This window comes from Lepidothrix coronata, unplaced genomic scaffold (genome assembly GCF_001604755.1).
Source record: "Lepidothrix coronata isolate B3197 unplaced genomic scaffold, Lepidothrix_coronata-1.0 Scaffold71, whole genome shotgun sequence".
Classification (NCBI taxonomy): domain Eukaryota; kingdom Metazoa; phylum Chordata; class Aves; order Passeriformes; family Pipridae; genus Lepidothrix; species Lepidothrix coronata.
The window spans coordinates 1,597,658-1,741,836 of record NW_016690251.1 but is presented as its reverse complement, the minus strand read 5'-3'; the positions used below and the strand labels follow the sequence as shown (position 1 = coordinate 1,741,836).

Sequence of the window (144,179 nt, the reverse complement as noted above, 5' to 3'; positions counted from 1 at the left end):
AGTCTTATATGTATAAAAAACCCATAACAACATTCCAACTTACATTCTCTATGACAAACATCCATTCTTTGTCTTCAAACTCTTCAGCATGGGGATCCTAGAAAAGCAAACCAGAGAACTTGAGTCTAAAAATAATCCAGGATGCAAGAAATTGCAACACAGCCAAGATTTTCATATACTCAGAAATATTTCTACCCACAGAAGACGACAGAGGGAAATATTTTAGCTAGGATGCAGGCTTTAACGGATATCAATAATATGATGAGCAAGTTGGGGTAAAACTGACAGTGAGGATTTAACAGAGGCTCCTACAGATACAAACATGAGGTTGATGCTGATAAAGGCCTATTTCCTTTCCTCCAGTGGAAGGAAAAAAAAAAAGATATATCTCCCTTTAATTTTTAAGATCCACATCCCAAATAAACACAACAAATCTATATCTCGCTGATAACAGTGGAGAAAGCCACTTGTCCCACGTGGGGTGAGAAGACGCACACCTTCAGTAGGAATCACTCCAAGCTGCTTATGGCCAGACTCCATCAGAACAAGCAGAGATCCAGAGTCACAGGTACCCCCTTTCACTGCAGATTTCTTAAATGCCTATCCTCACAACAATTTCTGTCGCGCCACATGTGAGCATCAGAAAACATTTTCACTAACAGGAAGAAAAATAACAATGAAGTTCATATATTTGGCATTTGTTTTCAATTTAATGAGCTTTCAGTCTGCTGGAGTGGTTCTGTATTGTTGTCTGAAAGTAAGAAAATGATGGAGACATGAAGTCATCCCCTTCCTGCCTCTATCAAGGATCCTACTTCAAATGAAACACCTTTTTTAAAAAATTAAAATATTAATTTATCATCCAGTCCTAGTTCTGAACAACTGTAACAAAATAACTTCTACTCTACTCGCAAAACAGCTTCTCACACAAAGAGAATGTTGGCTTGAGCCTTTCTTTTGACATGAAACCTAATTTTGCCATACCTCAATTCTATCCTAGTTACAAGAAAACACTTGATTACTCCTTTGCCTCTGCAGCCTGCACACTACTGACACTTGTAGACAAACGTCACTTCCACATCATCACATTTGCCATCATCATATACCCCTCAGCACCTGCAGAGTTTTATTGCTATTACTTGGCACCTGGTCATGACACTACACCAAGCACTGCACCAATTCCATCTTGCTGCTGTAAATTAACAAAATGCATCAATATATTGTGCTTCTACTTTATATCCATTAGTACCATGCTTCCTTCCTTTCCAGAATGCTACAAGCCTCACATTCAATCTTCTAGACTTTGCTTCAGTCCTCATTTCGCTTTAGTTTTGCTTTGAAATCAGACACTCAGTGGCTAGAGGTACCACAGCACTACAAATGGATCTTTTAACCAGTTCTCATCAAATACATAAAATAATTTGTAAGTAATGAGCTTATAGCGTAAACACCAAAGTAAAAAGATTTTTTTTTTTCTTTTTCCAGCACACAAAAAGCTTGGGAAGTGTGCCCTTAAATAAACCTCCTCTTTTGAATAAACTACAATAACATTTCTAGGAGGATATCATCCTATCTCCTGCAGCACATCCTTCCTACAAAACCCAGCCAGGCAGGTTCCCTGCTCTGTAAAACACTGGTTCTCCTGACAGGAGGAGTCCTGCTGGGCACTAGCATGCTCCCTGAGGGAATCCAACACCTCATCGTACCACTGGCAGCATCATTAGCTGTGTATTTAACAGCTACAACCACAGCTGTCATACACGATGCTCGTTTTAAAATGCAACACTCCCACAATGGGATGTAGTTTCAATGAAAGGATACAGGATGTTGCTAGAAACTTATGTCAAAATGGATGATTTATTTTCTGTACGAATAAATTTTTTAAGAAGATTTTTTTAAAAATGATACTGAGATATCTCCGTGTTCCAAATTATGCCTTGTAAATATCAGATTATGTAATTATACATCTATCATGTTAATCAAGTTTGTGGAATTCTGCATTATGTAAATAAAGTACACGATACCTGCGGGTTTGCTGTATACTGTATAAATTCTAAAGATGTAACTTTCTGTAATCCAGACATTAAATACTTAAAATTTTTAAGAGTTAACCTGGGGCAATTACCTTTTTGTTTAATTGCTTCCTTTGATACAGCGTGAAATGACATAATGAGATTTAATGGGATCATTAACCACTTTATGTTTTAATAAGCTGCTCTGTAATAAGTGACTAAACTCTTAAATATTTCATCCCGCTCGATCTTTTTTTTCTAACTCCCCCAAAAGCTATTAGGACAAGCTTGCAGGCTGACCTAAAACTGCTTCCAAAGTCAGGGCCCAATATTTTATCCCATATAACAAACAAAACCTTCATGCAAGGAAATAATGCACAAAGAAAAACAAAACTCTTCTGTCAATGGCAATAAAACTGACTCACACCTCTGAAGGCTACAGAATCAGGTGCTCTGCTGTTTCTGATCATCTCATAGAGGAAATACTGTCAAATGCAAAGACTTGATGCTCAACATTTTAGCATGCAATTGAAAGCAAGTTGTGAACACTCTTGGAAAATAAATGCAAGTGTATTACCCCCAAACTCCTCCTAAAAGCTTCAAGGACTTCTCAACCCTTACCAAATGTTAAGAGAGCAAGAAATATGCTGAGATATGGACACTTTGCATATGTGTAAGATATTTCAGATTTAAAGACAAATGCAGACCATTTTTTTGTTAAAGCCAAATTTCTTGTTAGTTTTAAAATGCCTCCAGAAACAGAAAACCCTTAATAAGTTTATACACATAAGCTTCAGCATTTCCTTGCAACACATAAGTGGCTTCACTCTTCCACTAAAATGTTTTTATCAGAAGCCCAGGGAGCACCACACAGAGTCCTATTTCTAGCTAGCTTACAAATTTAGTACATGGTCATGTTAACATGATGATTATAGAAATATCACAGTTTCTATTGCAAACAACATTTCACACTTTGGGCCCCATAACAAGTGATGTTTCTACAAATCTAGTTAATCTTTCATCTTATTTTGGATTTGAAGAGAGTAAATACCAGCAAAAAAGCCACAACACCACATACTTCCCTCACTGGCTAACCCGTGTTCTCCATTCATTTCCAACAGAAAACTCATGTGATGAATGTAGCAAACTATTATTTGAGGACTGTACAGCTGACTATGCTTTGGAAAAAAAATGCCATTCCAAAGAATAACTCCAGGAGTAATGGTTATAGCAGCCTTTCAAATGCTTGCTGTATGAAAGCATTCTTTGGTAACACGGCACACAAAACCTCACCTCACCTGCAAGCAAATACAAGCTGGAAACACCTTAAGACAAGAGTTATAAACAGATCTCATTCCCATCCTCCTTCCTGAAAGGAAATGCTAATGAAAATTACCTAAAAAGATCAAGGAGCAAACTTCCTCATATCTTGCTGTAGTGTGAAGTGAGTTGGCAAGAGAATTTCTTTTTTATATTGCTTATTTTCTTTACCAATATACCACAGATGCAGAACTACATTCTTCCAACATTCATTATGGTTTTACCTTGAGTTGAAAACTGTATTTGGGCAAATGGACAGAAGAACCTGTCGTTCCTCCTAATTTTAACACATAAAAAAAGAATCATCATTTTTAATACCAAGACATGGGTCCCATTTTCCTGTTCCTCTTTCCATCTCCATTTGTGTCTCAGTATGATGCTCCTTTTCAGTATCTTCATATCTTCAATTTAGTTTTAGAGTCTTTTTTCCCTACCATTTTTTCTTCTTTTTTTTTTTCGGTAAGATGACCTTTGTGTTCAAAAGTAACACTCAGGTGAGAAGCAAATAGTAGAGAAATGTGCAACAGATAGGATATCACCTTACAGATTTCATATTGTGAGACTCTCAGATGATCATTTCTCCAACTCTCAGTAGAGACTTGTTTTACTCTACCAGCAAAATTCAGCCCATCTCACATTTTCCCAGTAACTGTGTTAAATGCTTTTAAAGAGACATGCTGGCTCTCAACAAGCTCAGTCCTACAAGCTTTTCTCTGCAATCCCACCCCTTATCTTCTTTCTGTGACACCATTCTGCTCATCCCCCATGCCAACTACCCAAAACCAGTCAACTCTTCTGGACTTGGGCATGGGGAGAGCAATAAAGAACAAGTCAGTAACGTTTTTCTGTTCTCTGTCGACCATCAACCCCTTCCACAAGGACCTTTGTCAAGGATTAGATCCTTTCTGCAATGTATAAGGTGGTTTCAGAAGACTGAAGAAAGGTAAACTTTCTCCAATAATTCAGGTAATATTCAGAATTATTTTTGTGTCTCTTGCAATAGGAATGAAGGACATATCAGAAAAGAAGAGACTGGTCCTTTTCCTAATCAGCAGCCAGAGTGGGTAGGGAAGATCTTCAGACTGTTAGTCCCTTCCTCCTTTCTTTCCCTATGCCTCCTCCCTAAGCGTTCCTGGATTTTGAAGCTTGTCCTTCAATTAGATCACTTCATACCAGCCTTAATCTTCAGTCTTTCTTCCTGGGGAATAGCTACTTAAGGACTGTCATATTGAATCAGATCAGACGATGACAGGGTTTGGGATCTTCCTCTACCAGTGGCCTGCAGCAGATGCTCCAAGTACTCCAGCATCTGTCCCCAGCTTTTGTACTTGGCTGTTTGAAGCTGCAGAAGACTCAAAACTTGACCCAATTCTTCTCCCATTCAGTGCTGATTACAGAGGTCTGATTAGTCTAGAAAATCACATACAACTGTGATCAGCTTTAATTGGAGCTGCCAGAAAGCAGAGAGCTCTGAGCAGACCGGCAGAAACATCCCTGTGCATTAGCACACCAAGCTCACACTTTCCTGGAAAGCCTCTGGGCTAGAAAGGCAAGAAAGACTGAATGACCTTTTTTTTTAATTTATTTTTTTACAGTTAGTAAAATTAGTGAGAGCATAATCCTTTACATCTTTAAACATTTAATTTTTCAATGTGCAAATGTGCTCACTTCCTTGGGCTTATGATTTTTATATCTGGCACACACCACCTTGTCTATGGAACTGTTTTTCCCTCACACGGAGTATTCTCCATAGTGTCCAGTCAAGCCACTGGTCTCTCCTAAACTGAAACAAGTATGCTCTGAACCTGAATTTGTTCTTTGCTTACAAGAAATGGCTTCATGAAGAAGTTTTGGGTTAGTTTAGGGGGTTTTTTCCCCTTCCCTGAGACAATGTATTGGCTTTGCTGCAGTGCTCCTGCCAGTGCATGGCTAGTTACTACTTTCTAATCAAAGCATGACTGACTTGGGCTTTCAAGAAGAATGACAGGGATTTATTCTGAGTATATGTGGGGATAGGAATACTTTCAACAACACAAGTATGCTTTGATCATCTATTTCATTTTTATTTTACTCCTAAATATTTTTTTGTGTGCTTAGAAAGCTATACCTTTAAAAATGTCTTTTTCAAACTCTGGAATTAAGAGCTGATAATTGTCCCTGTTGTTGCAATTGTACATTAGTGTGATAAACCATGTACATTACCAACAAAACAAGTGTTTTTTGTAATCCAATAAAGCAAAGTCCATGCTTACTCCAGAAGAACAAACATTTTTGCTTGGGAAGTTCACTTTGCTTTTAAGCTAGAAAATAATAATGTTGCAATTTAAATCCCCACAGTACAACTGATGTTCATTTAGCTTTGCTAAAAGCACTGGGCTTGCTTGGCAGTGAAAATTTCTCATTTAAAATCTCTCTCAGTTCATAAAGATCTGTATTTGTACATAAAAACCACAGAAAAGTATACAAGTTTTCATATGTGGTAGTTAAAATTTGCTAATGCAGGGACTCTAAGAAAATAAAATTCTGGAGCGCAACCATGGAAACAACAAAAAATGGGAATTCAGCTATGGCTTTTCTGGCATTTGTGAATCTTTCCATGACAGCACTACAAATCGTGGATTTTAAATGCACAATAGGCTTATTGTTTCATGATGTTTCTTTCTCCCCAGTTGGGTTGAAAAACCCAAGGCATAACCAACGACCAGTGTGGAGCATGGTAAAGGAAGAAGTTAAACTTTCAGAACAGATGGAACTTTTTATGCAATTAGCACTTCAGCAGCTGCATGGGCAGGAGCTAAAGCTGGTCAAGGGAAGCAGAATCAATATATCCATATGATGCTTTTCCCCATATGAGCATTATGAAATTTTACCAGTAGCACAGAATTAATTAAAACAAAAAGCTTATATATTTATTTGAAATTAAAGGTTTCTAAAGGAAGGTTGTAGTCTCTTTAGTACTTTGCTTGGAAACAAGTTAACACCCAAAACAGGGATGTGCAGATAATGCAGAACATCTCATCTGTTGACTGATCACAGACACTTTGTTAGGCAGCTCTCAAGTGTCCACTGGAGAGGATACTCTTAACATTCTCATCAGCACTTGAAACCCTGACTTATCTCCTAATCCTACCAGCAACACATTTCAACAGCCACTTACGAATGCACCGCCACTACTGTGTGAATCATTTCCCACAACACACAGCTGTCTATCTGGAGCCCACTCTTTCCCTTTCCTGCACTTCCATTTCCAGCAGCACCACTGCACTCGTTCGTTATCTGTGATTGCTACACAGCTCTGACAGGGCAGCCAGCTCCCATCGGTGAGCTCTGCCAGGGTGGACAAGGAGTCAGCAGCTTCCCTTTGCTTTTCAGGTGGCAGTGAAAGAGAACAACTACTGCTTGTTAAACAGCATGGCCAGGCTAAAGTGTACATACTGCAAAGTGCCAAACCTTCCACAGCCACTTGCCTTTGCAGGGCAGTGGCTCCAGAAAGGACTTTTACAGAACAGCAAGACGAGCTGTCTCTTTCCGAGCTTTAATATTTTCAGGCTTTTTGTCTCCCTCCTTCTAGATGAAGGAACAATATAAATACTCGATTTTCAAGTCAGCTCCCCAAAAAGGCTGCTGCAGTGTGCTATTACATACTTCTCGCTGCTCCAGTGCTGACCAGACAATGCATCAGCTGTGTGAAAAACAGCTAATTCTTTCTGACTGTCTTTGCCCAGAATGTACCAGCTATGGTACATATGCCAGCTATGTGGGTGTTAGGACATGTCCTGCACTACAGCTGAAGTGCCACTTTAGCGCTGAGCCAACAAAGGCATCAGGTGACTGGGCACAGCCTATACTGGGCTAATACCATCTTCTGCCTGCAATCCCCTACCCCTCACAGCTCAATCACTCCAACAGGCTGCTGGTCTCACACAGATACAGTGCTCCTGGTGCATCACACAGCCTGTTCAAACAGCTGCTCTGTGCCACACTTGCATACCCTTACAGAGGAAAAGGTGTGCTTGGCCACATATAGGCACTCTTGCTGGAAGAGCCAGAGGATCAATTAGAGCAGATTTACATTAAGAGCTGCCTGACAGTATGATGGTTCTATGATCTCAATATTCTGATTATAAAAGCCAGGGTTCATTCCCCTGGAGATCAGTGGGTACCATTTTCAGATGGCACAGCTGCTGGAGTTATTCACGCTCCTACCTCTCCTCCCAGAACAATTCTTGTGACAGGCAGGCTCGTTTTGGCAGGAGAGGAGGAAGTCCAGTGAACAGATGTGCCTGCAGAATCAGTGCTGGATAACATTAAGCTTGTAGTAATACCTGACACTGGCTCCAGAGGCCCTTCTGTCCCCTCACTAGATGGTCCTGGACCTCGCTCTCAGTTACACAACTAACAAAGTTGTGCTGTTCTACACACAAGCAGTGCAAGCGTAAATAAAAAGGTGGGATGGCAGGAGAAGGTTGGAAGATACTTTAACTCCAAAACCACAGTATCACAGAGACCCAACAGAAACTTTCTCATTCTTCACATTTTACTGCAATCACAATCAAGAATTGTGTACATTTCTGCTTCACTTTAAATGTTGAAAATATCCAGCAGCATTTACTGTGTTGCATAATCATGTTCAGATTATACAGACGTAGCCTTGTCACATAATGCTGTTAAGTTTCTTAATCCAATTAGAGGTCCTTGCAGCAAACAATTTTTGGTAGTGAATTTTTGAATCTCAGTTGAAGACTGTGTGTTTGCTAAGAAGAGAAACAAATTTATGATAGTTGGCATCACTGTCAACCTAAAAAGTTTGTGTTCATGGCTAATCCCAAAGACAGGAGGGAAAACAAAAAAAGACACCTCCTCTCTTTCAGGTTTAATGAACCAAGTAATAAATTCCCATTCTAAGGCTAATCAGAAGCCACGTCCAAGCAGCTACTCAGAGGAGTCCCCAAGATAAAGAAATACAAATATTACTAATTAGAAAGAAGTAACTTACTGTTGCCCTAAGCTGTAAAGGGAGCAGTTATAAATAAGAACAGTCAGAGTGTAGAAGGAGGCACAAGAATTAAGAACAAGAAAGAATTAATGGAATAAAAATCCCAGAAATCTTCAGCTTCCTGGTAGCCTCCTACCCTGTCACACGTGCAAAGCTGCATTGTTTATCTTTATGCAGACAGGCCTTGCCAAACGATATTTGGGAAATAAATTCTAGCATCACTTCCTCCTCCTGCTTCACAGCCACAGAAACAGCCTTCTTTTTTAATAGAAAAAATGCAGTTCCAAAATAAAAAAATTCCCTGTAAAATCTTATAATTATCTGTACCACGCAAATACTCCACATCCACTCTTACAACTGCAATCACATAAGTGCTGTGATGTTTGTGTGGCATACTAAATAATGGGAAATTAAGAGCTGGATTCTGATTCTTAGCCAATAGTGTGCACTGTAACTGAACAAGGAAGTCTAGATATTACTGCTATGACAGCTTCTGGCTTGCAGTATCTAAAGAAAACCAACCAGACTATAACCCATGCCAAGTCCTTACACATGTACTACGTGCACAGTTACACATGTACTGAATTCTGTGCCAATGACTCGCCATAATCAGCTCAATGGGTATTTTCAGCGTGTTAACTAAACTACAAAAGTAAGCTCTGGCAGGGAACAGACCATCCCTCCCTCCTGGATTTAAACTGAGGACATAAGGTTTTGCAGTTAACGACTTAAACCCTGCAAGATTAGACCTTGTGATCATAATCTGACATTTCCAGACAGAATTTTTCATATGTTGTTCATAGTTGTTTACATATGAAATAGTAAAGATTATGCTTTTAAAAAAACCCCAAACATACCTTGAAGAGAGTCACAGTAATTTCAACATTTTCAGGTACAGGCCAAACCACCACCCCGCGGTATGGGTTCTTGATTCCAGGCTGCCAGCTGTGAGCCTAAAGGAAGAAAAGAAACACTTGTCTTAAAGCCATTATAAAAGTGCTGACTCAACTCCCACAGGACCCCAGGCATGTAGGTAGAAGTAATACATCACTGACTCCAAAAAGGTCATATTCTTATATGTATGGCTCTACTGAACACTACAAAGGACGTGATTAAGAATGACAGTAAGGAAATTCAGACCACTAGCAGGCTTTTTTTTTCCCCTCCACTGTACTAAAACTCACAAGGTCCTAAACTCTGCATTTTTATTACATAGAACAGGTCAGCATACTCAGAGCCTTGCAAAAGTTAAAGCTGTAAGGTCAGAACTTCTGTAGCAAGCTGAGCTTTATTTTGTGTACAGCACATACTGCAGACTCAATCACATTTACACCTAAACAGAAGTTTTATTTCAGAAAAGAAAAGTGAAAACAATTACTTATAATGTTACTAAAACAATTAAGTTTTTAAGAATTAATATGCTGCGGTACCTACACCTAGAAAACATAAAAAACCCAACAGTTAAATAGACTGAGAACTGGTCTACCTTTGAGCATCAGTATGGCTAGTCCCAAAACACACCATGTGTGAGCATTTCTGTTTTGGAATATGTATGCCTTTTTCCAAGCTCAACTTAAATCTATTTCATGATGCCATAAGACAAATAAGGGAAGGATGTTACTGCACAAGTAACAGTTACGGAGCAGGTGTATTATTAGAGATTTGTGAAAGTTTTATCAGGAAATAATGTCTGATCTATTTACTGTTATCTGAAGCCTAATCTCATGATTCCAAAGCAGGCCTGGATGAATTTCTGAATAACTGAACAAACAACACTGTCCATAGCTTTACTCCACAAGCATATTTTATATGAAAAAGATATTTTGTGAGCAGCAAAACACACCACAGTAGTTGCCATCCCCACCACAGCCACTGGAGATCCAGCTCGTGTCTCCCTCCCACAGAACCCTCAGCCCTCTGCATCGCTCTCAGCCTGCCCAATGACGTTCAGCAGACACAAGGCAGTGATCCAGAGCCAGGCACACGTTCATCTGCCAGCTACCCTGTCCTTGGGTAGCGTCTTGTAAGATAAATCAACTCCTCCTCCATAGGAGCAGTCCATCCTCTTTCCAGATACCAATTTTCACAAAACTAACAGGAGCTCATGGTCTGTCTGAAACCTGTGCTCTCCTGCTGGTTTTGGCCAATACTGACAATTATGTCAAACTTCTGCTGTCCAAGGTCCAGGCACTGCCAGCCCGCTCAGCTGAGAATCCCTTGTTCCATCTATTAAAAAAAAAAACCCAGCTAGAAAATGAGCATTCACTGGTGCAGTCAATGCTTCACTTCAAGCCCTTTATCAGCGTTTCCTCCCACCAGGAAAGTCAGTGAGACACAATAAACACAAACGGATATATGTGTTTTTCTGTCACGGAAAGCAACAACCAGGAGACAAGCCCCAGCTAATGAGCTTTTAAAGCAAAGCTGTTCTGTGATCATGAATGTTATTAAGTCCTCCTCTGGCTTTGAAAAATAAACACTGTATCACACAAACAGCATGATAGAAAAAGATAACATCAAAACAATGTCTGGGTTGTCGGGAAGGAGAAAGCAAAAGGGGAAAGCAAAGGAGGAGAAAGAGGAGGGTAATTTGAAATTAAGATGCTGACTGCTATTCTAATGCAACACTTCTACTGTCAGGCACTTCTATGCTGCAGTTTCCTGAAGTTACATCTGGCCTCTATCAAAAAACCTTTTCAACTCCCAAATTATAAGCCTTGACTTTTATACATGAGCTGGATCAGGCCAACCTCTGCAGGTGACAGGCAATTGCTGTCAGGGCTCAGCCAAGGCAAGGTGCTGCACCCGCACAGTACGTTTCCACTCTAATCCTCACCTCTAACTCCATTTCCCCTTGGGTTGTGCCTTCCAGGCCCACTTTTTCCTCATTTGCTATTAGTCTTCACCAGCCATCTCCCATTGTCTTGGAAGTCAAGGCAAGAGCAGCTAAGCAGAAGTGACTGCCAGCAGCGGGTGCCTCACCCACAGCCCTCCCCTTCCCTGACTTGTCTCCTAGATCTGAGGGATGAGAGCCGTGGTCTGGAAATAGAAGCAGAAGTGCTCTGTTGTGTTTCAAGGCAAAAGCCAACTCTTCCCTTTTGACTGCCTGTAGAAAATGAGAGGAGACAATGTAACATGAAAGCTCTTTTAAATCAGGAAACAGGAGCTACAGGAGGGGTTGCTGAAGTACCCTATAAATAGAGTAGGGCTGTGAATGACATAGTCCAACCTACGGTGTTGCTCTGGCACAAAAGTGGTGACTGGCAGAGGAGGAAATCTCTTACAGAAAGGCTGTGGAGGTGAGCCTACAGACTCACAGGGGCACTTCAGGCTATACAGTTTGGAGATTCTTTTTCTCTCTTTGAAACAATGACAGTTACAATCCAGACAGCCAACTTTGCAATCCACCACCTGTGATGTGAACATCACAACTGTCCAGTTCAAGCAAAGGAGAAAAGACAGACTTGGTATTACATTATTTCCCTTCCAGATGCTTCATTTGCTCTCTGCCTCCTTCAGTACCACCTTGCCTCATCCTGCCTCTGTTGTGCAGGACAATTGCATGTCACTTTACCGTAAGATCCTGGAGCTGACAATAATATTTTGAGCCTGATGAAAATTATGAAACGGTTTATATTTATGAATCAAAAATATGTTCTTATAGCAAGGCTGTCAATATTGGTTTTTAAAAGCAAAAGCCACCAGAAACAGACCCACCATTATTCCTCACCTGCAGTCCCCAAGAGTGGCTTTACTGTGAGCCAGCAAACAGCTGATTTTCTTTTCCTGAAAAATTTTTTGCCAGCTGGCTGTGATCAGACCAGCTCTGCTACTTGTCTGTGTGACAGGCCGCTCAGGGCACAAGAAGCAAGCGGGAGCTCAACTGGCTCCAACAGTGCTTAGGGCAGCTCAGCTTGTAAGGATAATCCCTCTTCTTCAGTGTTATCCAGGCAGAACACTTACATAGGAAAAGAAAAAAAAAATAAAACTCAAGAGGAAGAGTTGACATTAAGCAGCCAGATCCTTCATCTGGTGCTTCCAGTGTGTCTTTTGAAGGCTGAGGATTGCTCCAATTTGCTCTGTGTAATGAGTCCCACCAAAGCCATCGGGGGACAGCTAGAGCTCAGTATGACCTGGCTGCTAGTGGACCTAACTGGAAAAAGAATGGACTGGGAAAAGCTGCTAATTCCCCCACACCAGAGGAAACCTCAACGGGCAGTTTGTGAATTGCTTCTTCCTTTTCTTCTGTACCACAATTCAGTATCACAAAGGGAGACAAATTAAAGACCATGCTCCAGACTACAGCTTGCATCCCCATGATCATCTTGAAACTACTGTGGTTGGCCCACCAGTTAAAGAGGTTGGGCATCAGAACAACATTCCTGCCCTGGGATGCAGTCCAAAAAACCCAGCACGTGCCAAAGAGGAAAGTTCAAAGCCTTGGAAACTCCAGGCAGCCTTTGATCAACCCATTGCTGTCAGTGCCCCTTTAGAGCAGAAAAGGAACCCAGCAGATTCCCACAGGTCTTCCCATGAATGTCTTCAATTCATCAGCATGCACATGTGTTACAACTGCAATTGTGCATCTGTGTGCATATGCATTACTGCTAAAAAGCTACAGAAAGACTGTAAGCTTGGAAAATGAGCAAAAAACCCTCATTTTCACCACAGATTCTCTAGCACTGGGCTAGCTGTTTAAGAAGCTTAATTTCACACATACACATTCATGACACATTCCTTAAATATTCCTGCTGTTACTTTCACCAAATCTTGCCTCATTCACCATCCGCAACAGATGATGCTCAGATAATGAGCTTCTTGCCCTTCTTCTCATCAAGCATTATCTGACATTATCTAGAGGGCTTCTTATCAAAAAAACCCAACCAACCAAAAAAAACCCCATCAAAACCCAGACAAACAAACAAACATATAACTGTGAAAGCAAAGTTATTTCTCTCATCGTTTTCTGGGAACCGCCATCACTGCACCTCAGAATGTCACTGCAAGTCAACTTTATGAGATCCCAGGAAAAAAGAAAGGTATTACGGCCCCAAATTTACAAGCAGGGAAAGAATAACCAGTTTCCCTTAATTTAGCAAGGTCTGTTTAAATCAGCAACACCCTCACTTTAGAGGGATTAAGCATGAAACAACCTTTGTTTTGTCTTGCAAAGCAGACTTTTTTGTCAGTCCCTATGTCTGGCACACAAAAAAATGGAAAGATACATCAAATCTAGTTTTAATACTCTACCTAGCCTCAGCCAGGAGCTTTGTACATGAGGATGGGACAAAACTGAACTCCCTAAGGCAGCATTTAGCCACAGAACAGTGAGGCAGTCTTTTCTGTTCATGTCCTACACCTTCTGTAACACCCTCTAACTTCTTTATGGACAAAGCAGTTTTGTTCACCACTCAGTCCTTATGTTCTCCCTAACCACTGTCTGCTCAACAAGGCAGCAATGTGGTAGCAAAACCATTTGCAATTGCCCTACTAAAGACTGTATCATATGCCTAAAATGCATCCACCAACCATTAGAATGACTCATCCTGATTCTGACCACTTACACTTGCAACAAAACGCAATTTTATTACTTTACTAAAAAACTGAGAAGCCACAGGAGTGGCATTATGGAACTGCGCTGGTCCTGGACAGTCACCAGCATGTCAGAGTCACAACATGCCTTTGGAACTCCAGCCAGTGAAGAACCTGACAGTGACAGGCAGGGCTGGCACCAGGCAATGAAGCAGCCAGAGAGATTGCCAAGGACAGCAAAACAGGTGACCCAAGTGCTGTTTTATTGATGGTATAGCCTTGAAAAGAGGCTGGGCAGGCTACTTTTGTGTCCAACAAGGGATCCTTTCTACACCCTGCCCCTCTGCTTCTCTTGGCTCTTACTTCTTACTGTTCAAGTCCTTTCCCTCTTCCCAGCGTTGTTCCCTCTCCTTTGTGCTTAAACAATTTTTGATAAACCTGCAGCAGAGTTGTTGAAATAACAGGCAAAACACCTTTTTTCACTTTGATACAAAAAGAATCTTTGAAGAATAATTCTGTCAGGCTCTCAGAAGCAAGTGCAAATTTGATTCTTCAGAGGTGCATAATTCAACTATAAGCCTGTGTATGTTCACAGGAATAGTAGAAAGTACCTCCTTGACATCATGGCAACATCTATTTTCAAACTGAAATTTCTTAGTTCAAAGCCTGGAAATTCGAGAGCATCTCAGTGAAGTGAAGGTAAACATATTTACAACACGTTTTTCCCTTGCTCTACAATAGAACAAAGTCATTCTTCTATCACTAAAAAAAACACACCAAAACCAAAAAACACAAAGAAAAAAAAAACAAACAAAGAAACAAAAAAACCCAAAACAAACCAAACAAAAGCAAGTCCAAAAGCCCAGGGCCTGAAAACCTGGTGCCCAACATACAGGCTAAATAAAGTTTGAAGAGTCTACCTAATTTTGAGAACAGACAACATTTGCAGCAGTAGACAGGTGAACTCCCTCCCTCCCCAAGCTGAAAGTTCATTTTGGTTTTAGGATTACACAGAAATTCTGCCAAGTATAGCAAAACTGCAAATCACCATTTTTGTCAGCTCCTGGCACACACAATGAATATGCCCAACCACACAAAGCCATGTTGTCTTGAAATTGCCTCATGAAATTTGAAATCAGACTTGCCTATAGAGAGCGGATCCCAAAATAGAACTGTAAGTAACTTAAATCTGCATTAAGGTCAGTAAGTGCTGGATATATTTATGGTCCTGGATCCATCCATCCATCATTCTGCTATTTCAATGCTCTTTCTAAACGATTATTCGCTTTTCGTTTGCAACACTTTGAAACTCACTGTAATTTAACACATGTACAGCTCCTATTCTGTTTCCCACAGTAACAAGTAAAATATTCAGACTCCTGCACATGATGTCTCCTATTATTTATTCTAATAAAGGGACCACTGTAGCTTACCTGGAAAGAAAGTATGTGGGCCAAGAGGCATATCAAAAATCATAGAAACCTACAAAAATAAGGGCTTCAAAGGACATCACAAACTCAGCTTTCAGCTCAGTGGTATCTTATTATATCAGTTAGAGCAGGCCAGTCCCAGCATGTGTCCATAGCACCATCTTCCAAGCCACACCCCATTTTCAGTTAATACATCTCTTGTACTTTCCCAGTACAAAAGAGACACAGAGCTACTGAAAAGCACCCAAGGGGCCATGAAAATGTTTAAAGGACTGATGATCCCTCAGGAGGAAAAACAGAGAGCTGGGACTGGTCTGGATAAGATGAAAGCTCGGGAGAAGGGGGGCCTTATCAATATGTATAAATACCTGAAGGGAAGGTGCACAGATAACTGATTTAGGATTTTCTCAGTGGTGCCCAGTAGCACCATTGACAAGAGGCAATGGGCAAAAAGTGAAACAAGATGTTCCCTCTGAACATCAAGGAACATTTTTTCCACCATGAGGGTGACCAAGCACCAGCACAGGTTGCCCTGAGAGGCTGTGGAGTCTCCCACCTTGGAGATACTCAAAAGCTGTCCAGACACAGTCCTGAGCAACTCACTCTGGCTGACACTACCAAGCAGAGGTGTTGGACCACATGTCCTCCAGCAGCCTCTTCCAACCTCAACCATTCTGCGAGTTTGTGAACTATCTGTTAGGGTTATCCCTTATAATCCTTAATGATCCGAAAAGTTCAGAAATCATAACCTCCAAAGAAGCCTTTACAACATATTCTCAGTAAGTTAAGACCTCATCCCTCTCTTCCTCCTTCTCAAAGAAGCTGAAAAACATAGACAATTATTAATGTTTTGTACTCACTGAACCCAGTGTCCATCAAAAATAAAATAAGAGGAAATATTCACTTGACTTGCTTCCAATAAAGCAATTAGATGGAACAACTATGTTGAATAAAGTATTTTACTGGCAGGATGACTAAGAGATCAAGAACATTTATTGATTTACAGTTTTTGACCCAAACAGCTCAAATCACATCAACTACCTAAGCTTAGAATTAACTATCTCTGCCAAGGTTTCAGGGCCACTCAGCCTTTTTCAAAGCGGGGGGGTCTTACTAAACATGAATTAATTAGTTAGCCAAAGACTTTTATGAGTCTCAGATAAATCTGCCAGTTTACCCAAAAGTTGCTTCTACTGCCTGGTGACCAAAAGAGAGGACATGCCCTGGAATTTCACGGCCCAGCTGAAAAAACTTCAAGCCTGAAAAGCTGAGCTAAAGTCAGAAAATCCTCTCACCTCAGGGAAATGCTGCCATTGGGTCCTATAAAACAACAGGCAAAACCCCATCATTTCACAAAGCCCTGATGGACTTTTGTTAGGGCTTCTGCTTCTGAACATATTCTGAATCCCAACAAAGCAGCCATTCATGGACAAATACCTTGTTTTTCACCAAGCTTTTCAGGGTTACAATGCTTGGGTAAGCATTGCACTTAACTGCTTAATATATCTTTTCTCTCTGTTCTACAGAAACTAAACTAAAAGAGAAAAGTTATCACAGGGTGAGCCACATCAGCCACCACAGATCAGCAGTTACTGCCTAGATACACACCAGGCCAGAAATTCAAGGGAACTTGAACTAGTATATCCTTCAGTGAAAGAGGAACAGTCTGACTGGCTTTGTTGAAGAGTACAGAACATGGAACAGGAACAGTTACCCTGGAAAAGGTGCCAGACTAAGTTCACAGCCTTGTTTACTTACCAGGTAACACCTTTGGGTTTTCATAACCTAAAACAGAATTTTGGATGCACACACTGGAGCAGGCATTTAGGCTGTGCAGTCACTTTCAGTCAGTAACTAGTCTCTATGTAAAGCAGCTTAGAATAACTTATACCTCGACTTAAAAGACAAAATACAACAAATACGCATGACAATCAGAAAGAGAAGTCAGAAAAAGAGGAGTACCACTAAAAAAAGAACCTCAAAGTCTCTCCTGAGCAGGGCAGAAAACTCTATAACACATTTTCTAAATACTTAAGTTCTTCAACAAATAATTATTTCAAGATATCTTCTATATCGTGGGTGCCCTCTCTCCGCCATCCCGGAGTTCTTGGAAGTATCATTTTGTGTCACATGCATAACCCCCCAAAAAAGAAGCTTAGACCATCTCCTTTTTAAATGAAGTGATTAAGAATTATTAGAAGTTCCAAAATTTCCCCTCTGACAAGACCACCTGCCATAAGCCCAATCAAGATACGAGGCAACAGTGTGGGGAAAGGGAATGAGCAAGACCGAGTCATCTGAAGGTGGAGATACTCCTGGGAAGGGAGGAAACCAGTGTGCACTCTTGCCCCCATGCAAGATAAACTTATGCATGTCCAGACACTGGATAGACTTCCCATTCCTCAGGCTGACAAGTTCTTAGTCATAAAGCACAAATTCACAGGCTTTCTCACAGTGTTAGTAGGTGTAAAATGTAAAAATTTAATGCAAAGATACACTGCTGGGCTGAAAGAGCCTGCAATTATTATTTTTTATTTGTAGCATTTCGAATTATGAAACAGCAGCTTATTCAGACTTTATCTGCCTATTGCAGGGATGTCAGATTCTTTATTACTTTTTTAAAATTATTTTTAATACACTTGTAGTAGTGAAACAGATAGTCCTTTCTAATTAGGTCTAGCAATTAATAACTGAAATTGAACTGATGATGATACAGTTCTGCTAAACAACCAACCAAAGCTGAAACTGGAGTTGAGTTCCCATAAATTAGCACTGACATCAACAGCAGCTTATTCTGAGCTTTATGGACAAACTGAGTCAAAAAGAAAAGGTAACAATTAAAATATTTCTCATTTATATGGCTGCTCCCCACATTAAAAAAACCCAGTCCCTCAAAGAGCTGACCCTGCTCTCACTGAAGTTGGGACTTATTAAGCAATCAACTAACCTTAGAGGATTTTCTTCTGCTTCTTCTTGTCCAAACCACCACTAGTTTATCTGGCTGCCTGTTGAAGATAAGGAAGAAACAGCTTAATTTACAACAAGATCAATATGTAAACAGTTTATATTAAAACTCTTGCAACACATAATGACATCCTCAGTGGATAACACGATGTCTTAAAAATAGCTCATCTGAAAACCACTGACAGCATCAGTCATTTAACAGGAAAAATAACATGTATTTATAGAAAAAGGCTGTCCTCCAATCCACACAGTAATGTCATCACTGTCCTCCTGCTCTCCTTGCCTGTGGACATCTCCCCAGAGCCAGCAGCACACCTGAGCAGAAACTCTTCCATGGGGCAGAGAACAGGATCCACAGGATCCAGACTTCATAAAGACACCTTGGAAACAATCTGGTACCCAAAATAAACATCAATGCAAATTCTAGTTTGAATTTCTATGCAGACATATTGAAAAAGTACTGCTAAGCAGCAAAAACAAACAAACAAACAAAAAACAAACAAACAAAACCCCCACAAAAAACCAAAAACAAAACCCCCAAACAAACAAAAAAACCAACAAAACTCCCCAAAACCAAAACCAAACCAAACCAAACCAAAAAACTCCCAACACCAACAAAAAAAACCCAAACAAAACAACACAAAAAAACCCAACAGCAGGTAATTTCAGATTTTCCTACACAAAGGATTACTTTTTTTACTTGAATAACACAAAGAATAGGAAAATTGAGTCCTCTGTTCCCCCTCAAAATCTCCTTTGATGACCAGACAGATAAATCAGCACTTCCTCAACTTTTATTCCAAAGGACAAATGTGTTGAAAATCAGTGTGGCTTCCCAAGCAATTGTTCATTTGGCATTTTTAATGAATGCAGAAGGAAACCTCAATAAAGGACACTTCCAGCACAAATTATTTTCTCTTTAACTTTATTAAGAGTTATTTCTTGGTTAATAGCTACAGCCCTATTACATATTTATTAGTTTTACAGTTGTGTTTGAGTGATTTTTGATATTGACTTAATTCCCAGACTTTTTTTTCCCCTCCCATGATACACTTCCCATTGCATGATGACCACAATTCTGGTCCCACTTCCAGACACATAATCCCTCTTCTGGAGACTCCTGACTCCATTCCAGCTTTGTGTTCTGGCTGACAACCTCAATTCCATTATCAAGCCCAACTACAAATCCACCCACAAATGATCTTCAATGGAGTTCACATCTCCACTTAAAAGTACTCAACCTGCAACACTGCCTGGAAAAACATTGCTACTCAGAGTTTTGAGACACATTTGGTGCAACCCTTGAAGCAAAACAAATCACGGGGGGCATTGAAATCATTACTAAAAGATGCATCCAAAAAATCCCACACTTCTATCCTAACTTTTCAAATGAAAACTCAACTGGCTTAATAATCATATATTTATATTGTTAAGTACTGAGCATAACTTGCTCCTTCAGCTTCAAGTATGAGAGAAATCCACATTCAGAGGTACTTCACTGAAACAAAGAACAAGGAAGGTCATCACAGTAGAGAGACAGAAAATTTAGCAAAATGGAGTGAGGAGAGAAGGGAAGAGAAGAAAACATCCCAAAGGATGAGTGTCCCCACTATGTATATCACATGTTCACTGAAACCAAACAGTAAGCACAGCAGTTTTTCTAAGGGATTTTCTTCAAGAAAGTCACAAATCCAACAATTTCTAAATATCTTCATAGAATTGTTGTACAAGCGAAACCAAGAGCAACCTTTACTTCCACAGTCTGTTCCTTGTTCTCCTATGCCAAAACACTTTTAGAAAAAAAAGCCCAGCTCATATTTTTAATCAGCAAATTTGCATTCAAGGTTATTAGTGATGTCTCAGTGCTAGGAAGTAGCCAAAATCACATAGTGCATGTTGCTCATTGAATTCAATAGGTAGTATTTCCTACTTCAGACTTCCCCCTCCTTTAACACCATAAACCTCAGCTGCTCATTAGCCAATAATTAAAGTAACTAAAATCACCTCAGAAGAATTAGACTGAAGACCAGTTTTAGTATCTTTTATACATTTACAAAGTAAATTTGGAGATCATTCCAAATACAAAATCCACAATGGTGCAAGCTGAACAAAACCTAATAGTCAGCTATTAAAATAATTAAAAATTAATTTTCTGTGCTGCACAAACAACAATTTTCATTTCTTTAAATGAGCTTATATATATAGTCACTTATCCAGCAAAGCCAGTATCCATAAGGTAAGGAATAACACACTGCTAACCTTAAGACAATGCAGTTGGAGCAGGGGAAAAGAACTGGGTTTTAGCTGAACAGCTACATCTCCACACTAATTGCTTCAATCCATACAATCCCACACCACTGACCTTTCAGTAGAAGTATTTAATACCGTACTGGAATCTACCACAATTGCCTTGGGGATGCTGTGCATTTCCCACCATGTCAGCATTGGCAAGGCAGCAGCACTTCCCTGGGAGTGGGGCTGAAGGAAGCCATCAGCACTGGGACATCAGGCACTGCCACTGGGAAAAGCAGGGATCCAGTGGAAGGTCCAGTTTGGATCCAAAAGATGGTGTTTTATAAAGCCTCCCATAAACCTGTGGTTGGCATTTACTCATTTTTGTGTGGTTCACAAGAAACTATTCCTGAAGAAAGGCAATTTACAGTGGTAAACTTACTTTATTACTGACAAGTGAAACTTCGCAAAGAAGCAGGGAAGACTCTGATTTCACAGTCTGTGGCTCTGCAAAAGAGCTTCCTTGATGCCCTGCATACCAAGCAACTAAAGTGGGATTTAAAAAACGGATGTATAAAACACCTATAACTCAAAACCATGTCGGCTTTTCTATCAGATGGAAGCCATGATTCTGATATCTTTGATTCTCCCACTGAAACAACTGATTACAATATATATATATATATAATACTGGAATCAGAAATAAAGTAATAAAAACATTCTACATACTGAAAAAAACCTTTGTACGCTGCAAATTTTACCAATTGAAAAGGAGGTTGTGCAAGATTCAAGGTCTTCCGGGGCTTTGTTTGATTATTCCAGGAAATATTTGGCACAATATTTTGATTGCAGAACTCTCCAAACATCATTTGTGAAAGAAGGACATGAAAGGTATCAGCCTCCTGTTAACTCTTGTTTTGTAAACCTTTTAGCAGAAGCTGATAACATGAACCAAGACATATTTCTCCACCAAACTTAGGGTTCAATTGCAAAAAACTGTAAAAGGCTTCGGTTTAGAATCGTTTGTTGGAAAGAATTGAAAACGCACTTAACTTTAATTAGGACCACTGAAGCCAATGGCAAGACCAATGACTAACTAACTTTTGTTGAAAGGTGAGAAAACAGGTGAGAGTATTTTTCGTAACAAGGTATCATTACCTCTCAAAACATTCAATAACCTCTAAATGCCTGTAAAGTGAAAGATACCTTTTTTGTATGTACCCCCCAGCTATGGCCTGAATGTTTGTTTTGGCATCAAATTGCCTAAGTGTTAGGTTTTGCCTTCCCTCCTCCTTTTTTTCCCTTTTTCCTTTTTTTTTTTTTCAGTTGAGCTTGTTTTATACTTACTATGTTTGATTTGAACTGCATTAATTTGTACAGGCTGCTAGATTACTCCTGTGAAGCAAGCTTAAAAGAGTATAATTAATAAGAGAGGCAGCAGTGTTAGCACAATAGCATGCAGATGCACCTATTGAAGGATAAAAATAATTACTTGAGGACTAATGTCAAAGTACTTCTGATAAGAATTTTTTTTAATAACCTTTTGTCCCTTCTGCATTGTGCACACCAGGCAAGATTTTCATCAGGAACCAACCCTCCCACCCCACCAGCACACAGCTTCCCACACGACCGCTGAAATGCTATCAAGGCTCTCTAATGGTCTCTTAAAAATAAATGTGGTTGGTTCTGCGCCACCATTAATTTACTTTTCCTCATTTTACAGATAATTACTTTGAAAAGCACTCTTCTGCACTGGGACCTACACTATACCATGTATTACCATTAGCCAAGGCCTTTCCTGAGCCTTGTACTAAGCTTTTTTTTCCTTCAGAATTTCCTGTTGGTCACAATCAATGAAATTTCACAGCTGCCAACAACTGCAGGGAGTGCAGTCAAGTGCTGCAGATGCTTTAACCAGGCCTGGAGACACTGCTGGAATGATGTCATGGATTGATGCACTTGCCAAATGAGCCCTCTTGCAGAGTGAAGGTACAGCACTGACTGCAAGAGCCAGAGATAATAACGAGAAAATCAAACGCAGTGCAGATAAAACCCCTCTGAGACAATTGTAAGATGAAGTTACAAGATGAAGTTTTGCATTTCAGGAAGGGTTTGGGGTTTTCTTCCCCACCTCACCTTAACTTCCACAGTAGAAGCTAAGGACTCCTGGGTAAGGTCTGTGCACAGACTTCTCAACCATCTCACAGCATTACCATGTCAGACTACCTGAATCAAAACAGCAGTCTCCCAAGCCAACTCACTGTGGAACACTCATCAAGCCCCTAAAATAAGGCAAAGTTTGTTCTTCCATCATTGAAACCACCCAGTAGTCTTAGCAAGGCTGGGAAATTTCAGAAGAGGAATCATTAAAATAGGGAAAGTAAGAGGACACTGTCTGTCCACTTCTACATCTCCACTTTCTAACACAGAAAATTCCGCCTTCATTTCTTCCCACCAGAGGTCTCTACAGGTTTTTTCAAGATGACACAAGCTGTAGAAAGACCAAAATTTTCCCTGTGAGATGGATTTTAGGTTTTTTTTTTAATATATCTGCAGCTAAACAAACTGGTCTCTACAAGACTTACATCTCGAGATTATGCTTTGTTTTTCAAAAGAAGCTCTAGTTTGCCTTTGCTTGGTTTAAACAAAATAGGGAAAAGGCAAGACACTATGACCTATTTTACAAGTGCAATCAGACCTACTGAATCTGCACAGCATCTATTTGCAAGACAGAGTGGAATGTGTAGTATGTACTGCTGATTACTTGATTTTCTTAAACCAAACACAAATGAAGTTTGCAGAATGAGCTGAATTAAACAAAGCCCAAGTTCATCCATTATTCAGAACAAGAGACAAGGACAGATTTGACTTAATTTTTCAAGGAGTTATTGCAGCAAAGAATCCTGAGCAAAACAACCTCTACAGAACCTAGCTAGCAAAATCTTTTCTTAAAGCTTTTTGCAACAGAATGTTATACTGCAGAATACACAAACTGACACTAGTCTTCATAAATTGTGTTCTTTAATGTCCTTTTGGCAGTAACACAAGGATGCCTTGACTAGTCCTTGCATTTGATGTCACATCCAGCTGCCCTCCATGTGGAAGCTTTCTTTTCCTGGTCCAATTTAGCCCTGCCTCTCCCAAGGAGGAGTACTGTACAAGAAGGGTCAAGTGGATTTCTTATCTCACTCTCTTATAATCATAGACACTCCCTTTAGGCAGACCTTTACTCCAGCAACGCTCAGTCCACAGATTTACACTACACAACCTTACCACACCACAGGTTAGACACACCACCCAATACTCTATAACAAACAATACCAAAACCCCCAAGAGTTGCTTAAGGAAAGCTTGCTTGTGATACCAACCTCCCCAGTCAAGTAAGTTCAGGGGACTCGGGCTGACTGGCAGGAAGGAGCACAGGCTAATGGGGCCATTCAGACAAACCCTGAGTGGAAACAGTGGAGCATATTCTTTTTTAAAATCACTTTACAGTGGAAGGTTCACAGGAAGCTCCCATGAGCCAGATCTTTCTCAGATGTTTGATTTTCCTTTTTATGTTCTTTTGTCAGGATATTTAGTCTTCTACATTTTCACAACAACAAATCAATGTGATTTTTTTTTTAAAAAAAACCCGCCCGCACAGTCCGTCGGGGCCTGACCCGCGGCGAACCCGCTGAACTCACTGCTCTGATCCTGTTTCCTGCAGAGCTGGGACCTGACAGCTGCCACGTGAGTAAACAGAAAATAGTTAGGAAAAAACCCCACTTTTTCACCTCATACATAACAGTGCATTTGAAGGCTGGTTTGAGAAGGTAAAGTGCCAGACCATCTATGCGCTGTGAAACCCAAGTGCCCAAGGCAGACCTCTGTGCACCCATCCCGCACTTCCTTAGAGGAAACAAGGGCTCAGCGTCACCTGCCCCTCCTCATGTTCACTGCTGTGTAAGGCAATTAAACGGACTAGTAACAAGGATCATCGAAAAACAGTTTTAGCAAACTTGAGCCAGGAATTTTGAATTCAAATTTCATCTCCTGTCCTCACTGACTATACAGGTCTGCAGAAAATTTTAAGGCAGATACTGAACAGCATCAACCCTCCCTTTGATTTTAGTCATGTTCCATGACCTACTCATACCTCTGCCTATAGACCAAAAATAACATCTCTGTACAACAACGTATGTGAGTTACTGAGGATGCCCTATTGTGGTATTTCTTCATATTTTGAAGCTCTACGAGTATAAATGTTAGATTTATTCTCATGATAAAAAGTGTAAAAAACATAATGAAACTAAAACTCTTTGACTGACAAATGCTGCCTGAAACATAGCTTCAAGCCATCAAATACAAATGCCCATATTAAATAATATCTTTTTGTACTAAAAAATATGCAAGAGACTTTCTGGCACACCACTGTTGGATTTAATAGAACCCTATTCCCTTTTGCATACTTTATTTCTTTTTCAAATAGCATTCAAACAGAAGGTTTTTCTGGTTTTCAGTCTGGAAACAGTAGAGAAAAAAAATTCTTTTTCTGCAGTTCCTGCAGAGCAGAAAAGTGTGTATCTTCCACCAGAACCACAGTTTTAGGAAACTAAACTATTCACAACAGAAACTTCCTCCTCCAATTTGTCTAAAATATATTTGAGAAATTCTGCATAGCCTACCATGAGCAATTAAAGAGGAGGAAAATCTTTGCTGCTCTTACTGCCTGGGCAAGTTTGACACTCACACAGAGATATGTGAACAAGGGCTTTTGCTTCTGTTCCACAGAAAATCCAGTGTCTACAGTAGGACTTATACACAGCAACTTCCAGAAGCTACAAAGCACTAATGCCTCCATCCTCCTCCTCTCCTTGCAATACGTGGACACATCCCAGAGAAGATTACAGTTCAGCACAGGCAGGAGTAAAAGAATCTGGCACCATATGTCTTTTGAAGCTCCCTTCCAAACCAACAGCACCAGGGGGTTTTGTTCACTTTTATTACTTAAGACCACATTTTAGATTACACGAAGCAGTTTCTACCATTTGAAGACACACAGAAATTGTGAACAAACTAAAAGTTTCTGAGTGGACAGCATGGGTGGAACACTATCGGCTTGCAGGGTTTGTCTGGAAGAGAAAGTTCACATCACCACCTCAGGTGCTCAGGTTATGGGACTGAGATGGTTATACAATCTAGAAAAAAAGGCTGACAGCATTTGTTTGTTTTTTGTAGGTAGGACACACAGCAGTCTGCCTCTTTGTAAATTTGAAAAGCTTGAATATGTGCTTGAAGCTACAAAGACAGTGCAGACTCTGGAGTTACACTCCAAAGAAGATTGTAGCCTAACACTGCGTAATACATCACAAGCTAAGAAGCAGATCTGTGGTGTGCTGTGTCCACACCACAGGAGCAGTGTGGAAGGACTGGTGTGATACAAACTCTTATTTAGTTTTCCAAATGATGACTTTACTGAGCCCTGAGTTAATCCATATTTATTCTGAGACATGAGCACTCCTGGTTCATGCACAGTGAGGTCTCTAATTAAAGGTTCCTCATCTGTCAGCAGCCTCCTCTTGCTTTTGCAAATTAATATCACACAGAAAAAAAAAAAAAAGGAGGAGGGAGTGGCTAGTGAAACCACGGAATGCTATGCCAGTTCTTTTCCCCTGTCTCTGCCCAGGAGACTGGACTTTGCAAATATTGTTAGGTGTTCTCAACCACGGCCATAACAGACATGGTATCAAGAAGTATGAACTCATTTTTGGGGAAGGAAGGTGTTCAAATATGAGATCTTGAACTGCTTTCTCTGCTCTGACTCTGGCACCACCTTGTCTGTGTGATCAGCCACAGGATTATGAATCACCTGCTCTAGGTGAGTCTGTTACTGGGAGGACACTCCTCAGTAGCTGGTACACCGGTGGAAGCAACACACCTTTCTGCCACCCTTCAGAAGCCCCAAACCAGAAAATTTTACCAACTGCAATAAAGCACCAGTTACTGGAAATCTCTGAAGCAGCCACAGCCCCAAAACACCACAGAGAAACACAAGAACCTCGCATTCAAACTTGCACCCAACCAAAGTCACACGCTTGCACACTAAGCAAAATAAAAAACCCCAAAGCCTCCACAGACCTCATCCTCTCCAAGCTTAATGACACCATCAAAATGTAAATATTGAGAATAAGCCAATGTGATAAATTTAGCAGCAGTAAGCTGTATGTAGATGTTTGTCAACATTAAAGATATTATTTTTTGCGTGTTAATGAAAACATTACCAGATATACAAAATTTTTTTATATGGTTTCCAGGGAACTGGAAACTGCCATGATCATTTTCCACGAGATGCCCCATTTCATGTTAGTGGCCTTTCAAGAGCTGGTTTACGATGGAGGCACAGCCATAAGAAGTGTAATTATTTGATCTGTATTTAAAGCTAAATAACTGTTCCAAAGACTGCAAAATTAGAATGACTCCTCCCCTTCCTGCTCAAGCTGTTTAAGTTGTTACACTGTGTCTAAGCTACCTCCTGAAAGGGAAAATACCACTTCTGATTACAGAAGTTAATCTCAAAAACAACATCAATTATTTCTATTTATAGGTCAACAGTTCTTCCCCTAGAATTGTACACCCAAAGTCTAAAAATTTTTATTATTCATAGGAAGTTAAAACTGACTGAGCCTTTTAAATAATGCCCTCAAAGTAACACCCATGGCTCATATCCAGCAGCAAGTATTGGATATGAAAAAAATGTATGTTAAGTCATGGATACTCAAGAGACTATACAAAACCTCCTGCCAATATTAGGGGCATGACAGGGTAAACAAAACCAAAAAAAGGCAAAAAAAAAAATATTCCTAACTGAAAGACCTCTATTTCTATTTTGAAATGTAAAAAAAATAATAATCTTACAGCTTCTAAAAACTAGAGAGTATTTTGAAAATACCAAGCTTCATAATTTGCAGACACAATTGATGAAACGTTTCTATTTCAAGGTCAAAAAACCCCCTAAGAACACCACCAACTAAGGACCCAGACAGATTTTGCCAGTAACTGCTGTTTGTGAGATGCCTGGCAGCAATCTGAACTAGATTGTAACTAATTATTTCAAGATGAGCTAAGCTGGAAATTAACAGCATATTTAATATGATTGTTTCAAGCATGGTTTTCAGTTAAAAAAGCAAACATACAGTGCCTACAGTAGAGCTAAATTTGTGCTGATGCTGAAAACACACAAAGAAATTGTATCTTTCAGCCAGTCAAGTTTTTTCTGTTTGTGGTTTTTATTTTTCTAAATATCTTTCACTCAAGTCAGACACTCCCACAAACGGAGTCCTCAGAGTTAGGGCAGCTCTTTGTCTCAGCATCCCTACAGAAGAAACAGAGAAGTGGTCCTTCACATCTTTGTCAGCACACCAAGCTGTACCTGCTCTCCTTCAAAAAGCTTACAGCTGGTTACTAACATCCCACAGGACACTTCTCAAGGTCCTTTATGTACCCAGGATTGTTGAGACATAAACTATTAAAAATGAACACTGTCCCTTCCTTGCTTACATTCCCAATGAAGATACATAGATACAAGTATCAACCCCTTCAAAGTCTTAAGTGGAGGCCTTTTCCTACTCATCAAACAATTTTGTAACTGGACACTAAACCTGGTCATTACCTTGGCTACTGTGTTGCCCTCTTCCTTCTTTCTGTGCTGAAATGGTTGGTATTTTATATCAGCTTAAAACAGGCAGAACCCACACCTTTCCCATGCTATAGTGAAATGCCCGATAATGTTTCAGCTGCCTTACATAGCTGAAGGATATTACCACAGAGCAGTTGTAAAGGAACATCTTCAGCCACAGGAGACATACCTGGATTCTTTCCAGATTTTTTTGTTGTGTAGATTTGATGTCTTGTAGGCTGGATTCCAGTCTTGTACCATTAAAAGAGGCAAAGGGACAAAGAGACAGAGCCTCTCTATCCCATAGCGCACACAGCTTAAAAGATTAAGCATTTTTGTCTCACCCTAGACTTCAATCTTACTCTAATTCAAAAATTTTTTATCTGTAAACACAAATGTGTCTGGTGTGTAAAGCAGCTCTTCTTGGAAGCCGAAAGGTGAATAAAAAGGGAGGGTACGTTGGTTCCTGGAGCAAAATACGCTTTTAATCTTGCAAAGTGAGAGCCAACCACTCAAAGTAAAAGACAAAGCCTCTCAAACTTACTGCAATACCTTGTTGTGCCAAGTGAAGAACAGTGTCCTCACAGTGAAAGGCACAAACCTCCCACCAAATTAAGTGCTGCAGGATCTGGTATTAAATGAGGATAAACAGGAGCAAAAATTTTAATTTCAAGCTTTTAGAAGGGCATTACGGTAAATGAAATTATGATAAGTTGTTGTAAATTATTCCATTTTAAATCAGAATTTTAATACGTTTGCCTAGTTAAGGTCAAAGAAGCCAAATGAATAAAATCCACTCTGTAAACTAACCATCAAGGGAATGGGAATCAATTTTAGCTGTGCAGAGTTCACACAGGGCACTGAGGGGGAAAAACAGTTATGTGCAGAATCATCAACATGGACAATAGAGATGCGTGGGTGCACAAACTCCTTGGATTCTGCAAAATAAGATTTTCCACATATTTCAGCATACTTTATACAAAATGCACTTTTCATCTTTAAAACAAACAAGGCTTAAAAGTCGAAGCCTGCAAAATTTTGACATATTTCCTTCTGGAGCACTCAGATGGAACATCAGCCTCGGCAGGGCCAGCACTGCACACGTGTGTGCACGGCCCCGCTCCAGCAGTACCAGTGCCTCAAAAAGACAAGAAGGCCCACAGAAGAACACTCAGGAAAATTAAGATCACCAGGCTACCACAGTGATGAGCAGATCTCTTGAATTGAGTGCATTCAGCAAGGCTTTATTTATGCACTACATGCTTTAAGTCAGCTCTCCTTAACTTTTCCACTTTCTGAGCATAGACAAGACCTTGCACAGACCACTTATCTCAGCTTGATCTGTTAATTCAACCTTGTCTCTTCAGCTTTGACAGATGAGCGCTGGCACAGCAGCTCTTGCTGCTTCACACATTACCCTGTGCACTACCAACACCTCCTCAGCCACTTTTCTTCCCCAAAGCCATTGGACAAGGGATCACAACTGCTGCCCTTGGCTCTGCAGCTCCCAGTTGGACCTGATGCTGACAAAGGTAGACAGGAGGCCTGTTAGGCTAAAGCCTTTAGCCCCTTTCATTGCAGGCAAGTTTGGAGTCTTATTTCCCACTGCTCTGGCTTCTCAGCTAGTGGTCAGTTTTAACCTATACAGGGTTTGTGTTTGTTCTGCAGACAGACAAGCAATATAGTACCATACGAGGTGTGAATTTACCCATTAATTTCAATGCAGTTCATGTGGAAAGATGTTTTGGGCCATCGAAACCCTCAAACTTCAAAGCCAATGAAAATAAGTGTTCTGCAGAAAATGATGAAGTCCAAGTGTAAACCAGATTCAGACATTTGGCTTTTGTAACATCAGCTCACATCGCTGAAAAGATGCAATGAAACCTTTAAGCTCCCCAAAACAGGCAGGGTGGGATTCCTTGTGCCAGCTGAGGATGCCAGAACCTGATGTGTTTCCGCTCACCTGCAGTAGCACAACAGTTCCTACAAGTGCTCTGCCTCTGCCACACCCAGGCTCTGAGCTGCGAGACCCTTCCATCAGGACACACAGTAAATCCAAAGCCATGTCTGACACACATGGCCCGTCCCCACAGCACCTGCAGGTACTTGTCACCAGCCGTCCCCAAGGCAAGCACACAAACGTGTGCAGCCCACCAGACCTCTCTGCCTGCTGAGAGGCCTGTCCCTCAGCAACAGGAGGGCAGAAGGCAGCAGAGCCTGCCCCTCCTCTTCCCCTCAGGAGGAAGTTTTAACTGCAATGAGGTCTCTCCTCAGTCTCCTCTTCTCCAGGCTCAACAGACCAAGTGACCTCAGCTGCTCCTCACACGGCTTCCCCTCAAGGCCCTTCACCATCTCCACTGCCCTCCTTTGGACGCTCTCTAAAAGATTTATATCTTTCTTGTATTGCGGTGACCAAAACTGCCACAATATTCAAGGTGAGGTCACACCACTTCCCACTTTACCTCACATAAACGAGATAACCCCAGGATTTGACGACGAATGCAGGCTCCCCTCTCCTCCTCAGCCATACTCTCCTTTAGCCCTCTTGCCTCTTCTAGGACATGGACAGGGATCACAGGTGCCCTGGGACCTCACAGCTGGAACACCCAAAGGGAGGAAAAAGGTCCAAATGATCAAGAGGAAAAAATATCAGCAAGGTAAAGATGACACGTGGCCACTTTCATCACATTGTTAACAGCACCAGACATAGAACAAGCACCTACATTTTTCTTCTGCCTTTGAAGCACTGGATTTCTGTACAATTCTGGTCTTCAAGAATCAGCCACGACTGACTGGCAATTCTGAAACAGGTGATGGAGGCTTGCTTCCCTCAAGAGACAAGAATATAGTCTGTCTGACCAAACTCAGAGCAGTTCCGGCAGTTTAGCCTCATAAATATTTCAAATGTCTCATGTACTACCTTATCTGTTCCTATACTAAGTCACAGAACAGATATGCTGGAGCAAAAACCAAGCAAAATAATAGCAACAAACACACTCCATAGATTTCTTGGCATTTTTTTTAAGGGTAAGAAATAAAATGTCACTCCCCCCCTCTCCCCCTATATTCACATTCTCTCTTCCACAAGCATTAGATTTTGGGACTGATTTTATGGATGTGATATGAAAGAAAAAGCTATCATGCAAATTTCAAGCAGAAAATAAATTACAGAATAAATTCTACAGCAATATAAGGGGTGTGGGAGGGGAAGATCAGCAATTCTAATCCAGACAGTGGATGTATATATTGAAGTCAACAAGCTTAAGCAGAATATTCCAACAGTTCTGATTATATTGTAGTAATGATAAGGCTACATGCTGCTATGCAGCCACAGCTTTGTTGGAGTTGTAACTGAACTCCATTCTATCAGTTTTAGACAGAAAAGTCTTCAGAGTTTAACAAGTTCTCTTCCTTAGTTTAGTGCTACATAAACACCTCTTTTAAAGTACTTGGGTTTACAGACTGTAACAACCATTTGCAAGTGAATCTGACACAAACAGTGTGGGTCCCCTGAACCTTTTGCACTCCAGTAATCAACATGTAGGCTTTCAAGTGCAATTACATGCTGCGGGCATTCATCACCTCTGCTGAAGAGGAGTTTGGTTCTTATGGTCATTTTCTAATATCACCACCACTGGATAAAATGTTTTAGAAACATCACTCCTGAAAGGATGTACTCAAAGGCTAGCACAAATTACTTCCTTCCCCACTGACATTTACCCATTACACATACTCTTAATTACACATCACTCAGAGGGAAGCAAATAGAAAATAAACAAAAAACCCTCCTCACAACAAAAACCTTCCTTCAACTGCTGCATCAGCAACTGTCAATCAGTGATTATGTGGTCACCTCCCCTCCAGAATCCCTGTCCCATTTTCCCCATGTACTCTGCTCCACTGGTCCTGCTCAGTACTCTGCTCTGAAACAGTTTCCACCCTGAACCCCTATGACCAAACACACTTGTAAAAGACCTCGTTATTAACATGATTCATACTGGAAAAAGAAAAAGGAAGGGGCCACTTTCTAAGTTTGTGAAGTATAACTTGCAGCTTCTTCCTCAGTTAGGCAGCATCTTGCTTTCACAAATGTGCGCTCATATAATTCCTATCAGTACAGAGAGGGTTTCTTGCACCTTCTGCACAATTTCTCTGTATTTCAGAGACATAGAATGGGGATCGTATTTCTCTATCACAAAACAGTCTTGTAAGACTACATTTATAATGGAGCTGTGTGGCTGCAGAGTTTTTGCACAGAGAAATTGTTAGCACTATTTCTTCACAGCAAAGTGTCATTTTGCAGTTTTACACCATTACCACAGAACAAAGAGCTGATACCACCTGGCCCTTAATAGGAGATATAAATCCTGCTTATAAGTAATTGTGAACCTAAAATGTAGAAGAGTTTATGTAAGGTGATTCGTGCACATGAATTAGGGAGTGATTGGAAAGATGACTTGTCTGCACAGCTACAAGGGAAGCTGAAAGGAAGCCTAGTGCAAGACCAGGATTTTTTTACTTTTGTTGTTTCTACCACTAGACCACACTCTCTAGTAGATTGAGAAGCAAAGACTTTATTTTACCCTCCAAGTCAAAAATACCTACATAGAAAAAACATGTACAGAATTTATCAAGTCTGCTCTGAACAAAAGAAGGTGCTAAACAGACTGACATACAACTATTTATATAAGAAACAAAAATAACCTCTACTACAAAATAACTTTCAGTAACTGAAAAGCCTGTATAGCTTTGGAAGCTCTCCTAGTTTCAGTATTCTCAAAAAAACACTCTGCAGCTTCTGGCTACATCTGGGTAGCAAGAGAGAGAGCACTGTGTGAAACTTCTTTGCTGTGACTGGGAACTTGCACTGGGATAGAAAAAATTAAGCTCCCACTGTACACATGTAAAAAACCAACTTCCCAGGTTCAAATAGAGAGAGAGATCATCATCACATCAATTTGAACTGAGTAAAACTGCCCTGGGGAAGGCTAGACACATATTGCAGTTTTATTTACAAAGCTGCCTTACAAAATGTTATAAAAGAATATTCAGAATTTTTTAATATCATACAATATCAAAAGCCAAACTTTTTCTACTTGTCTCTAAAAGGTAGAAATATTTAAATAACGAAGTTTGTTTTCATTCAGCACAAAAAGAATCCCTGGAACACTTTAAATTTAGACTTCTTCTTTCACTGTACGATTGTTACTATCACACTCACTCAAAAAGAGGTGAAATCCTAATTAGCATTCACCAAGAGAAGATGGAACCTCCCTTTCAAAACAGTTTCTGAAAGAACTGATTATTATCAATTATGAAGGTGAAACACTAATATCTGTGTTTGGCAAAGCCTTAGTTCTGTTCTATTCCCATCAGTGCTGGCTGAGCACCTGTCCTGCCCTATGACCTGCTCTGCTGGGCTGAAGGTTCAGACTTGGAGATGTGAGTAATGATGGATTACTCCTCCCTTAAAAAAAGCACGGGTACAACAATATTTTTGATCATCAAGGCTTGCTCAGAACAGTTTTCGTGACAACAAGTTTGCTTCAGTTAGGGAAGCTACTCCGAACTGCAATAGTTGCTCTGGTACAATCAGAAATATAAATCACTTTATTTTGGTACAGAAGTGCTTAATAGCTGCTCGCTGTGCAGCTATTTCCATAAAAATGTCTCTAGTTAACATACTTCTGTATGGTTGCCTTCTGCCTATAAAGGAAGAATAGGTGCTGTATGATTGCAAAGGCACAGTAAGACAGTGGAGCTGCTACATACAGACAAGGTTCAAGTACACATATGTGCATATTGCTTGTTCAGCAAAATCAAGTCTGAAAGCTCGTGACACAGTAAGTTCCCATTTTAAAGTGGCACACTTTGTCATAAGAATTTTACATGGCCTGGGTCAGCAAACATCTGCCTGAACAAAACACAAAATCTGAATACAGCTGATTATGGGGATTGTATTCAACAGAAGAACAAAGGCCTGGAGGTTACTACAGTGTTAAGCATTTCAGTAGCATAAAATATTTCACTATTCAAAGTTACTTAATTTATCAGCGTGATGGCTTGAGGTTGTAAGGAGAGTGAGACTTCTGGCCCTGGTCAGCCCATGTGCAGCACAGTACACCTGGAATCTCCCAGAGTAACCAAAGATGGACAAGATTTGTCCCTTACTGGCAGCAGCCACCCCTCCTGCTATTCACTACAGCATCCAGGCTTTCCTCCCTCTTGAGATGGTTCAACAACACACACTGATTTTATATACACATGCTGAACTACATATTTGTACATATTATGCACAAGTGACACATTATGACATGTGACTTTGCTGTCACATGTTACCAACTTCCAGAATCAACTCCCCACCTTAACTTCTTTGCTGTAAGAGATGGCCAGTATAAGAAGTTGAGATCCCAGCAATAAACTCCATGCTAATCAAAGAGATGAAGTCGGCAGAAACACGAGAAGGCTCTGCGGCTGTTCCCTGAAATAATTATTTTTGCTTCACACACTGGTTGCTCATATTTAGGTCACTGTTTTTGTATCTCCAAACCCAGCAGGATCTGCCTTGTACCCCCTGTGCAGACAGACTTGAAGACAGGCAAACAGGGAGAAGAGCCTTGTGCTCTGCTCCTCATGTCCCCCACTCCCCCTGCTTCTCCATCAGCTCAGCTCACCTCACTGCCCATCCTGCTCATCTCTGAGCAATGCTGAAAACAAGACAAGCCTGCAAGCCTCCACGAAAAGCCTGCAAGGCTGACCATTTCAGAAGGCTTCCTATGGCAGCAAAGAAGAAACCAACCCCTTAGGAGAAGACCTACCAAGTCTTCTCTAAGCCCACCTACGGCACAGCACAGGAGGAAGAGGAGGGTAGGACAACTCATTCTGTGAGGGTAACAAGGCAACAGGTTTCTGCTTCTCTAGGTCTTAATGGGGTTTTGTCAGCCATAAGAGATACTAACAGTTCTCACAATGAGGTGAACACAAACAAATCAGGATAAATTGCAGTCTTACTATAGTCAAGAGTAGCTCAAGATAATTTTCTTTTTTTAAATTATAGTTTGTCGACTTTATCACTAATTGCAAATCAAGTAAGCATCCTCCTTTTAACAGCTGTTGCTAAAAGAAGTAGTATCATTCTTTCCCCTTACAGCACATGATCTAGTTCCCTAAGAACAAGTTTGTTTGAAATAAATTCATTTACTGAAGTCAGCATTTTTTTCCCCAGGAGGAAGCAGACTTTGCACACTGTAAATGCTTTATTAGGGTCCACTCCAGACAAGAAGACTGAATCTATAGGCAAAAATGTCCATATTCCTGTTTCCCAGTGCAGCAATAGGAGACAAGGGACTGCACTGCCATATGCTGTGATACCACAGGATTAGCCACACTACCAACAAGATTGAAGTTACAGGTGATGGGTAAGATCAACACCAAGCACCAGGATGGGGTAACTCAAACTGAAAACACAGGTAATGCCCGTTTTTATGGCCCCTTGCAATAGACCTTTTCCCGAGGCAGCTAGAGCAGGAGGTGGTTGCAGGAACAGATGGGGAGCAGAGAAACAGAAATGTATCTAGCAGCTCCCTGCTCCAAAAATACACTGGCACAAATGGCCACGTGGAAGCACAAACTGACACAAACCCAGAGTTCCAGGCAGAGGGAGAGAGGCTGGGCTGCCAGCAGCTCTCACCCTTGCAGGTTCTCCAGTGTCTAATAAAGGGTGAAGTCACTGGCTTTTTGCTCGAAGCCGTGGGGTCTGACCAAGACTCCACTCTTCTGTCCAGAGGCCCTTTGTCACAAAGCTCACGGAAACAATAGCTGGAGGTTCCCATCCCACAAACTTTGGTTGAAATTGTCTGCTGAAACTTTCCAATGCAACACTGGATTTTCTGGCCAGACAGAAAATTCAGGCGTGTTTTAACATCACAAAAGAGCTTTTCCCCTATGAAGCAAAGCTAAAAGTAAGGGAGAGGCCCAAGGTTCAAAAACAACAACACAGCAGGCTAACTTGTCATAACCACCGACAACACAGACCCATCAACCACAGCAGTGTTGTATGCCCAGAGAAAAGGGATGTCCTGGCTCTCTAGGGAAGTGACAGTGTTGGTGTGGAACTAAGGCAGATTTGACAAGGCAGTGTGGCACAGTGGGCTGCCACAGCTCCACAGGTAGCAGATGATGTGTCAGGGGCAGTGCCTTCATCCCATGCTTTGCCAAGCTCTCTGTATTCCAGGACTCTCCAGTTGCAGCTGCTAGCTTTCAGCTGGCACAGCATTTCCCCCCAGAAAAGAGAGAAGGGAAGTGTGAGAGCAGGAAAGAAGAGTAGTTCCCTTTTTTTTTTACCCCAGTCAACTGGACAGTCTTACAGTTATGGATCAAAGGAGGCATCATGTCTCAAGCACTAGATGTTTACCATTATAGTAGTGTGGGTGATTACATGCCTTCTCAATCCTCTATCAAAAAATCCCTTGATTACATCAGTGACTATGAGAATTCAGGGTGTAAAGATTACTCTTTGTGATCTTTCAGTTCAAAATTTTAAAAATCAAATCCCATTTACTGTAAGAAAAAAGGAATCTATGGGAAATAATTCCTTTACTGTTTTAAGATTGTCTATGTTTTGGTATCCTGAAAGGACATGTAGACATTGGAGCTCAGAGCAGCCATCTAAACAGAGGAAAGTAAACAATTTTAGCAAGAAAATAAAGAAAAGAAAAAAAAAAATAAAAGTAAACTTACAACTTATAATTCCCTTTTCTACATGCAAAAAGCCCAAAAACAGGAATGGAAACTCCATTGTTCTAGGTATTTTAAAAAAATGTCTTTCAAAAAGTATTAACAGTAAACAGAAGCCATCCCAAATATGCCTCAAAACCAAATAACATTGGTATAAATTCTTTCGATTTTTGTGGTATGAGAGGAAGTGGTGAAAAATGGGTTGGGACTTTCTCATTCTTAAAATTTTCTTACATGTCAAAGATAAAGGAATGCAAGGGGAATTCACTCACTCAAGAGACACTTATTCCAAGTACTCTATCCAGTTAAGATCCGCTCTTGAAGAGAAAAGAGGAGTTCAAAAACCTTGTTCTCTTGTAATTTTTCACAGCTTTATACAACTATTGCTCAAATTACCTACAGGAAGAGACAAACTACAATGTGATAAAAGACAGGTACAACTAGAAAAAACCAGCCAAACAGAACTTGCCCAGCTGCCAGCATGGCCAGAGCTGGGACTCTACAGCTATAATTATGTCAGGTGTCACCAGGAGCAGTCAAGGTTAAGTCCTCTGCTAATCAACCACAGATAAATCAGCAACAGACTGCTTTGGAAATTTACAGATCTGAACTAGATGTTTGCTGGAAAAAAGTTTTGACAGCTCCTTTTCTGTTCTTTTAAATCTCTTCCTATGTACTGACATAAACAAAGGAATTCAGAGTTTACTTAATGAGCAGCCACTGAAAGCTGAGGAAGCAGCAGCGTACAGTGTGCTGCCAACCTGCATTTAAGGATCCAGATTCTCCAATTACTTTGTTTAATATAGCTTTTGATATTGACACTACTGGCCATGCAAATGCTCTTCCCAAGTGCAGCTGGGAGGGGAAAGTCAGTTTATGACCCTGGATGTAAAAACACAAGGCATCACTGCATTAGCATTAGTCCTAGCCCTAAAGAGAGGTCAGGACAATTATCGTCTCAGGGCATCATGCAGCAACATATCTGATGGAAAGCCCAGAGCTGACTTAGGGAATGCCTTTTGTCTGCCTGGCCTACGCAAAAGCTGGTGGGGCTTGTCCCAACAGGTGGAGATGAATATGTGCTCCCAGGAAAGCTGCACGCCCATCAGAACACACATCTCCCACCACAACAGCCAATGCCACCCATCAGGCAGCCCCAGACAACTCTGGCCCGTCAAACAGCTGCAAGGAAGCAAACATTCCTTCCTGGGCGAAGAACAAGAAGGCAGTGAACATGAAGGGTGACCGGTGCTGGCAGAGGTGGCACAAAGGAAATGAGCAGTAGTAATATGGACCATGGTAACATGGGAGCCAAAACTCATGTGATATGAGAGAGTCTTAAAATACCCCGTATTGCTTTAATTCAGTTGTTCTTGGAACTAGAGATTGTTTTGCCCTTGTGATGTTTGGTCAGCACCAAAATCATTTTTCAAAACACATCCACCAGAAAAGAAAGGTCAGATCTGCTGGTGTGCTGTTAAGCTGATACAGCAGCTCACCCAAAACAAAGCCCACAAAATGACTGCAGGAGACCGAGTGTGCACATGAAATAAAACCCAAAACCAGTTTATTCTAAAATAAATACACAGAGCCACAGAGATTGCAGTTCAGCAGCTGCAGACATTTAGGCAGCTGGAGAGCCTGGCCATAGCTTTGGCATAATACTCAAGAAAGCCTCCTTAAATAATAATAAAACAAAAAGAACCCCCAATAATGACTCTCCACTACAAAGAGAAACCTCAACAGGCAAACAAGAATTACTTCTGCACTGCTCATTTTCACAGGTTTGCAGGCAGCTAGAAACTACAGTTCAGAAGGGCATGCACTTCTGATTCATCTCAAAAGCTTGTGCATTTTAAAGCCCTACAGTGACAGCACAGGGCACTGACTCAGGATCTGGGTGATTTAGCTGAAGTATTTTAAGATGCTCTTGCCTGCAGCTGTGGCTCATCTCACCGCTCAGGCAGATTTTCCTCCCCGCTGCATCAGGCAGCATAAGAGAGGTGTGCAGGCTCCTCAGCTGCTGCAGCTCACACTCCCCTCACAAATCGGAGCTGAAGGTGATGGTAGTTAATACTCACACACCACACAGCCCTACTGCTGCCCTACCTCTGCTTCAGGGCACAAGACAACTACTACTTAGGGACAGTGACATCTCGCTTCACTCCTGAAGCCAGAAAACCTCAGAAGTCAGAGCCTTAGACAACAGCAATGTTAGTTGTGGTTCTGCTAATTTTAGCTCGTGCTTAACCCACAGTCCTCAAGTCCCTGCAATGCCTTCCCAGGTGCCAAAAGCCACAGCTACCCTATACCTCCACTGTCAAAACACACAGCTTCCCAGATGAGAGGCTCTGGTGCACTTACAGAAACTGAATGCTGCAGAAATACATTTTTCAAATGAGGAAGAGGAAGAAAACAAGGCTGGCTTTATTTACCCCACTGCTACGTGCATATCTTAAAATAAGGAACAAAAGTTCAGCTGCACAGTTCCTGTGTTTCAGAGTCCACTTGAGGACACACAAGACAGACTTTGCGCAGAGGGTGGCTCAGGAGCGTCCTACAACGTATCAAAGAGCCTGCCAGGGCCAGCTTCTACCCCAAGGAGTGAAAGGAGAGAGAGGGGCAAGGGAAACAAACACACACTTCACACACTCTCCTCAGAGTAAACTGGGAAAGCTTTTAGAAGCAAATAAACACACACCCGCCCCCATATTCTCAGAAAGCCACCCAAGCAGAATGCTTTTACTACCGTAACTGAAGGGTTTGTTTTATAAGAAGAGTTTCCTCAGATTTAGTCAACCTTACCAGCCTCCTCCTCCTCTACTTATTCACACTAAACTGTGAAAGGGACTTCAGCTCTCTCCAACCAATTAAAAACTAATTGAAGCAGCAGACTGGCACTATACAGCCTGAGCAGTCTAAGAGACTGAAGACTCAGCTTAGATGAGGCCTACACAATGTCATAATATTTCATTTTATTTAACCTCATAACACAAAGCACTGAAAAGAGTATTCACAAGGATCCAATCCTGCAAAAAACCCCAAAAAACATTCTTTATTCCAGATCAAGTCCACTGGGTTCAAACGAACAGTACATGCACTTTGGTGCTTGTGTGCACCACAGTGCCTGCAGGAACAGAGCAAGGTTTTATTTGTTTGAAAAGCTCTGTGAGGAAGTTACGCAGTTTCTCTCTCAAAAAATAAAGCTGTGTTAGAACATAACTTAGTGGTCAGTTAAAGGGGTGAGGATGTCTCCTTGAATGAATAAAATACACTAAGATACACCTGGATATAATCTAACATTTTCTGCTTTTGATAATTATTTTTGTTACTGCTAGGGCAGTAAACAATGCTAAGGAATTGCTGAAAAGAATTCTGTCTCTCAGAGAAAAATAAAATTCAGAACCAGTATTTAAACCAAACACAAATCTTTCTACCTTACAGATACTAAACTTTGTGCCTGTTTCTGTCTTTTAGGAATTGGACACAGAGTTATAAATACTCTCAAAAAGTTGTTGCAAATACAAAAAGGGTGTAAGTAAGCAGCACTGACAACCTAAAAAGTCAGTAGCAACAAAGATTTCACATATACCGGCAGATTTCCTATTGAAATCTCTTTGCTGCCAATATGCAGCCAACAATTTTGACAAGAAATTCCTAACTTGTGGTCCATGGAACAGACCCAAGGCTGTAAAAAGGGCTAGGAGGCGAGCTTGGTGTGGTAGGGAAGGAAAGCAGCTGGTGTTAAAAGAGTCAGGACTGGTAGACAACCTCCTGACAGAAGTCAGGCAGAGAGTCCAAAGGAGCAAATCTATGTTTCTGCAATCACGGATTTTTTTTTGGATACAAAGAAGAGAGATGCAAGGTGACAGAGGAGAACTGCTTTTGTGTATTGACAGTAAGACTGTTTTAATTGACTGCAGAAAGAAAGGAACAAGACAGCTGTAAGGCAGCTGGTAGTGATTATTTGGAAAGAGTAAGTCTGAGACACAATTTAAGTCCTCAAAAAGTCCTCAGTTAAAACTGGAAAGGAAAAGAAAATGCTAAAGCATATTTGCAAATGGGGTTTATCTGGTGTGGCATCAGATCTCAAAAGTATAAGGACAGAGTATCATTTAACAGAGAGGAGAACAGAAGCTAAAATGCAGAAGAAATTGCATGGTGCCTTCCTTGCACAAGCTATAAGTGTTACAGTACACCTATATAACTAACATTCCAATACAATCAAAAACTCAGCAGAGCAAGCCCATGATGAAAAAAAGCATGGTTCATGGCAAAACCGACTCAAAGAGATTCAATATGATGACCCTTCATAATTAAAAGCTCTTGGGTACTCACAAAATCCCCTCTAACAACTATACGAAGCAAGGAAATTAACTGAGCAATGTGACAGTCTGACTCTGTACAGGAAATCAAGGATTTCTACAGCAACCAGTCAACTCCAATTCTTTTGGTAGCCTTCAGCACTGATGAGTTTGCTAGAAAGCAGAAGGCAAGCAGATCAGTGTGAACCGTGGAATCTCAGAAAGCTCATTTCTCTTCCATGCACAGTGCATGCCAAATGCAGGATTCCTGCAGCATCCAGTTATGAAACTACAATAGAAGAGAAAAACAGATGGCTAAAGCCTGTTGGAAAAAAAAAAAGATTAAGCCTTACTTCATTTCCAAGGGAAAAAGATGTATATTTGAAAATACAGAACCTACTTCAGACCGTACCTAATCGATATAAAAATAGGCAACTTGCCTCACGGACGTGAAACCTGTCTTCAGTTAAGGTTTTTAAACATAAGAACAGTTTAACCCTTTTAGAACATCATGGCTCACTGTTTTAAGCAGGATTTAAAAGCAAAGCAGTTCACGTAGATGACAAACATTACAAACATTGTACAATAAGAACATACTTCTTTATCTCTCAAGCAACCCCCGAATACAAATCCTGTAGAAAAGGCTCTTTATGTTTACTCTTTTCCAGCCTTTATAAGCAGCTAGCACCCAGGTTCAGGTGAGCAGCTTTCTTGTTCATAAAAGCATCTAAAGGACAATGACACATTAGGAAGTTGGCAACCTCAGCTCTGTAAGTTAAGCCATTCTCTGTGGAAACCAGTCGATATTACATCTGAAGCCTCTATTGAGTCCTTGACTTGCAAGACATCACACAACAATAAGGAAACACAAACGCCACCCTGGAGAGCTCATGTGTTCAGCATTAGATGTTTCAGCAGCTCTATAAAACTGCTATCAGAGCTTCAGGTCCAAGTACTAGAACTGATCTCTGGTCCAAAGGACAACTTTCCTCCTGGGAGCCTCCTCTGCTGAGCCTGTATCTCAGACAAGCCTTGACTCAGTTGCCTGAACAGAGGCCTCCAGCAGCTGGGGAGCCCCAGGGCACACAAGAGACGCTTGCCAGGCTGGCAGGCTTGACACAGGGTCAACAGGAGACCTGGGTTTTTCCAAATTGGCAGCTGGGACTGACAGTAAACCCAAAGGCATCTCAAAACAGCATCTGACACCAATGTTCAGGAACTGAACTGGGTCCCCTGCACAAGTCACAGCATTACACCTGCCAGTGATGCCCAGATTCTATCCTACACAAAACTAGTCTGCTCTGACAGCACAGAGCAGTAAATACAGCTTTTTTTGTAGGAGCCTAAGCAAAATGAATGAGACTGATTTCTGGTTTTATTCAATGACCCTGCACTGAGGATTAGCACTAAATTAACTCTTTCCTATCAACATATAGTCCTTTCAGGCCAGGACTGCAGCTCACTGGAGAGGCTGGGTAGAAAATCCTGAGCTGCCCCAGCTTATTCCAAGGGTAAATGGAGGATGACACACTCCAGCACTTTCAAGTAAGCATCTTTAAAAAAAAAAAAAGAAAAAATCAAGTGCTTATATGATTAATGCAAAGTGTTTTGATTTCACCGTAGCAGAAGTCACTAATCCATATTAAAGACCAAGACTACACTTGTTTGTTTATTTATTTTAATGAAAGGCTCTAAATAAACCAAGTGTTCAATTTTTCAGAGGTACTGAGCAGCCACAGTAATTAGGTCTGGGTCAGTGGGAGCTGCCAAAATGCCACAGAAGTGACTCAGTACTGTTAATTATCTGAAAAATAAGGAACGGTGACAACAGTGGACACTCCATCACAACCTGTCTCCCCCCAAACACACCACCAATAAAAAGCCATCATTTGAGAGTGGCTGTCTCTAATCATTAGTAGGGACAAGAATCACAAATTGTAGAAAGTAGAAAAAGCAACGAAAGGAGGTTTCAGCCTAATCTGGACAAACGGTGCTGTACCTAGAGATAATTCTTTAAAAGAGTGAAGCAGCAACACCAGAGTGGTAGCAACTTTCCACACAGCCAGGGTAATTCCAGAAAAAAAGGGCAGGAGCTATTTTAAACACTAAGTTAAAAAAAAAAAACAAACAAACACCAAAAACCAAACAACAAACTCAAATCAATACAAGTCCAGAGGAGACAAAGAGTATTAAATCCAACCAGAAGCACACTCGACATTGCAAACCATAAACGATCGGTACAAAAACATCCTAACACACAAGTCCTTCTCTGAAGAGTCAGACAAATGTAGACCTAACAGAAGATAGCAGTTCACAAAGAGGCACACAGCTTGTTTTGGTCATGCACAATCCTTGCTCACAGACACTTTTCAGTGCTAGTGTGTTTATGGCTGCATTGTCATTTATTTTAAAATATGAATGGAGCATTCTTTTCCTCCAGAAACACTGCATTGTTAAAATGCCAGTACATTAAAATAACTTACTGCTTACTACATTTCAATCAAACAAACTACAGACTACAGCACTGACACTTAATATGTATTGAATACTTTCAGCAAGAACAGCATATGGAGTTCATTTCTTCTGTTTTGTTCTTATATGGGCCAAACTCAGAGACAAGACTTAGAAACAGATGAAGCAGTGATCCTGTCAGCATGCACAAAAAATGTATATAAACTGTACCTTCTCCAAAGGTAAGGAAAGATTTAGTCGAAGGTTCTCAAAAAAAATAAATATTTACCCCTTTGTTTCATATAAAAGTTTGACTTACAGTAGAAATATTGTATTTTAGCTTGCATGCTTAAGGAACACTTTTGTTAAGGTTTTCCAAATAAGAGGAAGCAGAATCAAAAAGCTCACAATCAAAGGACCATGTGAGTGATGTTTTTCCCCATTGTTATTTTTCCTAGAATTCATCCACATTTCACCACCATACTGTTGCTTTGTCAGAACCAACACAAGCACTGATATTGCCTATAATTATATTCAAGAACACAAAATGAAAGTTCAGAAAGATGACCTAGTTTTTAAAAATTAGTTGCATATCTGAGTCTTTGAAAGGCTGTTCCACTGCTTCACACACAGGCATTTTGCTAGGTGGGCACTCTCAGTTATGATTAACCAATGAGCTGTTTCTAAAATAATAAGATCCTTCATAAGAGAACTTCTGTGTATGAAGTGACAGTTAGTTGCAATTCCAATGTGAACATTCCCCTGCAGGATTCATATTTTAGTGCTGAAGCATTCTGCAAATTCTCAAGCAACGAGTGAATCAAAGTGAAAATGAAACTAAAGCAGCCTTGTTAATGCAAAGTGAACATCAAAAGTAATAAACCCATCTGCTGAAATAAACCTGATAAACCAAAATTACTGTGGAAAACTCTTTGGCCTCTTTAGGACAGTAGATCCCACAAGATAATCACAACAGCCTCTTTCAACAGCCTCTTTCAACTTCTACAATGTTTTTATTTGTAGTTTACTCTGTGAAAGCAAGGTCAACTTCCAAAACAATTCTGTTTCTTAATAATATTTCAGAACATTTTAGGCACGAAGATAACTTGCTATTAAAAAACCCCAAACGTTTAAACTGACAGTGTTTCTTTAAGACAGAGCAGTGAGCAGCCCTCCAGCATATTTGACAGAGATTTCCTACTCCAGGAGATAGAATTTAAATTTGTAGAGGCAATTACTCATAACCAGTGAAAGCAGCCAATGCAAGTGCCAAACTTGCCAACAAGAATAAAGGCAAAGTATTAGAAAGGAGGCTGCAGTTTATTACAAGGCAATTTGAACATCTCAGTCCATGAGGTCTGGAAAGTATTTTCTTCATCCCCTGACACTACAGGCTCACACTAATGTGAGGAATTATGTCAGTAACATCAATATTCCAAACATATAAAACAGCAGTTGTATCATGGAGATCTTTCCCTGACCATTTAAAAGCTGCTTCTAGTCTTCCCTAGCAGATTTATTTAAGCTCATTTTGCAAAGGAAAGAGCTGCCAGACCCACAACGTTAACCATTAACTGCTGTCTAGTTGGCTATAAAGCCATCCAACTGGACCACCACTGCACAAAATTCTTGTCTGACTAAACAGATACCTTAAGGCAATTCCCAAGGACCTGTCTCTTGCCTCTTCCCGTTAAAAGATGGAAAGGAACAAGCAGGAGAAGGAGAAACATGACCTCTTCAGGTAAGAAAGTCAAAAATCAAAACTGGCATCCACCCCAGATATCCCACCACCACCACCTCCAGGACTGATCTCAAATGCCTCAGTCAGGTAACAACAGTGTCAGTAGATAACACTCATCATGATGAGTTGAGTTGGCAGTTGGAAAACAGCTCACGGGAAATACTTAAAGGAAACCCAAAAAACAAAACCAAACAACAAAACCAACAATCAAACCCACACCACTAAGTCACATACGTCACAGATGCCAAGCTAATAAATGCACCCTCCTCTGCAAGGTAAAAACAATGCCAGCCTAAAACCTCAGAATACAGAACAAACCCAGCAGGTCCAGGACAACCACACAGCAAAGCAAGCACTCACTGAGAAAGACAAGCACCCCACTCAGCTGCCTCTGCAGTGGGCAGGCAAGAGAAGGCAAGGGGATGCAAGAGCAGTGCACACACACCAAACAATACAAAATGAGCAACATCCTTCCTATTTCACCACCAGCATCCTACTCCATCATTTGTGCAGCAACATGAGCCACTTCTTACCATTTTTTGGTGCACTCGACCATCAGTTCCTGGTAAGAGGCCACAAACTGGAACTTAGATGCATGTTTCCCAACACGTTGCAGCCTCTTCCAAACTGAAGCCATAGTGGGGAAAAATACCAGTCCTCTTACACAATAGCAAGTCTGTGAATACCAATGTAGGTTTAAGAGAGCGTGTGTGCTTGATACTAGCAGGTTTATATACAGATACAGTAAAAACAGTATGTGAGGAACGTGATAGGATGTCTACAATTCATATTCTGCCTCTCCCTTCTTCACGGTAAATCCCAGTCCAGCTGAATGGCTCATCACTGGCCAGGAGCAGCAAGCAATAGCAGGAGACAGGTAATCAAAAGGCAGTTCTCTCACAGAATCACCATTCCTTGCACAGTAGATGAAGTGAAGACTGCAGGACTAGAAGACAAGAGAGAGAGAAAGCACTAGTTAATATACTCAACACTACAGTGCTACAATTGCACGTGACCTCGTACCTTCCAAATAACGACAGTAAACTACAAAAACATACCCCCTTCCTGTTATCAAGCCCCCCACCCCTCCAATTAAATAAATAAATAAGAATGCTGCAGCAATTTCAGGAATGCAAACCACGAGACTGTTTGGAAACATATCAACATGTCCTTTTATCAGCACCATCATAATTGGCAACAACAACAAAAAAGGGCAGGTCAGGGCCACACCAGATCCTTATGAAGCATCTCCCTACGAAGCGTCTCCGGGAAGCAATGCAAAGTGGCTGAGGTGCTGCCAATATGCACCCAGAGGGAGGGACACAGGGAGATGAAGTTCTTTGTCTTGATGACAAAAGGTGTAACAGTTGTTTCCTCTCTTACACATACACACTCTTCCCGTTCCCATTTCTCTGTCCAAGGAGAAGGACCAGCCAAGAAGCCGGTAAGGGAGTGTTACTATTCAAATGCCCGTGCCAGGGTGAAGAGGAGGATGAAAGAGGAAGGGGCATCTCCCGAGTCTTGGCTACTACCCAGGATTCCCCATCTTCCTCGCTGCATCATATTGAAATTGAAACGTCTCCCCATCCCGCACGGAGAAATGGTCCATCAGGGAGGTAAAAAGCAAGAGGAGAAAACCAGGTGGGTCTCGTCCCTCGAAAGGAAAGCAGCATCTCTGCCGGGTGCAGGGGGAAACAGTCTCTTCATTAGGAATACAGAGAAGCAAAAGCTGGCCGCACCTGGCGAGAAGGCAGGGTAGGCAGGATGGCATCAAAGCTGGCGAGGAGGATACCTGGAGGAGAACGTCCCCCTGTGGCGGGGGAAAGGTGGTCCCCACGGAGCCGCGGGGCGAGGAGCGCCCAGCCCGTGTCACCTCCGCGCCCAGCCCGCCGGGGCAGCGCCCCCCACCCTCGGCCGGGAGCCGCAGAAGGTTTAAAAAAATGAAAAAACGCCAACGGGCGGCGAGCAAGGCACGGAGGGGAACGGGCGGCCCCGGGCGCGGCGCGGGCGGGTCCCCGTGCGCGGCACTCACCTGCCGCCGGCTCCTCGCGGGCGGCCCCGCCGGGCGGGCGCGCTGGCACCACACGGCAGCCGAGCCCCGGCGCTGCCGCTGCCCATCACTGCGGCAGCCCCGCCGGCGGCGGCGGCAGCGCCCCGCGGCCGCCCCCGTCCTGCCGCAGCCCCATGGCGAGCCCCGGACACGCAGAGCGCGGCTCAAGCCCGCGCCTCACGCCGCCACCATCGCCCTCCTGCAGGCGCTGCGCCGCGCCGCGCCCCGGCCCGCCGCTCGCACCGCCCCCGCCGCCCGCCCCCAACGCGCCATTGGCCGCGCCGCGGAGCCGCAGGGCCTCATTGGGAGTCGCCCCTGTCAATCACCTGCGCTCCAGAGGGGCAGCGGAGCGGGGGGGCGATGAGCGCAGACGGGGCTCGCAGGGCCTCGCCTCCCGCCCACAGCCCCGTCTTTTTTCTGATTTGCCGCGTGCCTCGAGGGGGCGGGGCTTCTTGTGAGGAGCAGCCACACGATAGGTGGGCGCGGCCGCCCGTCAGCGCGAGAGCGCCCGGCGATTGGCGGCGGCGCTTCCTAAAGCGGCAGCGGGGCTGTCAGGGCTGGGCTGGGGTCTCGCGCGGCCCCCGGGACCCGCTGCCCCGGGGCCGGGGAGGGACGCCCAGACACCGCCCGTGAGGTGGGCGCGGGGCGGCTGGAGGGAGCGAGCGAGCGGCCGCGGGAGGCGGATGGAAGGGGCGGGCGGGGCGGAGGAGCCACGGCGAGGGACAGTCCCCGCGCCGGGCCCGCCCTGAGGAGGGGTCGGGCCGAGCGCCAGGCCCAGCCCGAGTCCCGCAGCGCAGGCCCCCGTGCGGGAGGGGCTCCGGAGTTCGCGTGGGGACGGGAAGTTGGTGGGAATGAAATTCCGCGGGCAGGATGATGTTTTCTTTGCCGGTTTAACCGGCGTGCGCAGAGCGGCGCCCAGGCGCTGGGGGCTGGATGTGCTGCTCAGGTCTGTGTAAAAGTGGCTGCGAGGGAGAGCGAGGGGGGCGATCCTGGTGGGATGCGGCTGTGAATTCCCCATAGCCAGGCTGGCTGAATGTTTCTCCCACCGTGCAGTGTCGCTGAGGTGGTGTCGGGAGCCAGATGTAAACGCTCGGTGCTGGGTTCTAGCATTGATCTGATATTTAAACGGAGGCATATTCTGGTTCACGGAGAAAGTGCCACGCTGCTCGCTGCCCACGTGCCTCCTGGACACGCGTAGGCGTGTGTTTAAGTTCTGGACCCCAAAGCGCCATTTGCCATGATTCTGAAATTCACTGAATCTCAGAGTCAGGGTGAGGTGGTTGTGTGATCTGTGGGAGCTAATCCCGAACCTATCAGCCGGCCAAATCAGAAACTAAGCCATCTATCGAGTGGAAGCACAGGGAAAGACGGAAGATAATGCAGTAGAGCTCTGAGAGCAGCTGTGAAATCGAAGCCTCGGGGCTTTGCAGTCCTCCTCTGTGTTCTTTTCCATGACAAACCAAATGGAGTCCAAGCCTGATCCACGGACTGGGAAGCTCCTTATCCCAGTGCTTCCCTCCTTTCTCCTAAGCTGCCTCTGACTGTGCTGCCATATCGCAGAGGCTGCCAGCATTTAGTGGCTGGAGTGAAAGGAGAGAAAGATTGACTGTGTGGATGGCCACAGGCCTAAGCTGAACTAAGTTACTTCGGAGAGAGTAAATATTTGGGCTATTGAAAACGTCATCCCTTTGCTTATAGCGTGTCAGTCTTCAGTCCTTACCCGAGCTGCCTGGGAAAGGCAGTGATTCCTCTTTTTCTAAAGTGGTGCACTGGAAATGTTACAGGCAGTTGTACTACTCATACAGAGTTTCTCGGAAATGCTCTCTTTCCAGAATAGTTTTGAAGATTTTGCACATTTATCTTAACGTTTCTGTCCCAGTTTCGCAGCTGGTCTGTACACAGAGTAATTCCAACACACTTGAGGGAGACATCCACTGATTAAATGCAGATCACCTGCTTAGGATTTGGGAAATGAGGCCAGGATTTCCAGAGCACATCAGACTGAAAACATGCAGTGTGGAGCACACACATGCTTGATTTTGACTTGGAAAATACCAGATGGAAAACTGGCAGTTGTAAAGTGGATCAAACAAGGTAATATGAAATTCCAGTGGACCTGAGGAGACCCCTAGTTTCTCATACTAGGGAAATGTCCAGTAATCAGTTGTGCTGATTTTATTTCAAACCTTGTCTTTATTCTGATATATTACCAAAAGTTAATCCATAAGTTTCTCTGATTTATCTCCTAAATATCGTGCAGCACTCAGGCTAATTCCTAAGACATATTTTTGACCAAGATCTTATTTTCCTCAAACTGAGATAGACATTTTCTGTCCTGTGGAATAAACGCAGAAGATCTGGTGGTTTGTTCAGTGACTTGTGTTTCAAACGTCATTATTTATTAACATTTTCCATTTCCTTCATAGCTTTTGGATTCGAGTTACACCAGGCCTGGGAGGTACATGGCATAAGGCTGCTTTTTCCTTTGTGGCATGGGGAGAAATATAACACAGGCAATTATCCTACAAATTATCCATTTGTTTTACAATTTTTAAGACTAGCACTCTTCAGTTCTTGCAATTTTGGGGAAAGCTTTAGGAGATTTCAAAGGGTGTGAAGAATTACTGTGGAAGGAAGGGCAAGATCTTCAGCTGGAGGTTGAAAGCTAGAGGCCACCACAGCATTATGAGGTTACTGGACTGAGCCTCATACCAGACCAACTCAAAAGCTCGTGTGACTTCTGTTGGCAGCTCACAGCCCAAAGGACCCAATAAATGGCAAAAAGGGATTAGCAGGGGCATAGATGAAGAACCCCATACCCCTTCCCTGGGTCAGAGCACTCAGATGAGTCAGCAAGGAACCTCCCTGTTGACTTCATTCCCACATTGCAAAGATCTCCTGACTGGTCCTGCCAGCCACAAGCCTGGTTTGTGCCAGTGACCCAGCTCAAACCATAGCTCAGCTCCAGAGGGTGGCTCAGGATCTGAGCCAAGGTCTAGGGAAACTGTCACATTTTTACTTAATTCAATATTATGAGCTTGATGGTGAAAACAAGCACAGCTAATTAGGCCAAAGTACCCAATGCTCACCTTTAAGGTCAGTACCTGAGTGAACAACTCTTCTGTGACTCCCAGAAGGGTCCTTCTGATTATGAAAAAAATGATGCATCATTTTATGTACAGTGTCAAATACCTTCTCTTCTGCAAGCAGGAAAAATAGTCACTTGAATAGGTAGATACTGGTTTATTGTTTAAAAATACATAATGTGTATGTCACAATCTACTGAAACCATATTCCTGTCAAATCTGGTGCTTTCCTTGCCTATGGAAGGACAGCCAAGGAAGTGTATTTGTAGATATTTGAGCATGCTCTCATCTGTGTTGTTCTGGAAATGGCATGGAACAGGATGCTGAGAGCTGCTCAAACTGGGAAGTTGGCAGTGCTGACCAGGGATTCCCCAGAGCAACCAGACCAGGTTCTTTATAAGCAGCTGGTTCCACCAAGGACACTTATCCTATCCAAAAACATACTCATGCTCTGTGGCTCCTCTTTCCCCCCTGCTGTGCTGACACTGAACCATCCAAACTCCTTCACAATCTCCACAGAAATCCCCATGTATTATTTTTTTCCTGGATTTTGCCTCCTGCTCTCTGGCTTTGGCCTGATGGTGGGAGATTTCAGTCCTCCTGGTCCAAGTAGAGAGATGATCTATGCTCTATTGCTGTTATTCCCTGTCAAGTTTTAAAGCTACACAGCCTCTCCCTTATCCTTCAACGCCTCATCATCAGCATGACTAAGGACAGGTTGTTCACTAATAAAGAAATGACCTTTGCTAGGAATAGCTGTCATAAATCTCCCTTTCCTTGTCCCTCTGTACATGAGCCTGCAGAAATGTCACTGAGGGAATCAACTAATTGGATTATGTCAAATTTGCAAGAACATTCCTCTTTCTGAGGCGATGGGCTGTGTACTTGAGGTTACCCACATCTGCCACGTTTTAAATGTGTTTGGATTTCTAGATCCCATCAAACCTTTGATCCCATAAATAAGGTAGTGGAAAATATGCACTGACCTCAGTAATAAGTGTAAGTACCATCCTAGTCCCCAACACATGTCCCTACCTGATGCTTGACCCTGTAACATTCAGTTCTGTACCAAGTCATGCTACATTTTATGGTAGCACACTTGCCTGCTCTTTTTCTTTGTTTCTTCACATCCCAACATTAATTTTTTATATATATTCACCAAAAAAAATCATAACAGTATACGTAGCAAAACATTTTTTTAATCCTCCCTTTGTTTCTTGTTTGTTGCTGGAAAAACTCCACTCAGATGTCTTTTTACGTGATCTGGTAACACCCAACAGCCATTCTGTATTGGAGGGAATAATGTTTTGAATATTCCCTCTGCTAAATATCAGTGAGAATTGAAAGGGTGCAGGTGTGTGTGTGGAATACCCCATTTTATTTGTGCAATGCAAGCTTGACTTTGACACTGGCAGCTGAGAAAAGGCGATTCCCACATTGCAGAATCAGACAGCCCAGTTCCTATCCTAGCCTGGAACGAAAGCATATCATTTCAGCAATACCCCCAGCTGTGCTTAAGGCATAAAAACATCACCATTTGTTCTTGCCTTACAAACAAAAGAAGCAGATTTTAGGTTGTGCTCTGGCGGGCTTGTGCTTTGTTAACACTGGCAGGGGCTGAGGGAGGCAGCCCAGCCTGGTTCTTGCCTATGGAACAGCTCCCGTGTGCAGCATTCCCAGCCCAGACCACATCCCAGCCCAATGTGTGGAGCTGTGTACAGGCACCCACCCTGTTAAACCTCCTTATCCAGAGAGAGCTCTGCTGCCAAGGGCAATCTGCAGACACAGGGGTTGGGGTACCTCACCAGCACCTCTGTTTTATGGATTGTTCTCCCGTTCTCTTGCTGTGGCTGGAGCTCACACTTGTATGTGGTGAGCCCCTGCTTGTGCTTCAGCCAGGCAGTGAGTGCCTCCCCTCCAGGCTCTGTGCCAGAAGGAGTACCCAAAAAGGCTGTCCCCTGAGTGGCAGCCTCATGTCACAGCCCCTTTGCTCTCCTGTGACTGACTTTGTTCTGCCACCCCAGAGGGACCAGGTAATCCCTGCCCTGCCCCTCTTAACCCCACTGCCCAAAGTCTTGTAGGCAAAGTCAAGCAGGGTGGTTCAAACAGAGCAGATGAAAAACATCCTCACCTGTCTTTCCATTATCTCCCCTCTCTTGTCTGGCTGACATTCTTCCCAAACCACTCAGCACTACGGGGCATGTTGTATTTATCTGCAGACGAGGTCAAGGACAGGAGTCACATTCCTGAAATGCAGAAGTCTCAGTGCAGTCCAGCCTGTGGAGTCAAGACCAAAGATGGGGCACTGGTGGTGGAGACCCTACACTACAGAGAGCATTTCCCTGCTCTGGATCAGAACACTGGATCAGCGCTGCTTTCTCCAAGTTTATTATCAACTCCCCTGTTAGTCAGCTTACAATGTTCTGAATGAGTTTTGTCATAGCCCTTTGATACCCATGAAATTGTGTACACCTCTTAGTGGCCCTAGTTACCCTCTTCTCAAAAAAAAAAAAAATTAAAAAAAAAATAAAAAAAGAAGCAGGCAGTACTTTGTCCATAAATAACAACTTTCAATCTTTTATCATGCTTAGTGTCTCCTGTACCCTTTCCAGTTCTTCAATGCCCTTCCTGTGTGGTCTCCCTAGCCTTTTTACAGAGTATAATTATGCTTGTATAGGACATCCTGCAGCACTAATGAGGGCAAAGAATGCCTTTCTCCCTCTCTTTTTAGAACAAACAGCACACAATGTGGCCAGCAGGATAGGGCAATGATCATCTCCCTGTACTTGGGCACTTCACGAGGCCACACCTTGAGTCCTGTGTTCAGTTTGGGCCCCTCAGGACAAGAAAGACATTGAGGTGCTGGAGCGTGTCCAGAGAAAGGCAAAAGAGCTGGTGAAGGGTCTGGACAAGTCTGATAAGGAGCAGCTGAGGCAGCTGAGGGGGTTCAGCCTGAGAAAAGGAGGCTCAGGGGGGAGGGAGCCTGGAGGGGTTGTGTAGATGTGGCCCTTGGGGACATGATTTAGTGATGGGCTCGGCAGTGCTGGGTTGACCACTGGACTTGATGATCTTAAATGTCTTTTCCAACCTAAATGATTCTATGATTCTGTTATTTTTTACCAAATAATCCATGCTTGTTAATTTAAGATGCCCTTCATAAACAATTACGGATTCTCTGGAACCGTTTGCTTTTTCTCATTGTTTTTTTTTCTTTCAATTTCTACAATTCTTTTTGACTTTAAACATGACCTTTTTTAATATGTAATTTTTTTCTTAAGCTAATTGCTGCTACACAGACCACCACCAATGCTCTGTAGACACAGCTGAAAGTGAAAGGGCCAAACTTTATACAAGATAAAGACAGGGAGCAACCTATGGCTAGGATTTGGAACAAGCATCTCAGAGAGGTATGGCAGCACAAGTGAAAACACAAGCCATTTTCTCCACAGATAGAGGTTAAGAACAGAAAGACCCTTTTCTAAGAGTTACGGAAGAAAATAAGAGATGAAGCAAGTTAAGGGGAAGACTTGCTTTCTAGCTCCCATACCCATTCTGCATGACCCTGGCTATGTCAAATCTCTGCTTAACCAGCTGTAGATGTTTCATGGAGGCATCCAAGGAAACTGCAGATTCAGTGGTGGAAAGGTCAAGGAGTGAAGGTGGTACAGCCCATACTTTTTTTTTTCTACTGTGATCCCATTTATCAGAAAATCAGTAGCTGGACATGCAATCAGAATAACGAGCTGGAAAAATGTAAAGCCTTTTACCTGTATTTCCGTAACCACCAGAGAAATCATAAAATGGAACACAGCTGTCTCTAAAGATTATGCAGGAAACTCCTCTTTGCCCAAATATAATATATGTAACCTTTAAAGAGAACGCCTGGTTAACTTTGGATCTACACCATCAGTCATTCATGCAGCTCATCAGTAACAGGGGTATGCTTCCTTGGAATACAGGCATTAGCAAGGCACAGGCCACCATAGATCAAATCTGAGGCCTTCTTGGAAGCCAGTCGAGAAGCAATTACCTTGCAGATGTGATAAGACAATCTATTAGACGATCTATTACGCAAAACTGTGTTCCTACCAGGCTAAGAGGAAATTTGGAGCTAACGACTTGTATAACCAGAATCCCAAACATCACACAATGGGACATTAGTGAATACTTGATGAAAAGTACCTCAAATCACAGAGTGGAAATATATATGTGTGGTATGGCCTTCATCCTGCAGAAGATCTACAGTTACCACAGCTGAAAGCATCTACTCATGTATGCAAGACACGCAAGTGGACAAGTGTTTGCAGTAATGGTGTTGGGCAGGTGTGAGATGGTGTGGAAAAACTCAGTTTTGAAAGGACAAGCAATTAATTCTGTTGTGAAACTGACTGCAAAGTTTCCTGCTCCTACTTTTAATATCTCAGCAGCCACACATCTTAGACAAATACCTCTAGTTAATCTGGAAATTAAACTACATAATCACAGCCAAGTTAGATAATTCTAGACTAAGAAACTACTCTTCAACATGCCCAGATTAACCTATAGGGATTTAAATGGTGTTGCAAGTTATTTTTAACTGAGTTATCACTAATCTCCCTATATGCTTTTTAGACTGTGTAAAGTCACACTGTCAGAAAACATGTTAGCTTCCAAAAATAAAAGAGCTGACCACAAATGGGGTGTAGGACTCATTTGCCAGATCATAGTGGTGTTTGGGCTCCTCCAGTTTGCCCCACTTTACAACCTCCTTTCTGCTAAATTCCTCTGCACAAGCTATGGAGGACATGTAGCCTTATGGACCATGTATCCCTATGGTAGATTCCTCAGTGAGTCCCAGGCTGAAGAGGAGACTGCTCAATGTAGATATTTTTCATCCACAGTCTTGGAATCTTACTGACTTTTCACACATGCCTAGAAGGAGTGACTGCTTTGCCAGCCATGTAGAGGGACAATCAGGGAAAAAAAAAAGGAAAGCTCTAGTTTGGGCCACTTGCTAACTGCAGCTCAGTGACACACTAGTGCCTGGGGCCACTTTGAATCCCTAGGTTTGAAATTAAAGATCTAGGGGTATAAATGGGTTTCTCACCAGTAAAAACAGTAGAGTCCCAAAACCCCAGCAAATGTGCTCCCAGCCCAGGGCAAGTGCTGGGAACAATTCCATTGCTGCACTTAAAGATGCAACCTAATCAATCACCAAGATACCTTCCTTTCATCCCTAACCAGAGCTGCAGAGCTCAGCAAAAGGACCTGCACAACAACAGCACGAGGCTGGTAAAGGCACCTCAGAATCTCTCTTCCTGGTAAAAATTTCTGTATCAGCCAAGCTAGCAAAATCTGTCTGTTTTGGGAAACAACAGATACGTCAAACATTCTGGCAAAGCCCAGGAGAAATGACAGTTCAATGATGTTGAAAAGAAAATTATCAGAGAGAGATTAGTTTGTCTGACAGTATGTCTTTATGCTCTCCACTGAAGAAGAACAAGAGTCCTTTCATGCATATTGAATTTACTTCTGGTGCGAGTCAACCTCTGTCAGTAGGGCTGTAAGTGCTGCCGGTTTAGAAAAATGGGTGATCGCTGCAACCTGGCACCTGCTCCCTGCACACCCCAGAGCCCAGAGCTTTCCAGCCACTTACTCAGCTGCAAGCAATGCTTGTTTTACACCAAAGCATCATGGGTTTGGGTGCAGCATTCAGAACACTGCACTATCTATTAAAACATTTGCCCAAGTAGGCAGACGGTACAGCGGGTCTGCAGGCCATGGAAACCCCAGACTCCAGTTATGAAGCTAAAAGAGGTAAGGGAGCAAATGGTGCCTGTTAACAGGAGTGGCCACCCCAGCTCATTTCTCACACAGCTTTGCAGGAGAATTACCCTGCACTGCCGATTGTCTGGTGCCATCTCTCTCTACAAGATACAACAAAATTTTACCACTGTTTTGCCACAGCCATCCCTCAGATGCTGTGGTGTTGCAGCTTGTGCAGAAGCAATAATCCCTGAACAGACGGAAAATTACGCCACCACTGCCCTCCGGAGAGTCTCTGCAGTTTGCAGATGTGTATCACACTCACCATCCATTCTCCTCCCAAGTCTAAGACATCCATGAGCTAAAAGCTTGGATACAAAGTAATGCCTGGAAAGTTTCGGGTTCTTTTTTGGATACTGATAAGATGCTCAACACAAATGACAATGGTATGAATTTTGTTTCGGGCTCCTGCTATTCTGCTCACCATTCTGGTAGCCCAAAGGTGGCAACAACCCAACTGAACTCATAGGTTGTGTCTTCCCTGGGAGCAGGCAGAACATATGAAGAGGTAGGAATGGTGTGTCATTTCCCAGCTGTGACACAGATGGGGACGAGGACAGAGTAGCTGGGTGATGGTGTAGCCTAGCATGGCAGGAGTTCCTCTTTGGAGACTGCAGCATTTGAAATCCCACAGAATAATCCTGCTGCACCCCTCTGCTGGGGCTCAGGAGTCCCACTCTGCATGGCCTGCTGGCCTGCAGAACCTGGTGCCCACTGCAGCAGCAACAGCTCCTAATTGCTCAGGACAGTGAAGACCTTCCATCACAGGGTTTTCTTTTGCCAGCCTCTTAGCTGAGAAGGAAAACTGCATAGGTAGTAAAACTGCTCAACTCATAGTTACATGCTCCTATTGTTTATTTAAAGCATTGCCCAAACTACTTATCTTCCCTAGTATGAATCTTAATACAGCTGAACTGAGTTTAGCAAATCTTTCCACCCAAAAGAAGAACTTGAAACTGTCACGAAAGTAGAGGTGAAAAGTTTGGTTAAAATATAAGAAACCAAACAAAGAGGGTCTGGCATCTGGCAACAACAATAACTGTCGGTGCCCTTCAGCTTGCTTGACCCACTACATCAGACAATGCTGACCTCATTGCTCACCACAAAATTGTGATGCCTTCCTCAGTCCAGGGCAGCATCACCTCAGCGAGACTAAAATAAAACCCACTGAAAGGCTTTATATAATGCCACGGCTACAAGATCTCTAATGTAGTTTTCTTATTGGAGCAAGAGCCAAGTACAGCTTAAATTCATTAGCTAATGGCCTGTGACAATGAAGGACAAAGACAATTATTATGCACATTTCCCAGCTGATTGTTTCTGTGTGAAGAAAATGCAACAAATTATTGTTCTCCTGTATTAATGCACCATAAAGGATTACTATCATATCAATTTCAAAAAATCCCTATCCCTTTCAAAATGCAGACAAATGCCGGATAAATTTGATTTTTATAGATGAAAGCTTGGCAGAAAAGTCAAGATTTCATTAGGGCCATGGACAATCACATTACATTTTATATGATATGAGGACTTCACTACTAAATCAGGAAATTGATCTCAGGGCATTTTTTTCTACTGAAGACTTATCAATTCCCTGAGTATCTCTCAGGTATCTCAAACACTTATCCTTGGATATAATAGTCAGAGGCATTCCTAATAGCTGGGGTTTTTAATAGAAAAGTCAGAAAAGAAATACAATATAAAATCATTGAATCGTAAAATCAGGAAGGTTGGAAAAGACCTCCAAGATCACTGAGTCCAACCTTTGACCGATGACCACCTTGTCAACTAGACCATGGCACTGAGTGCCACATCCAGTCATTGGTTATTGTGTTCAGTAAGGCACTTTGCCTTATTGAAACCCATACCATCGGCCTTGGCCCATTGGACCAGCCTGTCCAGATCCCTCTTCAGAGCCTTCCTGCTCTCCAGCAGATCAGCACTCCCACCCAACTTAGTGTCATCTGTGAACTGACTGAGGGTGCACTCGATGCTCTCATCCACATCATCAATAAAGATATTAAACAATCAATAAAGATATTAAAAGGACTGGGCCCAACACGGATCCCTGGGGACACCACTAGTGACCAAACACCAACTGGATGCAGCAGCATTCACCACCACGCTCTGGGCTCAACCATCCATCCAGTTCTTAACCTGTACAAGCCATGGGCTGCAGCTTCTCCAGCAGAATGCTGTGAGAGACACTGTCAAAGGCTTTGCTGAATTCCAGGCAGAAAACACCAACAGCCTTTCGCTCATTCACTAGGAGGGTCACCTGGTCATAAAAGGAGATCAGGTTGGTCAAGCAAGACCTGCCTTTCCTAAACCTGTGCTGGCTGGTCCTGCTCCTCTGCTTGTCCTGTATGTGCTGTGTGATCACACTCAAGATAATCTGTTCCATAACCTTGCTGAACACTGAGGTCAGCCTGATAGGCATGTAGTTCCTTGGATCCTCCTTCCAACTCTTCTTGTGGATGGGCATCACACTGGCCAACTTTCAGTCAACTGGGACCTCCCTGGTTAGCCAGGACTGGCAGTAAATGACAGAGCAGGGCTTGGCCGGCTCTTCCACCAGCTCCCTCAGTACCTTCCATGTAAATCCCATCCTGTCCAATGGGCTTGTGTCTAAGTGGCTTGGCAGGTCACTAACTACCTCCTCCTGGATTACAGGAGGTCTATTCTGCTCCCCATCCCTGCCTACCAGCTCAGGGGACCAGTTGCCCTGAGGATAACCAACCTTTCTGTTAAAGACTGAGGCAAAGAAGGCATTAAGTACCTCAGCCTTTTCCTCATCCTTGGTAACAATATTCCCCCCCTCATCCAATAAAGAATGAAAATTGTCATTGGCCCTCCTTTTGTTGTTAATGTATTTATAAAAACACTTCTTATTATCTTTCACAGTGGTGGTCAGATTAAGTTCTAGCTGAGCTGCTGCCTTTCTAATTTTCTTTCTACCTGACTTAGCAACATCCTTGTACTTTTCTTGAGTTGCCTGCCCCTTCTTCCAAAGGTCATAAACTCTTTTTTTTTTTAATGAGTTCCTCCAAAAGCTCCCTTTTCAGCCAGGCTGATCTTCTTCCCTGACGATTCATCTTTTAGCACATAGGAACAGTCTGCTCCTGCACCTTTAAGATCTTCTTTAAGTATGTCCAGCCTTCCTGGCCTCTTTCAGAGAGACCCAGGGGACTCTCTGAACCAGTGTCTTGAACAAGCAAAAGTCTGCCCTCTGGAAGCCCAAGGCAGAGGTTTTGTTGACCCTCTTCCTTACTTCAAGAATTGAAAACTAAGAATTGAAAACTATCATTTCATGGTCACTGTCCCAAGACGGCCTTCAACCACCACATCTCCCACTGGACCTTCTCTGTTTGTAACAGCTGTGACAGAAATTCTCTTCCACACACTCCTAGACTGCCTCCTCTGCTGTGTTGAGTTTCCAGCAGACATCCATCAAGTTAAAGTCTCCCACATGGACAAGGGTTAGTAATCATGAAATATCAGCATGATGTTTATGTATACGGAATCTTAAAGATGAGTGAAAGCCTCCTTCCTCTCTCAGTACCAGCTGTTGGTACTTTTCTGTAACACCAAGCAAGCTTTGCAAAGGAGCACAAAAGGCCTGAGTTTAGGCACAGTATTTTCTGAAATCACATACTCTGGTAAGCATCCACCCATTGTTCTCAGAGACCATGCAAGACTACTCAGAAGCCCAAGTGGAGCAGCAACCCAACCCATCCTCCTTCCCCTCTGTACTCACTCGCAGAGTGTCACTCAAGGCGTCCCAGTTCCTCTGGAGTTAACGGGTCATTCACACAGGGCTTGACAAAACCCCAAACTTAGTTATCCTCTAGTGACAAGTGTGGGCAGAAACCCTCCTTCAGCGAGGGCTTTGTAATCCATCCTGACACGAAAAAAAGCAGAGGGTGTATTCTGGTGTCCCAGCATGGCCCAGGACCTGCCATTACAGCTTGTCCAAGGGCTTTGATGTGTGCATTGCAAGGTTTTACGATGTTGTTTCCCCCACAGTTCCACAAACCCGCCTTTGTACATTTTCTCTTTGCAGCTGACACTTGTAACATAAGCCACTGAGGCTGTAATAAAATATGCAACATTAACCATATATATGGAGCGTTACAGACTGTGAAATTCAATGTCATTTTTTAAAAGTCATAAAAACATTATCTGATTTCCAGTAGCCCCCCAGGAGATTCAGGAATATGTTTATACACTAAAATGTCAAAATCATAAAATGCCTGCTTTTATACTGTTTACTTTGCGTGGTGGTGAAGTAGTTATTACATGCCATTTCATAAATATAGTGACTCAGAAATAATTAGTGTGCTGAATAACAAGCTTTCCACAATAATACAGCATAATACAGTACCATACATTTTAAATCCCTGATTTTCATGAAGTACTTGCACAGTCTAGCTTAAATAGTACAAATAAAAGTGAACCTCTGGGGGGGAAAAAGCAATGCTGCTGTTGGGTTTTGTTTTCTTCTCCTTTCAAGGGAGGTACACTGATAGTCACGACGGCAGGGTTGAGGCAATGAGCAGCAGTAACTGCATTTCCCAAAGGGCAGGGACAAAAGAGGCAGCACATCTCACTGTTATGACACAAGGGAGAGGTTCCAAGAGAGTATCACGTTAGCAAGATTAAAATTAACACACACCCTGAACAAAATCCCTCTTTGAAGGAAGGAGATGATTTAAAATTGCTTGTAATTAAGGGAGAAACAGCACTGCACACAGCCTTGCTCTAGCCAAGAAGTCTTCCAGATTTTCACTGCTCAGCTTGTAATACTCCTACTTACTATTTTTTTTAAACACACAGTGGATTTTATTGCCTTTTTTAGATATTAATATGCAACCAATTATAAATTGTGAGTTACAGCACTGGATAATTTCCCTTCAAGAATGCTAAGCAGATTCTGCTCTGTATCAGCCCATGTGACAGCACAGCAACTACCATCCCCTCTGACTTTTTTTAGCAGCAATTCCTAAACAGATGCTCAGCAGGAAAACTGGAGCAAACCCTATCTTAGGACCTCCTTGTGTTGCTGTTTTTTAACTTGCTGGATGATCTGCTTAAAAATAAAGGAAAATTTAGGATTTAACTCAAATTCTCAGGAGTAGAGATTCAGATGAATAATAGGAAATAACAATTATCATTTATTACTTATCTTCGAGGTGCTTGCCTCAGTTTCTCTCACTGTCTGCTGTTGTGCTGGCACCACATTCCAAGCTTCTTCTTGAGGCCTGTCAGAGGGGAGAGGGGAAATTTTAAGTGCAAGGTTAAAAAAAAGAAAAGGAAAATAGAGAAGGCAGTGTGAACTTCGATTTCATGCAGATGCAATGCACATCACACAACAGCACTGTCCCTGTGGTGCAGTACCCATTGACAATGTGTTAGAGCACCCAGTTGCTGGAAGTTTTGACTGCACAGAAGTGCCCTCTTCCCTTTTTTATTTTTCCTGGGATAAAGTACTTGCAATACAACTACCCTCCCACTGAGCAAAGGTATAATTATTGATAATTGTTGATGTTCATCTGTGTAAGCATTAACGACACTAGCTGGGCCAAAACAAACCTTAACACAGCTGGCTTTGTCTCCACCAAGCCCAAGCAGCAAGTGGTATTCCCGAATTTGAATATGAGTATGGATCCAGCAAACAGACTATGCTGAGATATGCAACTATGGATGAGGATGCAGGTTCAGTATCACTGTTTATGCATGCTTTACACCTCTTTTCTGTAAAAACATCCCTTCACCATGTGGGAAAATACTTCTCTACACTGAAACAGAAAAAATGCTGAGACCAGGCCGTACTTTTTATTTTTTTACCATAATCACAGGACTCTGCTTTGGTGGGTGTCAGATTTTGGTTTTGGCTGAGGTAGTGTAATGCATAAGAACCCTCCACAGTAATGCGAGCTCAGACATAGAACACCGAGCTGAGGCCAGAGCTGTGATATCTAATTGTCTTTGCCCAGAAACTGCACTCAGCATTTGTAATCCTTAATAGGGAGTTTCAAAACAGCCTCCAATATTTGTGAAACGTACAGCTGGCTTTGTGTGCTGCCATGTCAGGGGCGTTTAGGACACTCCAGTAATCTTGGTGTGCTGCTTTGTGGTTTTCAGCAGGATGTTGGCATGTTCTTTCCGCACTGGCCTGGTCAGCTCCAGAGGTCCTTTTCCTCTCAACACCTACACACCTCCTTTCATTTAATGGCTGTTAAAAAAGAACTTCCAAAAGTGTCTGCAGTTTGTCATGGTCTACATTTGAAGATAAATTCACAGTAAGGGAAAAAAAATCCACTCAAGCATAAAATATCCAGATTAATTCCTGGTCTTTGCTTTTATCTCCTGTTTTATCCTTCATCATTCACCAGAGGTCCAAATTGGTACAAATGAACTTCTGAATGTGTGACATGATCCACCTAAGAAACCTAATTGAGAAGCAATGATTTTTCTTACTTTTTTTTTTTTCTTTTCCTTCTCAGGGTCCAATGATGTTCATGAGAGCTTGCTAAGGAACCATTTGGATTTGCCTGTTTGTGCAAAAATAATCCATGTTTCCTTGACATGTTGAGAATACAACATGCCAGAAATAACTTGCATACTTTTGGAGGTCTTTCTGCTTGTGAGAGTCCAGCATGCTACTGGCTTTATCAAGAGGCCTAAAACGCACTTGTGGAACTTGAAAAAGGCCTTTCCAATGACTAATGCAGTCCATTTGTATGGATAACTCATTAAATTAGCAGAAATGCTAAGTCTTACAAGAAGCAATTGCTCTCTTTTGCAAAACACAAAATGTGCTCATCCGGAAAAGGAAATTTCACATCTCCCAGCTAATAGTGAAATAACAGACCATCAAAAACTCCTTCCAGACTCTTCTTATTTGGACACACTCCACATCCTTTTCCAAGCCAGCATTTTCCTGGCCAACATAAGCCTCTGGGAGATCCTATTCGCACTCACATCTCCACAGTTCCAACCCCAGCCAGGCCCAGACAGTTAAGCAGAAGCAAGCTGAGGGTGACAGCATTACCGTCACAGTGTATGGCAATATGTATCAAAAAGAGTATCCTGGAGTCGTGGTCTGAAGGACTTCCATCTCCAGAGGGCTGAAAAGGTTTTATGCAGCTCTTTTTTGTTTGTAGCTTCTCTAGATTGCAGTGTTGTAACTTTTAAGGTTACACATAAGAAGAGGTTTCTGAAGGCTTAGACTGTTTCCCTTGCTACCAGCTCTTTAAAGAGCTTACTTATTGCTGCAGGAAAAGGCTAGGGAAGTTGGGAATATCGCAACATTTTTAATAGGAAATTTATTTTGTAGGCAGCCTGCTCTAATGTGGTTAATCTCCAAGTGAATACCAGAAAATCTAATATATTGGGAAACACATCAAAGTCTTGAGATCACATGGTCACTTGTGCTCACACGTATTCTTCTCAGCAAAGGAATGACAGCATTTGTTAAAAGAATTTGTTGATGGACTGAGTGTAACCAATAGCACCCAAAAGATAAAAAACCATCCCAAATCCTACAGCATGCTTTCTGCTCCACACCCTTTCTGAAAGCACACATGCAGCATTGGCTCTCTGACCTGCAGCTGACTGAGGAGCTTGCATTGCTGGGGTCATTAGGAAGGCTTTTTTTTTTTTTTTACCAACATACAAGGTATGCAGTTACTTGACAATAGCAAGTAATTTGTGTTGCTGAGGGGCACTTCTTTCAGGCTTCTTCATTTATGACATACAGACAGGACAGAGTCTATCAGAGCAGGTACCTACTCCTCAATCAATCTGATCTCCAAAGGAGAAACATCTGTCAAAGAGGCAGTAATAAATAAAACCACATCCCCAGCTGGCTTCCTTTACCTTAAAGTGTTTTGCTTCTTCTCACAACTCCACCTATGAAATGATGTCAGAAACCCTCAACCACTGTTTTTCTAGAGATTGATTTAATTTTCCATTCCCACAGTCAGCGATCACCCAGCAACAGTAACCAAACCCCTGGCTAGGGCAAGAGCAAGGCCTCATCCTAGGAGGGCTGAAAGCTGCCCAAGGGACAGCCATTGTTCTCCAAGAGAAGCCCCTGCACTGAGGGCTTTCACACACCACCACCAGAAACCTCACCCCTTGGGCAGGCAGCAGGGCTGGGACCCAGAGCCCAGATGTGGGGCTTGTCCTGAGGTCTTCTTAGAGAAGGACAGGGCCACTGAGCCCCACAGAAATCTTTTGCTTCTAAAAATCCCAGAGCTAGCAGAGAGCATCAGGGAATGACCTTGTCACACGCACATCCTGTTCTCAAACTCAACTCCCGGGCAGCTGCTGCCGACCTCTGCCAAGAATGAGACACGGGCCTAGATGGACTTTGCCAAAAACACCAGTCCCTGGGTTTCCAGGTTTATACAGCAGGATAAAGGGCACCTTCTGGCTGCTCTGACTTACAGCTCAAACCCACCTGTGCCTGAGAGGCTGCAGTGTCCATGAAATGGCTCAGGGCCAGCTAAATCCCATTGCATGGGAAAAGAGCAAGAGCCAGCCATGTCCTGAGTGTTGGAAGAGCTCCAGGTAAAAGCTCCAGTGCTTCAGCTCTCCAGACTTGATGCTGCTCCTGGCACCCAGACTCACCCTCTGGCTACACACAACATCTCCTGAGCTCTGTATAAACTCACCAAACCCCTCCAAAGATGCAAGGGCTAGACCAATCCTCTCCCATTAATCTGCAGCAGCTTCTGTGGCTCTCTCATCTCCACTGCATGGAAAGCTGGGTATCAGAGTATCTGCACAGCAGTTAATTTACAGCCAGCTCCTGCCTCCATGATTCCATGCTCACTGCTGGGAGTTGCACAGGTCTCAGCTTCACGCCTGACCCCTCTCCACACAGCAGAAGCCTTTGCTGGTATTGCTGCCCAGACATTTCTGTGGGTATAGAGGCAAAGATGGTATTTGCAGTGACACCTACTTAAGTCTTTGTGCTGTGTGAGAAATGAGTAGTCTCCACTCATCTAGATTTTGGCTGAAAAGATCTTGACTTTGATTACATTCTGAGACACATTTGGTTTTAGCAGTGCAGAATGGATCCTTGAAAAACCATGAAGAAAAAGTGTTTGGGTTAAAAATGCTCTTGTGAATAAAAAAAAAATTGAAAGTCCTCAAGTGTTTGTTTAAAGAAAATAATTTTCATTAAAATTCTGGCACGATTTCAAACAATTTGATTTTAATTTTGAAGTGTTGAAAACGCCCTCAGATAACTTCTGTAGCATTCCAGAACCCAAAAGTGATCGTAGAAAGCACGTCACTTAGGAAATCAACTGCAGAGCTAAAATTCATTTCCTGTTTTCTAAGAAAACAAAAAAGGGCCCATGGCTCTTCAGTCCTTCTGAGAAAGACTTTCTCACAAGTAGTTTTCAACCAGGCAAGCATGGTTTGACTTTTTTCCTCCAAAACAAAACAGAGTTTGCCCTTTCAGAAAGTTCCCAAGAACCACACAAGTCATACTAATACAAAGATTTTACAGGACCTTGGTACCAAGCACACTGCTTTAAGCAGTGCTTGGTTGGACTTGAAAGAGGTCTAAAGTCATTGGATTATTATTATTACAAAGATGCTCAATGATACATATTTTACAGCAGTTGTGCTCAGAGTTCTGTCAAAGCAGCAGTCTGATCATTTCATACCAGCATCTGATCTTCACTTTAGGATTTAGGTGAGACTTATGCACCAGCACTGAGTTTCTGTGTCATCACTGTCCCCAACTTCCTGGCTTAACTGAATCCTCCAGAGACACTCAAAACCAGAAAGTTTTGCTGGTTTGGGGACAAAATTTGACTTAGTTTTCACAGAAACGCACCTATTGAGCCAAATTCTCTCAAATTCAAGTCTAGGTTTACTGAAGCTTCTCTTCACTGAAGTTGGCTGGAGTATGTACAGCTCTTTCTTCAAAGAAACCAAGTGAAGTTGGGTCTTCAGCTCACCTCAGGGGAGTTCACAGCCCCCAGCCAGGCAGGTCTCAGTAGGTTCTTTTGCTGAGGTTTTGCAGCACCACCACTTGTAACAGGACGTGCCTCCATCCAGTAATGAGATGTTACAGCTTGCTGCAATCACAGCTGTTGCCTCATTTTGGTTTCAAGGAAGCAGATTCCATTAAACATTCTGCTAGGAAAGCTTGTTTACATTTAAAAAGGAGGAAAAAAAATTATTAAAAAAAAAAAGACAAATATGCCTCTAAGCAGGCTTTTGAATGCTCTCCTTTGTTAACTAATACAGTTAACAGGCCTGAGTATGACAACGAACTTCCCATCAATAGCCTGACTCAAAGGGAAAACATAAGTACAGACCAGCAGCTCGTGGTACATCAGCTCAGATAACAATGCGAGTGCACCCGACTGTGCGAGCTGCTGGCCCTCTGGTTCACAGAAAGGAAGAAAGTATTCAGAAGGCAAGTATTGAGACTGTTCCCCTCTGATATCCCTTCCCTCGTGATTGCTTGGTGTTAGTTGACCTTTATGTTTCTAGAGCATTGGGATACAATGTGTTTCACCACTTCATCTTTCCTAAAGCCGGTGGTGATCTCGGAGGGAAGCGGATCCCAGCCCCCTGCTATCACTGCCATTAGGAAGGTGATAGCTTCCAAAAAAACTCACAAAATCCCAAATTCTGTTCAGTGCTGGTAGCAGCAACCTGGACATGGCACAGCAGCTCTCGTGTCCTGCACATGGTTGAGCACAGCGTGAGAGTGGCCAGTGAGGAGTGGACACAAACTACATCTTGGCAACCCTCACAGTAACGCAGAACCATTTCAGTCAGTCACCAGTCCCACCATGTCCAGGCCTCCTCCTGCCAAGGACGTGGCCAAGACACCAGACATCCAATATGTGCTCAGGGAGTTACAAACTCCATTATGGATAGGTAAGTTCTTGCAGACTTACAACAATCCCACTTGTGAGTCTGGACTTGGGCACTTTCTAGGTTTGCCAGAGGAACAGCACAGACACCCCATCGTGCCAAACCAGCTTTTTTCTTCTAAGGTTCATCTGACTCGTTGCCACAGCTCAATTTCTGCACTATTGCTTCGTATTTGAAGAGAAAAACATGGAGCTTACTTTAGTATAAATCCCAATGAAAATAACTTAGCCTTCTGTTATTGTCAAGGCTGAACAACCTCCAAGAAAGCAAATTTCGATAGAACTTTTCTATCTCAAAGAACCCTATAAAACTCACAGTAACAACCAATTTTTTATTTTATTTTTCCTTTTTTTTTTTTTTAACTAGCAATTGCATGCCTTGATGCTTACCCTGGGATACCAAAAAGTGGCTTTTATTTTGTGGAAGAGAGTTTTTGACAAATTAGGCCATTTTAGGTATTGATAAAAGGCACATAAAATTTTATATCCACAAAATGCCTATTTAGAAAATGCAGCCAACAATTTTTATTTTTTAATCTCACTATCATTCTCTAGATTTAGTATCTATCCCATTTTTTCAGTTCCCCACAGTAGCTTTCACTGGGTTTACCATAATCTTCACATAATTAACCTACACTCACTCTTCATCAGCATATTTACTTGGAGGCAGCTAAGAAATTACAGATAAGTTAGTTCATTGTTGAATCAGTTGATATAATATATTCATTGTGTTAATCCTGATATATGTGGTCTGGGGAGAGGACAGAGAGGACTGTTTTGTAGTTTTTTGTGGGTTTGGTAGTTTTTTCTCTGCTCTGCCTAGCACATGTGGTAAGGCAACAGCAATAAATCAGAACAAAGGAAATGAAGTACTAGGGCTTTAGGGAACATGTGTTTTAGAAGAAAAACTTGGCTCACCTCTAAAGCAGTATTGCCTTATAACGGATGTTTGAAATTCAGATGTAGAAAAAGACGGACAAAATTATATAAATAAAGTGACTTACGGGTCTGTGCTGCTTTCAAACAGCACTGCAAGCCAGTCCATCTTCCCAGCTCCTCCCAGACCTGGCCAGGCAGACCCCATGCTCCAAACCAGCAAGAGTACAGCAGTGGCATCAGCACAGCTCACCCCTAAGCAATACTGCAACACGTTAGCTGTAGACAAAGGATTAAAGAATTAAAACCAACCCAGGCAACTGACATATTGTTTTCCAGGATCTCTCCAGCTGCTGTTGACAGACCTATTGCAAACCAATGTCAGCTAGGAACATGCTACTGGAGGAGTCATTTTCCATCCCTGTAATCTGTACGACCCTCATGTTATGGCAGCAGTTTCACACAGCAAGTTCTACACACTGCTGAGACTCTGTTCCCAGTCTTGAACAGGCAGGAACTGCTCAACAGAAGTAATAAGTACTTTGAAGCAGATTTCCCAAGATACTTAGGAGCCTAGAAATGAAGATGGGTGCCTGGTGAGGTTTTCCAAGGCCTCAAGGTGGGTCAGGCTCTTCAGACTCAACCCCTGAAACGGGTATTTTCCTCCTCTCTCCCTCCAGTCTCCCGAAGAACTTAATGCATTAGATTTGCATGACAAGGTGCTGGGGGGGGGGGGGGGGGGAGGGCAGCAGGGGTGGCTTCTGTGTGAAGCTGCTGGAAGCTTCCCCCATGTCCAACAGAGCCAATGTCAGCTGGCTCCAAGACAGACCTGCCACTGGCCAAGGCTGAGCCCATCAGGGATGGTAGTAACACCTCTGGAATAACATATTTAAGAAGGAAAGAAAAAAAGTTATTGTGCAGAAGTAATTGCAGCCAGAGAAGAGAGGAGTGAGAATATGTGAGAGGAACAACTCTGCAGACACATAGGTCAGTGGAGAGGGAGGGGGAGGAGGTGCTCCAGGCACTGGAGTTGAGATTCCTCTGCAGCCTGGTTGTGCAGACCATGGTGAGGTAGCTGTGTCCCTACATCCCATGGAGGACCACAGAGGTGCAGAGACCCACGTGCAGCCCATGGAGGAGTCCCACACTGGAGCAGTGAATGCCCGAGAGACAGTTGTGACCCTGTGGGAAGCCCATCCTGGAACAGACTTCTTGCAGGACTTGCAGATCCAAGGAGAGAGAAGCCCACACTGGAGCAGGGTTCATGGTAGGACCCCATGACCCCATGGGGGACCCACACTGGAGCAGCCTGTTCCTGAAGGACTGACCATGTGGAGGGGACCAACACTGGAGCAGTTAGCAAAGAACTGTAGCCCATGGGAAGGACTCATGATGGAGAATTTTGTGGAGGGCTATGTCCTGTGGGAGAGACCCCATGCTGGAGCAGTGGAAGGATTCCTCTCCCTGAGGAGGAAGCAGCAGCAGAAACATCATGTGATGAATTGACCGTAACCTCTATTCCCCATCTCCCTGTGCTGCTGTGGCAGGGAGGAGGTAGAAAATCAGGAAGGAGGGAGGGTGGGGGGAAGGTGTTTTTTAAGATTTGTTTCACTTCTCATTATCTGATTTTGATTAGTAATAAATTCAAGTAATTTCCCTAAATCAAGTCGGTTTTGCCCACGACAGTAATCAGTGAGAGATCTCTCCATGTCCTTGTCTCAACTCATGAGCCTTTTCTTGTATTTCCTCACCCCTGTCCAGTTGCAGAGGGGAGTGATAAAGTGGCTTTGGTGGGTACCTGGCATCCAGCCAAGGTCAAACCACCACACTTTTGAAAGGCCACTAATTGCCTCTCTGCATGTTTGGGCACCTAAATACCTCAGCAGAGAATTTTACATTCCGTGTCACTTCCCCTCCCCCTGCAGGCTGCCCATGGGACTTCCAGCCAGGCTGGTGTCCAAGGGTCAGCACTGGACTGACCAGTGCTAAGGGCAGTAAAGCAATCTCAGCTGCTGGCAGAACACAAGAAATCCCAAGAGGATGAAAGGGCTCCTGTTTGTCTGTCCTGTGCCTATTAACTTTTTAGGGTAAATGGTCTCTATTTCACTTAATGCAATAGCTTTGCTGCCAGTCTTCTGCCCATGCACTTTAGGCCAAGTAGTCTAACATTAAATGTCTCCTATATACACTTTGCTTGGGATGTTCATCTGCCTTTCCAAATTTTCCTCTTTATTCACGCTTTATCCATTCCAAGTTTAAGTAAAAACAAAGCCCAGATTCCAAGAACTGAGCAGCGACCAAGGTGGGGGCTGTGAAACAGAATAGAGGAAGGTGCTATAAATGGAATCAGGGAAGCATGGCTTGGGATGATTAATGAGCTTACATCTGTGACAAGCCTGTGCTATAAACAGCAGGTAGAGAAGCAAAGCCAGCAGCAGAAAGTGCTCAGGAGCAAAGAAGGTGGAGCTGTGCCTCTCTATCACAAGTGGTCTGGCTGCTCAGTGGATGCTGGTTGGGATAAGCACAGTTCCTCCTCAGTGGCTGGGATGCACAACAGGATACATAAGACTGCTAGGGAACAGCATAAATCCTTTTGGAAACCTGGGAGAAGAGAGGGATTAAAAAAAAAAATACAATTCCCTTTACTAGCAGCAAAACAGCAAAGTCCTGACTAAAGGTGCAGCAAGAAAGTACCTGTGCTTTTCCTCTCCTTCCCTGGGATTTTTCTCTATCAGTGGATGTACTTGGTGCCCACACTGTGGGCAGCCCTAGTGGAAGAGGCATCATGGCACATGAAGGCAGGCGACAGGCTCAGCCCATGGTGAGAGAGTGCTCCTCAGGGCAGGCTGCCCCACTCTTGCAGGGTGGCAAGGGGGGAAAGTCATTCCAGTCACAGCACTTCTCCCCATCTGCCACCTTGGAAAGACTACCAGGAAACACCAGGACACACAACAAAAAGGGAGCCTGCAGATACCTGCACTCTGCAATCAAATCAGCCTCCCACGGCTGTAGCTGCCACCGCCAGCAGTCCTCAAACCAGGCTGGGATTTTACCAAAAGTGGCCATTTACCACCTAGTTTTGGAAGTGTGCACCAAGGAATCTATTCATACCCTGCAGCAACCAGCCCTGGGAGCAGACAGAATGGATACTTGTCTTGTGGGAAGTACCTGGGAAGGGCACAGCCATGAGGCACCCCCCTGAAAGCTGCAGGCTCCTCTGGGTCACACAGCAAACTGAAAACACAGCAAACTGGGTCACACGGCAAACTCCTTCAGTGAGAAACTGCACTGGGGTAGAAAGAGAAGGACTTTGGGAAGATGAATGGACTAATGATAAGGGAAGACACAGTGCAATTTGGAGCAGATGTCCTGCAGTATTCAATAGGATCCCAGCACTGCCATTCCTAGGGACAAATGTGCAAATGAAGCCTCTGAAACCCTCTTACTTGTTTAAAAACAGAAAAACCCAAGCAAACAAAAAATTGCAATGGATTTTGGGTTCTTTATTCATAGTTTTCTGGTTCTTGAACCTGTGGAGTATATTCAGCTCTCATTTTCAATCTTTCCTCCATCATTACAAAACAAAAAAAAATACCCTATGCTTTTTAATAATACATTGTAGTGAAAACTTAAATTTCCTCCTTATTCTCTGTTTCACGATCCATCCCTCTGAGGAAAGCTCAGAGTATTGTCAGTTCGTGAGAAAATGGAGAATAGGCAAAATTGGAATTTCAGAGGTGGATAATTATGGATAAACTCAATGCAGATTATTTTTTTTAAATTAAACGAGCCAAGACTGATCTATTGTTAAAACAAGACATCAATTTTAAACAGTGAAAAAAAGCTGTATAAACCAAGCCATTCAGAGTCTTTAAAGAAAACTACTAGGTTACTCAAACACAGCATGCTCTACGAATAGCTCCAGCCCACTCCAGCTTGATTTTCTCTGTTTTAATGTAGAAAAAGTTTCTACTGCTTGTAGCAATCAGCACCAAGTTATACATCAGTGAGGCCCTCCAAGACAGCAAATGCCCCTGCTTGCTGCTGAAAGGAAAACATGCTCCAGGGAACACTTCCAGGAGACTGCTTCATGACAGAGATGTGTGTTCTTGTCCACAGACTCGGGCACTGGGAAGCCTGCAGCAGGAATGCCCCAGCTGCTGTGCTTGCTCGGGATCGCTGTGTGGTAACCAAACACTCTGAAGTTTGCATCAGGAAACACACACATGAGAAAGCTGGAAAAATTGCACTCCACGTGACACATGCACTTCTCATGTGGCAATGATACCTGTATCCAGAAAACAGCCCCAGCTGTGTCTCCTGCCAAGCACCAGAGCCCTGATGTGAGCGTAGCCAGGGACCACCTCACCCCTGGGGTGCTGTTGGGGGAAATATCCACAGCCCCACCCAGCATGACCCAAATACACAAGTATCACAAGTTCTCTTCCTTCTGTCATACTCTGGCCATAGTGCCCAGTCTCCTGCCCCACAGCTGAAGACTGGGGCGAGGTTATCTCCAGAAATTCAGCTAAACTCACTTTCTGCCTGCTCAGCACTTTTTGCAGGAGCGCAGAGCAGATGCAGTGGGGGTCAGGATCTGGCCCCCTACGTGCATAGTTCTAAAGATTATCATTCAGCACAAAGTATTGTGAGGAAGAAAAAATGCCAAGCCCAGAGCCTGAGTTATTTCCCTGAGCCTGAATGATATCAAACATAATATTTTATTTGGCTGGTTATAGAAAACATGCGGCAAAGCCTTCATTTTTTTGGAAGGTTTGTCCTGCGGCACAAAAAGAAAAGAAAAATAACTGAACTTTTATTCTGCCTGTCTCTGCAATGCACATCCCTGCACCCACACAGGCTGCTCTCACCTGAATTTTAAGTTTTGGAGACATATGATTACTTACTCTGCAGAAATATCAACAAGGTCCCAATTAAAGACTAACATCAAGATTTACAGAGTGGGTGCAAATAGGAAAGTGTCCCCACAAAAAGTTTATACTCCAAGCAAAATGGGAAGGTTCAAGATGATCAATTATTAAAACGGACATGAAAAGTAGAGAGTTCAGCATCCTGATGTGTTCAGCAGCAGCAAGAAAAATTGTTCAGTGCTTGAGTGTAGAGCAAGTAGAGCACTTACCTGAGGACAAGGCTGAGAGAGTAGAGTACAGGACCATTTTGGGGGAAAAAAAAATGTATGCAAAGTTCCAGCTCCAATTCTGACCTAACATCAGGTCCCAAATATGACCTTTCCCCTGTAAAAAACAAAACAAAACAAAAAACTAAATAAATCCAACACAAAAGGAACAATTACTCATTTAGCTGCTAGAAAGCATTCATCTGTCAGTGAATTCCATCAGCACTTGCAGGGGAGTAAAGAGATTAAAGACATTATAATGCACAGGAGGAGCACAGCAAGAGAGTTGTTTCCTGTCTTCCCCATCCTGTTGGCTGTTCCTGATGTACCCAACCCTCTCCTAAACCTTTCTTAAGGATGTTGTACAAAGTGAAGGGTCCTCTTCCAAGCAGAGCTAGGAGGCCTTTAAGCTGTCAGCCAGCTGGGTGAGTTCTAGGCTGCTGTAGCCACAGGAGGAGAGGCTCAGGCTCCCACCCTTCGCCCCAGGAAAGCTGATGCTGTGCCAGGGCAGACAAAGGGTGCACACACATCTTCTCTGTACTGGATCAGCTCCAGGGATGGTTATTTCCAGCTGTAGGGCTGTATCAAGCACAGTAGGAGATAACCTTTCCAACCATTCCATCTGTTCCTGTAGACCGAATAATAAAGATATTTCTAAACACGTGAAAGGAGGTAGAGGGTTATGATGGTTGGGACAGCGATAGCTATTGCCCTACTTCCTTCATCAGGGGTAAATCCCTTAGCTATTCCCTAACATCTCAACTGAAGCACCCCGGGACCTATAACTCACCTCCTCCTTTTCCCCTACTGACTGACCAGCTGCCCCAAGCCCCCTTTGCCCATCAGTAAGGGGCAAGCCCTCTGTTTGAGACACCTGTGCTCTGCAGTCAGCACAGCACATTTTTAGTGGGTTTGCTAATCAGGCCACCAGTAATGCCCCCTGAGCTGGGTGCCTGTGACTCAGCTGCAGGCCCGCTGCCACTCAGCAGCTGGCACTTGGCACAGTGGCTGTGCGTGACTCAGGCTAGCAGGAGCCTTTGGAGATGCCTTCCCCTGATTTATATCTGCAAGGGATTCTTTGTGTTCAGACCCTATTGTTGGCATGCCAGCCTCACTGGAAAAATCTGGAGTTAATAAACTCCACTTTCCAATCACAGCAGCTCTTTCCAGGGCGCAGCTTTGCAGAGCTGGCAATGGTTGATCCTGCGCCATCAGCCAGCACAGCAGCTGATGCCTTTTACCTTGGAAAACCCTGGTGATTGCACACATGAACAACTCCAGGGAAAGCCCAGGTTCAGAGTGCCTGGTAGTCTGCCTCCCTCTTGTTCCACCTCCTTATCCCTTTCAGTGTGGAATTTGGAGCCCATGGTCCTGCAGCCCTACCCCTAACTGTGAGAAGCCTCTTGGCACCAGCTCCCCCTGAGAAAAGAGGAAATTTAAAAAAAAAGAAAAAAAAAAGACAAAAGATGGATGTGACCCGATGTCACAAACCCTTGAATCCTGGGGAATATGAAAAATGTTACCTCAGCTCTAGTAGCAGAAATGTTACTGTCCTGGGCAGCATCTTCCCACAGGGAAGCAGGTCCCTCTGGGAGAGCTGTTCATCCATGCCAACTCTGGCCGCTGTGAGGAACGTGGCATCTTGTTTTGTACCTGCAAGGTGGAGCAATTCTTTTCCTTGCATTTCCTGAAAGAAAGCAAAAGGGAAGGTGGGTTTTGACCTCCAGACACATTTTGTAAAGCCCCACTGGTGACACGGTGCTGTCTTTCATGCAGTGCTTGCTCCTACAGCCACCGGAGCAGCTGGGACTTTTCTTGCAGCATTCCTGGGCTCACAGCAGCACTGTCCTGCTTTGCTCCAGAGTGAGGTGCATTGGAAGCTGCTCAAGGAAGGGCTGTTATTTTGCATAGCAGTGAGTTCATTTATGGAGCTGTGTAAATAAAACTACCATCTCTGCCATCTGGGCTACACTCTGCTGAACAGCTGCCGAACCTCTCTCCAGAACAGTGACATTTTACAGTGGGTGAAGTGACTCACTGTGGCACTGCAGCCTTTCTGGCACAGCAAATTTGTGGCTCGTTTGTGGATTATCAGCCAAAAAGGGTGGAAGCACTTTGCACTTTTCAGCATCCTCATGGGACAGGTACGCCTCGGAGCTGGCTACATTCCAACAGAGTGATTCACTTAGTTTAAGCCATATTTTTGGCTTGTATAAGCTGGATCAACATCAATGGAGGTACACCAGTTTACATCAGCCAGAGAACGCGGCTCCGTATTTTCATGGAAAGAAGCTCAGTTCTGGAAGGTTTTGAGCAGGTTCTTGGTGCTGCAGGCTGGATGCCCCTGCGGACAACGAGCGGAAGCAGTGGGATGTGGGGAAATTGGTTTGCTTTGTGTTACTCTGGGGAAGAAATGAGGCAGTACTAGTCACAGTGAATGACAACAGGAGAACAAGAGGAAACATCCAGCAAACAAAATAAAACACTTCAGGACTAAAACTGGGACCTGGGGCTAGAGAAGAGCTGCAACAGGCCCTAGAGAGCCCCTGATGCAGGCAGGCAGGACAGCCGGATCAGACTGTGATACCCATTGCCTCCACTGGACAGACACACGATGCCAACAGCTTTTCAAACCAAGAACTGACAGGATTAAAGCACTTCCATTCAGACACTCAGAGGAAAATGGGCAAACACAGGATGGCCATATGTGACTATAGCTAACACTTCAATGCTGGTCCTGTGCAGTGCTGAACACTTGAGGTGAAGGGATGTGTGCAGCCCCCATCCTGTTCATGCCATACTAAAAGGCTAAGGAGGGCTTACAGCCATCCTCTTTCTCCAGCCCTTTGTGGAGATTTGCTTCTGAGCAAATCCCTCTTCCAAAAACTGACCAACAGCTCAGATACAATGTACACATGTTAAGAAGCTTGGAAACTGGTGTAAGAATTAGGCAGAGCCACAGAGCAATGTGATGTGTTAAATATTGTGGTTGTCTACTGAAACATTCACACAGAGATAGCAGCACTCTTTGCAAAACAAGGTTGAGCATAAGTAACCCCATCTTTTATAAGGAAAATGCAAGCCACAGAGATTAAAGGCTGCTGCTGTTACAATAAAACCAAAATCTGCAAATACCACAGGCACCTTAAGCAAGATTTTGGCAGAATTTGGGCACCTTGGTTGAAAACTGCAATCTGGGAGCTCCATATTCCCATTCTGCTGCTGCCTGGCCCTGGAGGTGCCTGAATTTGCCCACAGTCTCCCTAGGCAGCTGTTAACCAGAGCTGCTCCCACCCAAACACCTCCACTCCAGCTCTCATGTGAGTGCTGCCATGGTCTGCAGTGCTGTCCCCATCCCCACCAGGAACCATCCTGGGAGCTGCAGTGGGAGCACACTGGGACACAGCCTGCGGGTGAGAGACGATGATGAGCACCACAGCCCCCCAGGCAATGCCTCCTGCTGCAGCAGCACTGGAATGAGCTCTCCCTGGGAACAGCCACGTGGTGCCCCATGCAGCTCCCATCCTCTCTGCTACCCACCCTGTGGGGCACGAGGAGCTCCCTAACAGCCCCCCTCCGCTCCCCAGCCATGAGTATACACAGCAAGAACTGCATTTCCCTCCTTCACAGATGCTTTGCAGTGTCATGGTGTCCTGGAACTCTGGCCATTGCCCAGCCTCCTCCATGCACTGCAAAGACACCAGGACAACACAGGCTGGGGTTGGTTCTGTCTTTTGTCACTTTTCCAGCATAACCAAGGCTTGAGGCAGAGCTTTGTTTCAGAAATTGCACGCCCATTTCTCCTCCTGTCCTGTGAACAGGGTAGTTTCAAACAACACATAGTAAGTGCCTGTGGTAAGTAACTGCTGAAGCCCAGCTCCCCCCAGGCTGTCAGCCTCTGCAGTTTTCCCAAACACAATCAACAACCTGGCCTACAGCTTATTTACCCACTTCCAAAATCTTAATCTGACAACTAATGATGCATTAATCACTGTCAGACCATGATCTTTGTTTCTGCTTCTCTGCAGGCATCTGTCAGAATCACAAAAGATTAATTATTGCACTAGCGTGGGTAAAAAAAGTCAGCTCCTCTGCAGAAATACTCCTCAGATGCTTTGTGACCCCTTCAGCAACTACTGACCTGTTCTTCCACTCTTTCACTCACCACTCATATTTCTAGTTCTGGGTATCTGGTCTCTCTTGCCCAAGGACCAGTCATTTTTCAGCCTCACAAGAAGCACTGAAAGAGAGGATCACCAAAATCCCTCCCTGCAGCCCTGTCCCATTTTGGGCACCATGGTTTCCAGCTCATTTAACCACATCGAGAAGGTGCCTACTCTCTCCTTCTGATACACTTTTTATATGGTTCACTTCTAACCTTCCATCCACACAGCACTCTAGGTCATGCAGTATTCAGAAGTATGAAACATCCTGTTCAAAATTAAGCGACCCTGCCTCCAAAGCCTGTGGGATGATGACACAGGAGCAATCTTTGGGAGGCATCCAAGTTCCACAGCAGCAGATGAACCAGCTGCATCGCTTCTTCGAAAGAGCCCCGACAGGCTGAAATATGCTCTTCCTTTACATCTCAAGGGCCTGGACCCAGCTGTCCACAGGAACTGACACTGCCAGGAGATGGAGGGACATCAAGGGTTCATCTGCACATGGAAGCTGTAAGGGTTTATAACACGGGTGCAGCATGAAGTGCCTCTGGAGCCAGTACAGTTTGAACCACAGTAAAGAGTCACAGCTGTTTGCAAAGGCAAAAGGAAATAAGCTATATCTATCTAAAATAAATTTTAAAAATGATAGCTTTTCCTCAAATGCAAACTACTTCCATAAACAGGGGTGTTGGACCTGCATGTCCTGAGCGTTCTCTGCAGTAGCAGCCAGGAAAGTCCATTCGACCACCCTCCACTGCTGAGCACTGCCTAAGGAAGTCTCTCTTCCCCTCCCATGAGCGTTTCTGTGTATGATTCAGCAGCTTTCTACAAAAAGCAGTTTGGAAGATGGATGAGTTCACTACGCCAGAGGGGAGAAACACAAGAGAGCATCTCTCTGGGTGCATGGGAGACATTTCAGCAGGTGCTTGGATCACACAGTGCTCTCTCTGTTTCTTAAACACATCCCAGGTGCCAGAGTTGCTTCAGTTCTTGTTTTTCTCTCTTTAGTAAAGGCCTGAGAAGCAGGAATAGACAAAACCAAGCAGTAAACAAAATCAAGTATTTGTTTATGCCACAGTAGCTTCATTCTAATAATCTAGGAGTGTGTAGGCTTTGCAGAAGGAAAATGCTTGGCACAACCAACACAACGTCATCATGCTGCCACTGATAGAACAGATGGTGAAAGTGTAACCTGACATAAGAGTACCTTTTTCTGTTGGGAGATTTAACTTATAGCTCCTTCCCAGAGACAAATCTAAAGCAGGAAGATTTCTGTCTCCTAAAACTGAAATTCTCTGAGTGTTACACTGCTGAAGATTTAAATGTTTAGTTTATACTTGAAAATTTCCTCCTGTAAAGAAACTCCAGAAGTTCCTATAATCCCAGCATTGCAGTGGAACCCTGTCCACTGGCCTTCAAACATGGCTCCAGCCAGAGCTTCCTGGCCTGCTGTGCTGCTCACGAACCTCCGAGAACGCAGCTGAGTCTTCTTAGAGCTTCACTTCTCATATATTTATGAATTTTAATGGATTCAAGTGGTTCCAGCTGCCAGCTAACACTGCAGAAAGGACAGAGCCAGACCAACCCACACTTCTCCCTCCCCACTGGCAAGTCTATTTGTGGCCCTGCACAGTGCCAGAAATAAACTGCTTTCCTCGGAGAGACCCACTGGCAAGCACTGGGCTCTCTACAGAGGGCACAGCAGCCTCAAAGATACTCCTTTGAACTCTGATTTCAAAGTGCTCATCAAGGGGGTTTAGAAGGCCAGAAGTGCTCCTGGAGTTGTGGTAAGGTGGGAAGAGAAGGGAGGTAAAAATAAGATTTGTCTCCCCTCCACATCCTTGGAAAGAAGTCCTTTGGGGTGTGCCTGCTCCCTTTCATCTCATTTCTTCTAGCTGGAAGATCCCAGCCTCCCAACTGCAGTGCTGAGTATATTTTAAATGATTCATTAATGTTTGCATACAAATGCCAGATGCTTTCTTTTTTAAATAAATAAACAAACATAAACCTCAAACACCCTCTGAGAGATGGAACGTTTTTCCTACAGTGAAGGCCACAGTGGTTGCTTGTGCAGGACAGTGGAAGAAGGTTCCCCACAACCCCAAAATTCTACTCTATAAATATTTCTCCTCCCTTCCTCAACCCTTCCCCCGCCACACAGGTCATCTTGACTCTGGGGAGGGGTGGAAGCGCTGAGAAACGTCAGAGCTGCTTATTTCCCCCTACAGCACTTAGAGGGAGGGGACTTTGGAGGATGAGAGCTGAACATAACTGTTGGGCTCAATGGGAAATTAAGCCCTGTGATTTCCCAGTTCTGGCAGTCTTCAACCTTGCTACACAGTTCCCATCTTCTTTACACCATGAAAATGGCATTGTTACACAAGGGATACCTGAGATAAACAGCGGCTGTGCAGAAACGGGCAATGACAGAGTTTAGAGTCAAAAAGCTCAGATTCAAAATTGCAGGGAAGGTGATAGCAGTGAGAATTGGTCTCTCCCTGTTTGCTCCATAAGCTTTACTCCCATGTGTCAGCTGTCAGGCAAAGGAAATGCCTCCTGCTCTATGTACATACAGCACCTTTCTTGTGGGGACCTGTTCACACACACTGAACTGAATCCACATCAGCAACTGCCATAAAATTTTAAGTAAAAACAGGGAAGTGTATATTCCTTTTATGTCGTGTGCAAAGGCTACTGAAAGCAAGAGGGATTCAGGTGAGCACTCCATGAGATGTGACTGGAATACATTTCTTCTGAAGTGCTCTAATCGCAGCAGTAATGTATTCCCTCTTTTTCCCCTAAGACTGGGAAATCACATTTTAGCGGCTGCCACAGGACTGTCTGGATCAGCATTTCAAGTAGCAATTCAGCTTTTATCAACATTCAACAGCATTGTAAGTCAGGAATAATTAATGTAACATTAACATAGAGTTATCAGGAAAGGTAAGCCTGTAACCATTCAACATCAGATTCATTCAGCATTTCCTGCAATAATGCCACCAGCAGGAAGTTATTTACCATAAATGTTATCTTCAGTGGGATGTTCCAGGGCAGCCAGGAGCAGTTCAGGTGTGCCACCCAGTACCTGCCAGCTTCAAGCTCTTCAGAGCTCTTCAGCGCTCTCCTTAGAGCATCATCTCGGAAAGCTGATTTATGCATCTGCATCAAAACAAAAAGAAATGTTTCTGTAAAACCTACAAACACGTAGCCATGATATATACTAGATGAATATAAACTCTAGGGTTAGACAAAGATATAGATCATACACACAGCCTATAGAGAAATGACAGATGAGGGTCTATAGGAATGATAGATAAGGGTCCATAGAGCCATATTTTTGTATTGATACAGACATATGTATGTGAAAGGATAAATAAAATCAAATTCATACATACATTCAGTAGAACAGGGAAATACATTGTGGCTCTCACAGAAACTGTTTCTTGACTTTTCAGTGGACACATTAGACAGTGTAATGTGTACTGTGCTTAACCACAGCAATACACATATAGATACATATAAAAATAAATAAATTTATATAAATTCAGTCCAAGATTTTTCTTCATAACAGAGGAAGACAGTTAATTTTCTTAACATCTGGAAAGGATTTACTGTCTTTGAGGACAGGCAAGGGGCTTGACTCCTGCATTTCTGTTCCCTCTATCTCGAGGGCTACTCCAGTACAGCTGAAAGGAAAAGGAGCCTGGATGAGGGGTTTGGCTGAGCAGGGTTGCAGTAAATGTCTAGTGGGATTTTAAAACTCGCCAAGGCTGCTACTTTACGCTGACATTAGCAGGAGTGAGGTGCCCAGGCATGCTGGAAAATCCCTGTAGCTACTTAAGTCTCACTTGTAACAGCATAGTACATGTGACAGAGCACCTGGAGCCAGAATCCCACTGAATTTCAGTGGGACACCCGGATCCAGTAAGTTCCAGCAAACCCCTGCATCAGCAAGCACTCACAGAGCTGCAGGACTGGTTGTATCCATGCCACAGCCTGGTTGCTCCCATTGAGCCTCACTTGAATCATTGAATCATAGAATGGTTTTAGTTGGAATGTACCTTAGAGCTTACCTAGTTCCAACCCCCTGCCATGGGCAGGGATACCTTCCACTAGGCCTGGTTGCTCAAAGTCACAGCCAGCCTGGCCTTGAACACTTCCAGGGATGGGACATCCACAGCTTCTCTGGACAACCTGTTCCAGTGCCCCACCACCCTCTGAGTAAGGCATTTCTCCCTAATATCTTACTTAACCCTGCCCTCTGCCAGCTTAGAGCCATTCTCCCCTGTCCTATCACTACATGCCCTTGTTAAAAGTCCCAGGCCAGCTCTCCTTCCCCAGCTGCCACGATTGCTCCACAAGTGGGGTACAAAGAACAGGGAACAACGAGCATGCACGTAGATGCAACAAACCTTTGCTTTGTAAGATAAGCCCCAAAGCCCAGATTCTGCACCATCAATCACAGTGCTGATGTCAGCAGCGTGCACAGAAGTAGGTGAAGGATCACGACTGACTCAGGAGGGAAGACACCTTAACCCTACCCTAAAAGCCTGAAGCAGTGGTGAGGGCATCTGCTATAATCTCCTTGCTATATATGGAGATTTAACTGCATCAAACACATCTTGAACGAATACCACATCTGTCTTTAAAACAGAGAAGAGCTTTTTCCTATGAGTAGAATAATGTTAACAATCTGCTGCCAGGAATTATGTCTAGATAGGCAGTTTCAACACACTGCCCCTTTTTGGGGCCTGCAGAGAAGTCTCATGGCCACAGAGACATTTCTGTGTGAGATGGTCGTGTCACTGCAGGGGTGGGAGAGCAAGGCAGGCCAGCCTGCTGCAGCTTAGGATGCCACACTCCCACTGAATCCTGGTCTCACAATTCCTTAGTGAGTGCCATGGTTGTTTGACTGTGTACAGACCAAACGCTGTAGAAAAATGTAAATATTTCTATGGCCTGGCTTGCTTAAAAGCCTAGGTTGTCTGTCTAAGGGGAAAGGAATGCTGTGCACACACACAGCAGAACAAACCTAATGAAAGACAGAACCCAGAGGTATTCCTTACCCTCCAGAGATGGAGGGCTTCACATTGTTGAAGAGCAGTCACTTGGTACACCACAAAGAGAGCATGAAAGTTGAGATAACACAATTAATAATGAACTCTCCAACACAAAGCACTGCCAGCATCACCATGACCTCACTCTCCTCATGGACAGAAGACAGGCTGCTTTTACAGAGCTATTCACTCATCTCATCTTACTTTTGAGAAAGCAGCCAAGTACCCAGTTCACTCTGTACTGCTGGAGAGTTATGGTGGTGACAGAGCCAGGCTCCTCTCAGAGGTGAGCAGGGGAGGAACAGAGAGAAAATATGCACAAGATGGGAGATGGGAAAACCCACTTAAGATACTAGGAAAAGTGTTTTCACTATGAGGATGGTCAAACACCGGAGTATGGTGAGGAGAGGTGGTGGGACCCCTGTTCTTGGAGACATTCAATCATTAACTGCCCTGAGCAACTTTATTCAAACGGACCTGTCTTGAGTGGAGGTTGGAGTGGGGACATGCAGAGACTGTTATCGTGTCATTCTTTGGCTAACCCAAAGGGGCACTTTTGAAGAAAGTATTTGTCACTATTTCTTCCCTTGCATGCCTCCTGTGTCAGTATATCCACACTGACTGGCTGTTGCAGATACCAGATCAGTACTGGCTGACTGAGCTTCCAGGCAAGCGATGGCTAAGAAATAAACAACCGGCCCTAGGAATTGGATTGAACTGGAGTACAAATTACTTTAAAGACCAGCTTCATTTTGTCAGATGTAGAAGTTCACAAAATAGACTGAAATTCAGTGCTCACAAAGCAAAGACCAGGAGACAGTGACAGTTTGTATCCCTAACACAGAAGCTGCAAAGGGTGAGCTACAGAAAAGAAGGTTCCTTTGTGGCCACCATTTGGATTACTTTTGCCATCACTAAGCCAAGGAGGTCACACCAATTCTGATGGATCACTTCTGCTTGCCTTGCACACCCTTTCCAAACCCTACCTCCTGCATGCACTCCAGCCTCTAACAGCTGAGTCCTGAAGGGCACGTGGGAGGAAACAAAGAGTTTAGCTCCAACAAGTCAGCTTTCTGACTACCCTCCCAGCCCCAGGCAGCTGCAGACACTGGGGAGCAGCAGTTTGATGGCAGGGTGTAAAACACCTCAGCAGTGCTGCTCAGAAATCACCCCTAGAGCCCAATGTGCCCAGCCTGGTCGTGCAGGGTGCTCATGCTGACCCCACTCACCTGGGGAATGTGAGGGCTTGAATACCCATGTAACAACCAAAAAAACCACCCTTCATGAAACAGAGTCAATGGAAGTCCTGAACTGAGGTCCCCAGGCTGTCATTAGTAACTGCAGGTTACACCTCTCTCAGTACAACTCTTGACAAAGACCCTTACCGGTGGGAAGAACAGCCTCCAGCTGAGAGCTACCAAGGTAGCAGAAGAGTCTTGCTGTCAACACAGCAAGATGTTGCATCTCTTCAGCAGCAAGATCACAGGCAGCCAGCACTACCATCAGCTGACAAAAACATCCAAGGCAGCCTTGGTGATCTCCCTCACCCTGCTCTGTCTTTAAACATCATGTTCACATCAGCTCTGAAAGTCATAACTTATATTCATGTTGTATCTCTTTGTCTTTTCAGACGTTACCATCCCAGCTAGTCACAGCCTCTGGCATGGGGAATCACCATTCAACCCTTGTGGCTACAACTGAGAGCACTGTACACTGGGATGCAGCTTCAGTGAGGCCAAGAAAGCTATGCAAGGTGTGCAAATTTTGGAAGATAGCCTAGATGCAACACCAAGTAAGAGGTAAGAGAGGTAAGCCCTGCACAAAGCTTGGCAGAATCCTAATGCACTTAATTTCTTTAGATATATTTATTTAATTGTATCTTTTCATATCATCAGTGCTTGTGAAGTTCAGGTTTAACCTGGGGGAAAAAAGAAAGACTTAGGAGGATGTATGAAAGCCCATCTAAAATATTAAAGCCATTTTTACAGCTAAACATTAAAACTATTTTACATTGTTCCCTCAAATATAACTACCATAATTATGCTAAATGTAAGGCTATTTCTCCCCATTTAACAAGTCCCTGGTCTTGTCTACATGCTTGGGAAAAAAAAGCAAGTAGACAAGGCTTAGATGGGCCAGGATGAAAGTACCAACATCTTGAGGCCCATGCCAGCCTAATTTAAATTGCAGGGTTCAGGGACACAGCAGCCCAGCTGCTTTCTCATCACTTCCAGCCCCTGAGAGACTCATCTCTAGGCTTTAAGACCAAAACTGTTCCACTGGACTGAATCTTCAGGACATTTTCCCTCTGTGGCTCACACTGATTTGTTGCTCCCTGACAAATAGCCCCATCCTTCAAACCTGGGAGACAACCCATCTGACCCCTCTGGGTGCCCTGCTGCCTCTTCCCTTTGCTCCTCCCACAGCCCTTGCTCCGCTCCACCAGGACCCTGTCCTGCCTCAAGGCACCAGGGAAGCTAATCCTTTCCCCTTTATCTATCACCATCGGCAGACTCTTTGCTCACCCAGAAGGGATTTGAATTTGTCTGGCTTAAGGGTGCTCTTGGGGCATCTTTAGGTGCATCTGAATTAAGAAAGGTTTCTGAGAGCTGAAAGCAGCTGCAGCAACCAGCCAGTGACTTGTGAAGGGACCTGTGGTCCTGCAGTTGCCCAGCTGGGGCTGTTTCCCTCGGGCCTTTCATGTGGCCTCACTTCCCTTTCCCTGAAGTTTCTGGCCTCAGTTCCAGACACGTGTGAACAATGCACCCTTGTGTGCCTGTCTCCCATTTAGTGCACAGGCTTGTAAAACTCTTTTAATATGTGATTTACAAGGGTTCTGTTTTGGACTGATATTGTTCTACCCACAAGCTGAGCAAGGGTGAACTGGCTGGAGGTGTTTATGCAGGGCAAGGTGGGAGCTGACAGGCAGGGTTGAAGGCTCTCAGGTCACTGGCAGCTCCAGCATCTGCCACTGCAGCCTATGAGTAGCAATAACAGAACAACATCATTAATGCCTCCCCCAGCTGGCATTAGCCCCAGCAAAGCACCTCCACTTCCAGGAGTAAAATTTTTTGAGGATAAGAAATGTTTAGATTCGGTCAAAAGCAAAAGCAACCAAAAGTTAAACCTATTTGTGAGCTTTTCTCCCCCACAAAAATGGAAAAAAATACTACAAGAAACATAGAAGGAAAAAACAATGGCTTTTTGACTAAACTGAATCATATGGAAAAACAACACCTGATGACTGTATAATAGAAATATATTCTAAAAGAGAATTCTCATGAAAAACAATGTTTACTTTAGAAGGACTGGAAAGCCCAGTCTGTTATCATTTAGGTCCCTAAGTTCCAAATGCTCAAGTAACTACATCCAAAGTCCAGTTCCTTACTGAACTTTAATGAAGTTTCAACTGGAAAAGATAATATAAATTTCCTGTCCTAAAAGAGGCTACCACCACATGCAATTAAAGCGGGGGGGAAGGAGGCAGTGCTGTACTCTGCATCTGATCAGGAAGACTGCTATTCCTTGATTTTATAGACATATATTACAGGATGATGTAATCTCCACTTCAAGTGCTGGCAAAACACAATCACAGCTTTAAGGATTCTTTAAGGAGTTCTTGCTAGGTTTCAGAGCTCTCCAGAAAGCTTAACTAGGGTGATTTCTCAACAGGTTGAAGTAATCTACAAGGTTTTTTTGCCCTTCAGAAGCACCTTGTCCCTGCCTGAAGCAGCTCAAGGATCCCAAGTTTGATCTCTGTTTTGAACTGCTTTGCACCACAATTCCATCAGCTGCAAAAGCAAGTCAGCTTTAAGTGATGCTTCAACAGTGATACCAGTACCCACAGTGCAAGCCCAGTGCCTCTCTCCCTGGGAGACAGGCATGATCATAGCCATAGGATCACGACTCCCAGCTGCTTCCCTGTTCCCAGCCATGCTGGTACCGGAGGGATGACTTTCACTGACTTTGTCAGAACAAACAGAAGGAGAGGGTTGCTCTGCACAAGCAGCAGCAGTGCCACGGCCAAATCCTGCCAAGGACAAGATGCTGAGCTTGCTCTCTTTCTGGGTGAGATCCCAAAACACCTCTTGGTCTGTTTCTTTCATTAGGACAGCTTAGTGATGATGATCCCTCTGTGCACAAAGCCAACACCTCCCCTCTCTACTTCCTGGAAAGGTTGCATTTCTCAGCTGCACCTCTATTTGCAGTGACTGCACTGATGGAAGGCTCCTCAAGACACTTAGGAAAGAAGAAAGCTCATCTACAAACTGTTACCCAAATCCTTTGACTTCTGAGGCTAGAAAGGATTTAGGGTGGAAGCTGTGAATCAGGGCTTGAAGTTGCATCAGACAGGGCACTCTCAGCACTGCATATGTACTTTGGCTCACCAAAGGTGTACAGAGGGATGCCAGAAATAGCTTGGAGGTCTCACTTTACTTTTTTTTTCCCCATAAAGGTTTTCCTTTAGTTCAGCTATTTCATCTGTCTCTCACATCTACTTGCTGAAGTAACTTTTTTTTTTTTTTTTAATTCTATTTCCCAATACCAATTCCTGGGAACCTCAAAGGGTGAGGCACTCCACAGCTTTCAAAATAATGACATTTCTCTTGGCATACTGATTACCAATACTGCCGCTGCACGCCACGTGCAAAAACAGGTTTCTGAGAATGTGGAGACTCTTAAATAAAACACTATGGCTCAGCAGACTTATATTTTCTAACCACACTTGAAAAAAAAATTTTGGCATTTATTCCCCTCCTGTTTCTCTCTTCTCCACACCAAAATGTCAACATTAGAATTTACAACCTCCACAAAGCATGTTTCCAAGTGTTTTGCTGCTCTCTTAAATGAGCTTTTCAACCATACACTAGCCATAGCCTAAATATACCCTGATGCCTTTACAAAAGGATAGGGAAGAAACCTTCTTTCTCTCATGTCTACATAAATAGTTTTCCTTAAAACCAGCCAACAGCTTGAACAAGAAATGATGGCACATAAAATCATGTAAATAAGTGAAGCTCATATCAATTAAGTTTAGGAGCAGAGAGAGGAAAAGAGTGCGTGTTGTGTGTATGTGGATTTGTGCACAGGCAATATTACAGTAAACACTTTCATTGCAGAAGTGAAGTGTAGTAACCTGGTACCCAGAGGGATCAGAAGCAAGGCCACCTGGGCAAACACTCTGCCCTCCCTGCACATTTACCTTATGCTGTAGCCTCACACTTCAAATCATGTGCCATTTTTTCCATCCCAGATAATTCAACGCTTAGCAGAGGCGGCACGAACCGAATAAAATGTTACTCAACATTTGACCCTCATCACTGTTTCCTGGCTTGTGTCTTCCACACTGTGCAGGGTTCCAGCACTTCTCTGAACACAGAACTATTCAGTTACCATACAGCCCTCAGTGAGATGCCTGTCATAAGGATCCTGACTGCTTGCAAGCTCTAATGACTGTAACCATGGAACTCCTCGGCGAAACAAAGGAATGGTACTACTTCTTATTTAGATGTGGAAGTGACCACAGAGATGGTCAGAAGTGTCCTTTTATTTCAGTGACTAATTTGGGATTTTTAGAGGCTGACATTTCAGAGGTAACCTCATCCAGTAATGCTTCCTAGTACCTCTATCCTGCCTTGCCAAGGAGGGAAGGATCAGTGATGCCTTTGCCTGGTGATGAGATGGCTATTCCCTCTCAGGAGCTGACTCTGCCCATGCCCTTGCATGATCACCTCAGTTCTTGACCTCTCTGGCATCTTCCTGCCCTGCTACCACAGCACATGGAGGAGCTGGGGAACTGCACTTGCACTCCAGGCTCTGCCTTGGCTGCTAGTTTATTAATGGATGAAATTCAAAATGCTAATCCCAATCCACAAAGCCACCAGTGCACTGGGGTCAATTAGCTCTGCAGCTGCCTTGACCTGGATGCCCCATGGCGACAAGCTTGGAAAACATTTGCCTGCCCCTGCCACAGATTTCCTGGGAGCAGTAGAATAAGCTCCTTTGCCTTCAGACTTGACTTCAGCTGAACTGGATTGCCTTTAGAGAGCCCTGGAAGGGCTGGCTCATCTCCAAACCTACTGAAATCAGGAGTCCCATTTATTTTTCCCACGAATTTTGAATCATGCCCCAACACGGCTCTTCATTTTCCCTTTGCCATAAAGTCAAATTTCTTACCAAGACATTTTAGGTAGGAGTTCAGTTAGGATGGAGCAGGCTGTGCTGCTCCTGAGTTGGCAGGAAACAACAGTCCCTAGACATTAACATGATGGACATGTCGACATGGAGAAACGTATGGTACCAATTAAGACAGTATCAACAATTATGCAGAACACAGTTGAGTGGATTAATTTGTTGCCTGGAGTAAAGGCTGCCAGTACGAAGCTGGCTGTCAAGAGACACGCTTTCATCTTGCCTGGTGCCAAATATTATGAAGCCCATGTATACTAAGGATGATCACTGGGTTTCTTTTTCCACCAGCAATCTTGAAGCAGGGAGGGCACAACCAATTAATGTCTCTACACACTGCCTTCTTTCTTCTTTGTGAAAAAAAAAAAAAAAAAGAAAAAATCAAACCAAAGCCACACTTGAAAAAAATCCCCAAATGACCATTACTCCCAAAAGACTAAAATAAGAACCGCAAAGTAACTGGGAAAGGATAGTTCTTTTCTTGCTCAAAAAGGTTTTCTTTTGCTGAGAGGCTGATGCGACAACTCATTTGTCAAACACACTTTTTCCCAGTTCTCTAAGCAGAGAGATGAAAAATGGTTAAATCATCTGTGTGATTTTTTTTTTCAACTTGCTATTTTTACGCTGACCAGGAGGATACTTACACACTCTTCATCTCTTTCTTCCCACCTGTTTTATGCCAAGGAAGATGCAAGATTACCTCTAGCAAGTTGTGACTAAGTTCTCCTGCCTTGCCAAACACCATAAGAACAAGCAGCTGATTTTCTCTAAAAACCTTATGTTTGCAACACACTATGTAGGTCTATGGCTGTCAGAGTATTAAACAGCAAAGAAAAAACTAGGACTTGTAAATAATCACTTGCTGCATTAATAAGCAGCAGCATTTGAATTCCTGATAAAGCTTTGTACCAGCTGTGCTTTGTCCCAAAATCCCATTAAAAAAAAAAATCTGCTTATGCTTGTTCCTACAATATGAAGAATATTGAACTACTCTTGGTAAACTCTGCTGTTGCCTCCAGTGCATCTGGTCCCACATGAGGCTTTCATTTCTCCATATTTAGCCTTGTTAAACTACAGCATGCCTACCTGAGACATAAATTACCTTGAGGCTTGGAGTAATGCCATTGTAAGAAAACTATTCATAACACTGCACTCCTTTATTTAATGCAGGCAAAAGTCCTCTGCCCACTTACAACACAGTACACGCTGACGACAGTTGTTGATGGAGAAATCCAATTTTAATCCAACATTCCCGGTAAGCACATTGTTCTCTGAGTAGCAGAGCTATGAAATCTGTTCTTTTTCTGAAGGTTTATATCCTGCACACCTTAGTCCCTGAGACATTTATAGCGTATTTGCAGTCTGGCAATATTCCCATCACAAAACCTTCCAGATCCTTCCTATTATCTTTATTTATACTACTACTCCTTGCGTAAAGAAGCTGGAAGCTGCGGGGTTCCAGAAACTACCTCCTTCTCAGACCAGGCATGAGACTGCCTTTCCTTAGGGACTGCATTCCTATTGGTCTCTCCAGCTCTGATGCTGATTTTGAGGAAAAAATATTCTTCAGGCCTTTCCTCCTTGGCCAAACTTGATCAAAATCACTCAACACTTACCAAAGCTTTTTAGGGTAAAGAATGAGTGGCCAGTACAAGAGATCAGACTAACACCATCCATACCTGCTTTGTGCATGTGCAATTCCTGTCTGGGTTCTTCCCTGCCAAGTGGCAGTGCAAAGGGGCCTCCAGCAAACTGCTCACTAGGTGCTGTGTGTGAAGTCTGAGGGTCTTTCTGTCTAATTAGCAATTATTTGCTGATATTGCACAGGTAACACAGGGCACTTAACAGAATATTGAGCCTCCAGAGAGGCACTTCATGCTTTCCACCAGCATCTCATCCCCTGCACTAAGGAATGGGAAGGAATCTTCACAGCTACTTTCAACACCTCCACTGAACTCTAGTGTATTTCTGGGTGCTTTGACCCATTTTTCTAATTCAGGGCTCATTTTTCTTCATTTCAAGAGCCACGTGTCCAGGGTTGTTCTCTCCGCTGTGCTCGGGGATTTCCATAGAGGCAAATTTCAAGAGGCACTTCCTGAAAAGTTATTTCTGCAGCCAGTAATCCTCTGTCTGCTTCCAGGCACACCATCTTCCTTGGAAATACCAGCCCCGATGAGCGACATCCCCCTTCCATGGAAGGAGAGAGGCAGTTCCCAAAGCACAGGGGTGGCGAGCTCCCCCTTGGATGGCTTCTCCCTGGATAGATGCTCTGCTCAGGACACAGCAGTTTTTCATGTCCACAGAGTTCCCCCAAAGCACACTGATGCCTCCTGCCCTCCAGCACTGCTCCCAAGGTCCAGCTCTGCCCCATGGTTCCGTCTTATCTGCTGTTTCCAGATGCTCCTGACACAGCCTGAAGGGCAGAGAGGACCAGCAGTAATGTCAGGGAGAACTGAGGAAGGTCAAAACAGGACAGGATAAATTGTATCCATTCAGACGTGCCAAAACTCAATTTTGTCCCCAATTAAACGTCTAAACATCTACATCATTAAGAATCTTGATTGGGGGGGGGGAAATGTATTCCCTCTCCTTTTTCCTCCTGCTGGCAACTGCAATAATAACAATTCTTCCAAAACATCTTTTCACTACCACCTTTTTTCCTTTTCTACCTTTTTTTTTTACTATGTCTGAGCTTTCCCAATGTGAAATGTTTTCAGAAATGTCAAGATAGACAAACATCCACAAAACAATAAAAAATATGAGATAGGAAAATAACAGCTAGACTTTGTTGAGCCTTTTAGACTAAGTAGCACAAGAAAAGGAGGAGAAAAACAGCCAACTTAAAATTCTGAAATATCTACATATTACCTTCCTTAAAAAATAACTCTTAAGTTTTTCTTTGAAAAAATACTTCTGAATACATGGAGATGGGCATCTTCTGAAAGATAAGTTAGGTTTCCATGAAGCCTCATTTTTCAGTAGGAAATATTTCACTGGGGAGGAAAAAAAGCCAGCTCATTATAATGAAAGTTTAGTCATCACCATCACATGATCAGTGATTAAGAGCAGCATGATGCCAGGTAGACTGCTTCCTCACCAAGTTAGGGTAGAGGGGAGCTTCAGGAGGCCTTGAATAACTGGAAAAGATACAGGACAGTGCATATTGTAACAGCCAAGACAGTTATTCTCCAGTACTGCTGAAACAGTCATGAGCTTCTCACCCTCCCACAAGGAAGAAGAGGGTAGCGCCCACATGAAGCCCACATGGAGTCTATGCCTTTTGCATCACTGGGAATAAGAGACGGCAAAATAATATGATCCAGCCTGCTTTCAAAGAAATGACTCAGCCATTCAAATGCACTAAAATATTCAACATCATTTATGTATTGAAGTACTTGAAAATAAAAAGTTTTCTTCAGGAGGATTAGAAAGCGTGAGCTCAAAAACAAAGTCAATCCTTCTACGAAGCTCCTCATTGGCACCTCCTGAGACATTTAATCCTGGTCTGTGCTGAGAATTTCCTTCAGATGGGAGGTCACTGGACAGGCCTCTCTCTTGGTTGCTATGTTCAAGGTGGTGTGACAGAGGGCTGGAACAGAAGGCTGGGAAGGTCTGCTGGTTCAAATGCATCTCCTCTACTAGCAGTGAGACCAAGGGGATTTCCTCTCGACAGCCAAACTGCCTTTTCTCCCCCAGAGACAAAGTACAAAGCTACACTGCACCTGCAGCTGCCCATATCCAGAGGGAAATCGCCTCTCCATACCCAAGTCTTCCCAAGCAGCACACAGCAGTGAGCCCAGGCTGGGTCCTGAGTACGGCTCTCCCTACATCCCCCCCCCTCAGGGAGCACTCACATCCTCAGACTGCACTTCACAAGCCAAAATCTGCAAATACATGGCGCTCTCTAGTGTTTTTGCTCTGCTCGGGAGAAACACATCCCAAGGCACTGACATCATTCCAGAGAGCATGGCACAAACATCCAGGCAGAGGGATGCCCAAGGCCTGCTGTTCATTCGGACCAATTTGCCAGTGTATCTGTTGGACTGAACCTTCTGGGGGATGCCGTTCCAGCTGTCTGGCTGTGGGACCCACCAGCAGTGCAACACCTCCAGGGCAGTCCTTTAAACAAAATCAGGTTTTAAGCCACATTCCTGATGGACAGAACTATTTCAGGGAAGTTTCTGATCCAGGACTAAGTCCCTGCAGAACCTAAGTGTGATCCTGTCAGCTCCCAAATTGGCCATCAGCAATGGGTTGTGGGTTTCGGATGCAAGCTCAGAGGAGAAATCCACAGGGAGGAGCTGTCCCAGAGATGGCTCAAGAGAGGGCTGTGGCTACAGCACAAGTGGGAGCAGGGCGGGCACAGGGCAGGCTGAAGGCTCCTCTGGGACCTGCAGGTAACACTTCCCCTGTAGAACAGCTTAACTCCCACCAGCACAGACAGGAGCAGCCTCCATAGAAATACTAGTCCTTCCCATCATTGCTTCACTGGGAGAGGAGATGAGGACAGACCACATTTCTAGATGATGAAGGCAAGCATAATCCAAAAATGCAATTGCTTTGATTTGCTCCTAAATGGCTTGCTGGTCCATTTATTACAGATTCTCTACTCTGACACCATGCCTCTCTTTCTCCTGTGCTTCTCTGAGGCTGACAATTGATGACAGAAATACAGCACATCCCACAGACTCAGAGCCTCAGGTCCAACTGTGTTTGCCAAGTGACAAGATCGATGTGGCAATCTGCTGCAAAACATATGAGATTCCATCTTCTCTCCCTCTTTTTCTCTCTCTCCCTGTTAATACGCATTTCAAATTAAATCAGCATCTCAAGGAGGAGGCTCCCCTAGAGCCTAGGAGAACATATTTTCTTGGAGCTCACAACACTGGCTGGTGATGGGGAAATACTTCAGCACCGTGTAATTGACTTGATGTATTCCATGTTTCAGCAGGATAAACACCACCCCCTGGACTCCTGGCATTGCAGCTTCTCCAGCCTAAGCTCCTTGTTACGGTGTGTTGGGAGTCCATCAAAGACACTGAGTAGTTTTGACACAGAGATAAATGCTCTTATCTTCAGCTTCCAACGTTGCTGCTTTTGAAAAAGCACTCCTGACAGTTTTCACTGTTCAAGCTGCTCTTCAGCGAGGGACAGGAAATAGGGGGAAACCTCTTTAACCCACCTTATTTCAGTACTGGGAGAATAAGCCGGGCTTGTCATCAAACCAGATGACTTTCACTGGGACAAACCACCACAATTCACAGGGAATAAATTAAGGCCCAATCCAGGTAACACATTTAAGCACCTGAATAAAACACACATCTTAAGCTTATTTGTTGCTTTATGGGCTTTGCATGTCCCAGATAGATATGCATGTCCAGAACCTCGAATACAACTGCAATACACCAGCAAAACTATGCATTCAAACTGTACTGGGCTGCCAAGAAACTTTCTTACTTTACAGCAGGCAAATGCTAAAACATAAATTTTAAAGTATCTTTAGGAGACTGGTGAAAGAACCAGAAGAAAACTTGGTTCTTCAGGTCCATCACCTCTTGCTGTAAAACACTGTCCCTCAGCTCAGCCTGTAATCCCAGAATATGAAAGTGAAAATCCTGCTTTGTGCTTTCTTTTTCCTTTTTCTGGGAGGTTGACTATAGACCATGAAGCTGATCATTAAGCCATGATTCAGCTGGAGCCCAGGAAAAGCCCCACTGATTTGAATGGATTTAGGATTTCGCTCTCTGCTTCTCTATACAGGGATTAAATAAATATTCTCCTGCTAGAAAAGTGCCACACATGTCTGCCTGACTTCAATGGGATCTTTAAACTAAAGATACAGAAAAGTTGCAGTAATTTCCAGTGGTGTGACAAAGGGTGAGTTTTAGGGCCAAAACAGTATTTCAGGCTCTGTAAATCCAGTTCATCTGTCTTTAATAAATGGAATGGATTTTGACAGTAAAAATGAAAAAGATACAAAAAAGAAAAAAAACAGGACAATAAATTGCCAGAAGAAATAACAAAAAATGCCTGAAGTATATCAGGAGAGAGATGTCTAGAGAAACAGTAGGTCTCTGATGGACCCAGCAAGCAGAGGAAGTAATCAAATAGGGAGGTCGTAACCAAGCCAAACAATGTCTTTGCAATCAGTATTCACACTGGAGTATGACTGGGGTTAGAAAAAGGCAGGAAAAACATAGCTATTATGGAGGTTGCTGTCTGTGCTGAGATATTACACAATATGCAGGAATAAAATAGTTGGACCAGCACTGGGAAAAAAAAAAATCAAGAAACACTGTGGAATTGAATCAGTTAAACTGACAGCAGCTTTCTAAATGCACTAACCAACAAAGTAACTGAACTCCTGACAAGAACACTGAATTCATCTTCAAACAGCTATTACTGCAGAGGGACCCAAATTATATCCACCCTTTAGAAGGCAAAGATCATTGTGGGATGAGCCTTACAGTTCTAAAATGCCCAATTGAGAAAAATCATGTAGTTTGAAAGGAAAACCCCTCAGGCCAAATGCAGCTGCAATTTTTTTTTTAATCAGTGAAGTTACTCTGAATTTTTAGTGGAAGAATTCAGTTTTGATACTGGCCAGAGCACTCTGTAAAAGTCTTTGAACTCTGGCAATAAAATATTCTGGCAATTAAATATTCAGCTGCACAAATCAACAAGCCTACATCTATATCCAATTCCTAGAGTGGTAAGAGTGGAGAGTTGCAGGGCTGTATAAAACAAACAATATTCTTGAATAATTTCTGCTAAAATTATCAGACAGGAGATAAACTCTGTTTTATTGGATTGAGTTGAAGAGCCACCTAGACACTGTTTACACTTACATTTCAGGATGAGGTTGTCAACTCATCCCCTCTTTACCACACAGAATGCTAATCACAAAACAATCCTGTGTGTGGAAGTCAGTATTCTTCTTGTCCTGCACACTAACCACTAAACTATATCACTACAACAAGAGTGAACACCCTTTGGATCCACTGAGTATACACTGACTATTAGTGTCTGAAGTGATGAAGAACAGACAGAAATGGTAACCAAAACTGGTGACCAAAGGCTCATTCCAGCTCCAGCTGTATAAATTACAATCTCTTACTGAGGAAGCTCAGCAATATACTCAAAAAACAAACTGAGAATCATGTTGCAGATAACAGTTGAAAGAAACTAGCCAAATACCTGGCTCCCACCAACCAAACTTCTCTTGTTCTCAGCATGATCAGAAATTTACCTTAGAATGAACAGTTGCTCCTACTTTGGCTTTATGACAGGTACAGGATAAGGCAGCTCCTGAAAGATACCTGGAAAAAAAGACAAGACACAGATATCTTACAGATGTTATATATGTATCAATCTTGAGTTTTAGAGACATCCTAATATGTCAGAAACTCTCAACTCTACATACTATTTGAGAAACTGTATTTCTATCAATTTAATAGCTGCAGAGACATTTCAGAAGGTGGAGGAGCCCTGAAAAGCCAGCTCCTTTTAATGCATCTCTACTTGGGAGCTCCAAAGCATTTGGATCACTTGCCAATATTTGCCTGTGCAATGAAGTATTGCAGTTTCCAGAAACCAGTGCATGAAATTAATCAGACTAAATATCAGCAAACACTTACAAATCAAATAGTACTTAAATTTGATGAAAGTTCTGACTGCAAATTCAGGTGTAGTTAAAAAGGATTTTTAAATTACAATTTCTCTGAAGTGTCCAAGACCAGAAAGACACTTGCACATAGGTAAAAAGGAACAAGGGTGGGGGACAAAACCCAAGTAAAGAAATCTGATGAAAAATGCTACTTCAACTGAAGTCTACATCGTGACATTTTATTAATGTCAAAGTGAGACAAGTTGAGGCTCAAAGGGAGCAGGCTGAAGCCTTTGCTGCCACGCAGACTCTTGTGATCATTATCCTTTCTGCAGTATTCCTACATGAAAAGTATTTCTCAGCCTAGACTCAGCAAAGCTCTTAAGCACATGTTGGACCCAGTTAAATCAAGACTGGACAAGAAACAAGCTCTCATTCCATTAGGTGTTATAAAGTTCACTGCAGAAGTGCCTAGTGAAGTTACACGGCTTGTTTCATGTGAAAGGTTAAAGCCCTTACTAACCCAAAAGAACCCAAACCATATCTTTAATCCACTGCAGCTGAGTGCCCAGTGCTGTCAGGACCCTGACTGCACACAGGACTGAAAATAGGGCTACACTAGTTGTCTACTCTTAGAGAAAACAATCCAGCCCCAAGATTTTTACCCATCGTACTGAATACTGTAGCTGATGAGCTTTTTCTCCCAAGCAATGTGGCTTTCTGAAGCTCAGTTTAACTTGGCACTTGTCCTTCTCTCTGCTTTGAAAGCCACACAGAAAAAAAAGTGCTCCAAGATATTTACCAGTAGAAGTTCACTGTTGCATAGTAAAGGAATACTGAGGTCGGAACGGAAATAACAGAAGGACAGGGGTTTTTTTTCGATTGACTCCACCTTTGCCAGACTGAGATTTTGGGACATAATGGCTGGAATAAAGTGCTGTCAGTCCAGGCTCTGAGGCCAGCATACTCTCTCCCAGAGGTGCAGAACACACCCCTGGGCACAAGGCAGTTTTTAGGCAGCTTTTTGTACCTCTAACCTATGGCTGCCAGATCCCAGGCTCCGATGCCCGTGCAAGCCAGGGAAATCCGTCAGATCTTCTACATGATATCTGCTGCCAACAGATGCTCCTGCAAGCAAGGGTCAGCAGGATTCAGGAATAACTCAACACATCACCTTCTGCCAGGACAGACTGACAAGAAGGGACCCTCTAGCAAATTTTTTCAGTGGCTCTTAAATCAGGATTCCGTGAGGCAAAGCTGAATGTCACATGGGAAGTGCCAACAGCTTTAAGACTAACTTGCAAACTCAAGCAGCTAACCCAGATGTAACGTTAAAGGCCCTCCACGTCTGACAAGTGAAACCTTATTATAAACAGTCCTCTTTATGAGGACTGCTTGAATCCACCTCCAGGGTTCCTTGGTCTCACAGCTTTGTAGAAAAAACACCATCTCCTTTATACTATAAAAAGCTCAAAAATCCTCCTTCAGCACTGAAGCAAATACTGACTTACATTCATGCTGTCTCAAATAAGTGTTTGCCTTCTTATAAACAAATTCACCTGCAGTGACTATAAAGCAGTAACAAGTCTCCTAGGGAATGTTATATATGCACGTGATACATGTCAGTGTGTGTTTTAGCAAAGTGATGTAGATTTTGGAGATTAGAGGACAATAAAATGAAGAGAAATAACTCCTCATCTAATTCTCCAAAGGAAAAGACCACTAGGAAAAATATGTGGATAGACTCCAGCCTTATAGGAATTTCTTTTCATTCTGCATTTGGCATCAAGTGCTTTCTGATTTCTTTACTCAGGCATATTTTCCCTCAGGGAAAATACATTACAGTTAGAACACTGCCCATGATTTCATAATACGTATTTATGAAGTTAATCATACTTGCGTCTCTCAAGGCATCTGTTGCTCTGGTTTGGTAAATTCCCAATTATCCCTGCAGGACAGCAATATCAATCCTGAGCCCTAGTACAGTGGGTTGCCATGTTTCATATTCAGGGAAAGAATATGTTCTTCAGGCATGATCAACAAGGGCTGTCTGGTACCACAGTGGGCAATTTGCAGCGTACAGCAGAACTCTTCTTGTGTATTCATCTCCTAATTTTTTTCCCATCTCTGCCTGTTAGATTTCCTGTCAAGGAAAGCAGGGGAGACTTTCTGTGATAAATATCTAGCATAAACAGACATGGACCACTTCAGCTGGATTTGTTTTACTTACAGAAGAGCACATAAGGGAACATAGAATACAGAATAAAAGGGAGCTGGTGGAGAAAACAGCAGTTAAGTAGTTGCATGTGCATGGTGGGCAGGATAAGAAGTAAAGGAATAACTGAAAAAACTGGCTTAGGCTAGATATTAGGCCTGCATTTCAAAATGACACAGCAGAGCACCAGGAGAGGTTTTCCCCAAGGCAGGCTGAATGGAGGACTTTAGGGAAGTCACAGATGAGGTGGGTAACATCAGACTAGACCTAGTGGATATTCCTGAATTTTTAAAACCAAAACCAACTAGATTAATAGAAATCATCTAGTCACAAGTTGGACTTGATGATCCTTGTGGGTCCCTTCCAACTCAGAATATTCTGTGAAAATGTAGAAATTGGTCCACCTTCCATTTAAATTACTTCTTACTGACTATTGTGGCAAAGTACATAATTTGTCACACCGTAACACAAAGCTGCAGCACCTCAGCACAGGTCTTCCCTCTCCACTAAACTGCTGCAACTCAGTAATGCTACAGAGGCAAAAATGTGACCCAAGCTGAGCTAATTCAAATTAAAGAAGGAAGAAAGCACAGTGCAGCAGCACCTTCACAGCAGAATCCAGTTTTTCCCACAGGTACATCTGTTTGTCCTTCAAACATGTAAAAACACAATCCATGTTTGCCTCTTGCTGTCAGTGCTGCAGTTTAGAAACAATGCTTTGCCTGCACAGCGAACTCAGGGCATTTCTAATTAGAGCTGCTGCACCAGCATTGTGTGTTTTAAAATACCGTTGTAATAAATCCTGCGGCTGCAAATTCAATATTTCATAAGGGCAGGCGTGACCTCATAGACAGAGTCTGAGGGGAAAATTGGCTCTTAATTGAGTCCTGTAATAAAGCATTTCAGGGAGAGAGAGGACAAGCAAGCAAGCTGGATTTGATCCTTCAATCTGGTCTCCTCCACCATGAATGAAAACAATGCAGCAAGCAGGAAAGGAATTCCTTGATTTTAAGAACATCATTATAGTAAGAATCCCCTTGGACTTTCTCAGTCTTAAGCACGACTTTATAGATTCTGGTTACACAAGAAACCCTATCTTCAAATGGCAAATAGAAATTTTACATTTCAAAGACAGCAGACTGGGGAGTTCAAAATGATCATTCATACTACAACAGTAACTAGAGCTGAGACTAAGGTACAATGGCATGAGTAAGCAACATGTACCCACAAATAAGAAGGCCCTGCCTTAAACAACTGAAAACATAATAAAAAAAGAATTAAGCACTCTTTGGAACTTCAGGGAGTCACTACACTCTTTCTTCTTACTACTTGATGAGAACTTGAGCGAAGTTTGCTTTGTCTGGAAACATGGCAAAACGGATTATGGAATAAAAATAAATACAGAGCCAAATCCACATCCCAACAGAGAGATATTGTGGGTTGCAGTGGTGTTGCACTAACATCCCCAAAAGCATAATTCATGATGTCAGAAGCTAAAGGTCCTGAACCAGAAGTCTGCTGCTATGTCTTAATCTTAGGCAGTGCGACTTGTGGGATTTTCAGTCATTCTCACAATTCTCTACTCTCACAGGGATGAAATGTTGGCCTGGACGTGAAGAACAGACAAAGGAAACACAGTGATGCTGACCCGAGAACACATCTTTACATTCATATTTACCTTTACATTCAAAAAAGCTTCAAAGCAGAGGAAGAGGTTGTTCTTAGTTAGAAATCCAAATTTAGACACCCAAATGCATATCAAAGAATCCAAATATCCTACCTCAATTTAGGGCGCTGCTGCCACTCCCATTTAAGTTCCACAGAAGTTGTCACACACTCACACTTTTGAAATTAGGCACTTATGTAACTCTCCAAACAGGAATTTAAAAACTAAAAATAAAAACTTTAATCCTGAGATCAGTTTCTTCAATAAATAACAGTCCTCTCTGCCTTGTGGCTTTTTTTCCTAAAGGGTCAAATTCCTAATGTTTTCCTCCATCACTCACTCAGGGTTTGGGCTTGAGCTAATTGCAAAGGATACACAAAACAGCTCTTACAGGGACCTGTCATCAGTATGTAATAGCAAAATAAATCCTGCCTTTGCCTGGGTTTACGATCCCGCTGACACATCACCCTAGAGATGAATTTTGAAATACTGTGCCATCTTTGGATTCTGCAATAAAAAGAGAAAGCACTGGAACTGCCAGACTCCACATCTCAGGAAGCCTTTTGCAAGGGTTATACAGACTGCAGGTAAAGCATCTGGTGTGATATCCAGGGAACACAAACAGCCCTATCATCTGGAGGAGTTCAGATCCACAAAACAACCTCTGGGAGAGCTTAGATCTCTGTCAAGTGTCAAGTTTTCAAACGCCTGTGCACCTTGATTTAGCAGAACAACTAGACTCCATCAGTAAGGAGTAGAGAAGGACAGACACATTCAGCAGGAACATTACTCCTTCCCATGAAAAGCCTTCTGGGGGAAAACATCACAGAGGTGAAGCCTCTCTAATTAGTTTGGATTGTACTTTGGATATTTAGACAGCTAAAATTACTGTGTGAAAGATCAGCTTGCAAAGATGAGACCAAGGCTGAAGCCACCAGATCCTCTGCCATAAAGATTCTCCCACACACACTTCCTCTGAGGTCTGGAAAGTGACTCCAGAACCAAAGCAGGATCCTCAGTACATATTTCTGCACACAAAGAACAGTGCAGCTATTCCAGCCCCACACCACACAAAACACTGTTTGCTGAGAATTTCTGAGAGCCCCCACCATGGTACCACTGCACACCTACCAAAAGAGAAAGTCTTAAGTCTGAGTAAGTCTCAGGTCCTGCCAGGACTTGCAGGTGTGACAAGGTCCTTAAACAAATGAAAAACATCACTTTGCTGACAAAACCAAAACCAAAGGTACCCAGCCTGTCTACAGTGTTAAACCATTACATTCACTGGCTATTACAAAGTCATCTTTTGAAAGGTGGGGCCTCTTTGCACTATCCAGGCCCTTCAAGGGCCCATCAAGGATCTTTACAGAAGTGAGAACCTGGCTCAAAATCCGTCCATTTTCAGCAACCTTCTCATGTACCACAAAAATCTTGAATACTTTGGCAACACAGACAGTAAAACTTAATGACCATGTGAGCGTCGAGACTTTCCCAACATGCTTGACAAAACTACAAATCAACAAAATAAAACAAGCTAGGGAGTGGCTCCAACTAAAGGCCAACTACAGCAAGAAGAAATTCAATCCACAGGAGCAAATAACAGCCCTTTCTTCCCCCCCCCCTCCATCTTTATGCTTAAGACTTGAATAGCCAAGATATATTTAATGCATGGAATCACTGCAGTGATATGTACTTGATGATAATAAGTCTCACCAGCAACAATAACTGTTTACCAGACCCAAATAGCCCATAGGTGTGAAATGAACGTCTGGGACTTGTACTGACAGGGAGAAGAGACAGCCCTGGGATATCACAAGCCATAAGCACAGCTGTGAAATTACTCTGCAGACACTGACACAGCTAATAACTTGATCCTTTCAATCACACGTATTGAAAGAGTCTTGGTGGCATTTATAATTCGTTAAAACTCCCAATCTGTCACTTCATTCTGAGGACATGAGGAGTAAGAAAGCCTGTACTGTGCTTGCCTGCACACAGCTTGGCTCAGCAGCACTTTTCACACGTTTTACAGCATTTCTGTTAAAACAGCAGGCAGGTAGAAGGGAACGAGCAAGGAGGAGAGTGATTTCTGTTGCTCACACACATAAGGGACAGCAGCACGGGCATGCCAGGGAAAATAGCTTTTGTAAGATTCCACACCAACACATTCAGAAATACAGCAGTTGTGATTCAGGTGCAAAGGTAAACCACTGGTACCATTTAAATGAACTATGCATTTCTAAAATGCCAACTGAAAAAAACCTGCTGATATTTAATTTCGATAGATATACTGCATCTGGTGTTTATGGCTTTGTGTTGTTGCCAGAGAGCCCCAGGAGCTTTGCTTTGGGAGCCAGGCCAGTGTCTACCAACTTAGTTGGGATAACACAAAGATCCAATATTTCTCTGATTTAAAGCTCTCAGGCAGATTTTTCAGAGACTTTTGTTTTATTTATAGCTAGCATGTGTGGAGAGAAATAAAACAGTCATTTAATATGCTATGCCATTATGAGCCTATTCCTTCCAGTTTCACATTTCACTATCTTATTTTGAAGCACAGAGAACTGGAAATCTGGTTATTTCTACTTAAACATCCATATGTGGAGAGACACAAATTCAGTAATGGAATGCCTTTCCATTAAGAAAGGAAAAGACCAAATGGAGTTTCCTCACAAAAGCTGGACATGTAACACTATCTATACAGATGGTCATCATCACTGTTACAGTCACATAACAGTTAAGTGCTTTTCCTTCTCCCACTCCTTATGGCACAGATTTATATCCTTCTGTTACAGAAAGCTCTGACCTGTCAGTGGAGATGCCCCAGCATTCTGATCCTTGAAGTTTTAAGGCTTTCTTCTGCTTGAAACTGGAGTAGGTGCTCTCCGATGCTTCCTACAGAAAATCAAAAGAATTCTATTCATTAAATTGCCAAAAAAAAAAAAAGCATGCTGCAGTCTAAAGAAAACTAAACAGAATTACTAAAAACAAAGAGTATATCTTCAAAGAATATTTTAAGTGTCTGTGCAGACAAAAATATTAAACAGAAGAATGCACAACTTTATTTTGTGGGGACATGAAGGATGCTTGGCCATCTGTTGAAAATGTACGGCTGCCAAATATCACAGAGTCACACCTTGAGCCTGGAAATTGAGTTTACATGGCAAATCCATACATTTCTTGTGGTGTCTGCATGCCATTAGCCTTTCACTTACCTACTATTCAGTTTTACACTCTGCTGACTGCTAAGCTGGATTGCTTCACAGTTTTGAAATGAGCAGAGCCCGGTATTGCAAAAGCATTGACTGCTGCAGAGCTGCTGGCAGGATACCTGACTGTATGCTTGAAGGTTTTCAGAATTGAGAAACATAAGACAATCAGTGTTTGGGAGATCAGGGCCCCCAGTCAAAGCCACTGTCATCAGGAAAAGGCCAGAAAAGTGAAAATTCTTCCATCTTTCATTCTGAAAAGGTAATTAAAAGGAAAATCCTTAAAGGCTGAACTTTTACAGGCCACCAACTCACACTATGAAAAAAACCTGAGACTTCCACAAATATCTGACTTAATCAAAACTCTGTCATACTTCTAATTCATATAAACCTCTTTCTCGTGTCTAAATAGTTGAGTGTATGGGATGAGCATTTCCCAATGCTCGTGGTTAACTGGGTCAGGTCCAAGGCAACAACAGTAAAACAAAATTTCAGGCAATGTCTTTGGAAATCTTGCAGATTCATCATCTTGCCACTATCTATAACAGAGACTTCTACGGTGATTTTGGCTAAACAGTTCATACAGTTGTTGAGCCAGACAGGAAAAAACTTCCAGCACCTACTAGCAACTGGCAAGATACAGACTGCATTTTCTGAAGTTCAGAAACCCATCTAAGATTAATGCTGGTTTTCATACAGTTTTATCAAAGTGATCCTTAAACTCTTCTATTATTTATTAGGTAGTTCACCAGTTACCAAGTGTCCACTCACAGATTTTTGTAATTGAAACTGCAGTATAAGTCCAGTGCCTGCACAGCTCAGAGCTTTGAGGTCCACACCTGGCCAGGACACAGCATATGACATGTATGTCTCTGACTGCAGCTTGGCATTGCTTTACCCCTCCACAAACAGGCTCATTAGCCCAGGCAGCACAGTCACCGTGCTGATCACGGGGGAAGCCTCACAGTTTAAGACAGAGCCAGGTCAAAAACAGCTGAAAAACACTCTTAACTTTTTACTTCTACTAAAATATTTGCTTGTAGAGATCTCTTGCCAGCTACCTAGGTCAAACATAAACAAGGTAGCATTGCTGAGCTGTGGTCACTGCTGTACAGACACACCTCATGTGACAAAAGCCACATCACTGTTTTTCCTTTACCTGATGTTTTGATACATTTTAAGGAGTGTTTTTCATTGGATGACTTACCTTCCTGCTTATGTCCAGGATGCTGAATTACATACCTTTTTCTGTAGGTTCCAAGACAAACTGCAAACAGCATTTCACAGGGCTCAACTTTTCTTGTTCCATCTTAGCTGCAAAATAGGGATAACCCTCACCTGTGCTTAAAACTTTATTTTCTAGGAACAGCCACACAGCAAAACCCACTGCCCTCCCTGCCTCTAAGGGGCATAGCATCCCTTGAAATGCTGGCATATGTTTAATCCCTTCCCCCTTTCAGTCCGCTGCCATTATTTAAAAATTGTTTCATCTTAATTTCTTCTGAAGTTGTTTTTTTGTTGTTGTTGTTGTGTTTTTGACTTTTTTTTTTTAATGTAGATTCCTGCTGGTATACCCACATATGGGGAAGTTCTTTGAAAAGTATCTGTTGTCAATACCACACCATTCATCAGCTCAAAAGCCAAATGGATTTCTCAGAACTCCTGCTTGTTTAGCCATCTTTCTCTGTAGTTCTCCCAGTGGGACAGAATGAAATTAAATATAAACTAGGCTTTAAATTATTTAGTCTGAGATAATTGAGTTTGGAAAGTCATACTGCAGAACAATCACCCAGGGAAGTAGCTAAACATGATTTGAGGCAGGGGTGGGGGCAGGAGGAGTGAGTCGACAAGTCTGGTCCAGTGGAAGATGTCCCTGTGCACGGCAGGGGGCTTGGAATGCTATGGTCTTTAAGGTCATTTCCAACCCGAACCATCCTATAATTCTATGTCATATTAGGTACAGAAAAATCACAAATACTACTGGTTCCCACAGTAAAAGGCACAAGCTGCTCTTTCACTCTGGTCACACAGAAAATAATATCCTGCACGCTTAAGAATGGCATCCTTTCTCCTCAGAAGGAATCAGGCCCTTGGGGGACCGAAAGGCCTGGTGAACAGATTACCCCATTTTTAGGGCGACTGCATTTTCCGAATAAAAGAACAAGCATAAGTTGCTTTTACGTTATTAACTTCTTGTCATTCCATAAGGACGTCCTGTAAGGGACAAAAGCTGACTAGGACAGAACGACTGTGTCAATCTCACCGCAGCTTTTCGCTTCAGAGTAATACGCACGGATTTCCTTGAGGAAAAAGGTATTTTCTGGTTCAGTTACACCTGCATCTATCATAAAACTAGTCATTCACACTCACTTCAAGTAACAACACAGAATGTTCGCCCTTATTTCACTCTCCAGCCGTCATCGAGGACCATCATTGCCCCGGATTTACCCGGATAGAAGCGGAGCAGTTCTACAACAGTTACCTTTTCAGAAAGCCCATACCCTGCCCTCGCAGACTACAGGGACGGGGACGGGGGGACGGGGAAATTCCCTCTGACTGATCGGAAAAGACGAAAAGCAACGCCAGGACTGAGGGGAGACGCTCAGACCTGGCGGCTCCGAGCACAGGGACGCTGCTGGGGGCGGCCCCAGCACTCCGGGCTGGACGCCCACCGCGCCCTGGGTGCGCTCCACAGCACCGTGTCCGGGGCGGAGGCACCGCTGTCCCCGCCTCAACTCTTGGAAAATTCCCGCTCCGCTCCCCGCCCCAAATCCGGGAGAGCTCCCGGGCCTGCGCTCCGCGGCCCCGCCATCATGGCGCTGCCCGAGCCCCTGAGGCGGGGGCTCGGCTCCTTCAGCCGCGCCGTGTTCACCGACACCGCCCGGCCCGGCCCGCGGTGCGCGGGGGACGGCGCAGGTACCGCACGGCCGCGGCGGGCACGGGAGAGCCCCGGGGCGGAGGAGGAGGAGGAGGATGGGGCGGGAAGGCTGAGGGGCCGGTCCCGGATCGCGGGCCCGGCAGAGGCGCCGCTGGGATGGGGCTGGTTTCCCTGCCAGCTTTCTCTGGAATTGCCCGTGTCTGCCGTGACGACCGCCAGCTGTTCCTTCATCGTACTGCCAGTGAAACTTTGCAGGCCAGCGCGCCCTCTTTTCATGTCTCCAGAGCGAGAATACACACAATGTGTCCGCATAGGAAGGCTGTATTAATTTCGGATGATAAATCCGTTCCAAGCTGATCAAATTAATCAGAAAGTAATTAGCTCAGTTGGTTATAGCGTGGTACTAAGGTCATGATCCCCATACAGTCCATTCACTTAAGGGCTGGACTTGGTGATCCTTGTGGGTTCCTTCCAACTCAGAATATTCTGTGATTTTCTTTGTGTAGTTACACTGCTAACATTTACTACTTTCTTCATTTCATTTATCAAACAACACTCCAGGAATAGCTTCTATCTTTAGTCATTTCTTTTCCATTTCCCATTATGAAAACTCCTTTGTGAGTGTCCAGTCCACTGAAACCCAGTTGCAAATGTGCCATTAAATTCTTGGACATTGGGATTTCAAAAATTAAGTTTACACATATATATCTTAATGAGTTTCTCTAGCAACTGGCTATTGCAATACTGTCCAGCTTTTCCATTAATTTTAGCAATCCCAGAAAATTAATTCAATTTAGGGATAGAAAAATTAAGTAGAGTTGGCTTATACTGCTAAATATTTATCCAAAACACAGTTTTAGATCTTGCACAGCAGTTCCAAATAGCAATACTATGTCAATGAAACCTTTAACATACCTAAACATTATCATGACAATTGAAATTAGAGTTCTTGGCTTCTCTGTTTTTAACTAATGTGGCCATGAACCAATACAATTTTATCTAATACATATAGGGCAGAAGCATAGTTACTTGCAGGTATGGTCATGCTTTTTTTGAAAGATAAAACAGTGTTTTAGAATTATATCTTGGTGACCACTGAAGTAATCTTTGTGTCCAAGAGATTCCTGTGTTAGGACAGCTGGGACAATTTTAGGTAGATGGTGAAACTGTTTTTGAGGTACATATAGATTTTAATTCCTTTGCAGATGTAAGAAAGTGTCAATGCTTAAAAATGGGATTATTAAATATATATATATATATGGATTGGTTGTCTTGCACCTTCTATTTAGTATAGCAGATCACTGCCTCTCACACCCATGAGGTCTGCCCCAGTTCTACTCCCAAATCCTCCCCTCTTCCCACTTCGTCTGGTAGTTTCCATGCCTACTTCTGCACCTGGCATAAAGACTCTGTACCAGGATGGACAGAAATGCCAGACTGGGGTGGAACAAAGACGAGTATTAGAGTGGTTGGAAGATCTGAAAAGGGAAGGCAGTGTCAGAAGAGAGGTAGTTCTGAGGCTGGAAGGGAGGCAGTGTGGCTGTTTGGACAACATTTCAATCAAACATCACCACTGTGACAGACGGGCACAGGAGTGGAATACAAATCAGCAGATCACAGTCAATACTTTCTAAACTTGATCAGGTAGTACCAAGTGAATATGTGGCTACAGACTTCATTTGGGAAGCAAAGTGGATGCCATATCAGTTTACTAGAATACAGCAGTAAAACTCCATCCATTAAAAATTAATGATTCCCTTAGAATGCCCTTTTAAATTTTTTTTCTTAAGTCTCATCTTGTAGGTCTATTACAAAATCATAAATATGGAATTTACTGTCTGCATCTTAACGTTTCATATTGGCTTTTCTGTACATTGCATTGTCTGAATGCATTTTTTTCTTTACAGATTTTAAAGCATAAGTTTTAGTTTGACACATTTGAAATTTTTAGCTCTTAAGAACTAGGCAGATTACTGGCTTCCATCCAAATGTCTGTTTAAATAAAAGATTGCAAATGAAGAATGGGCAATGAAAACCTGCTGTCTACTAGTAAGTCCTTACTCAGGGGGGTCATGTACAAAATACTGATAATCCAGTGTGTGCTCATTTAAACTTACAACCATTCTCTTGGGACCTGCAGTGAAATAACCACTGACTCTTTCTGCAGTGTCAGTATACAGCACCACTTGAGCTAAGCCTCAGAGATCATGGAGTAATCCTTAAGCTACCAGGTAATCAACAGTTGGACACTCAACTGGAATATATGACTAAGTCATAAAAATTTGGTGTCCCTTGAACCAAAAGGTGCATTAGATTCCAGGAAATGGTGTCACTCCAGATAGGGTAAGAAGATTTCCTCTGGATAATTAAAAATATTTCTCCTAACATATAATTTGACTGGAGTGTTAATGCATGAAGCTAAGATGGAGCAGTATCCTTCTGTCATGTTTATGGAAGGGAAGTATGGAACAAACCAGGAATGATAAAGTCTTCTTTCTCTCTACAGATAATGAAATCATTTCCAGTTTGCCACTGCAGATGTCCCTCTACTTCAACGTTTATTTTTTCCCTTTTTGGTGGCTCTGCACAGTTGTCATACTCTATCTGAAGGTGAGTGTGAAGGAGAGTGTTGGTTTGCAAATGTATATTACATGAAACACCTAATAGGAGATACAGCTCCCTGGAGTTAGAGCTTATTACATTTATTTGGGAATTCCCTGCAACTGGAGGTTCAAGAGTGTTTGAGTGCCAATATAATGTTGTCAGCTTACAGTAGCATACAATATCTTTATTAAATCACAAACAGCACACCAGAAGCTTTTACTCTCTTCTTTCTCTCTAGTATCCAGACTTGTCAGACTACTACAAGTTCATCCTGGTCACCATCATGATCCTGGCCTCTCTGATAGAGGTCATTCGACTCTACCTGGGATACATGGGCAATCTCCAGGAGAAAGTATGTTGCCAAATGTACATATTAATTTCTGCAGGAATGCTTTTTGGAGTTTAACATTAACTGGTAGACATTTTGTTGAAGAGATTTAAGATGAGATGTTTATTTCTCTTAAGTTGCAGTCTGCATCTTCTATTCCCTTGGCATCGGCTTCCACTTAATTTTGTGAATTCCATGAAGTTTTCCCTCAGAAGAGAGCCCTCTCACTCTCTAAAACTGTTTTGTCAGAAAATATAAGTATGCTTAAAAACATGGTATATGAAAACATGAAGCCACCTCACTCTGATTTTTCACGTTATGTTCTGTCCTTTAAAAAAATTAAAAAACCCCAAAGTTTTTTCTTCACAACATTTTGGATTTTTTCATCTCTGGCTGCCAGGTTTTTAATAGGTGATGTCTCCTTGTTATAGGTCCCTGAGCTGGCTGGGTTTTGGCTCCTGAGTCTCCTCCTGCAGTTGCCCATAATTCTCTTCTTGCTGTTTAATGAAGGTCTGAAAATCCAGCCTCTGGAGCGAGCAGTGCACATTGTCTTTGCCTTCTTCCTTGCCTTCCAAGTCATCACAGCCTTTGTCACTCTGAAAAGGATGGTGAACAAACTGGCAACTCACTTCCACCTTAAGGAATTCCACCGCCTGGAGGAACAGCCCGTGCCTAGTTTTTACAGCCTGGGTAGAGAAGAGAGAGCAGTTCCCATGGCTGGTAGGGGCCCCACTGCTGGCTGGAGATCACACCCTGGGGGCCTCAGGAGTTGACAGAGGTGGGCCTGATGCTGCTGCAGCTCTCTTTCCATTTTGTTGGGTCATTCTTTACCTTCCTACATCAGAGGTATTAAAAAATAGATCTTAAGAGCCAACATTAAACCTCAGAGACTGAAGTTCCACTCTACAGGAAAAATCAAAGCCAATTACGTATCTGGCTTGAGTGGACTATTTTTGGACTGTTTTACTGAGTGGATTTGGTGAGTTTTACATCTTACAAAGTCGTGGCATTTTTAAAAAAACAGAAGCCTTTGTTCTTAACATTTGCACAAAATTCTTTTGTTTACAATAAATATTTTATACACGTTATTTGTGTTGATACCACTTTTGTCTACCTTCTTCCAGATATGTTGCACATATTTAATAACTGGTACTTCAGTTAAGAAAAAAACCAAAAACAACCCAAAACCAAACCTAAAACAAAAACTCCAAGAGATCTCGAGGCTCAGAAAGAACAATAATAAGATAGTGAACAAAGACTACAGTGTCAGAGATGGTCTTCCACATAATTCCAGCACCTAGGAATTCCTTACTACAATACTAGAGATGTAATTTCAAAAGTATTAATTCCACAAAACTCTTAAACTCATCTTTTTTGGCCTAGCTACAGTTTTAAATATCAAGTCAGAGTGGTGCAATTTTCTCAAGCAGAGCAGTAACAAAATTATAGTCATTAGAAAAATTGGTTCATGTCACTGAAAGGCAGAGCCCATTTCTCTCAAGCCAGGGCATATACCAAGGTTCTCTCATTCCTCTTATGTGTACTAAATTCTAGACTACCTTTTCCAGTTTTGGTAATGGCTAAAAGTTTACTTTTTCTGTCAAGGAATGATGGAGATCAGAAGTTAAAATAAATTTTCCATCTGAATCCCCCGAGTCCTTTCAGCTGGGCAAGAGTTGTCAGTTTGGAGAGCTGGCACAAGCATCCAAACTGCTCAAAGGGTTGTAAGGAAGATGAGTCTAACATGAAAAAGGCACATTATGCTTAAAGCTGTTGAATATTTAAGGCTTATAGAACCCCTGGTGAAAAGAAGGCGTTAGCTTTGTTTTATACCAAAATGGTTAATTTTCCTTTCAATCCATGAGTGAATGGTACAATTAATTATACTGAGTTTCCTTCTCCATTCTGTTATTATAAAGCATATATTACCAGAGCACATACCCCTTTGTTTGTAATCAAACTACTGTCTTGGGTTGTCTTTTGCACAGAAAAAGAGCATTTCTGTAAGAGTCACTAAGAATGTCTTTTAACAGTTAATATAAAACAATTAGAGCCCTCTAATCAGGGCCTGAAAGAGAGACAGTGAGGTTTAAGCAGAAGTTATGTCATTTCAAAAATACTTTTACAGCATTAGAAACTCCTTGTCAAAACATTCTTAGTTGATGCAAGGGGAACATTGCACATATTTTTAATGTCAGCCACAGTTACACTATTGGAGAGTGCAAAGGTCAGCACTGAAGGAAGGTTTTTGCCACCAAGTACATGAAATACAGCATAAAGCTGAAAAAAAATCAACCATACACCAACACTGGCAACAAGGAACCGCCCTCCAGGCTAAGGCTATGAGGTATGATTAAAAATCCTTGCTTTTAGTGATAAGGGAATCATGCACTGGGAAGATCAAATTGCCATGCAACACAACTACCAGGAGCCAAAGGCACAGGGACACATCTCTTTGGGGGATGGGGGAAAAGGGGAGCACTCCAATGAAGCAATACAGGAAATAGAATTCAGAAAAACACTGTTAGAAATAGAGTTGCCTGGAAATGCCTAAGGTAGAAACCAGCCTGTGATGTAAATCTTCGGCAATGTGTTTGATAAACACAAGATCTCTGCATTCTCTCTGCCCAGGCTTCCTAACAGACCTGCTAGTCTATTTTTAATTTCACCATTACCATCAAAACTTCCAGTGGAGAAAGCCTCCAAGCACCTAAAACTCGCATTCAGGTCCTAGAGCTGCAGTTTTTCCATGAGTTTCCTGCTCCTCATGTACTGGGAGACAAGAAAATTATGGTAGTGCTCAGGAAAACAACAACAAATGGAGAATCGCATTGAAACTTTCCTTAAGTTTCCAAATTTCACAAAACCAGACATCGAGCAAGCAGAAGAAAATACTGGTCACTTGTAATAGTTAGATTTCAGACACCTAAAGGCAAACTTCAGAAACTTTTGATAAACAATTTGGGGGCTGGGGAGAAGAGAATCAAGTGAAATACATGAGGAGAAGAGAAGGGGGGAAAACGCTACAGAAGGTACTGGCACAAAAGCTGTAAATTAGAAAATAAATGAAAGAGCTTTTTAGCATCAAGAACAAAGCAGCAATAGTGACATTCATGTTTTAAAGAAAAAACATAGGAAAGCTTTCTTTGTTTTAATTGGAGAAGTTCAGGAATAATTGCCGGGACAGACTGGAAGCAGTGAAAGGTATGCCAGAACTCCAAAGGGGCACGGCTGGAAACCTAACAGTCCTTCAACAATCCTCTTCCTCCTGTTGCATAGCTGTGAGCCATAACAGGAAGAATATATCCATAGCTGTGTTGGCCCATAACAGGAAGAATATACTGCAGGACAAAGTATTCACAAGTAGAACATGAGAACTTAAGATTCAGCAAAGCAAATATTTGGGGAGTGAGGGGGGTTGGTGTTTTTTCTCCCCTCTACAGAATATACGGAAACAAAAGTGAAAGGAAGGAACTCAAGAACACTGGAAACCAGTGGGAGTTCATTGAGCATGATCTAGACAGTTCTGAGCACAAGCTGTACAACAGTGGCTTTTTGCCATGCCAGGGTTTGTGCTGAGAAAACCACAGAAGGTAGTTTGTGATGATCTAGATGGCTACCAATAATCTCTCCCTTCACAATCAAGATCTCTGAATGGCAAAAGTCTATGAACACAATCCAGTTATTTTATTTCATGAAGTTTACTGTCAGGAAAGGCCAACAGCCAATTTTAAGGGAAATTTGTACCAACATATTTCCTTTAGCTGAATAAAAGAAATTAGGAATGGGCATATTATCTTAAAATGCTCTATTTTAGGTTACTGATCAATTTGAAGATGAGTATTTTGTGCTCAAGGGCATAGTTGCCAAGTGGTTAATACCTGAATTCAACATGTGTTCCTTGTCTAAAATAGACTTTGTAAAAGGATTTCTCATTTTTTAATAGTCGCAGGACTTTCAAGAAGGAGAAATTAAATTTTGAAGAGGCTTCAGATATGTACCTTACTCAAACAGATCTGATAAAGTAGACATGAGATAAGACACAGATTTGATAAAAACCACTCTATTGATAAAAAAGGGGGTACAGCATTAACCTTTCCATATCAACAGTTCACTCTTTACGATTGCTGAAAGAATTGCACCCAGAGAAATGAGATCATACATTCACTCTTGCCTTTGTCTCTTATAAACTAGGCTTGACTCAGTGTTAATCTTTAAATAGTTGATGAAGCAGGTAGAATTGGCATCATTACATGGTCTGATAAGATAATCAATAGCTGGGTAAGGCTGCAGAGATCATTTATTTTGAAAAACAAATTTTGTTTCTCCAGGACAAAGATCAGATAGCAACAATTAAAAAGAACTCTGTTCAGTGCTTCAAATAAAGCAAAGATAATAAAGAGGTCTTCTATAGGAGACAGGCAAAGCAGAATGTAAGGGTCAGCTGATAAGAGCAAGAAGAATTTAAACTATAATGGAATAAATAGGTTCAAGAAGAGTTAACACTGAGAGAAAATGTGTGTGTTGATGATTGGTGCCACCAAAGGTGCCCTGGGTACAAGAAAGAGAGAATTTATTAAAAGAAAATAAAAGCATCAAATTTACTCACTTGAAATCTTACAGGGATTCAGCAGAAATGTTTTTCCCCCAGCTAAGCAACAGCCTACGGAACACAGTTCCATATTCATTAAATACATGCAACTTTTGCAGTTTCTTATGGAAGAAAAGCACTTTTTCTTCCTCAGATGGTCCAAGGTTTAAAAGCAACATAGTCCCTGGGAAGCAGACACTGGCCAAGAGACCAGAGCCCAACAGAGAAACTGCAGAAAGAAATGAGCGGTTCTGGCAGGTGGCTGCAAGCACAACCATGCTAAGACCTGTGTCTTCCCTGGTGGATTTAGGAAGTATTAATGACTTCCCTGAGAGCTGCCTTGAACATGCAGCATTAGGGAAAGAGTTCCTGCAGTCTGTGAAATAAGGTACTGTTGTTCCATAAGGAGTAGAAAAGACCATTCTATATCCACACTGGTGGACCCATGCTGTTCCCAGGTAACATATTCAAGAAAAAATGCTTGAACACCCTTTATTTACCACACTCTCAGTGTACTGAAAACGTGCCATAAGCTGAATTCATGAAGGTGAGAAGAATACCAGATATACCTGTTCCTAATCACTTGTACTGCTAATGCCAGGGGAAATTTGTTTCTTATTACTGTACTTGGAGTTTATGGCAGGATGGAGCTTTGAACAGAACCTCTCATCCCATGTAGCTACTGCTTGTGTCAATCCAGAGGGATTCTTATCAATCAATGGGTTTGAGTTCCTGTGTGAATTACAGGAAGGATTTTAGCAGGCACATCTCTCTTTGTTTTGCCTGTGGCCTTTTGCACAGGAAATACAAAATTTATCACAAGATTAAAACTTGCAAGGGCACATCAGAAGATACTGGAGTATCTTCTGCAGGTTATGAATGTAAAAATCAACAATTAAAATATATAGCTAAAGGACTCTGTAGTTGACTTTTTTTGTTTCCTTTTAAAACACCTCAGTTTGAAGGGAATTCTTACCACAACCGGAAATGCTACAAATACTCATTTTATAAAGCAGCTGGGAGCAGTTGATCAATGTCTTCGAACGATACACTCACTGTAAAAATTCTGGAGAAACCTAAAGCTCAATTTATTTTTTTTTTTTTTAATTTCCAAATGATTCATCATGGTTAGCAGAGCAGGTATAAAAACATGGAATGGGGAAGTGTTTTGCAGCTGCTTCTTTTTCCTAAGTAAAACTGCATTAAAAAAAATAGTTTTGAATTCTCAAAGCCCGCCAGGCACCCAGGAATGGGTGTCAAGGTGATAATAAAAGGACAGTGGCTTTGTTTAGGGAAATACAGGTTGCCCCATGCTGATGCTCTGCTACAAGGGTGCTGTCACAGGGGTGCAGGTGCACTGAGGTGGGAGAAGCATGATTCTGCTGTCCATCAATCAAAGCAGCTCTAACAAATAACTGGACAAGCTGGGATTTTTTTTGGCAGATGAAAAAATTTTCAATTTTAAATAAATTAATATTTAATAATCCCTCTCACTGGCTCAAAGTTCATGTGTTTATGTAGCAGGCAGTGCTCATTTGCTTGCTTATTACTCTTAGCACAGGACTGCAGATATGGCACAGAGGGGATTGTTTTTCTGTTTGGGGATTGCACACATCTGTGTTTGCAGGCACAGGGTATTTTAGTGCCTGTCAGCACAACAGGCACTTATTTCTTTTGATGTGATTGTTTGATTGGGTTTTTTTAAAAGGAAAGAAGATAATTTCAAATGTCAAAACTGAGTGGTGTTTCTTTTTCATGGGACTCATCAGCTGAGCATGCTTGCTCTCCTCACGTGACCTTCAATGTGTCCCACCTGAGCAGTTCCCCAGGTCAGCTCTGCATCTCCTGCTGTTGCTGTTCCTCACCAAGTGTCCTTGGGCATGAGGAGACATCTGCTGATCAGCCAAAGTTACATCCCAAAAATCCCAAACAGCAGTCCTCATCCAACCCATCAATTCTGATTTTTGAGTTCTTTCAGTTAGGGTTGTGAGACACCCTTGAAGTTGTTCCCAGCTGGGGTGCAGCCTGAGGTTATTTAATCCTTTTCCCCTCTGCATAATTTATAAATGTGTGCGTTCTGGAGATTGCTTCTCAGGGTGGTGTTAGTCTTTATAAAGAGCTGTGGCTTTCAGGTGAAGCACGAGCTAAGCAACAATCAATCAGTTATTTTTTCCTAGGATAATGCTAATCAATTTTGGAGGTATATTTCTAACAACATACTAACCTCGAAACCCTTCCATCGTCACAGAGGCTCCTCAGCTGTGCTCCAGGGCACTGTCTTTGCATGTGACCACTTACCAGACCGAGCAATCACAGAGGGCAGCCACAAATGTCCTAGAATTGAGGGGTGGGAGAATCAAGAAAAAACCCTAAGAGCTGTAAAAGTAGAATGGACAATCGATGAGTTACAAAAAAAACCCAACTGATAGCAAAAGGATTAGCCAGGCTGGTTGCAGTCAGTGACAGTGAAATGTGGCACAATAAAAACTCAGTTATTGAGCTAGGACAGCCCTTTGGACACAAAAGACTGGATTGAAGAAAAGCTGTGGGTTGTTTTGTTCTTGAATATTAAATTTTTTTTCAGAAGCATGAAATATTAATTACAGTGATAACAGAGATTGGAAAAGAAGAAAAAAAAACTCAACCAAGGAGAATTCTTTGATGGTTTTCTTTAGGATTCACTATTTAGTTCTAAATAGCACCTGCAACAAAACAACCCAACAGGTGTGAGTAGGATGGGACACATTTGCCTGTGTTTGCATTTAGCACCACTTCCCTGGGCAGGCTGTTCCAATGCCTGACCAGCTTTCAATAAAGAGATTTTCCCTAATATCCAACCTAAACCTCCCCTGGCACAACTTGAGGCTGTTTCCTCTTGTCCTAGCACCTGTTACGTGGGAGAAGAGACTGACCTTTCAGGGAGCAATAAAGTTACAATAGAGAGCAATTAAATGTTACTAAAGGGCTGGTGCTGGTCCAGGAAGGTGAGGGAACACCCCTACAGCTTCCCATGTGTCCTGGCCAGCACATTGTCACCTGGTGTGCCAAGGGGTCTTTTCTTCTTCAGCAAAGCTGGTCCTTGGCTCCAGGACAGCTTTGGGACCATCCTGGAGCATCCTACCTTTGGAGGCTATGCCAGCACTGCACAAATGCAAACAGTGATGCTTCTGCCTTGAAATCCAGCCTTTCTGGAGGTTGCTTCTCAGGGTGGTGTTGGTCTTTCTAAACAGTTTTCAGGTGAAGCCCGGGGTAAGGAACAATCAATCAGCTCTCAGACTTTCAGGTGAAGCCAGAGGAAAGGAACAATCGATCAGTTATTCTTTCCTGGGAGCATAACTTTGTCTTGGCTAAAAGATGCTAATCAATTTTGGAGGTATATTTCAACAACGTGCTAACTGTAAAAGTTGTTACCAATGGGGATTTTAACTCTGAGAAAAAGATGAAGCTTCTGTGGGGATCCAAGGAAGAGTTTGTTTGTATTTTTAATTTCCTCATATGGCCAGCTGCCATTGTTTCAGGCTGTATTGCTGGTAGCTAATCAGGCAGCCAGAGGCTTGAATTTTTAGTGCTGGCTGGCAGACAGTTGCTAATATTCCATCCTGCCGTGGTTGCCAGCTGTGACAGGAGCATGAGCAGGACCTCAGTGTCCAGCCTACCTTCTTGCTACCACTACATCCATTTGAGTGCAAACCAAGAGTAAGCTCATGTAAAAGCACTGCTAAGAATGTGCATCGTCCTACTTTGAGTGAGGAATCAGCTGTATTCCCCCACCCAGCACCTTGGGTAAATGCAACTTGTTTCTCATGAGGTCTGCAGGAAATCAGAGACTTCCAACAAAGCCATTTGGTACCTTTTCATCCTCAAAAGATGTCTGCACTGTTTTGGTCTGTTTCAGAGGGTCGGGCACCCAAAAATTGATATTGCCCTATTTCAAGCATAAAAAAGTTAAAGAATTAAGGTAAGGTAAGAGCTCTGCCCATTGCCCTGCTGAACTAATGGTTTATGCTTAGAAAAGTAATTTAATAATTTCTTATTCTTCTTCAAGGTTGTGGGATCAGGGTGTTTAGAGAAATTGCACAGTGCTTTAAGCCATTTTCCTGCTTTGTTTTCAGTACTTCTGAAATCAGCCAGTGAACAGGTGTTGTTCTGGGTCTGAAGGCTGATGGACCCTTCTCCCCCAAAGCGGAAAGACTTTAGCCAGTCCTGCTTGTTACATACATAATACAGTACTGCCCATTTTATACCATCAGATCACCATTCTATGTGAAGGACATTCAGAACACAGATCCTCCCATACTTTGCTAATTAGGCACTTTTCCAGGCACATGCGACTCAGCCCTGCAGCAATCCCAGTGCTGTTTGTATGCAGAACAGGCACACACAGCTGGTTCTGTGCTTCAGCAGCCTTGTAGTGACAGCCCTGTTATTTACCACCCATTTACTGTACATCATTAATACTCTGTAGGCTTTCTAACACACAGCTTGATCCTGCTCTCCCTCCTGTGCGGCTTTGATGCGTTAGACACATAAATGGTGCTTTTCAGGGCTATGCTTAGAGAGTGCTCACAGTTTGGTTTGTCTGCTGCTGCATCAGTGTGAGCTGGAAACTAATAAAAATGGAGGCACCAGCTTAGCTGTCAGCAGCATGCACTTACATGGACACTGTTGCCTGGAACCTTTTAGGGGGAAAATAAATATTGGAACTATTTTCTATGGTATTTTCAGCCAGCAGAGGGGCAGGGCAGTTTTTTCTCTTGCTAGCAAAGTAAAAAATCCCCATTGTAATATCCAGTGCTTATTATCCTTGTTGATAGCTTCCTGCTATCCTGAGACATTTGGCACAATCAACCACATCTTTACTGCAATGAATCTTTCACATGTGCAGCCCACCCTTAAGAGAGGCACTTCAGTTGAATATGTTAGAAAACCTCTTAAATAAGTTTAAACTGTTTCACTTACTCAGCCACGTGCAGTTATTTTTCTCCATCCTTATTTCCCCTTCCACCCCCATGCGTGTCCCACAAAGCAGCTGAAAATACCCAAACCTACAATTACACAGTCCCACAGCCAATTGGCACAAGTCACACCAACAAGAACTAGGGGTAAAAATTCAAGTTCAAATGCCCAAAACAGGCCAAGCCACAGCGAAGTTGAATAATTTCAAGGGCAGGTCTAAAACACACATAACAGCACAAATATTTTGATGATCTCAGTTAAGAGACTCCACCTCTTTGGGGCCACAAACAAAATTAGGTCAGTGCAAAAACATTTTGAATTGAAGTAGCCCAGAAGGAGAATGCACCCTTCCTTGGGGTCTTAACTGTTAAAGCTTTATAAAGCAAAAGCATTGTTAAACAAAACTGGGATAAAATCAGTATGTTTAGTAGGATTTTTTTTTTATATTCTCTTTCAAAGCTAACTGTGAGAGCTTAATGTTATCCTCGGGGTGCTTTTTAAGCTTGATGCTGAGACTGAAACACAGGCAATGCACAACTGAGGACAGCTTTTTTGCCTCCTGTATGTTGAATCCTGGCAGTCACCGGAAAACTGAAAGCAAGCTTGGAGGTGGGGACAAAGTGGCTGTTGGTGCACAGTGGCACTGCCTGCATATAGTCCTGGTCTAAGTGCCCATGCCAGGGGTGACGAATGCACAAGAATTTGAGGAGGGGGAGAGCTATAATTACATATCTGCAACAGTAATTACACGTATTTCACACAGTTTAGCTGATGCCATGTGGTACAACAGGTTCTGTGAAAAATACTCATTTATTAAGTAATTTATTGCACAATAATTAACAGCTAATCACTTGTGAGTTAAGATGCTCTGGGAACAGACCCAATTTACAGTCAGTGCTGCCTCCCTCCAGGAAATCTCACTATTTAGATAGTGCTCCTCACCCCCACAAAGCTGCCTCCTCTGGCTCTATCCCCACAGAGTCCCTGCTGCACACACACATCTGCAGGTAATAACTGTGTACGTGGCAGCAGCTCAAACAGAGAAACCAAATTTTTATGTGATATCCAGAGGGTAGGCAGGGATCCTCAGCTTCATCCTCTGGAGATGGAGGAAAGAGGAGAACAGGCTTTTACACCAGCTAGAAGAAAAAAACTTCATTTTCAGGCTTCATTTCTCTGCTCTGCCTTGTTAATTTGAAGCTGTCACAGATATACCTACACTTAATACATCTACCACACCTCCCATCATGGCATGCCGGTGCCTAACTGGAGACTGCTTCAGACTCCCCACGCTGTCTGCCCTCAAAACTACATCACAGGATGGCTTAATTTGAAGCTTTCAGCCCTAAAGCTGCTCAGATGCCAAGCCACAGTCTTTCCAAGCCTGCCCTTCCCGCGCTTGCCCCTTCCCTGCAGTGCCCGTGTGCTCACCTTGCTGCACGTCAGCTCATGTGGCCCCACCTGCACCTTCTCCAGCATCCCAGCTCTGACTGAAGTTGAGGGATTTGGGATCACATAAAGGCTCTGTACATCAGGAACAGCCATCCCACCATCTAAGTGGCAGCATTTGGGCTTTCAAACCACCATCACTGGGGTACCCTGTGAGAAGTTCCATGGGAAATCACTGCTTAGAAGCAGCCTGAGCTTTCCAGGAGATGGGGCTTTCCACATCATTTCCAAGTAATTTCTTAGCCATATATAACTACATTTTTATGTATCACAGTCACTCACTTGGGGGAGTATCACCCACTCAACAAAACACCACTAAAAGGTTCTGCACTTGTGCTGATATGGCAAAAAATATTTTCTCCAGGAGAGGTTGTCCTCAGTTTGTGGTTTATATTACAGCCTCACCAGCCTAGTGCCATTCAAGCCACAGCATAAAGCCGCATTTCCATAATTTCACTTTCCCTGCTGGCAGCAAAGCTCTACAAGCACTTGATGAGGGTTGTCCTCCTAAATCCTCTAGGTCACACGAGGACATCTGAGCCTCTGGAGATCTCCCTCAGCATGACAATAACAGCAGCAGTACCCCAGGCTCTACCAACTGGCAGACATTCACAGGCAGCAAAGATACAGGAATGGGGTCCCAGCAGGCTGTGAGCTCCCACATCCCTTTCCCGGCTCTTTCCTGGCTGTGGGAAGGAAAATCAAACTCAGTTCCAGCATGTCCCTTCACAGTGATTCTCCCCACACATTATTTGTTGCTTTCACTACTCAGGCTAAGGTACCAGCCACGGCCACCACATGTTGGGTGAGATGTCTCACATTTTTCGTGGCTTTTCTGGTGAGGTAGATGCAAATGGATAGGATGAGGGGTCTCCCACAAGGAGCTGCCTCCACATCTTCTGCCCTAACTTGATGACTTGTGTCCAAGTGCTTTGAACAGTGCTCTGCAGCTAGGTGAGGCTTGCCCTGCTGGCTTCAAAACCTGGGGAAAAAACAGATGAACTTGAAGCATTTGGGAAGAATGTGTTCAATCGGGCTTAGTAAATGTCTTTAAAAAAAAAAATCAGCTGATGTTCAAATACTGTTCTTCCCCTGCAGCTCCCAGGACATGTTCCAGTCTCCAAGTAAATCATGGAACCTCTGAAACCTCTGCACACATCACAGTCGTGCAGCAATAATGCATGAGAGAACAGTTCCTACCGCCAAAAGAAAAAAAAATCATTTGTGATGGCCCATAAATCAACAGAGTGTGTCATTTCATATGGCCAAGGGCTGTGAGCAAGCAGAGTGCTGCACAGCAAGGTGACAAATTCATTTTGGATGTCAGAAGCAGCAGAGCTTTCCAGTCAATCTCTGACAGCAGTGACCAAATTCAGATTTATGGATCCAGCAGATTCATCTTGTTTTATTTTCTATTAATTCATTCCCCTGCAGATGAGAGAAAAGAGAAAATGCCAATACCCTGACCTGCAGCAGAGGGAAGGAAGTTAGGGGTAGATGCCTCCTCAGCAAGTTCACTGAGGACACAAAGCTGGGAGGAGTGACTGATACCCCAGAGTGGTATGGGACAGTACCCAGAAGTACTGGGTATTCAGTATGGGAATACCTCAGGGTGCTGTGCAGCCCTTCAGAAGGACCTCAACAGGTTGGAGAGATGGGCAGAGAAGAACAGTCCGAAATTCATAGAATCAGCCGGGGTGGAAGGGACCTCTGAGATCATCAAGTCCAACCCTTGATCCACTACCACCGTGGTTACTAGACCATGGCACTAAGTGCCACATCCAGTCTGATCTTAAAAACCTCCAGGGATGGAGAACCCACCACTTCCCTGGGCAGCCCATTCCAATGCCTGATTACCCTCTCTGTAAAGAATTTCTTCCTCATATCTAACCTAAACCTCCCCTGCAGAGCTTAAGACCATGCACTCTTGTCTTACTGAGAGCTGGCTGGGAGAAGAGACCAACCCCCATCTGGCTCCAACCTCCTGTCAGGGAGTAGTTGTAGAGAGTGATGAGGTCTCCCCTGAGCCTCCTCTTCTCTAGGCTGAACAACCCCAGCTCCCTCAGCCTCTCCTCACAGGACTTGTGCTCCAGTCCCTTCACCAGCCTTGTTGCTCTTCTCTGGACCTGCTCCAGCACCTCAGTGTCCTGTCTGAACCGAGGGCCCAGAACTGGACACAGCATTCGAGGTGTGGCCTCACCAGTGCTGAGTACAGGGGAAGAATCACTTCCCTTGTCCTGCTGGACACACTCTTCCTGATACAAGCCAGGATGCCATTGGCCTTCTTGGCCACCTGGGCACACTGCTGGCTCATGTTCAGCTTCCTGTCAATCCAAACTCCCAGGTCCCTTTCTGCCTGCCTGTTCTCCAGCCACTCTGTCCCCAGCCTGTAGCGCTGCAAGGGGTTGTTGTGACCAAAGTGCAGGACCCAGCACTTGGTCTTGTTGAACCTCATCCTGTTGGAATCAGCCCAACTCTCCAGTCTGTCCAGGTCCCTCTGCAGAGCCCTCCTGCCTTCCAGCTGATTGACACTCCCCCCAACTTAGTGTCATCTGCAAATTTGCTGATGGTGGACTCAATCCCCTCATCTAAATCATCAAGGTAAATGGAGGGTCCTGCACCTGGGGAAGAACAATCCCATGTACAGGCTGGGGGCCAACCTGCTGGAAAGCAGCTCTGCAGAAAAGGACTTGAGAGTCCTAGTGTACAACAAGCTGTCCATGATCCAGCAGTGTCTTTATGGCCAAGAAGGTCAGCGATATCCTGGGGTGCATTAGGAAGAGCATTGCCAGCAGGTCGAGGGAGGTAATCCTGCCCCTCTATTGAGCCCTGGTCAGGCCATACCTGGAGTGCTGTGTCCAGTTCTGGGCTTGTCAGGACAAGAGAGACACAGAGCTCCTAGAGCAGGTCCAGTGGAGAGCCACAAAGAGAATTAGGGGACTGGAGCATTTCTCTGATGAGGACAGGCTGAGGGATCTGGGCCTGTTCAGCCTCAAGAAGAGACAACTGAGAGGGAACCTCATCAATGTCTATCAGTATCTGGGGGGAGGGTGCCAAGAGGATGGATCAGTCTCTTCTCAGTGGTGCCAACTAATAGGACAAGAGGCAATGGGAAAAAACAGATGCACAGGAAGTTCTACTTGAACATAACTTTACCGGGCAGTGACCACACATTGGAACAGATCATCCAGAGAGGTTGTGGAGTCTCCCTCACTGGAGATATCCAAGAACTGCCCGGACACAATGCTGTGCCATGTGCTCTGGGATGACCCTGCTTGAGCAGGGAGGTTGGACCACGTGATCCACTGTGGTCCCTTCCAACCTGACCCACTCTGTGATTCTGTGAAGTCAGCCCCTCTCAAATCTATTAGGAGAGCAGGAAAGGAGGAATGGGTTCTTCCTAAAGCCAGCTTGGCATTCACAAGGCAAAACAGGGCTGCATGATACTCTTTCGGACAGAGTGGAAAATAAAAGGTAACATTACTGGGGACTGAAATGGTGGATATTTGTAACAGGGAAACTATAGCACCTATTGCTTATGATGGGCTTGATGTCTGGATCTGTCTTGCTGTGTTTCGCACACAGATCGCACATGCACCTTAGATGCTTCCAATAAAAGCCTGACATCTCTCCAAGGCACAGCCATGAGGGGCAGGCACCATCTCCACCTCCTGCTTTCACACAAAGCCCAGATGCCCCTTGCTGTCATGGGTTTGGCTGCAGAAAGCAAAACCCTGCCTGGGCATGTTTCTTCTCTGGGCTTTTACTCCATCCCCTGTGCCAGCACAGGAGCATCAGCAGGACATTTTTGTCTGGAAGAAAAGCTGAAGGGAAAGATGGTCCATTAACAGCCTTATGCCTGGGTTACAGAGCAGACTACAGTTGTATTAGATGAGCTGGCCTCCCACACAGGAGCACAGCATGAGGCTCACCTTGCTCCTGGAAAACTGAAAGGAGCAGAAGCATCAATCTGCTCATTCATTTCTTGAATTTGATTACCAAACCTTAACTTACTGGGAGAGAGCAGAGTTTCCAACCTGAAGAGCTCCTGAGTTCCCTTCACGGAACCAAGGAGGGGAAAGGGGAGATCATGACTGACCAAATCCAAGGCCAAGCCCCTGCTGCTTTCCTTTGATCTCAGTGAGGAAAAAAGCACACTCAGTGCAAACCTATTAATGGTTTCCTTCTCCTTACAATGGAAAATTACACCTACTTATCTGCTTCCAAGGGAGATGTTTGCATTTAATTGTCTGCTATTTGCAAAATACTTTGAAAGCCACGCAAAGAAAACAGTTGATAAGAGCTGATCATTCCACATATGTCAAAGGAAGCAATGATCAGGATGTCTTCAGGAGAGCCATTTTTCTCTACCCTTCTCAGTATCCAAACCTGGGTAGCACGAAACAGTGGTAAAGTGAGTTGCTGTTAGGGGAGTTTGTGCAGAGATGTGCTTCACATCTCCATGGGCAGGAGGGTCCCCATCAGCATTAGCTAATTTGGATGAGCCTGTTATTGGAGAGCAACACAGTCACCCCTTGGCAGAGGGGCATTGCAGCTGCCAGCCAAGCACAGGGGACACTTGCTTATCATCTCAGTGCAAATAACATGCTCTCAACTGATTTTCACAACATTGCCATTTATAATGCCCCCATCTGTACCACGGCCCCCTCCTCTGGCAAATCCCCCTCCACATTCCAAATGTTGCTTCTTCCCCAGTTCAACAACTAAGATAAAAGAACTGCCTTTTGGGGGTGGCAAGGTTGGGGAGCAGGGGAAGGAAAAGAGTTATTCTATATACTCATATCCTCACCATTTCCCTTCAGAGAAACACAGCAGGGCCTTTTCCAAACCCTGAGCTGAGCATATATGCACGAGCGAACCGCTTCATTCAGCCCACACCTCCACAGCACTGCTTGGCCAAAGCTGCTCAACAAGCACAAAGACACTGTCCACAAGCTGCACGAACTGGTCCTATTTCGCTCAGGGATCCCCAGCTCCAGCCGTGTCCCACATCTGGCAGCGTCTCCCAGGCCAGCTGGATCCAGCGCCCTCCCTGGGTTTTTGGTGGCAGACAGCTCCCTCCAGTGGGGCGTTTGCCACCACACCATGCACACTTCTTGCCGCAGAAAAGAGGTAATTCAGATTTTACCCCCCTTAAACCAAACAAATAAAAAAGTTAGCAGCCTCCAGCTGCAGGACAAGCTGGGGAGGCACCTGTGCTTTACGACTGGGGTGGTGGTGCTGCTTTTTGCAGCCAGCATCCAGACAAACAGCATCCATGCAAGTACCAAAAATGCCACCCACATCATTCAGTGAGCAGGGGCCCACCTGCCATAACATGACCAGGATTCTCACCAAAACTTTAAATCAAGTTCTGGAGGTGTTCCTCAGCCAGGGTGGAAGTAACACCCCACAGATCCTCGGGTCATGCCAGGGCTTCCCATAGAGCTCTGCCTGAGGGGCAGGAGAAAGCAGGCAGCACTGAGCAGGATGCAGAATAACTTTTAATTTCTTAAATTAAGCACCAAAACATCTTATTTCCTTTTTTTCCTTAAAAAAAAAAAAAGTGTTTAATTTTCGCATACTGACAGCTCTGTGCAGCTCTTGAGCAGGGTAAATCAGCAGATGTACAGCAGTGTGGAGCAAGCATTTTGCTGAGCGAATATTAAAAAAAAAAATTAAATTACAAGACCAGGAACACTGTTGTGGGATATTCATGGTCCATAAAACACAGCAGAAGGGTTTGCACAGCCAATGGCTTGTGTCAGCTGGGAAAGGCAGGAGTGCCTGCACAGGTCACTAGGGCCACAGGGGGGCTGGGGAAGACCTGCAACTCCCTCAGAGTGGGGAAGACTGCTCCAGAAAGACTTGGCACACCTCACCATGGTGGGCATGGACACTCCACAGCCACTCGGGGGGCCTGGCCCGCAGCTTCAGCTGGAAGGGGTCCAGGCGCAGGCACTCCCCCAGGTCATGCAACTCCATCTCTGGCTCCTCCACAGCCCTCACTGATGGCTCCTCGAGGCCTGGGCTCCTCCTGGGGTGCTGTCTCCACATGGCTGTCACACAGAGGATACCAGCAGCCACCAGCATCATCAGGACAGACACGATGGCTGCCCCCACCAGGATGTCAGTGTGACGGAGGAAGAAGCTGATCCCTGCCAGAGAAAGGCCACGGCCTCATCCCAGGGGCCATTGCCCCAGAGGCCCCCAGTGTGCTCACAAAGTCCCCCACATTGTGACTGCAGTGCTCAGGTGTGAGACCTATATCTGTGGGTGCTCCTCCAGGAAGTTCAACCTCTTCTTGCCTCCTGCTGTCCAGAAACCCTCACTCACACCTGCCCTCAGGGCAGACCATTTCTCCCAGACATCCATCCCAAAGAAATATTTAGACCAAGAGCCAGCCTGCAGGAGCATCACAGGGTGGTGATGCCCCAGGAGAACCTCAACAGAGTAGAGCCATTGTCAAACCCACAGGGACTAAAATACCTGCTGCTGTTCCCATCCAGGCCTGAAGGGACCCTCTCCATGACCCAATGGATAAACATGAATTTATAAAATTATCTATACCTGAATATAACCAGCTGATCTGGATAGGCTTAGACTGCACAACTGGTTAATTAACTTGCAGTCAGTAGGATGGGTGAGAAATTATATTTGGTTCATAGTTATATATTTTGACTCACATTGAGGTTTAAGCCACTGCAGGGATGTGAAGTAGTTTTGGTAAAGCAGCAGCAGAGTTTTGAGTACAAATTGCAGAATATTGCTGTTTTTCAGGCTGCAAGGCCTCATTACTCTGCAAGACTGGATTAGCCATCTCTGATTATAGTCAAGCACCATGTGCCATCTGCTCAGCCTTGTGTCCAATACATCAGGAGAGCTCTGGGGTAGACACCAGGAACATCAATGTCCTTCTCACCAAGATCTACACAGTATGACAGGAGAACACAGGGCACTACCAGGAGTGACCAGGTTTGCTGATCACATCAGTTACAGCAGAGGTAGCTCATAAATCACCCTTGACCTTGCTTATAACTTCAAGGCTCACGTGCCAAGTTGTAGCCCTGATACAGGGAAAGTAGCAGACTGGGGAAAGGGAGGCTCATGGAGAGGTTATAGTGCCAGCTGCAAACTGCCTTGCAAAGACATTATACATCTATATAAGGGCATCTAAAGCCACCAATTCAGTAACATCACATACAATAGTGCCCCAATTACTCACCCACACATACAAGAAAACACCCAGCTGCAAGAGAAAGCAGAACTGCTGTTTTGTCCTCTACCTGATCGGGGAGTGCGGATGCAGAGGGTGCCGGACTTGGTGGGAGAATGATCCTCATAGCCCTGTTTGCAGCGGCAGAGGTAGGTGCCCACGCCATTGAAGCACTCTGCCTCCTCCCCGCAGAGGCCAACCCCGGCATTGCACTCGTTCACGTCTGTGATGGGGAATAGATGCCCTAAATCAGGTCAGCCTTGGCATAAAAGGGTTTCTCCCGAGGAAAAAAAAGGTGAACCACCCACCTTCAACCGACAGCGAAACAAGCTGCAGCTTCTCTGCTCTGACTGAGGTGCCAAGCAGCTCCTCCAGCTGGGAACGCAGGAGCAGAGACACATTCCTCTCCTCCGGCTTCAGGTGCAGCCAAAAGGTGAGCAGCAGGTTGGCATCCCTTGTGCTGCAGGTGAGGGAGAGGCCAGAGTAAGGCAGGAGGGAAGAGTCACTGCAGGCCCACCAGCTCTGATAAGCCCATTTAGACCTTCCACTCACTCCTATTGGATCGTGGTGCTGCAGGCTCTTGCAAAAATTATTTGTGACAAGAGGCAGCTTTGCACTTGGACCAAAGGAAAAAGGAAAGCCCAACTCCTCATTTGGAGCTAGGCTGAAGTGACGAGACATTTGTGTAAAGTGAATTGTAGTGGCAATCTGAAGTCCCAGATAAGCCTCAGCCAAGTGCAGCAGCACCTTGCTGGCAGCTCCCAGCTTTATCCAGCAGGCTTTGTGGGGCAAGTGTGAGAATTCTCACTTTTCTCTAGAGTTTAAATCCATCTTAGACCTATGTAGGCCCCAGCTAGCACTAAACGTCAATTTTCACCATCTTTCCTCTAGAAAAACAGATTTTTCTTTTTTCTAATTTCAGGACAAGTTACAGATCACAGCAGAGGAGAAAGCACATGTGTCTGCCTGGGGAAGGAGAATGAGAACCCAGACAATACAAGCAAAGAAATATTACAGGTTATAGCAGTCACCTGCCAAGACAGCAGCACAGCAGTAACCCTACCTTTTGACATCATTTAACTTTATTTCACTGACTCTGTTGGCAGAAAGTTTCAGGTTCTTCTGTATCTGCAAAGGAACAGAGCAACCAGTGCTGATTTGATATTTGACAGGAGTATGACAGAAGTTTCTTTTCTCAGTTTAACTCCCCATCCTGTTCTTCCCCTTCACAAACCACCTGGGATGCAGTAGATGTCCCAAAGCCCACTGCTCTGAGCTTTTTCTTTAGGAGAACACTAATTATTCCCATCTGCTTAGCTTCAGCTCAGCTCCCAAACACAAAAGTGAATTTGGAAAAAGGAAGGGCAATAGCAGCCCCAGGTAAGTGGGTATGAAGCCATTGCAGAGCAGCAGTTGAAGGGTAGCAGCTTTCTAGGCTAAGCAGGAGGCTGAACCCTGTAGCTCCTCCAGTCTGCATTCCAGAATGGAAGTTTAGGTGCAGCCCTGAAAGCAGATGCTCGCACACTTGCCCACTTCTAGGCTTTGGCTACAAGCTGCTCCATTTCCAGAGGTGACTTACAGCCCTCAGTTGGTTGTGTCCCTGTATCTGAAGTGCTTTTCTGCTGCCTTGTGATGGCATGGTGCTATGAAGGGCTAAACACCAGGCACTGCAGCCAGGCACCTCTGCCAAGGCATCAGAATTGGCCTCAGATGATGAACAGCACAAGCAAATAAGATACTGGTTCATCATGTGGCTCTAGCAGAAAATCTCTGGAATGCATGGCACAGCATGGTCTCTTCTAATTGAAGATTTGGGACATTACATGTGTTTTTCTCCACCTTCCCATACCCAGACTTACATGGTTCTTCATAGATTCGAGAAGACCCTTTCGGAGCTCACTTCCACCATGAGGAATCCAGTCCTTGGGTTTGACTTCCATAGTTACTTCAAACAGCATATCTACCAGAAGACACAAGATGTTGCATGTTCAAATCCACATAACACCGACAGGCTCCTTAAATGAGTTAGTCCTGAAACATCAGAACTGGCAGAACAAACCCATAAGGACATGCTTGTGCAAGTCAGTGCCACGTGGGTATTTCCAGAGGCTATGCATCAGGTAGAACAAGTTGTTGAGTAACAGGTGATCAGAATTGATCTTTCCATGAAAAAAGCATAAATAATGCATGTCCAATCACATTCACTGGTCTTTAGCTATTCTGTTTCCCAAAGGTATGGTCATAATTTGTGATAGAATCTAAAAGCCCACTTCTCTCACCCATCTCTGGGATCGGCTCAAATAAACTGCAGTGGTCTGGCTGAATCTAGGCTGGCACAAATTTTCCAGTCTGCTGTTTAAAACCTATTTAATTCATTGATATTTCTCAGGTTCAGAGCTCAGGCTCCTTCTGTATCGGCTCCTTTTTGCAAGCTGTTTCTGTGGCTTGCTCTGCCATAGAAGCCCAGCATTATGCTGCCTAGTTGCTAGTCCTCCCATAAGGGGGTTTTGCTTCTCTCCCTGGTCTGAGGAGCAGGACTTCTGCAGGTTTCTGATGCCAGTAGTCACAAGGTGTCCATTGGAATGTATTGGAGGAATTGAAGTTCATTCACCTTAGAAAAGTCTTCTTTAAACAGCCAACAAGTAATGCTTAAACTTGAACAAGCCAGCATTTATGACAGGCATGTGAAATCAGGTTTCTCCAGGAGAGGTACAAGGTGGTGAAAGCACAACTGTGGGATTGCAGTGGTATCTTAAAAACTAACATCTTCAAAGTGGTTACTACTCAGAAACAACCCCCACTGATTTCTAAATTTAATGAGCAGGTGATGTCTGGCACAGCCCCAGTCAGCTCACTGAACTTCGGACAGTGTTTTAAGACACACTCAGCTCCTTGCACAACTCACCTCCGGGATGGTGCTGGGACTGCAGTGCTGTGCCATTCTCCAGAGATGCCAGGGCAGAAACCAGATCTGTCAAAGAAAGGGAAAACATCAGGCTGCTGAACTCAATGTACCAGTAATGGGGGAGGGAAAGGACACGAGGTCTGCGTCACTTTGCAAGAAGAGTGCCACATGCCAGCTCTTTTTTTCCAGTTTTTTTCTATTCTTTACACTGAAATCAAATATCAAGCTCTAAATACAATCTGCTCTCCTCTGTAGTAGAAAGTGCTCTTTAGAAAGAAATCACCCCAACAAACCTCATTTCCATTTCTAGCTGCGGATGAAGTGTTATCCCTGGGAAGCCACTAGAGCCGCCTTGGAGCCCAACAGAGCAAAACTGCTTGTGCATTATGTGCCAGAAAATGGAAAACAAAAAACCTAAATAAAATCTACAATGGAGGGGCAAGAACAGTTTGGAGGGGAGGAAACACCAATTGAAAACATCTTCTCTTCTACTTTCTGGCGGAAATTAATGTACAGCAGTGGCTAAATATTTCTGTGAAAGTAGTCTGCCATCAACTTCTAGGAGACAAAAGCCTTTTTTCCCCCTTTCTCCAGCTTCTGGAGCTCAGACTCTGTGATCATGCCTGGGAGCACTGTGACAGGCTACATAAGAATCAATGCAAGCCAGAGATGTTTAAAGCCAAGATAACATTCACAGTGGAAAGGCTGGCTCCTCCATGGGTAATTCAAAACACTTGGATTAGAAAACAGCCTGTCCCTATCATGAGTAGTGTCATCCCATAGATAGCCATGTTATAGCAGATAATTCTGTCTTCTCAAGTACCTCCTGCCCTGGATACAGAAGTCAAGAGTGCTACTGCAGGGACCAACTGAAGGTAACAGCCATATCTACAAATAAAACCTCTTAAGAGAGTGATGTATCATTGGACATGGATATCACACAATGTCAGGCATCAGTTCAGTCACAGATAACTCAAAAAACCACCTTACCAAAAAGCTCTTCAGTCCTTTCCCCCAGAGACACCGTATCACCAGCAGTCACACCAGGAGAGAGGTAGAGAGAAGGTTTTGTACTTGTGTCTAGTGGTGGCTCTTCCAGCACTGGTGTCTGTGTGCGATGCGTAGCAGCAGCCACTTCTTCTGACAGGCTGTCACTGGCCTGACCCAGACTGGATGATTTGTCAGAGACACCTGCGTTGTTGCTGGGCATCTCTGAGAAAGGTAAACCAGTTGAGTGACTTGGGACTGTGGTGGCCAGGGCAGCTACTGGCTCTACATCCCCCTTGGTCAGCCCCAAGGCAGATGGCTCAGCTTTACACCCAGTGTCTTGCCCAGCTGGAGCTGCCTCCACCAACACATCATCTTCAGTTTCTCTGCCCTCAGTGCTACCATCCTGAGGGCTCTTTTCCAGCTTGGTTTCCTCCTGCAGCTGACCATGCTCACTCAGGTTAAGCTTGCTCAGGTTAGTACCAAACTGAGCATCTTCTGTGAGATCAGAAGGGTGTTGGGCTTTTCCATCTGGGCTCACAAGATCAGGCTGAATCCTGCCACCGGCAGGTGCAGCTGGTGGGCCTAGAGAGGCACTGAGCATGGACACTAAACCTTTTGTTGCCACTGTCCTCCAGCTCTCTTTTTTAGAGGTCTCCTGGACAGGCTCTTGGGGAGCTGCTGTGGTATCGTTTGAAGAGCCCACAGCTTCAGAGTCTCTGAATATGTAATACTGTCCCTTAAAATATTTGTATTCATGGCTTTGGGAGCCACTCCCTGACAGAAACAACACCTGGACCTCAGTAGCTTGCGTAGCAAAGACCAGAGTGCCTCGGTTGTGGCAGGCATACACCACTTTGGTTTCCACGCTTGATGAGACCCCCTGGAAGACGATCTTGTCCTGGTTGCTGCCACAGCCGTCGCTCCCCTCCAATCCCTGGACATAGATGACAATGTGCTTCTGGGGGCCTGCCCAGATGGTCCAATTGCACCAAATGTTGGTTTTAATGTCAGCATGCAGCGGAAGGTAAAACACCCCAGACTCATCCCGAAAGATGAGATGGCAGCTCCTGAGGGGAAAGTACTCCATTGCCCATGGAGGTCCCAGCTCTGACACATCAGAAATACAGAAAAGAAACACGTAATCAAAGGTCATTATATGCATCAAGACAACATGGATATCACACTTCCAGGAGCACTGCAAATTGCCACAGAAGAGGCACCATTTCAGACCCTCTCCTGCTGCAAGATTTCTACAGTTTCAGCCCCTGGAGCCACATATCCACTCTACAGTTGGAGATGAGCTTCTATGAGGGGTTGCACAAAGCAGAGCCAATGCCAGCCAGCTCCAAGATGGACTCACCACTGGCCAAAGCCGAGCTCATCATCAATGGTGGCAGCACCTTGAGAATAACACAATTAAGTAGGGGAAAAAAATCTGCTGCACAACAGCAGCCAGAAGGAAGGAGTGGACTGTGTGAGAGAAACAACTCTGCAGACACCAAAGTCAGTGCAGAAAGAGGGGAAGGAGGGGCTCCAGGCACTGGAGCAGAGGTTCAGCTGCAGCCCATGGAGGGGCAGCTGTGCCCCTGCAGTCCCTGGAGAAACCCCCATGAGAGCTAATGCCCAAAGGTGGCTGTAGCCCCATGGGAAGCCTATGCTGGAGCAAGCTGCTGGCAGGACCTGTGGCCCTGTGGAGGGAGGAGCCCACAGTGGAGCAGGTTTGCAATCCCACAGCAGACCCATATTGGAGCAGCCTGTTCCTGAAGGACTGCACTCCGTTGAAGGGATCAACACTGGAGCAGGGGCAGAGTATGAGGAGTCCTCCCCCTGAGGAGGACAGAGCAGTAGAGACAATGTGTGATGAAGTGACCACAGCCACCATTCCCTGTCCCCCTGCACTTCTCAGGTCAGGGGAGGAGGTAGAGAAACCAGGAGGGAAGTTGAGCCTGGGAAAAAGGGGGGGATGTGGGAAAGCTGTTTAAGATTTAGTTTGATTTCTCATTATCCTACTGATACAATTGACAATAAATTAAACTGATTTCCCCAAGCTGACTCTGGTTTGCCCATGACAGTAACAGGCAAGTGATCTCTCCCCATCCTTATCTTAACCCACCAGCCTTTTGTTATATTTTTTCTCCCCTGTCCCACTGAGCAGGGGAGTGAGAGCAGCTCTGGTGGGCACCTGGTGTCCAGAAAGGGTCAACCCACCACACTTCTCCCCAGAGAGCAGGTTATGATGGCCAGGTGGAGATTGCAGGTGAAAGACACAGCCTTGGCTTTGCCCTCATCAAGTACTTCTGGCCTTCTGAAGATGGGCTACACCAAAATTCAGAGTACTGAAAAACCTACCAGCGTGTTTCCATTGCTGTCCTTCTGGCATCTGGGTATTTCTGGATACATCAGAGGGATCCCAAGGCATTTGGTCTCTTGATAGTGTTCCTCCCCACGGAGCTGCAGGAAGATCAGGGTGTGCAGGAGTGGTGCTGAAGGAGGCAGTTCTCTGCTGTCCTGCACCCACTCGAAGAGCTTCTGTGGTTTTCTGCATTTTACATCCCCCAAGGATGGAGGCAGGAGCAAGTTTGTCACTAGCAGCTGTGTCCTGATGCTGCACAGGCAGCATGTGCTCCTCTTTCCTCACCCCCCAGCTGTCAGACAGGGAAGCTGGTGCCACCCCAGAGCCACTGCTCACACGGCCCTTGGGCAGAGGAAGCCCCACACCAACTCCCCTAGAGCTTTCCAGCAGGGAAATATCCATGAGCTTTGTATGTTGGAGGTCAGTTGTTCCCAGCTCCGATTTAGGTATGGACAAGTGCCTTAAACTGCTTTGGCAGCTCGGGCTTCTCTCAGGTAGCAGATGCAAGTGGTCCTTGTTTACCATTTCATAGTGGCTGCTCAGGCTGGGTGTCAGGCCCTGTGCAAGGCCCTCGGCCTCACTGCTCACTGTGCCATCAGCTGGGATGCTCAGCTGGGGATGGCTTTCACCCTTCTCCAAGCTGACTGTGCTGAGCTGCTGGTTCCTGGTGGTACCTGTGCTTTCTTGGCTTTCCCCTCTGCCAGGGGACACAGACTGCGAGTGTGCAGCCGAGTCCAGGCAACTTGTGCGCGTTGGTTTAATAGTCAATTGTAGGTCACCCAGACCTTTTGGCTTCAAGGTAGCACTCAAGACAGACTGGCTGTCCTCCAGACTCATACCTGCTGGCTGCAAAAGAGGTTCTGCCGCATGCAAGGCACTGAGCAAAGGAGTTTCCAAATGCACACTTGAAAGCCTGTGCATATAACCAAAATCCACAGTGATGTCCCCACTCACAGAGAGACTCTGCCCCCAGCTATCCTGTGCTGCAGTGGGGATTATACCCTCAGGTGTTCCTGTGCCTTGAGCTTCCTGAACCCCTGGCAGCTTAGACCCCAGCTCACCAGGAGCTTTTGTTTCCAGAAGCAGTGTCTTTGCACGTTCACGTGGGATAAGCTCAATAGGACTTTCCACAGCCATAGTATCCAGAGTGATCCCTCTTTCCTGCATCAGCTCACCACTTAGTACTGTGGTCTCGCCAGGGCTCATGGTGCTACATGGGGTTGCCAAGCCCAGCACATTTCTAAGGTTTTCAACACAGCCAGACTGAAAAATACTGTCTTGCTTTGGTAGTTTTGGAGCAGGAGTTTCAGAAATTCCATCATCTTTGGAGGAAGATTCACCTTCCTGGTCTTGGAAGATGTAGTATTTCCCTTTAAACTGTGCATCTCTGCAGTCTGGCAAGTACTTCTTCAGCAACACAACATGGACAGCCTGAGCAAAGGTGGCAAAAACGTGCATCTCCTTTTTCCAGCAAGAGTAAACAACACTGTTTTCCACCAGTGAAGAAACTCCTTCAAAGAGAATTTTGTCCTCATTTTTGTTGCAGTCCTCCTTAGCATTAAAGCCTTGAATATAAATTATTATATGCTTTCTGGAGCCTGCCCAGATTGTCCAGTTGCACCAAAAGCTTACGGGGAAATCACCACGGTATGCTGGAGGAAAAAACTCCCCATACTTGTCCTTCAGAACTCTATGGCAGCTTCTTATAGGCACATATGCCAATATCCAGGGAGACTCTGGCTCTGGAAGACAAGAAGCAACAACGAAGTTTTCCCCCATTCCCCGTTCCAGAGTTACCAGTCCTTATTAGCAGAAATTATTTTAAAGGTCACTCTTCTCCCCATTTTGCTGCCCCCTGCTCCCATTTGCCAATCAACATGCAAATCCATTAGCAGAAGAACGTGCAAGTAACTCTGTGACAGGTCTGGAGGTTGAGGCCACTTGAGTGTGCACCCACACACCAGCCTGGGGTATGCCTAAAACTGCCAACCCTTCCAGCCCAAGTGGCTGTTTCCATCCACACCTGCCAGAAACCTATCCCAAGCTTTTGCCCCATCAGTGCTTGCCTCACCTGTGTGTGCCACTCCAGAGTGCTTGGAAAGCTGGAGAAGCCCTAGCTGCCACCACCACCTCCTGCTCCATGAGGAGCCAGGCTGTACCCTCACTGCTACCACCCCAGAGCAGGGCACTCTCACACTTTAAGTCCCCCCTGCCACAGCCATGCAGGAGCACAGAAGTCCCAGCACAGCCACACAGTGGGTGCCACTTGTCCCAGGGAGGCAGATTCTCATCTGCAGGGTTAGGCTATTTAGGGATCAAAGCTAAAGGCTCAGGGAATTGCCACACCTGGGCAAGTTACAAAAGCAGTGAGTGTACTGTTACATTTGGTTTCAACACACAGGTGATGTTTGTTGTTTATACACAGAGATGGGAGATAAAGCTCTCCTGAAGGTGTTTTCAATCTCTTTGCTTTAAAGGGCTCAGCCAAGCCAGAAGCCCTTAAAGCCTCAGTAGGATAAGCAACATTAGTATCTTGTCAAAGTGTGAAGCGCCTTCCCTTAAGCAGGAAGAAATACAGTGTTTTCCAAAAACACCATCTCAAAGCCAGAAGAGTAACAGGTTCAGAACAGGTTTACCCTACAGGAGCACAGTTGAAGTTTGGGTTGAACTTTTGCTACTTGTTTTAATTGCTGCAGTGCATTGCTCCTGCCTCCAGGACCTGCCCTGTGGTAGGGATTTGGCAGCCACAGGATAGTGGCACAGGTTCTCTCCCACACTAGCACTGATTTTTCCTCACCCCAACACCCAGTACTGATCAGCCACATCCCCTTTCCTCTCCATACCACCCTCAGGGCCGGGTTGTTGTTCCTGACTTTCCATACCACTTATTGTTGGCTTGAGGTACCCAACAAATTCTGGGTAGAAAAAAAGACTAGTCTGAGAATTAACTCTTACCTGGTTTAACCTTCCGATATTCCTGAGAGGATCCCTGTACCTATAAAGAAGGGAGAGTCCTGTTGCAGATCCAAGTACCACTGCCCATGCTTATAATGCTGCTCAGAGAAATGCCAATCCAAGCCCAAGGGGAAGGGAGCACCAAATCCACCATGGTGGATTGAGGTTTTGCCTGCATGTGGACCAAGCCCCAAGGCCACCTTGTTTATTCCGTGTGATAATAAATTTTCACCCCTCCCTACATCCAGAAGCATTGCCCAGTTTACACTGTCAGACCACAGCCAATACAAAACCACACCCAAAACACAGCAAGAAAAGCCCAGCTGTGCTTTAATCCATAGAGGCCACACAGAGGAGAAGGATTTATAAGCAGGCAGGACACTGCACCCAAGAAGGGAGTTTCCTCCAGGCAACTGAGTCCCCTCTTCCCATCACTCACCCTTGGCGCAGCATCAGAGTAGGATCTCAGCATCACCCTGGGAGCCTGCCCACCAGCAGCTGGCCCCCACACCCCAAGCACCAGGAGCAGGGCAAGAAGCAACAGGGAGGGCAAAGGCTTCATGGCAGAGGTTTACCAGGAGCACAACATTGAAACGAGACCACAAAAAAGAGAAGAAAACCTCAGCTCTTCCCTCCCTAAAATAATCCACCAGGCAGAGCAAATGTGGGATCACCACCTTTCCCAGCCTCTCTCCAAAACACATCCCTACAGTGGAGGGGCTGGCCTAGTACCCACTCACTCATATATGGCCCTGCTACACCTGTGACAGCAATTAGCTAATCAAAGAAATGAGGCCAGCTGTCACTTGTTAGGGACATACTTACCCTTTCAATTTGCTGTGCAAGTATTCTTTCTTCCCTGGATGTTTGAGTGAGAAGGCATTTGTCCATTTATAACACATAATGCTATAACCTGGAATTACAGTGATGCTGACACCCCAACATGACACAGAAGGTGCTTGCTGTCTTAAAAAAGAAAAAAATATTCAACTACTGAAGGGGACAAAAAAAAGCCCCGATGTAAAAGTGAGTGTTTTCATCACAACATTTTAACTGGCTTCTGCTGAAGGCTGTGATTTTCCCCAGGGCTGCACCATCCTGACGCAGGACTGAGCAAAAAAAGGTGAAACTGCCTTGAAATACAAGCACCTTCTCTCCTCATCTACACTTACTGAAGTGTGGAAAGCAAATAGCCCGGGTGATGATGTATAAATTATTAGATGCTTAAAATTCTTTCAGTTGTAATAGTCTAACTTGTCATTAGGGGCCACACAGATTAGGCAGTCAGGCTGCTTGACACTTGCTTTTGACAGTATTCCCTTTAAAACGTCAATCATCACTTAGCAAAATAAAATGATAAATTCCTTTTTTTCTTCTAGTCATCACAGCTTGACAGGCCGATGGGTGCTCAGGGACAAATACACCCATGGGTTTTATGTGGGTCAAAACAAGCAGTGCATCAGACCATCCCAGTCATCTGGGTTTTCAGCAAGCAACCGCATCCCAGCTCCCAGGTTTTAAGCTTTTCCGCCCATCCCAGTGCAGTACCAATGACCAAATGGGCAGTGAGAGCCTGTCATTCTTGCAGCAGGACAAACCTCTTCCTCCCACAGCCATCTGTCTGTAACTACACATGTTCAAAGCGATCCTAAATCCCCTCTTTCAGTCCTACGGCAGGTGTGGACAGACCTGCAAAACCCCTTCCACACTTATCATAAAAACACAGAATCTTGGAAAAACACTCCAAGATCATCGAGTCCAGCCACTAACTCTACACTGTCAAGCCCACCACTGAAGCATGTCCCTGAGCGCCACATCTGCACGATTTTTGAATCCCTCCAGATATGGAGTCCTTGTCCTTATGGGGAACTTCAACCTGCCAGATGTTAACTGAGAACACCACACAGCTGGCACAAACAGGTTCTAAAGATTCCTAAAACTCCTGGATGATAATTTAATGGTACAAGTACTAAGAGATCTGACTAGGAAAGATGCCCTCCTTGATTTGCTGCTTCTTAACAGAGAGTGTCCCATGAGTGAAGTGGTGATTGAAGGTCACTTTGGCCACAGTGATCATGAAGCAATTGAGCTTAAAATCTCTGTTGACAGAAGGAAAAGTGCCAGCAAAACCTCAGTCCTGGACATGAGGAGAGCAGACTTCAGGCTCCTCAGGGAACTAGTCAGTAAGGTCCTCTGGGAAAATGCTTTTGAAGGTGCTGGGGTCCATCAGTGCTGGTCACTTTTTAAGCACCACCTCCTAAGGGCACAGGAGCAGGCAATTCCCAAATATTGGAAATCAAGCAGACAAGGCAGAAGGCTGTCTTGGCTGAGCAGGGATCTTCTTCTGGAACTGTGGTAAAAATGAAAGGTGTATGCATGCCTAGTGGAAGCAAGGTCAGGTGATGTGAGAGGAATACAGAGATGCTGTTCTCCACTGCAGGGAGAAGATTTGTGCAGCCAAAGCTCAGTTGGAATTTGAAGCTGGCCAGCAATGTGGGGGACAATAAAAAGAGGTTTTTAAAACACATTAATAGGAAAAGGCAATGCAGCCTGTTACAGGGTGAAGATGATCACCTCACAAACAGGGATACAGACAAGGCAAAGATGTTTAATGCATTATTTGTCTCTGTCTTCAACACTGATAACAAATTAAGGGGGTCTCAGTTCCCTGAGCTGGAGGATCATTTCAGCGAGAATGACAAACTCCAAGTTGATCCTGATCTGCTGCTCCAGGTGGACCCTCATAAGTCTATGGGGCCTGATGGGATTCATATGAAAACACTCAAAGAGCTGGCTGGTGTCATTATGAGGCCTCTCTCGATGATTTTTGAACTGTCTTGGGAATCTGGAGAGGTCCCAGTTGACTGGAAGCTGGCTAACATTGTCCCAGTTTTCAAGAAGGGCAAGAGGATGACCCTGGAATCTACGGGCCTGTCAGTCTCACTTCAGTGACTGGAAAATTATGGAGAAGATTATCCTGGGAGGTAGTGACAAACACCTGAAGGACAACACAGTCACTAGTTACAGCCAGCACGGCTTCATGAGGGGAAAGTCCTGCTTGTCAAACCTAATTTCCTTTTATGGCAAGGTAACCCACCTGGTTGATCCAGGGAAGACAGTTGATATAATCTTCTTGGATTTCTATAAAGCTTTTGATACCATTTCTCACAGGATACCTCTGGACAACATGTCCAGCACACAGCTGGATAAACATGTCATGTGATGGGGACCCTGCTGCAAAGCAAGGAGGTCCCCAGGGTATCATCTGGTTTACAAGGAGAACAGGAGCATTTGCTTCATATTAGCTTAACAGATGGTACAGCAGAGATGGTGAAATAAATCGTAAGGCCAAGTTTATTTTTTATTTGCTGATATGTAAGTATTTGAGTGAGGAATTTTAATGTGCAGGGGAGTTTTTTTGGTTGGTTGGTAGCAATTCTTTCAGTTTTAGCCTATTTCTATAAAACCATAAATTATCCATTAGGATGTTTGGCCCTTTTGACTGAATCCTCATGCTCAGCAGTTGCTGATTCTTACTTATTGTGGGCACACCTGGCCCAAGATTATCTCTTGGGGAAGAGCTGGTGGGCATGTTCCCGCTGGCCCTGAGCCAAGTTGCACAAACTCTGCACCATGGGGCCAAAAAACCCTAATTGCATGTCTCAGCCTTTCTACCAGCTCCTGCACTCCCGATTTCTTGGGATGGCACTGCATCTCTCCCAGGATGAGCTGAGGGACTCAACATGACCTTCAGCAGCCAAGCAGCTCCTCAGGCTGCCAAGGCACCAGGGCTGGCCACAGCTAAGAGGGACACAGCCACCTTGGGGGCTGCCAGTGTGGACAGTCAACAAAATTAAGCTGATTTCAGCAAATACTCAAATTTCCCCCCCCAGGCAGCGTGATGTACTAGGAGCTTCTACTTACAACTCCTCTGCTGTCATTTGTAGAGGCACCATAGACTGTCTGAGAGCTTAGGATAGATAAATTTACCATCTGCCTCCCTCTAGTGATTGCATTGCTGAATAAAGAAAAAGCAAAAGTCATGCTGGGCTGGAGTTACTTTTCTTTTCTTTCTTAGGAAATCAAAGTAACTGAACACTTTCATTTTTTCTGTTGCTTATTCATGAGTCTCTTACGCACCAAAAGTGAGTGGGAAGAAGTAAAAGAGGATGAGAAATTAGGATTTGCTCATTGCCTCACTAACTAGGATAACTAAGTCCCAAAATAAAGGGTAACACAGATGACAGGCAAAAGCTGCTGCAAAACTGCTGCAAAACAAACATTTTTTTATCAAAGATGAGAATATTTTTTAGGAAAAATTATAACATCACTGATAAGGTCTTTTTTTTTTAGCAGGTTTCAAAAGTCGTGTTATTGTTTAGACCTTAGCAAAATTCCCAGTGAAATTCCAGGGACTCATCCAGGGTGCCCATCTAAACAGCTCCATCTTTCTGAGCGAGCTGACAAGGACTCTGCTTGCAAGGGCTGCTTTAATATTTATATATACATTATGTAGAAAGAGATCCCTGTATTTAGTGACCAGAGATAAGCATCAGGTTAAGTCCCATTTCTTTGTGTCACTCATTAGCCAGATTGATTTTAGGTCTGCTGGGGACAAAGATGCAATTATTCTTTTAGATATAATTAAATGTAAGGCATTTCTCAGGACCTGGTGTTTTCCTTAAATAGGGAGCTGGCTTTCCTTGATCACTAGTTGCTCCTCATTGATTCAGCTTCTAATCCTCTGGATCATTCTCAGGGATGTTTTAAATGAGTGATGACATCACGCTCCAGCTTATCATGGTGAGTGTTTTACCCATGTCGATGGTGAACTGTAATATTGTTAATAAAACTGATATATAGTTTAAACTTTGCATTTTGTGGGATTTGTATAGACTAATAGCATAGATTGTACACCTGCAAGATTTGTGAGAAGAGGAGTAGCATGGGAGGGATAACATATTTTTTCTCTGGGCTTTCTGAAGCCTTTGAGGCACCTATTCCTTCTTTATCTCAATCTGGGAGCCCATGGACACTATCATTTAACCTCAGTGGGAGAATGCTATGGGATCCATATCAACTTGACTTAAAGATTCCCACTGCTGTCTTTTCCACAACTGAGCTGTGGCAGGCTTGGTTAGACCCACTACTGCACCCACAAAACAAGAGCTGCTGGTCCTGACCCACTTCTGACCTCCCACCTCACCTCAAAGGATGCTCCTGCTCCCCAGAGGAGCAAAACTGGTTGTACCAACACCTGCAGTTGGCTCCTACTGCAGCTGGAAAGGAGAAATCCAGCTGAAAACCAGTATTGCTCAAAAAACCCCAAAATAAAACCCACCAAGAAGTCCAAGTCTAACAACCACGTTGCAACATCTTGTTTAGCCCATGAGGGCATCCTCAGGTGTTGGCACTAATTTTTTCCCCATGTGATTATCCTACAACAGGGGAACTCATCAGGTGCATCCTGCTGCCAGAGAGAGCACTTGACACTTTGCTGTGCCAGTTCAGCTCATTAGCAAGGCAGGAAAAACATCCCTGCTCTTTCTTTTTTTCCTTGTAGGGTGACTTTTCTTACTCCTTCAACATAAGGACTCATGGCAGCCACAGCTGCTGCCCAGCAGGTCCAGGAAAGCTGCTTGCAACCAAAAAAGATGAAAGGTGGGTTTAGAGGTGGTTCACCTGGTGATGAGAGGGACAGAGCAGCTGTCACTACAGCCAGGGATTTATGCTCTCTAGTCTCTCCTGGCAGGGGCAGACATTGCCCTTCTGCCTCAGAGCAGGCAGGCAAGAGGGTTGATGGCCATCTCTTTGACACCATAAGATTCCTAAGCCAGGCTCACTTGGGGGGAACAGTTCTAGAGGACCTGGGAGGACTTGCATACTGTAGGGCATGGGCAGGTTCATCCCATTCCTGGAACAGTTGCCACCTTCTGCACATCCTCAGCAGCAGGAAGAAAAGGCAGAACAAAACCTTGTGGCAATGATGCCCCACACCCAGCCAGGCCATGGATTCTGGTGGGAGGAAACCCAGGCTGCAGGCAGCTTTGTGTCCTGCAAACCACTGCAAAACTGATTTATATTAAAAATAAAGAGCACACAATACCGAAGTGGTTGGGGTTTGTCTATTAATCTCTCAATAGTCAGCTACAAACCTAACAAATCCTCTGAAATAGCAGCAGGGAGCCGTGTCCGAGCTCATTCCTCCCTGCCCCCTTTTACAGCTAAAAATAATCAATAATGACTGCCTGAAACAGGGCGACCAAAGCAATTTGACGGGCTGTGGGATCATGACTCATATTTTTACTCACACGCTGGCTGGGCACAAAACTAACCATGGGGCTCTGTTTCCCAGCAGCCGTGGTGGGAAAGCACCTCTGAACCATCGGGCACCTGGACAGAGCTCCTGCATCCCCTCCTTTTCCAGTGATGCTGCAGTGGTGCTTCGCTGGGAAGGAATGAAAGTAAGACCAATGCAGCCAGGATGAGAGTGGCATTATCCTCCCTGCTTTATGCAAACAAGGGCTAATGGAACCACTTGAGAGCAATGAGCCCCCAGGAGGCAGCTGGGCTTGTTATTCTGCTGGTAATGGCTGTTTTCAGCCAACACAGGCAGCAGAAGGGACTGTTCAGGGTCCCCCAGGGTGGCAACGGTGCTGGAGGAGTTTTCCATCCAAATCCCCATCCATAGGGGCCATCTTCCTCCCCAGGCAGCCACCCTGCTCAGGTGGGTCCAGTCTCTCTTGTTCCTATCTCTTTTCCCTCAAAAAGCAGCAGCAACACCAAAAGAGATGCCAGCAACAGTCTAACCAGCAGTTCCCTCTTCAGGGACCACATTTCAGGAGCCAATAACAAAAACTAGTGTTTCCCACCTGGCTCACTGCTATACTGCCTCCCATCACCTCTGGGGGAGTTTGCTGGGGAGGGTAAGATGCAGCCTCGTTTCTCTGTGTCGGCATCACAGACGTGGGGAAAGCCCAGTGTCTTAGGGACTTTCCCAGCCTAGCAAAAGAACTCACTATATTACTCTCTTCTGCCCCAAAACAGCATAGCTTGGCCTGGTGGTGATGTGATGCCAGCACAGTGGTCCCCAGGGAACAGATGCATTAGCACCCACCCCAAACTTTCAGGATGACTGTACAGACATAGATCCATGTGCTGAGAAAGAGAAACTTGATTTTTCAGCAGCAGATCCTCTGTCCCTCACTGCCACCTTCTTGTGACAGCACAGAGTGGGTGTGAGGTGACCACAACCCTTTGCAGTTCCTCTCCATGTTGGTTCATTATTGCACAGCTGGGGGCGAGGGAGGGGGATCCTGTTCTCTCTATTAAAAAAAAAATAAAAATTAAACACCTGAAAAAAAAAAATGCAAAACAGATGCTACTAAGGCTGTGGCCACTGATTGACGTGATTTACTCCCTGCCTGCTGGGGAACGACTGGGCGTCAATGGATTGCTGCATAGGTCCTGTCCTGATGCTGACACAGGTTCAGTGCAGACTGCTCTTTGCATTGAGTTGTCTCTGTTCCAAGCCAGTGTGACTGAGTCTGCAAAGGGACTGACCCATCACAGCTCTGCATAGAGCTGGCAAGCCTCCCTGGTGTCCT

At 43.9% G+C, this 144,179-nt stretch overlaps 2 protein-coding genes and 1 long non-coding RNA gene across 22 annotated transcripts in view; 1 reads left to right on the top strand and 2 right to left on the bottom strand.

The window, feature by feature from the left end:
- Nucleotides 1-47,865, bottom strand: part of EHBP1 (EH domain binding protein 1) — a 213,110-nt gene extending 165,245 nt beyond the window's left edge. For 5 of the 13 annotated variants that reach the window (XM_017818885.1, XM_017818886.1, XM_017818889.1 and 2 more), the window contains exons 1-5: nucleotides 47,115-47,299; nucleotides 45,909-46,321; nucleotides 18,238-18,295; nucleotides 9,186-9,281; nucleotides 44-97 (exon numbers count right to left, since the gene is read on the bottom strand). In XM_017818885.1, the coding sequence (XP_017674374.1) occupies nucleotides 44-97; nucleotides 9,186-9,281; nucleotides 18,238-18,295; nucleotides 45,909-46,012 (312 nt within the window). In that variant the 5' untranslated portion in view covers nucleotides 46,013-46,321; nucleotides 47,115-47,299. Of the gene's footprint in view, nucleotides 1-43; nucleotides 98-9,185; nucleotides 9,282-18,237; nucleotides 18,296-45,908; nucleotides 46,322-47,114; nucleotides 47,302-47,751 lie in introns of those variants that run through there. The other 8 variants (XM_017818881.1, XM_017818884.1, XM_017818887.1 and 5 more) reach the window with 4 other exon arrangements.
- Nucleotides 47,866-50,598: 2,733 nt separating this feature from the next.
- LOC108499283 lies at nucleotides 50,599-106,041 on the bottom strand. 8 transcript variants are annotated; one of them, XR_001875488.1, is made up of 13 exons: nucleotides 105,718-106,041; nucleotides 104,590-104,661; nucleotides 103,354-103,601; nucleotides 102,945-103,033; nucleotides 95,901-95,970; nucleotides 80,424-80,564; nucleotides 74,766-74,929; nucleotides 73,246-73,360; nucleotides 68,234-68,384; nucleotides 66,300-66,489; nucleotides 60,074-61,577; nucleotides 52,643-52,788; nucleotides 50,601-51,982 (listed from the first exon to the last, which is right to left on the bottom strand). It is a non-coding gene; the product is annotated as an uncharacterized LOC108499283 (long non-coding RNA). The 8 variants fall into 8 exon arrangements; XR_001875492.1 differs by having other exon boundaries at nucleotides 105,830-106,041; XR_001875489.1 differs by having other exon boundaries at nucleotides 50,599-51,982; nucleotides 103,354-104,661; nucleotides 105,830-105,926.
- Nucleotides 106,042-106,057: 16 nt separating this feature from the next.
- On the top strand, nucleotides 106,058-110,258 carry TMEM17 (transmembrane protein 17). The gene is made up of 4 exons (XM_017818968.1): nucleotides 106,058-106,263; nucleotides 108,732-108,835; nucleotides 109,068-109,181; nucleotides 109,589-110,258. Exons 1-4 carry the CDS (start codon nucleotides 106,161-106,163, stop codon nucleotides 109,928-109,930), a joined length of 663 nt encoding a protein of 220 aa, XP_017674457.1. The 5' UTR covers nucleotides 106,058-106,160; the 3' UTR covers nucleotides 109,931-110,258.
- The last annotated feature ends 33,921 nt before the right edge of the window (nucleotides 110,259-144,179 follow it).

What these genes read in the sequence shown, in the direction of transcription:
- TMEM17 (XM_017818968.1), top strand. Translation starts at nt 106,161, where the DNA reads ATGGCGCTGCCCGAGCCCCTGAGGCGGGGGCTCGGCTCCTTCAGCCGC. An exon ending in GTGCGCGGGGGACGGCGCAG is followed by an intron (nt 106,264 to 108,731) that starts GTACCGCACGGC and finishes TTCTCTCTACAG; the next exon opens with ATAATGAAATCATTTCCAGT. An exon ending in TGGGCAATCTCCAGGAGAAA is followed by an intron (nt 109,182 to 109,588) that starts GTATGTTGCCAA and finishes TCCTTGTTATAG; the next exon opens with GTCCCTGAGCTGGCTGGGTT.